Source organism: Solanum lycopersicum, chromosome 7, assembly GCF_036512215.1.
Source record: "Solanum lycopersicum chromosome 7, SLM_r2.1".
Classification (NCBI taxonomy): domain Eukaryota; kingdom Viridiplantae; phylum Streptophyta; class Magnoliopsida; order Solanales; family Solanaceae; genus Solanum; species Solanum lycopersicum.
In genome coordinates this window covers 64,199,401-64,343,579 of record NC_090806.1, presented here as the reverse complement: position 1 = coordinate 64,343,579, position 144,179 = coordinate 64,199,401, and the positions used below count along the sequence as shown (strand labels likewise).

The following is a 144,179-nucleotide window of genomic DNA, read 5'->3' as shown; positions in this document are numbered from 1 at the left end:
TTCTACCGGTAGACCGGAGAATATGACCTCCTTCAACTTGTACTATCTCTCCTCCTCCAGTTGCGCTCTTCATTATAAATCTTTCAACATACTCAGATTAATATTCAGATTCAGACAGAAAAAATAAAATAATTTCTTTTTTCTATCATAAATAACACAACAGACTTTATAATAAAATTAACTCTGCTAGTGCTGCAGCTGATGCAGATCCCGAGAAACACTGACAAGGTACGCTACAAATCCCATAGACCCAATGAAATTTGTTTGTCCCAAATCTCAAATATCAAAAAAAAAAAAAGTTAACAATAAAGGAAAACCTAATTAAAGTTGAAAATTTTGGAATTGTTTTGGCAAATATAGTAAGTAGTTTAGACTTTAGATTTAAGCTAGGGTTAACAAAAAGAATTTATTTTTATTTTTATTTTTGAAGGAAAAGGAATTTTGTTAGAATGAAAATAAAATGAATGAAACAATGGAGTTATAGAGGAGGACTTGTCTTTTTTGGCCTTTCATGGTCATTGGAGTAGTAGTACTGATTTAGACAGTTACAGCACGTCAACTTTATATTTTTTTTAATTTTATAAAAATATTATTTTTGCGTTATGTTTCCATCAGTATCATTCTAGTTCTTTCAAGTTGTGATTGTGCGAAAGAATAAGAAAAAATGAAAGTCTGATTTATCTAGTGCGATTTACATTTCTTTACGTAATTTACAAATTATTATATAGTGATGAATTTATTTAGTGCTCACTCAAATAACAGATGTTGTGTGACAAAAGTTATAACAAGTGCGAATAGTTAAAAAAATATAAATTTATTTATTTATAATATACAATATAGACAAATAATAATATTAGAGATGGGGATTGAGAGTGGTGGCGGTGAGTGTTATGAGGGTGGGGTACGTTGGATAGTGAGGAGTAAATAATTGTAGAATGATATTTATGGAACTTGTTTTCTTTGATATCGAGCGCGCCCTAAAGCGTGTGTATTTTTTTTTTTTTGAATATGGCAATCACCCGTACGTGTTAAAGGGAACAATTTGAATTAAGGTTAGTACTAGCTAGTATTGCGTTTGGTTAAGGGTGGAGCTATCGTATTAGATATAGCTAAAATAATGGGTAAGATTTATTCGCACCAAGTGTTTAGACTAATTAAAATAATGGGTAAGATTTATTCGCACCAAGTGTTTAGACTAATTCAATATATGCATGTCATGTGTTTAAAATTTATAGTTAATTTATTTTATTTAATTTTAATTAATTAACGTGTGTTTTACTTCATTAAATCACATAATAATAAAAATTGAATTAGTTTGATGTAAACACCCGAAGCTGATAACTTTTTTTCCTGAAACAATCTATAGGCTTGATGCATGGGATTGGAGGGAGTTAAAGAGGTGGAAGGGGTTTATTCAAATTATATAGTAAATGTTAAATTTATTTAACTTTTTTGGAGAAAAAGTATAAGTACTCCTACATTATAATTGAAATTTCAGAGACACGTTTTAACTAAATAAAGATCTTATTACCTTCCTGAATTCTTTTTCTTTTGTAATTTTGTGCACCTTTTTGACTTACGTGACATTTAAATATCTCACACGCACGTCAATTGCGTGGAGTCACCGGGTGTAGCACGTAAGGTGTACAAAATTACAAAAAAAAAATTCAGGAGATAATAGAACTTTCGTTTAGTTAAAATGTGTTTTTGAAATTTCGATCATAGTCGGGAGGAATACTTGTACCTTATTATACTTCTTTATATAATTACTTTTTATATTTCTGAAGGGAAAAGGGGCAAATTTACACCTCAATTTTGGATTTAGATCGAATATATTCCTCAGCTTTAGGATTATATTTTTTTTTAAGTCGGTATATATAAATATGTTTATGAAAATGAAAAATATGCGTAATTTATTAGACGACAAAAAAATAAATACACAATTTATTTTTAAACCAAGCATATATTCACTTAAACAGCAAAATTGAAGCATATAGTTGCTCCTTTTTCTTACTTTGAATCCCATTATTTAACTTAGACATTAATTTAATGATAAATTCAAAATCATTAAATTTTGGCTTCTTTTTAGTACTTATGACCTTATCTAAATGAATAGTACTAGTTAATATTAATTTTAAAAAAAATAGATTACTATTCATCATGCATCTATTATATAGTGGTGGTGCTATGCTATGCTATGATAAAATTTTAATGCAGCCTGAAAATAGTATTCATAATTGATATATGATCAAAAATTTTACGATACATATATTGTATTTATGATTAGATTGATCTTTTTCTAAACCTATTCATATTAACTTTTTTCAAAAAAAATATTATATTGAGAGTATTATAAACTTTAAAAGAGTGATGAGTAAATGCAACTCTTCATGGTCCCAATACAGCAATATATATAAATTTAGATCCACCCTCATTGAAACATGATAGTGATTTCTAACTGCTTTTTCCTATATAATTTTTTTAGGGTTTTTATCGTTATTTGATATCCAACAAAGTTTAAACTCGAAAGCTCTGTTAAAAAATAGGGAAAAGGGTTAAATATACCCCTAAATTTTTCGAAAAAGTTTAAATATGCCCCCCGTTTAAAGTTTGGTCCATTTATATCCTCGCCGTCCAATTATTGATACAAATATACCCTTATGGGCGTTAGTTGGCCACCTCAAAATATCCAGCGCATTTTACTTTTCTTTAATTGCCCAAATTGATTTTTCACGACATTTTAATATTACATCGTGGCATTTATAATACAAAAGAGAAAGGGTCAAATATGCCCCTAAAAATTCGACCCATTAAACCCTTTTATTACCCATATTTTATGGTTCAATTATACCCCTCTTTTAAATAACTTATCCTACCCATATCCGACCCAAAACCCATATCCCTTTTCCCCCAAAACAAATTCCTAATTTTGCTAAACTTCCTTTTCCCCCATGTTCAGGTTTGCTGTGTATGAGGACGAAGGAAATTAACGATTTGTGTTTTTGGGGAAAATTAGCGATTTGTGTCCTTTAGAAAATTAGCGATCCCATGTTCATGTTTGCTGCGTATGAGGACGAAGGAAATTAGCGATTTGTGTTCTTGAGGGAAAAGAAAGTTTAGGAAATTAGGGATTTGTTTTGGGGGAAAAGGGATATGGGTTTTGGGTCGGATACGGGTAGGATAAATTATTTAAAAGAGGGGTATAATTGAACCATAAAATATGGGTAATAAAAGGGTTTAATGGGTCGGATTTTTAGGGGTATATTTGACCCTTTCTCTTTTGTAATATAAATGTCACGATGTAATATTAAAATGACGTGAAAAATCTATTTGGACAATTAAAAAAAAGTAAAATGCGCTGGATATTTTGAGGTGGCCAACTAACGCCCATAAGGGCATATTTGTACCAATAATTGGACGGCGAGAGTATAAATGGACCAAACTTTAAACGGGGGCATATTTAAACTTTTTCAAAAAGTTTAGAGGCATATTTAACCCTTTTCAGATTAATTACTACTAAAACAAGTCGAAAATCGACTGATGCCCATGATTATTTTTCCACTAAGACCGTGGATTTGATAACACCACTAGACAACGCATACTCTTTGTTAAAATATTTTTGTTATTTTTATTTATACTCTTCAACTGAAGTTTTGCGTTTCAAATACCAACAAGTGTCCTTCGATTTTCATAAAATTAAAAGAAAATCATTTTTTTGTAGTTTGCTTACATCTTCACTCCGGAGAATGACCGATGGACATCTATAATTTTCTTAAAGTCGTTCAGTTTTCTTTATTAAATATTCGTTAAGTAAACATTAAAATTTCGATTATATTTACCATTGCATCACGATTCTTGTTGGTAACTTTATATATATTATTTCGGATTATATATTATTAACTAATTATGATTAATTAATTTTAAGTAACTAACTTTTAGGCATTTAGCTAATTGCCATCAATTTAATGTGATTGATCTCTTTTAACAGTAAACATATATTGTTTCTATGTTTAATTTTATAGATTACATTATTTTATATTTTATTACTAGGTTTTATATTTATGGTTTCAACCTTTTTGTCTTGGACAAGGCGAAGACAGTTGAACTTTACGAAACCTTAAAAGAAGGAAAAAGAATTAAAAAATTCAGTAATTTATTGCCTTGTTTAATCGTTTCAAATGAAAAATGATATTTGTACAGACTTAGCTTAAATAATTTGTAAGCTGTCGTGTCATAATAATATCTAAAAGTGGCTAGAAAATTTAATCGGATAGAAAATTTAAAAAATCATAATATTTTTTAATTTATAAATAAACTGATATTTTTTCTATTTTTTAGTTAAAAGGTAATAAAGTAAAAAAAAATAAAATCATTTAAAAAGGTCTATAACATAAATAATATTCTGATCAAATTTACTGACTTCAAATAAATAATCACCGCATAATAACGTTGAATGATTTATATTGTCTCGTATACATCTTTTTAATGAAGATAAAAGAAGTATCGCGTCATATGATGTTATAATTAAAAATTTATTATAATAAATAAAAAATAATTTGATAATATAAAAAACATTTAAACTAATTATATTGTTACATAATTTACTTGGCTAGCAATTTAGTTCATTAATAGCAAAAGTGATTTATCTTTTTCAAATTTCTATAAAAGGAAGTGGTATACATACGTTCATCCACTAGTTGTAAAAAAATTAAAGAAGAGAAAAAGAAAAAGAAAATGAGAAAGGTAAAACTAGAAAATGTATGGTCTATATTTATTTATAAAATATAAAAATTAAAATTATTATAAAAAATAGAAAAGGGATACTATAAAATCAAGAAGAGAAAATGTAAACCTTAACTCGTGGAAAAGATCTAGTATTAAAAAGATATTCTTAAATTTTTTTTTCTTTTTTCTTTTTATTTTCTTGATATACTAAAATGATAAGTAAAAAATAAAAAATTTTAATATACTGAACAAGTAAAATTAAGACACAAATCACATATAGCAAACATATTCATCTAAAACTTTAACCTAATTTTGTCAAATTGAACAATAATATACTAATTCAACTTATTAAATTCGACTTAACCTGTTCATTTAACGCTATTATTTATTATTTTTTTTTGGCAAAAATTCAAATGTTGAAGGAATACAAATGGAAAAAGCATTTGTCAATTGGACCTCCCAATAAAGATGATCAACTCTCATGCTCCCTTTATTCCAATTTGATAAAGACTTGCTTTCATTTTCTTTGAATTATTTTGCATTACATTTCACACCTATATTTTACTTTTTTTTTATCATCATAGTCACACATGACCATCATCCTTTAATTCCTCTTTATACAAATCAAATTAATAATTTATATGTAATACAAGTCAATTGCTTTTTTTCACTCTCTATCGATCTTAAATTTTTAACTTTAAATTCTGAAATAACGAAAATTGTGAATGTTTCTAAGCTAAAGAAATGTGAAGTAACATTTAGTTTAAGAAAATAATAATACAAAAATAAGAATTTGTCTTTGATGTTTATATAATATAATATAATAATTCTACTTATGGAAATTGTGGTACTTTAATTTGTCTTTCATTATGGATAGATGAGTGACACTCAAAAAGGATAAGAATATATTTATTGATGATATATATGGATAGGAACAATACATGGGATAGATGGTCATAATTAAAATGTGTTCAAGATGCAACAAGGCTAGGCAAACATTTGTTGATATACATATACACAATAAAATAATCCATATCAATCATTTCATTGGTGTTTTCTTAGATATGAATTTTTAGATTTGAAAGTAAAATTAACTAATATAAAGTGTCACTCATCTATCAGAGCAGATAAATATTGTAAAATTGAATTTTAATATCATTTATTATAAAAGGAAAACTATCACGTGCTTAATTCATAAAAAAAAAGAATTAAATTCGCTCATAAAAAAACGTGTTAAGAATATAATTAATTAAATAATAAAAATATAATTTCTCTAAAAAATTAAACTAATAGATTGAATAATCACAAATTCCTAACCTATTACACACCTATCTCAATCTTCCAATACCCCCCATTCAATAAAATAACAAAAATATAATTTTTCTAACAACTTAAACCGTTAAATTGAATAATCGCAAAACTTCTAACCTATCACACACCTATCTCAACCTTCCAATACCCTCATCATATACCACCAATTTCACAAGTGTGTTTACATTATATATGATTGCTTTTGGAATAAATTTGTATTCGAAAACAATGAATTATCGACCGACAATATTTTATAGCTAAACAACAAAAAATACTCATGCTAATCTCATTTAGTTACAGATTGGCAACAAATTATAAAAAGAAACCGATAAATTTCATAACTAATCTCATATCATTTAGAAACAATTTTTTCCTACTTTAATTACCAATTGCCAATAATGTAATAAGAAAATCACTTATTTTTCACGAAAACATTATCCTTAAGTAAATTACTACTAATATATATACATAGGAATAGGACATAGGAGAAATAATGTGAAAGCAATCCTATAGTGAAAGCAACATAACAATGAAATGGAAGTGTCAGTATGGTGTGTGATCCAAGAATTAGAAAACAAAGTCCATATTATAGGTAGGTACTGCATGCTTCCTTCTGATAATAATAAAATCAAATAAATGTCTTCACTGATCAGCATATAATATATATATATATATATTCTGAAAGACAAATGAAAGAGACAACACAACATACATATAGCCATAGGATCAGCATCACATATGCCTTAATTGCTTACAAATTTATGACTACTCCTACCCAATAAAATGACAATATGTCACTTTCTCTTATTTCAGACAACTTGCAACCATTCATATGCATATACTTCCTCTATACGAAGATAGTTTGATTCGAAAAAAAGTTTATTAAAAAAGATATGGTTCAAAATGAATGATAAAAATTTATGTGACCGTAAGTCATTTCTTTAGGTGATTCTTCTAATATGTTCTAATCTTGGTGGATAGAGACACAGAGTTAGTTACCTGGTATCTATTGTTGGTGAGGACCGACAAAATCACGTTAAAAATTGGTCCACATACTACTGTCATAAAAACAAATGGAGTTTGTTGGTAGTCTAGATCCATCTAATTTGTCGTTAAATTTTAACTAATTGAAATTTCTTATAATCCGTCACTCATCATTAATCCATAGTTAAATAATGGAATTCTATAGATTTTTTGTGGTTCAATTACGAAATATATCGATAGTTATTTTCTTGTTTTCTAATGATGATATAATGCCAATTTTCATATGTTTTCGATCGACATGTATTAATTATGGTGTGGTTTTTGGGATGTGTAATTTGTTGGATGCACATGTCAAAATAAGTCCTCAACTTGGAGGGAGGGTGTCCACTTACGTATCGAGTAGAATATTACACAGAATAATTTTAGAAATGAGTGATCTTATATTATTTACTTCGATTACCTTCATGGAAAGTAAAAATTTATTTTATTTTTTTATATGTCCTTAGGGCAAGGATAATCAAAAGTTCAAGGATATAGATTACTAATCGATAAAATCAGTTCATATAGGCGATTCATGACCTAAAGTCAATATCCAACAGATCTCATTATCAATGTTGGGACTCAAACACATTTGAGACATACGATACATTAAAGCCATATATTTAGTATATATATATATATATATATATATATATATATATATATATATATATATATATATAAATTAATAGTGTATATACGATGAAATTACGTGTTTAAAAAAGTTTCAAATAAGGAAATACCACAAATACTTCTCACATGTCCAAACTAGTTCTATTTGGACCACAAGTTCAAAGCCCAACTTCCTGGCAATTGGAATTGTAGAAAGACAGTTTTAGTAGTTGGGCCTGGAGATATATTTGAAAAAAATAGGAATGTTTTTGGGTGAAAATTTCTTGGGAAACTTTTACACAAATAGCCGGACATATTCGTTGATTACTTATCTGAGCTGATATGCATATATTATATACTGATTATACACTTTTATTTGGATAATGTTGTTACACAATGTCGTATGTCTTGTGCGTAGAGTTCCTTATACTTGTGTCTAGTGAAATATAACTAATAAAAGGACAGTTCAATGTATAAAGTATCTCGTATTAGATTGGTTCGGAGAAGGGTTTACATTCCGAGTGATTTGATATGGACAACCTATTTGGAAGTATTAGTGGTAATTTTAAAAAAATTGCTTATGATAAGAGTAAATTAGACCGAATAGTATAACCGTAAGGATAAATTTAGCCATATAGTATAACAATAGTAAATACACACAATATTTACAAAAAAACATAGGTTAAATGATAAAAAGGAAAATTACTCTTTTTATTCATTTATATTTGTCACCTTGAAATTTACACGTCTTAGAAAGTAATGATCAAATACAAATATAATTTATCACAATATCAATACTAATTGTTATATAATTTTAATTAGATCTTCAGAAAAATGATTTAGGAAAAAAGTAATTAATGTTGAGGTATAGTATAAAAAAATAATTATATTTTTTTTATTAAGTTAAAAGTGACGAGTAAAAGTGAGCGGAAAAAACATTCATGAAATCGAAAATTTATCAAGTTGAAAAATGAAAACTATAAAAAATGAAATATGTTAACAACAGGGATGAGTGTTCAATATTTGGTTTGAGATCATCAAACTTCATGTTTGGTAACTCGATAAATGGTAGTTAAAAGTAGATATCAAATATCAAAATTTGAAACTTTGATTTGGTGATTGATAATCAGTAAATTAAATTTCAGTTTGGTATGATATTCTAATACGGTATTAAAGTTATAGCCAATTGTATTAAAAAGTTAATAAATATTTCTCCAATCATTTATATTTTTTAATGCGGAGGCACAATATAATAAAAGATCAATCAATAATAAGACATCAAGAAAAAAAAACAAATTGATACAACTAAAAAACATGTATTTGGGGTGTTTATGTTTATTCATTAATTTTTTTTTGACCTGTACTAATGAGTAATGAACAGTATGATATATCACCTTCACTAAGTAGATAATTCGATATTCAAAAAATATCAAATACTTCCTCCATTTTTTTTAAAAAAAAGATCTAATTTGACTTGGAATGGAGTTTAAGAAAAGAAAGAAGACTTTTTAATCTTGTGCTTCTAATTAAAGTTATGTCAAATGTATCAAAATATCCTTTAATCTTGTGCTTCTAAATTAAAGTTATGTCAAATATATCAAAATATCCTTTAATCTTGTGGTTTTAAACATGCTACGTGGAAAATTAAAGTTAAACTTTTGTCAAAAAAGAAAAAAAATTATTCTTTTTAAACAAACTAAAAAGAAAATAGAATTATTATTTTTAAACGAAGAAAGTATCAAATATTAGCTAATATCTCATATCAAACCAAAATTCAAACACCGTACTTCTAAAACTTTACTTCCAATACTATACCAAATATCAAATAACAAAAATATTTAATTAATTCAATTTTCGATATTTCACGTCGTCCGGTCATATTTCAAAGCATCAAATTTAAATTCCCTCTCATTTGACAGACAAATATTTCTTTTTTGGCTTAAAACTTTTGTGGGTCCCATCTACATTTCTACAAATTTCAAAATCTCCCTCGTTGTTCATAGATTCTCTACCAAAAATAATCATTAAAAAAAAAAAAAAAAGTAATATTCCAATTCTCCCTCCTATGGCCCAAAAAAATTAAACACCCACCTCAAAATTTACAAACAAAAAGTTAATTTCAAATCCTTCCCTCCAAACATTTTCAGTACTTACACCTATAAATAAATATTCATAACAAATCTCATTACATCCATCCATTAATTTCACATAAATTCGATTTTTCAAATGGAGGTTTCAGATATTTCTTTAAACGAAAATGAATCGAATAAAGAGAATATCGCGCCATGTGAAAAATTGTCCATTGATTGTTCGAAGGTGAGACGTAGCACGAAAAAATATAAGAGAAATTTCAAAAGGGCGCCATTGAGGGATATTACTCACCTATTCGATTCGCCGCTTCAATTTCAGCAATCTGTTTCGAGTAATGTCATTGTTTGTGGAAAAAGGAAAATGGTTGATGAAGATGTTGATTTGGTGCAGAAGAATAAATCGAAGTCACTCAGAAGAGATTTCAGATAGTTTAGTTGTGTTTTCGACTTTTTGTTTAGTATTGAGGTATTACTAATTTGTATTTGTGCAATATAGAACCAATTTCTAAAAATTACGCTCCCAACCGTTTTTCTAGTGCGGATACTAATAAGACTAGAATTGATTTGATAGAAGAAACAATTCTACTCTCTTTGAACTTTTTTTTTATAAGCACGGTTTTTGTTTTAATTTATTTTTATTATTAATTTGTTTTAAAAGAAAATGTTTCTTCCTTTTCTAATAACTTTTTTATTTTAATTTTCTTATGACATGTTTAAAATTAAAAATTAGAGTGCATTTTGGAAATTATAGATTATACATATTGTTCAGTATTATTCTTATTTTTAATTAATACTTATTCATTACTATTATTTTTAATCTCTCGTACCAAATGACACCCCTCAGTTTCTAGTTTATCCTAATAATTGATTATAGTTATTGTCAATTATATTTTTTAAGATATTGTATTTATTATATTTAAATAATGATATTATAAAATTAATATTTTATTTATAGTTTTTTAATGTGTGCAAAATCAAGAAGAGTACTATTTATATACTAACACATCCTATTCATTACTAATTATATTCTAATATACCCATTCATTAAATACAACAGACCAAACATCGACAAATAATATATATATATATATATATATATATATATATATATATATATATATATATATTGCTAATTCTGCATTATTAGCACAAGTATTATCGTTATTTCAATTTGTATGACTTACTTTTTTTAATCGGTTTAAAAATAATAACACATTTTTATATTAAGTAACTATTTAATCTTAAATTTTATTTTGATTTTTGATGAAATAATTTATAGTCACACTAACATCTATCATTTATTTTAGACAACAAATTTCAAGAAATTCTTTCTCATATAAAATGAGTCGAAGATAATATTATTTTTTCTGCGTGGATATCATAAATATTGCATTATTATAAATAGTAATATGTCTACGTGGACATATATATACCTTAAAAATACACTATTAAATAGTACAGAAGAGTAAAAATGTTCTCCATAAAATTTGGTATCGTAACAATAATTTTGAACAAAATTAAAATATTTTTCAAATTCTTTTTCCCATAGATAAATTGTTCAATCTTCTCTCATAACTTATACATTTTAAACTTAGACCCCGTTCTACTTTAATTTATAGTACATTTCACTTTTAGGAATTTCTGTTGATGTAATTTACCAAAATAAACATATAAGATAACTATTTAATTAACTCTTTCCTTGCTCTAAGTTTATAGGGCAAAAACTTCTCATTTTTAACTTAGTTGTGTCTTTCACATTAGACTATTTAATGACTAATCTCAACAAGTGGTAAAAAAAGGGTCTTATCAGGTTCGAATTGATTATCTCTTGATTTGCGGTCAAATACTTTATCACTAAGCTAAGGGTCCTTGTTATATAATAAGTGTAATTTTTAATTTCTTTCGATATAATAATTTACTATCTCTTAATAATTAAAGGCCTAAATAGTCCACTATTTCGATTTTAAGGTCAAAATGATCCTATTACTTTCACGTGAGTAATCCCTAATAATTAATAAAATAATGTATATTTAGATCGAGACCTAATCGATCAATTGTATCATTTTCATTGTTTTAGATTGCAATAACTAATCATCATACTACTATTACAAGCTCACGATAATTTATCACGATAATCCTGATAAAAACGAGATGGTGAAACTATGATTTTAATTTAACAATTTTTTTTTTAATTTAGGCTCACTTTTTTAAAAAAATTTCAAATCCCCCACATTCTTGTGTCTATGTCACATCTTTAGATTCTCTACCCAAAACAAAAAAAAGAAAAAACGAAAGTTCCAAAAAGTAAATTTTAAAAAAACTTTTCCCTCCCTTGTTTAAAAAATTAAGCACCCACCTGAAATTTTACAGATTATAAAAAAAATAAACAAATTTCAAATCCTTCCCTCCAAAATTTTGTTCCTTCTTCAAAATCCCATCATATCTATAAATTACTTCTTCAAATACTCTGTTTTTTTTCATCTGAAAAAAATGGAGGCCTTTGATAATAAGGAGAATATCTCACCTTTCTCTGTACAAAAATTGATCCCAAATTCTTCGAAGTCGAAATTTCGCAAGAGAAAATTCAGGAGGGCTTTGAAAGATATCACAAATTCAGTTGCATTTGAGAGATTTCATAGATCTGATTCTGTTTCTTCTCAAGAGATTGTTTGTCGAAAGCGAAAAGAAATTGATGAGATTGTTGATTCATTGCAGAGGAAGCATTGTTTGAAGATGCTTAGAAGAGATTTTAGATAGTTTGATTTTTTTTTCAAATTAATATATTAATACAATTGTGAAGTAGAAATTGAAAAAAAAACATAGTTTTTCTTTTTTGGAGAATTTAGAAGAAACTATGTTAACTCTTTGCCCTATGTTTTCTGTCAATTGCAGCAACTAAATAAATTCCCTATGGAAAAAGATATACTAGTTTGTTCATTTTTATTTGTCAAGTTTTCCAAAAGTTATTTGACTAATTTTTCATGTTAAATTAAATTATATTAATTTGATATTTTAAATAAAAAATTTAGATATTTAAAAACGATATGAAAAATATTATAAATTACTTATTTTTATACGATGAAAAAATATATTATAAAAAAACTATAACAATTAAAAATTAACGGAGGTAGTATTTGATTTGAGATGTGCGAAGGCAGGGCGAACCCACTTTCCCACGTTGAGTGAAGGGAGCAACTCCTCTTTTTAGAATTGTTGAAGGAACTACTAACTCTAACTATCTAATTGCACCGACTCCTTGCATTACTTCGCCCAAACCGGAGGCTAAGGAGAACAGAATAAGGTAAAGATAGATATCGCTCATCCAGAGCTTGGTTAAGTGTCCAAGACCCTATGCCTTGCTGGTTAGATCTGAATCTGATCTACAGTTATTTAATCTCTTTCTTTTTCCTACTCACTATGTTGGGAAGTACAAAGGTAGTTGCTTCGAAGTTGAAGGAGCTCGTCCATTCACTATATATCCGTAATTTCATACATAAAAAAAACGATTAAAAACTCAGCGACACTCCTTCCTTCAAAATTTTTAGTAAGCATATATTTGCCGACTGATTTTGTTGTTTGAGGTTGGAGGTTCTTAGAAAACTTAAAATTAATCTAAATCAATGAGTCAAGGATATAATCTACTTATATGTATGATAATTAAACTTTTATGTTTCCTTCTATGAATATCGATACTGCTTCCTAAATATTTTGTGTATATTAGTAAGTAAAAAAATCTCAATCATTTCATCAATTTTATTTAGCATGAAAAGGGACCCACTTAGCTTTTGCTTCTTCATCGACTTCATATTGATTGTTACATTTACCTATATATTTCGAAGTTAGTGCTAGTGAGTAGTGCATTTTTGACATCCCATTAACCTAATTAATAAGCCCAAAACAATAAATAAACCAAAACAAGAGCAATATACAATCTCTCTTGGCCAGTAAACGAGATCATGCACCTATATTTTGTAAATTGTGTTTGCAACTTTTCAATATGACTTTATCGAAAGTGTTTAATGAGTTTTTGTATTTGATTAAAAATAAGTAATTAACTAGATACGAGAATCTTGTTTTGACATGTGTATATGACCTAGCTTCGAAAAGTATATTATCTTTAGTGGAGCGTGACTAAAATAATATAAATTATGAGAATGAAACATAAAAAAGAGAATATTTTTTTTGGTTGGATATTCGAACAAGTGTCAAATCACACTATATTAAAAGTATTTTTAAACTGACTTAGCCGAATAATTGCTTTTTAGAGTCAGATTCGACTAGACAATTATGAAAATGGTGAAGTGATAGTATGAGATTTGGTTTACTATATACCTTTAGAGTAGCTTGAAGATGGGTGCGCACACACAGGAAGAAGCTAGCTAGCTCTGAGTTTCGACGGAGCCTAAAATGCTCGGTCATGTAGGTGGAATACAACAATCTCGGATTAAATATGTGGATTGGGTGATGAGTCATGTTAAACTTACTGCGAGAAGGAGATTATTGGGTGATGCAAACAAAGTTTTATATTGATAGTTAAAAAAATAAGAAAACTACATGTGAGTAATTGTTTGGTTACCCCTAATTGTATGAAAGTGAGCCTTTTTTAAGGAAATCATGCAGAGAGTCGGAGTATCACACTATATCAAGAATATCTAAAGACTGAATTTGTTAGTATTATCATATTATATACTCATATATAAGAATAGAATGAGCAAGGCTAGTAGGTTTACCCTTCACTTTATCTCTTTCATTTTGGTATTATAGCATCCAAAACTCTTGAGATTAAATCTCACCTGTTAGACATATGAAAATGAATTTTCACGTATTTGGTCCACATAAAAAAAAACAAAATTGTCACTGACCAAAAAAAAGTAGAATTTGACAAATCAATTGATTTTCACATACCACTTGCAAAACTAAATATATACAACTTTTATGACCTATAAAAATAACTTTATGTTAGGACAAATAGAAGTTGACTCTTCGATGCCTCACAAAGGAATGTTAAGACAACAAATTAAAAGTCATACTTCAATCTTTTCCAAACAACAAACTCTGAACAAGTGGCCAAATATTAATATAAAAGAAAGCCAAATTTTCTCTATATATATGTACGTTGAAAACTAGGTTACATCTATGTTTTAAGCATTTATCATCAATTAGGACACAATGTACCTAGGAAAATTTTATGTATTTCTAATAGTTGTGCATATTATGGTGCAATATTCAAATATTGTTCATTCTACGGAGCAGAAAAAGAGTTTAATCGAATCATTTCTCATATATTTCGAGAGAAAAAAAAATTTCGAGATACATTGTTACGACAGATATAAAAGCAAATTACAAAGTAGATACAAGCCAATGCGACGAAGTCCAGGAGGACCTGACCCCAAACATCATTAATCCATAAATGAATTGTTGTCATTGAAGGGAAAATAAGAACTTTGATATCATATGGTTCTAATACTTGCATTTTCACTTGTTTTCTTCATAAGTAGTACTAATATTAATATATCAAGAATTAAAAGACCATAGTATGATATTCAATAATGAATATGTATTCGTATTTCAAAAATTTTAGATTCGCTTTGTATGTTATATATATATGAAGTGTTTTTAATCTCTATCTTTTATTTAAATCAATGATATTTGTTATTTTCGAATACAAAATTTATAAAGTTGGTAAATATAATAGATTCTTGTGATTCGTTCCTTTCTCGAATCAAAGTGTATGAGGAACACTACTTCACTGTCAAGAATTTCAAAGTTTTCTAAATATTTCTCTAATAATGGAGATAATATCAAGCCCCAAAGGCTCATTCAGTTACTTCAAGAACCAAATTGGATTCAATCTCTGGATGAAACTAAGGCTCTTCATGCACTCACAATCACAATTGGGCAAGACCCAACTCAACCCTTTTTGGCGAATAACACTATCATGTTCAGGTATTCAATATTCGGTGATATCTGCATTGCACGCAAGGTGTTTGATAATATGTCGAAAAGAAATGTTGCGTCATATAATACAATGATTAGTGGTTATAGTCGAAACGGAAGTTTATTAGAGGCTTGGAAGTTGTTTTCTGAGATGAGGGGTTGTGGATTTGTGCCGACTCAGTTTAGTTTTGGTGGGGTTTTGGGTTGTGAGTGTTTGGATGTTATTCAAGGATTTCAGTTGCAAGCGTTGGCTGAAAAATTGGGGCTTTTTCTCGTTGATGCTGTAACAGGGACTGCATTATTGGGTTTATTTGGAAGGAAAGGATGGTTAGATGAAGCTATGCAGGTTTTCGACGAAATGCCTAAAAGGAATTTGGTGACTTTGAATTGTATGATATCGTTGTTTGGGCTGTATGAATGTGTTGAGGAGTCAATGATGGTGTTAAGGAGGTTGTTAAGGAGTGGAATGGCTCCTTCTGAGAGTACTTTCGTGGGCATATTAGTTGGTTTTGTTGGGGAACTTGATTTAATATTAGGGGAACTAGTACATGGGTTGGTAGTGAAAGATGGACTGGATTTTTCTGTTTCAGTGAATAATTCATTGATTAACATGTATGCGAAATGCTCTGACATTCATAAGGCGGAGAAAATGTTTGAGGATGCTCCTGTTAAGGATGTTGTGTCCTGGAATACAATGGTTGGTGCAATGGCGAAGATTGGAAGAGCGGATAGGGCATTGGTTGTTTTTAGGAAGATGTCTGTAAGTGGCGTATTGCCTAATGATACGAGTTATGTGAGTGCACTAAGTTGCTGCACTAGCCAGCAGTTTCGATTGCTTGGGGAGTCCATCCATGCGAAAGTGATGCAGAAAAAGTTTGAATCTGATGTATATGTTGGTAGTGCGTTACTTGACTTTTATGTTAAATGTGATGGATTAGATGATGCTCTTGTTTGCTTTGATGAAATATCGGAGAAAAATGTGGTTTCTTGGAATACGTTGATGTTGGGTTACTCGAGTAAAGGTTCTTCTTATGTTATTACGCTGCTTCAACAAATGATTCACTCGGGTTGTGTTCCAACTGAGTTTTCTTTTTCTATTGCAGTGAAATCTTCAGGACTATCAGAGGTACTTCAGCTACATTCCTTATCCATAAAAATGGGTTACATTGATAATGATTATGTCTCTAGCAGTTTCATTTCTTCATATGCAAAATCTAGTTCAGTTGATAATGCCCTAAGGTTTGTCCCTACCAATGAAATGCCACTTCCTGCTTTTGCTTCCAATATGATCGCACATATTTATAACAGAAATGGTCAATTCGACAAGACTCAAGAGTTGTTTTCTGACCTTGAAAATCCAGATACTGTATCTTGGAATATTTTGATTGCAGCCTGTTCTCGAAATGGTGATTACACAGAAGTTTTTGAACTTCTTGGACACATGCGGATGGCTAGATTATCTCCTGATAGATACACATATGTTAGCCTGTTTAGTGCGTGCACCAAGCTTTGTAACCTTGGTCTAGGTAGCTCACTTCATGGCCTCATTATAAAGACTGATTTTAAGCGTTGTGACACATTTGTCTGCAATATCATGATTGACATGTATGGCAAATGTGGGAGTCTTGCCAGTTCGATCAAGATTTTCAATGAAATGACAGATAAAAATGTGATCACAGGGACAACCATTGTTTCAGCCCTTGGACTACACGGTTATGCACACGAGGCATTAGAGAAATTCAAGGAGATGGATATGACCGGGATTAAACCTGATAAGGTTGCTTTCATAGCTGTGCTTTCAGCATGTAGGCACGTTGGATTAGTGAAAGAGGGGATGGAATTGTTTGAACAGATGAAAGGAAAGTATGGGGTAGAACCAGAGATGGATCACTATCTTATTGCAGTAGACTTGTTGGCTAGGTATGGCTATCTGACAGAAGCCGAGCAGTTAATCACTGGGATGCCTTTCCCTCCAAATGCTCTAATATGGCGCATTTTTTTGGAAGGCTGCAAGAAAAAGAGAAGCATAGACAATACTGTCGCTCTTGCTTCGTAAAATATATGGGTGATCCATACTACGACTGAATTCTAAGTAATGATCATGTTGCTTGATGGAGCTGATTTATTGTTTTCTCCCAGCAACATATGAACAAACAGGATACTGGTGTCTCGGTAGCATGATGTTGCCTCAACAGGTTACAAGGTCGATTGATTATCAAGGTATGAGTTAGTTCCTCGATTATTACTGATGCAGAATTCAACATTAAATCGATGTTCTTAAGTAGAATATTGGAAGATCTTTTCATGTACTTACCTTTATACAAATCTGATTTTAGTTTTTTCCTACTGAAGGTTGAATAGCTTACAGAGATCGACCTCTCCGAGCAGGAATGACTAAGAAATCATCAATTACAAATTGGTCTAAACTAATCACAAACAAAAACAGAGGAAACAGGTGAGATCTAAAGAAGTCTACCATAAGTGAACAATGGAGTCCTGGGCTTTTGACCATTAAGGAATGTGGTGCAATGGATGAGTCTGCTGCCCCTTAACCAGAGATCTCGGGTTCAAGCTTTGGATATAGGAAAATCCTTGGTAGGGAGCACTTCCCTCTCAAATGGGCTCTACGCAGCGCGAATCATATTAGTCAGGCTCCGATGCGAGAGGACAAAGGAGTCATGGTCTTCTGTAATCCATATTAGTCACTTGAACTATTGACTAACATTAGTCACTTGAACTATTGACTTTCCACACTCCCTCGTTTATGAAGATGAATTTCTACTGGTTTTAGAGTTCAAGTGATTCACCAAAACGATTAGACCTTAAAAGCTGCTTTTTCAAGTGATAATAGCGGAACATTCTGTCGGTATGAGGAGTTTTTTTTTTTTTTCTTTGGACAACTTACATTCTAAAAAAAAACATGTTATAGTTTTAATGAATAACCTTCATAGTACTCCAAAGTCTTGCCCATGGCAATAGAAGAATACTTCATATGTACATTTTTTTTATGTACCTTAACTAGAAGTATATCTTTTTTTGTGATGTAAAAGGAAGTCTCCATAGTTTACTTTTATATAACCAATTGTAAATAGCAAAAGTCCTCCTATTATGATATTAATTTTCCTATTAATTCACCCCACTAGTTCTTTTATTTGACTAATTAAATATCTTTAGCAAGATAGTTGACTAGTATTACCATCCTTAGGATCGAAGGTTAGGTTTATGTCTCTTGCTTTATGCTTTTTGTTAGTTAAAGATAGTTGATTAGTAGCCAATGCTAAACCTTCCACTACCATGGAAGATAAAAGCCTGACTCAATAATTTTAACATACAATAGATTTTCTTTTCTACGATGTATTGAAAAAGAAATGAACAAGTAAATAGGAACAGAAGGAACATATTGATCCCTCGTTTGCATCCATACTTTGTCAATGTACACTATAATAAAAATGATTATTAGCGGTATTTAATTCTTAATTGCCGCGAAATATGTATTTTTGCGACAATTATCAATCTTTGTATATGTCCCTAAAGCCTTTAGTGACATTGGTTCTAATGATACTTAACTAATGTCGATAAAGACTTTAGCACTCTTCATTAGTATCAATATTTAGTGCCGCTAAAAGTTATTTTTGTTATGGTGACACCTCAACATGATATATGTTGTGGGTGCTTAGACTGCTTACTAGCTCTTTATATCCATTTTCTTAATATTTATGTATACCCATATATACAATTTACATTCGGATCATCAATGAGCGTTCGAGCATTCACAACCTAATATGTAGGTCTGCTCGTATTCTCCTGAAAGTCTTTAATTAAAAATTACACTGTATATGAGGTAAATTATTTTCTTAGATATAATTGAATCTCTTAAATATATTCGATCGATGAAAATTTTGAATTCGCCGCAAATCAATAACCCTTGGTACCAATGAGAGGCCATTATTTCAATGTTAATAAACAAAGAACTCAATCTAGTCATCATTTGTGTTTTGTTATAACGTCATATGTTGGTCGGTGTTAAACTATAGTATAAAGAGACAAACGTTATCATTTCTGACATGTTATATTATTCCTTTGATTAGTCAAACAGAAAATAACGACACCTGCATTTAATTATTACTATTAAAATACTAATTAATTAACTAACATTAGGGTTAGCAGACAAAACACACTTTAGTATCTTCGATTTATCCATTAATTTCCCACGTAGAAATCGCACTTTATGACATTGGGGATATTCATGTGGGCCTCATTTTTATTTCCTCTTTTTGTTTCATGGAATATTAATATTTAGAAACTTTAACATTTGAGAAAACAAAAAACAATACTTTTCGAAAGACAATATTTAAAGATATAATTCTCACTGAATATCTAAAATTGATATAAGAAAAATTATAACTTATAACATTGTTAGTATAGCTTTTTAGTATTTAAAAATATTGTAGTTTTAAATAAAAACAACACAAGACGATTAATAATATAAGAATGAGGAAATAAAAAACGTTATTAAAAAATTATAAATTGATACACGAAATATTTTATATTCAGCTTAAAAAAAATTGCCTCAAGGATTAAATGATGTAGGTAGGCATTGTCTAACGGAGGGATATGTAATTCTACAATTCAAATACATGACTTATCGATTATACAAATTAAAAAAAATTAAAAGGAAAAGTCAAAAGATGGAACATAATTCAATATTTTATATGACAAGGTTGGATATATATATTTGACGTTTGTTTTTTCCAAAAAAATAAGCATCAATATGTTTGAATCTTTAAATAGTGGAGAACCTAAAAAGAAAAAATGCAGAAAATTGAAGTTGAAAAGAAAAATAATTTTAAAAATTGGAAGAGACTATACTGATATTATAGTATTTGGTTAGTGCCAGTCTGATTCACCTCTCTCCTCTCTCTTAGTCTGATTCACTTCTCTCTTTTCTATAACATGTAACTATGAATTGTAATTATATTAAACTATAGTGATAAAAATAATTAAGTTATTTTTAATTGGATTATGCGAAAGTTCCTCTGAGATAAAAGCATATTTGAGGCAAATATTGGACAACTGAGTTTTGTCATAATAGAAAGCTAATTTGCTCAATTTCATTTAGTACGAGGAGTCTAGGACATGATTGCATCTTTTCCATTTTTAATACTATCTTCCGTTTTTAATTATTTATTCATTTTTCTTTTTATAGTTCTCCTTAATTATTTTTCTATTTTGATAAATCAAGAAAGAATATTTTTTTTACCTATTATACTCAATTAAATGACTAATTTACTTTGAAAAATGTAAAATTTTTCATCTACTTCATAATTAATAAAGGTAAAACGGTAAACTCATTACGTTATTAAATATTTTCTTAATAGGTGTGTCAATCAAAAGTGGACAAGTAAAAAAGGGACAGAGGGAGTAGTATATTTTACACAAATTTCATAGCATTGAATTAATTACATCCTATCTCTATTCTTTTTCAAATAATAAAAATCTCTTAAATTTAATAGAATTCAAATACATCCTAAAATATCTCGATGATTACGTCATTGTTTTGAATATATACCTCAACATTTTGGATATATATATATATATCACTCAATGTCTCGATATATCGCATAACATAAATTATACGATCGATAAATCTCATAAAGTAATGTACCTAATCGATACATTATAAATTAATGTATCCGATTGATACGTCATGTAAAGTAAGAAATCTTTTTTTAGTACGTATCTTACATTCTTTTAATTTGAAGGGGCAAAAAGGACACTACAATCAATATTTTATTTTCAAACATTGACTCTTCAAGCCACTATTCTTCAAACGGAACAAATTAAAGAGGCAACTTTGTGTGATACGACTCGACGCAAGAATAGGATATTTATTTATTTATTTATTTAATCACTCAAACGTTTTAAAATTCTTATCTCATTTTATTTTTCAAAAGTTAATTGAAATATTAAAAAATTTATATGAAAAATATTATAAATTGTATTAATTTTATGATTAAAACATACATATTCAAATATATTATTATTCAATATTTATATAATTTAGACTCTCAAAAATAAATACAAAAAATATATTTTTGAGATGAAGAAAGTAGTATATAATATAAATTATAAGTGAGAATGAAATTTATGAGCTATGACACCGTTGATGATGTTATCAAAGTCATCCCCAGCTCAGCACCAGCAAATTGAAGTTAATTAATTGCTTTAAACCCTAATCTAACTAGGGGCCTTATCACATGATTATCTTTTTTAAGTCTATTTTTTTAAAAATAATTTTTTATATGACATATTTAAGATCATAAAATTAAAGGTTGTTTTGATATATTTAACATAATTTTAATTTAGGATGATAAAATTAAAAAATCTTTTTTATTTTATTAAATTTTATGTCAAGTTAAACTAAGTTATTCTTTTTGAAACAGAAGAAATACTAATCATAATTTTCTAATATTTTCTTTTAGCCGGTATAAAAATAATATCATTTTTCTATGATTAGAAATTATTTCGCTTTGAAATTCTTTTAATGAAATTATATGTATCCATATAACATCTAATGTTATTTTAAATTATATATTTTTTAAAATCTTAATTAAATTTAAATAGTATTACATTAATTGAGAACATACAAGATATTCAAAAGTTGAAGAAGGCTTTTTACTAATAAATCGATATTCAAAATCATTTCATTGAGGATTTTTTAATCCGTCAAAATGTTGCATTTCTAAATTTTTGCAAGGCTCTCCTAGAATTCTTTCTAGAGCATGTTGAATAATCATTATGAATTTTGTCATTTTATCGATTCATACTAAATAACGAGCTAATGAATCCCCTTCTTGTGCCATTGAACCTATCAATCAAATTTGTCGTAACACTCATCCCATTTTATTCCGAAAACTCGTAGCATTGATCCCGATAAAACCCAATTTAATGTCTCGTCTCTCCCAATAATGCCTATGCCTTTACCTCGTTCTAAAAAATAAGATTCCCGTAATAAGTTTTTGATAAGTATGTATGTATGTATTATATGTTGTGAACAGTAGTATACGAATTGTTTTAAATATTAATCAAATAGTAATGAGTACGTTTACGAGTAATAATAATAGGCATTAAATGACTATTTCAAGGAAAATATTTTATTTTTTTAATAAATAATCTTATTCATAATACATGACCTGATCTTTATGGTATGAGATATTTATTTAAAAAATTTGATAAATTTAAATTTATATTAATTAGAAGGTTCATTTTATGCATAAACACGCTCTCTATCAAAAATAATTTTATATTTAAAATTTAAATTTAAAAATTCTTGTTTAAAATTTAAAAAAAAAACTTAATCACTTCATCACAATCTTTCGGAACGAATGAAATGACTTAATCACTTTACCAAAATAATAAGAATGAAATAAATATTGAATATAAAGAAATTGGTACAACTAACCTTAGAACAAAATTTTCACATGAAATTGACATGTGAAAGTCGGCGCTCTCATGTTCTACTATTTTTTTCTTGCTAATATATTATCCCATGGGCTTCATCAACCAGATATATGTGAATACTTTTTGATAAAAAATTATATTATTTATATATAATTAAAATAATTTTTTATGTGTATATAGTAATTTTAATTTCTTTCAATTACTTTATGTATTTATTTCTATAAATTTTAAATTTTCTTAATGAAGATTTTGGCTTTACCTCTATCATCAACATTGACATATATATCTTTACATTACCTTTTAAATTTCAATTTCAAATCTATCTGATTATATTATATTTATTATCGTTAAAAATAATAATGAATCGAGTCCATTGATAACCGAAAGATGCCAACATGTCATGTGAAACTCACTATCAATAAATCTAAAAGAAGTATCGAGGACGTGGCGCCACGCCTATTTCATTAAAAATAAATTAATTTTTTTTGTTGCACAAATAAAGTTCTAAAATAATAAATAAAAATACTAAAAATAAATATATTTTGGCTAATTGAATGATGGTTGAACTTAAAAATAATAAATAATGGCGCCGCCAAGGCATGATAAAATGTCTGTCTTATCATATATTTAGTGTATATAATATAAATTAATTAGCATTTTTCAAGACCATGTGTACAAACTACAAGCAATGTTGGTGCCCATTATGTTTATATTTTTTTTAAAAAAAAAGTTCCTTTTTTATTTTAAAATTCTATTTTAGGATAATGCAAGAATGAAGGACAAATAATTAATGTATAAAAAATTAATATAAGCTTTAGGAGCAATAGACGGTTAAATTGTCCATTTGCAACTGTTTGTCAAATGAATGTTGGCTAAGCCAACTGCCAATATATACTAAGGGGCCGTCCAACCAATAAAAAATTCTTTTATAGGTTATTCTGATCGGTTACCTGATTAGATACGTTATCAGATAAATAAATTCAATTGAGTTTATGTTTAGATTGATCAAAACGAGTTAAAATTAACAAACGCAAAAATGTTGCTTAGATTAAAATGAGCTAATTACTTTAGAATGGTTGGTAGTTCAACTTGTCCAATAATTAAGATTGTATATGTCATATCAAACAAACAAAAAAAAAAGGTTAATTTTTTAGAAATATTTTGACCCGATGTCTTATGGATTAATTTGAGCTAGATACTTAGATTGGCTCAAAATAGCCCTTTTATTAGGGTTTGAAATCGATTGTTAAAATAACTCTCGATAAAAATGTGAGTGAATTTAATATATTGTATTTTATGAGCTAATTTCATCATATAATTAAAATAGATAATCAAAAAAATGTTTTAAAGAGATAATTACAAATTCTATAACATTATGATTACTATGAGATGAGGTTAAATAAAAGTAACATGATCATGTGGGAATTTATTTAGTCAAAAGATATAATTGTATTTTCTCAAGAAAAATTTCATATTTTGTTGAGAGGCATAGGAGCTAACTAGAATAGTAGGGTATTTTTGTAGGGCAACAAGTTGATATAACTTTAATAAAAAGTCATTATACATAACAATAAATTTGTTCCTTTAACTATATTATAAAAATTATATATTACTTTAAACCAAGGCAAAAGAGGCTGACTTTGAATTAAAAATTCACAATATCAAACCTTTACGGCTAACATTTGGTTTGTTTTAATTTTAGCCTCTATTTATTCCTCTTTAATTAGCAGCAAAAGAAGAAATGACTCATTTTGTGGTGTCCTAATATTCTTAGAGGGGGAGAATCTTATCTTGATACTTCAAATGACTCATGCTAAAAAGCAAACAAATCTCTTGGTCTGTTTTAATTTATATGATAATTTTTTAATTTATTTTGAAAAAAATAAAAAAGTTTAAATTGCAATCGATTGTATACTTCTCATTTAACTGTTGAGTAGTGATTTGTCTAACCATAACAATATTATGGTACGTTTGAAGCAACAAATTTCGAAATGTTTATCATTATACCAGTACAAATATATTTTAAATCACAAATTTTAAAAGTTTTCATTTCTCTTCAAACTTCACGCGAATTCATAATATATCAAATATTAAATTAGAATGGAGGAAAATATTTAGTGTTGGTATAAGTTTCCCAAATCTTATAAATATTTGTTACATGGTGTACCATATAGCATTGGCTTAGCTACATCGATTTGAACACTCGTCGTCCAAAAATTGTTTCTCGCGTAAAGAAAATAATATTATAGGTCAAAAACAACTTATATATACAGTATATACTATAGTTTTGTATATCTTGAACAAAATTTTTAACTTCGCCATTACAATACTTTTTATTGAAGTAACTCTTTGTTTAGTCAAGACATCGTTTTCATTTCTTGTGGTACATTTTCAACTCCTTAATTTGACTCGATAAATTATATTGCATCTAAAAGAAGAATCATAGTAGTTATAATAATCACACAATTACATTGGTTCTACTAAATTAACAAAGCTTCCATCTATGATCTATCCTAGGTTATGGTTTTTTTCCCCTTTCATTTGGTGGATAAGAAGTGGAAAACCATTTGAATATATTAGAAAAAATAAAATCATTATAAAGATTTCAATTAAAAAATCTAGTAAAGATTAAAATCTTTTAGATGATATTGGAGAATCCATGCTGGAGGTGTTTGTCTGTTTTAGTCCACTTAACTACAAAATTAATTTTGATCATGCATGTTATCTCCATTATCAATATCATCATATAAAATATCCCTTTTTCTTCCTTATAAATAGAATTATCCATGATAATCTCCATGCAACAAACAACACTTATACACCTTCTTACAACTCAATTAGCCAAAAACCCTTCATTGATTTTTCTTTGCTTAATTAATTAATCTTCACCTATGGCTAATTCATCATCAAAAATGTTCATAATCCTCTTCATGATTATTTTCCTTTTTTGTCACTTTATTTCTTTGGAGGGTCGTATTCTTGATGATCTTCAAGTTGTTCAAAACAAATATGATAGTCATTTTGTTCTTAGCAAGGCTGGATTTAGCCCTAGGGAGATTGAGGAGTATACGAGGCGATCTTTAAAAGGCGGTTCAGATAGAGTTGTACCTGGTGGACCTGACTCTCAACATCACTCTTCGCCTCCGACTAACTAGTGTGCCCAATATATGATGCTCGGATCCTCTAAAAATGTCTCTATCATATCTATGTCGAATCTTTCAAAAATGTACTCATAACTTTTATTAGGCCCTGCATAATATTTTTGAAGGATCCGAGCATAGCATACATAGCACATGAGAGAAGAAGGTGGGAGTCATTAATTGCTTTTACAAATTTCGTTTTCTCTAATTCCTTTTAAAGCGTCCCTTTTTCTTTTTCTTTTTTGTCTAAAAATGTCTCTGTCAAATCTCATCGACGCATTTTTGCAAGATCTCATGAAATAATATGAGAAAAAAGCATCATGCATGTATCCATCGTGTAACTTATAAGATGAGAGATGATTTTTAATGAGAATTGTCCTTAATTTGTGAAATGAGCCTTTGTTTCTGATCGTAGTGTTAAGAATATAATTAACTAATAGAAATGTGTTCTCTCTAATAGTTTAAACTTTTAAATGCGATGATCATACACTTTAACATGATATCAGAGTAGTCTAAGGTCCTAGATCACCCATATCAAAAAACAAAATCCTACTTGCTTGATATGAAAAAGAATCAAGACTCGTAGATGTTCTTTCTAACATGTTAAACTTTTAGATGAGATGATCACACACTTCAGCTTTTATACACTCTTGATATATATTAGTTAAATTCTTATAAAATAAATCTTTTTGGTGGATTCTAAACTATTGCTTTTAGGGTTCTCACTATTTAGATAACAATTTTACTACATCTTCCTTGGTAATTACCTACGTTACAATTCTTAACTAAATAGTACTAACATTATCCAAACCATGCATATAGTACTTAGCTAGCTTCACTTCTTTATTTTTTTTATTTAAAAAATATATCTATTAATTAGCAATCATATGCTTGTTATTTAATAGCAATCATATGCTTGTTATGGATGCATTGTTAATTATATTTTAATTTTTATTAGTTTTCCAGATAGATATATATTAAAAAAAAATAAACTACCATATACATATATAGCACATTGTACGATAAACTTAATTTGTGCATAAAATAAAGAATGGATACAAAGATCCTATGATAGTGACACCAAATGAAATTAACATATCATTAGATTTCATTTAATACGTTGCCCTTGTCAATGATAGATGTTTTTTGACAATAATTAAATATTAGGCACCAAAAACCCTAAAAAATATTCCATAATCCTACCTAAAACCCGTGCTAAAAGTATACATTGTCACAGGATTAAAGCAATATTATTTATTTTTCAACTACTTTAATTGTTTTGTCCTTTAGTAACTGCCAGACAAAATAACTAATAATGATTACGTGTTAATATCGTGCTTAGTACATGATTTGTCTCTCTATAAATAATAATTAAAAAAACCCCTAAATTATTACTTCTTCCCGATTTAAAAAAGTAATATTTAATTGTAAAAGTTTCATATATTTTAAATATTTTGAATTGTCAAATGTTATATGTACTTTTTATCCAGTTTATAAATATAATAATTTCATTTAAAAAATTTAAAAATTCCATTTATAAATTTTCGATCATACTTAAATTGTTTGACTCTTCCAAAACGAAATGAGAAGGCATAAAAAGAATTTAGCAAACTCAAGCAGTCAGAGATAAGTAATACTCCAAAGTTTTAATTTATTTTTCTTTTTAGTATATACTTTTTAACATTATTTTTTATCTAGCTTTGACAATTCTATAATTTCAACATCTCTAATTAAGACCAAAATAACTAAATGGTATATACGCTTTTAATTTAAGATCACAAAAAATTAATGAGTGTTTGTATATGAACTTAATTATTACTTATGATTTATAAGAATAACTTATTTAATATTATTTTTGGTTAAAGTTACTTTTATTTTATAAAATTACTTCAAAAATTATTTAATCCTAAAATACTAATACACTATGTTCAACACACAAATTACTATTTACATTTTTTCCTGTGCGTTCCCTCTGTATCGATATGGTTATAAAGTATTTCTAATTTAATACTCTAATTAGTAAAAATCTTTACAAATCTATTTACAATTGGAGTTATTAATAGTTATAATTAGTTATCGAAATGTTCACTTCATCTATTTTACTTCTGTGTTCTTTTTTTTTATATATAAACCACTCAATAAAAAAAGTATATATTTTTGAAAAAGAATTAGAAATAGCAAATATCTTATAAGTTTATTTGCTCCACTAACTAATATACCAATAAATATACAAATTATATATTTTTATATCTAAAAATTTAAATTATATATTTTTATATTGTAGAATATTTATGTATTTCACTTGTCTCGTCAAATATACAAGATAAAAGGTATACAAATAGTTAGAATAAACATATATAAAATTCTAAATTTATATCATCAGAATTTTTTTTACACAAATTCTAAATTAATACAAATAAAACAAAGAACAAAAATTTGAAAAATTGTGAAGATAAATTATAATTTTCTTAACTTAAAAAGATTAAATGATTATTATTTTGCATAATTTTCCCTAGATTTAGTCTTCACATTTAAGTTCAAGACCACATAACATATGAAAGAACAATGAATACCGTATCAGTATTACCTAAAACCAAATTAAATCAGAATTCTACGGTCATTAGTGACTAACAAAGGACTTCATAAAAATGAATGAAGCATACGAATAGTTTAATTTAATACTTCTCTATTTTCGGTATATATCATTTTAACAAATCAAAAAAAATAATTCCTTTTTTAATAATTGTTCATAAAAATGAATGAAGCATACGAATAGTTTAATTTAATACTTCTATATTTACTCGTATATATCCATTTTAACGAATCAAGAATAATAATTTTTTATAAATATATTTTTATTTAATTTTAAAAAATTTATAGTACTATTAAATTGTAATGCATGCTTTTTAAAATAAAAAAATTACATTTATTATATTTAAAAAATTTGATCTTTTAAATTAAAGAATAAAATCATAACAAATCGATGATAATAAAAAAATTACATTTATTATATTTAAAAAATTTGATCTTTTAAATTAAAGAATAAAATCATAACAAATCGATGATAATAATTAATGTCTTTGATATGTATTTACTTTTAAAGTGAACAACTAAATAGAAATTAGAAAATATAATCATAGAGAAGAAACGATACATCGTCAAGGCTTTAATGCGACGCACCAAAAGTACAAGTCACTATTATTAACACAAAAACAAACCTAGAGAACACAGTTTCTACACGATTTGCGACTAATTATTATTTAATAGTCTATAGAACTAGAAAATCGAAAACCAAAATCAAAACCAAAACGAAACGATGTAGGTCCATTTCAAGTTTTCTTCATTGTGGTAGTAGTAGACTCTTCCTCAATTCCCTCAACTGGTTCATCTCGAGGGCGACCTGCAACAAGTTCAGTAGTTGTTTTCCCAATCTCAACTATAGTTTCGCCAATGGCTTGCAACACCACCGCTGCACCTTCCACCGGCTTGCTGCTTTCTTTATCCCCTCCTCCGTGTTCCTCCAAGTAAGATTCTTCGGTTTCCTCTTTGGATTTGAATCCACGCTTTTTTTCATCAATCTTCGGTCCTCCTCTGTTTTCTCCCTGTAAAACAAGATTGATGAATCAATGTACCATTAGTCAACACTAATTACTTAAAAAAGGGGGAAAAAATCCAATTACCGTTTGTTTACCTTGGTGTCTTCTTGTAACTTCTTAGCTTCTAATTCTCTCTCTGCTTCTGCTTTTTTCCTAGCTGCATACTCTGCTGCACTTTCTTCAGCTGAAACTACAAAATCCTTGGCAGCAGCCAACGTATCCTCTGCAAATCCCACTGTTTTCTTTCCAGCATCAACCACCAAATCCTTTGCGGCCACTGTCGTTCCTCCGGCGTACCCTGCGACGGTAGAAGTAACACCAGCTATAGCTTTAGTTGCATCTGCAGCTTTTTCAGCAGTGAAATGTGCAACTCCCCATCCAGCTACAACCGTTTTGTCCTTCACTGTTTCAGCTACTTTCCCTGCGTATCCTACCGCGCCTTTTCCTGTTTCTAATGTAACATCTTTAACTTGTGCTGCCTTTTCGCCTACATAACTCGCTGCACCTTTGCTCTGTTCTTTAATTTCCCCTGTTTTTTCAGCAACATAATCTTTCGCCTCCCCTGTTTTTTGCATTGTGTAATCTTTAGTATCCCCTGTTTTTTGCATAGTGTAATCTTTAGCCTGTTGTGCTGATTCAGCTGCAGTTTGTCCGGCACCCGAAAGGGTGTCTTTAGCTTCCCCTGTTTTTTGCATTGTGTAATCTTTAGCTTGTTGAGCTGATTCAGCTGCAGTTTGTCCGGCACCCGAAAGGGTATCCTTAGTTGCAGCATAAGCTTGTTGGCCTTTTTCGACAGCGACGTCTTTAGCAGCTCCAGTTTTTTCAGCAATATACTGAGTTCCCTTTTGAAGGCCCTGAGTAATGGTGTCTTTAGCTTGTGCACCCTTTTCTGCTGCCGCAGCAGCAATTCCATGAGTTGTAGATTCTTTAACATTCTGCAATGTCGAACCACCCATTCCCTTCGCCTTTTCATATCGCTCTTCAGCACCCCTTATCGCGTTCATCGATTTCTGCTGTGCCGTTGCTCTGTACTGAGAAATTTCCTCCAAAGACGGACCACTTTTCGTCTCTTCAGCACCGCCTTCGCTCTGTTTTCCTCTGTTCATAACGGAATCTTCGTGTTCTTGGCCCTGAACTCCAAATTTAACACCTTCTGGTTTCTCTTGGAAGACCTGTTGCTTACTCCCTTGAGTTTTATCGATTATATCAGATGATCGTTGTTTCTCCGATGGATGAGGAACAGTACCAGTAACAGTAGTCTTGACATGAACAACATCAGGAGGAGAAGTTGATGTATCCTCCTCATGAACTTTATCAGCTAGGGACTCGAAATGACTAGCAATTTTATGAACTTTATCTTTCTCAAGCTGGATTTTCCTTTCATCAGTAACATTCTCTCTTCTCGCTTGCTCTGAAGCCATTGTCGTCGTTGATAACAAAACAAAAATTACAATATAAATTTCTATATGATGGATGAATTTGATAACAAGAAACAGAATGAGTCTTTTATACCAGAGAAAATTTAGAGTAGCATTGTGATAAGTATCTGTTGAGAATTGACAAGTGGTTGAATGTTAGCAATTTTGTGATAGCAACGTGGTGAAAAAAGATAGCTGATTTGAGAAACTTCATGACTCAGCAGCTACATGCTAACGTGTTGCCTTTGCCGTCGTGTGTATCACTTCTATTTTTATGATGAAGCGTAAATAGCTTTGTCCAAAGGTTATCCTAAGTGGAGTATACCTATTCTATTTGACATAATACACGTAGAATGCTAAGTAAGATTTAAAATTATCATGTGTGGTTCAATGTATAACGAATATCTTCATTTCCTCAATCTTATACAAGTTTAAGTGTATACTAGTCCACATCTAAAATAAAAAATTATAATTATCAATTAATGCTAAATTAAAGATCATAATTATATATTATGCTTATAATTTAAAAATATCCTTAGTTATATATGGAGAAAATATTTCACGTGGTAACTTAATTTTGAATAAATTATTTAGAAAATCAAACTCGTTAATTATTTCTTTCTTTTTATATGTAATAATTTGACTCATTATGAAACTTAAGAAAAAAAAGAAATTTTTTAAAATTTGTAATAATAAAAAATTGTATAATCATAAATTATTTTATTAAAATTAAGAATAAAATAAATATTTATAATGAATTATTACACAATATAGAATATGTCTTTTCTTTGACCGACCAGAAAGGAAATGGGAGGGATGCTATTTTACTTAAAAAGTCTCGATTATTGATATTTTAATAAATAGTTATCCAACTAATTTAAATAATGTTTTAATTAAATTTTTATTGAGATAGAGTTACTGTTTTAAACTTGCTAATTTTAATTATTTTATTAAATTTCGTTGAAATGCATTTTTTGTTATGAACTATTTTATTTTTTGAATCAAAATAAAAAGTTAAGATTGCTACTCTGCATTGGCCAATTGACCTATTGCTCGATTTCAACCTTTTTTTTATAAACTAAATAATAATCATATTTCAGCATATATATAGTTTCAACAATTGCTAAAAAGGGAATTCTTTTTGTCATTTGCTACTATGAGTTCTTTTAAAAAAATATGTAATTAACAGTGAGAGAGGTATAGACAAGATAATTAAAATATATATTATATTATGTTTTAAAAATACAATTTAAAGATAAGATTTAAATAAAATTTAATGAAAAAAATTATTCAAATTAATTGGGTGATTTTCTAAGGAAATATTAATAATTAAATGACTTTTGAGTTATTAAATAAAGTTAATAACTTTCCAAGTGAAAAAGTAAGTGAAATGACTTTTCAAGTGAGTTATTTAAAGTTGATTGACCATTTTAGTTAATTATATTAATATTTATGTACATTTATTAAGGATAAAAAGTGATCTTATAAGTTAAAAGTTATTTATAATTACAATAGTAACATTTTTTTCAAGTCAGACTAAAAAAAGGATATCAAATAAAATATGAAATAATTATTACATTAATGATTTAAATTTTATTTTTATATTTTAAATATAAAAAAATACTATAAGTAAAAGATAATGATGTGATTTAAACTCACAATTCTACCAATTTTTTTTGATTATTTTTAAATAGATTTACTACTATAATATAATGTCAACTATTCTTTTAATAGTTATATTTATGAAAAGGTTTTTCAAAATAAATTGACTAGCAGTAATTCGTGACTTCACATCTAAGAAAATTAAAAAAAAAAATTAAGTTTTAAAAAAAAACAAATTAACTTTAGGCCTCTCTAATCTTATTAAGTTGCTCTACTTTTGCTCAAACTTATAATCAGCAAAAGAAACTCATTAACTTGAAAATATGTCCTATTAAATAGAAAAGTTGTCCCATTCATTGTTCGACATAGTATCGGTAGTTGCATAAACTTTTTGATCATTTCTTTAAGAAATGTTCAAGAAGTTTATGCAATTATTGACAGTGTCAAACAATAAAAAGAAAAGTTCTAAAAATTATTTAAGTAAATTTTAAAAATTATTTGAGCGATTATTAAGATATTTTTTTAATTTATATAAATAACTTATAGTTATTCAATGTAAAAAGATAATTGTATTTTATTATATATAATAGGAAAGATTCCTTCAACTTAATAAACTCAGTCATTTGTTCCAATACATTACATTGGTTCCTCTTCTTGAAAATCTTATTGATAAATAATAATCTTTTAGTAGTTTAATTTAGAGTTTTAAAATATCAAACTAAATTACTACGTAGAATTAAAAACTTAAATTTTGCAAATGTTATGACTTTATAATTATGTAAAGAACTTTTCTAAATATTAATTGTACTTCATATATAATGATATTTTTCTGGTGGTTATAAAAAAACTTTTGCTAAAAACAAACTACAATTATTTTCTAGTAATTATAAGAAGATTTTTGATGAAAAAATTAAAATTAATCGTAAATTAATATTGAAATTTAAAACATAATGATCAGGAAAATTCAATGCATTTTTATATATTTCAATATACAAGAAAGTTACACAAAAATTATATTAAAAAGAGTAGGAACGAAATTTGATGCTATAAAATTAACCTTTACTATAATTTTATTTATCATTACCAAAAGATTATTTTTTTAGATTTTAATCTGATTTGTTCGATTAAGTGAGTAAATTAAATTATCACCTTTAAGCTTTCTTCACTTGTTTGAATGTTCCTTTATTTCCATGCATTGAAACACACTTATCACCTTTCATTTCTCTATTCTTTAGAACATAATCAATAAAAAAAAAATCATTACTTCATAGCTCTGTATGAATAGTACTATTCATGAATCGATATTTCATCGTTAAAATGTAAGAGAATTACAATTAGTTGTCTATTACAGTCTATCGTTAGCGTTAGTTGATTGGGTTGAGTTTAACTCGTAAAAAATTTAATTTGTCCTGCCCCACCCTGTCCTTTCCACGCCAAGATCGCGCCACGTCGCCTCCCAAGGACGAATAACTCATCTCGACCCTCCATCTCTCTTCCCGCTCGAGTCGTCCTTCCGCTTTTGAAGAGATTTTCGAATTTGAAATTCGAAAGGGGCCATCGTCGATCCCGCCCAAACTCGAAAACCCTATTTGTTTTCTTCTATTTAAACCCCCAGACCCTTCAATAAGGGGGTTGGACGTTTCTTTGACAAAAATTGGCAGAAATTTTAACATAGAGAAGGTTGAAAAATTGAGAGTTCGGAGAAGTTCCAGCCAGTGATTATAGGGATTTTCAGAAGAGATTTTCTTCCGTGTTTTCTGTTACGAAGAAGAATATTGTTGAGGACTATAAGATTTTTTCTTGTGTATATTCTTCAGAAAGAGAACGTTTCAAATTTCTTGGAAACTAGTGTGAATTCGTATTTTTTGAGCGAGCGAGAAGAAGAAGGAGTGTTCCATCGTCAGGTTTCGTGGGCTGAATCGCTTCCGCTGCTCGTTTCCGTCCCAATTTCGCTGCTTAGAAGAAGGTAATGTTTTTTTTCTCTCTCTCTCTTTTTCTCTTTACTCGCCTTTTGTTCAATGTTGGATGAAATATGATGTTTGTTATGGGTTCCCCTGCTTTGACACTGTTTCTGTTGCTTACTCGTCTGGGTTATACTCCTCCTCGATTGATCGTTGTTTCGGCTTTGTCTGAACTGCTTGTGGTCAGCATGAACCGCGGCTTCGCTTTTGATTCAAATGTTTGTTTTACTCTCTTACCATCCGCGCTTGTTGGTCCATCTGTAGCTTTTTCTTAGTTCGACTTCTTTAAGAAATTCCATGGCATCGGTTTCTGCTTACTGGTATTGGCATGTTGATTATATTTTTGCCTCATTTGTTTGATTTAGTACTTGTTTCATGGCTTTCTTTGCCTAATTAATGTTTTGGGATTGATCGGAAAAGCTAAAACCTTACCTCACTGTCCATTGACTTCATGGGTTTTGATAAATTTTTGGCTTGTTTTCCTTCCTGGCTGTTTGTTCCGTGTTATAATATTTCGGTTCTAGCATGACATCGGTATCTTATTGATGGTATATTTGAGTTAGGTTATGGTTTTACTTCAAGTATTTTGTTTGCTTCCAAGTTATTAAGTGTATCGCTTTCGAGATGGGTCGTATTTTAGGATTGCATTAGTCTTTTTTCATGAAATTTGATAAAGTAGCCGTAACTCATTGTTGGGACTACAATGCTACCTTAATCTACTTGGCATTTGATATCAATACTTGTCTTGAAGCTAGTGATAGTCCAAGTTGTCGGGGTTTCGATAAGATGATTTCGTGCTAGCTTTTAGTTCATTAGTCTTGCTCAAGTTTGTCGACTGTTTTCTTCAGCAAATGCCTTCATTCGATTTTCTCATTTTTATTCTTGAAAGGAAGTGCCTGCCGTCCTTGATCTGTGTGGATATATGACTTGTTTGGAGTTAGTTTGCCATGGTTGATGCCATTGTTTTGCTCCCTGTGCATGAGGCATACTAGAGGGCTCACTGTGGATATTTTATCTTTGTTCAGATTTGGCTAATGACCATTAATTGCTTAAAGTCAAATTTCCTTGTATCGGGTTTAACTTTGCATAATAGCCTCTAAGGTATTAAAAATAGTGGCATAATTTAAGAACATGACATTTTATCTGTATTAAGTCAATGGGTGATCACTTATACATTATGCTTTTCTTTTATGCATGAGTACAATTTGTAATTTCATTTTAGGATCATATGGGATTGTTTGTGTAACGATCCGTTTAGTCGTTTTGAGCAGCAGACTTTATTTCTGGAAAAACTGGCAAAAGCGACGGACCCCACGACGGACCGTCATGGGCACGACGGACCGTCGCAGAGTCGCGTTTCAAAACACTTAGAAAATCTGAAATTGGGTACTAAAAATCGACTCTCTGAACTTTGTGACGGAATGGCAGGACGGACCGTCACAGACCCTTGGTGGAAATTTGGGTCTCTGAACTCTGCGACGGCCTGCAAGACGGACTGTCGCAGGCACGACGGCTCGTCACAGGTTGCGCAAATCCCAGGCAGAATCGGATTTCCTTACACGTTTTAAGGGACGTTTGGGACTATTCTTTTCTTAATTATAGATTTCGTGGGTTTATATTAATAACTCAAATTCTTGGGGGTTAAAAGAGGTAACCCTAAGTTAATTAGTGGGATATTATTGCCATCCTTTATTCTTAATTATATGTTAATTTGGGGTAAAAGAAAGAGGGTTTTGAATAAGAAAAGAGAAAGGAAAAGTGAGAGATAGATTGATCGATTGAGAGAGAAAGAGTCGAACGAGGAAGAAGAATATCAAAGCTTGGGAGATTGCTTGTTGATTCCAATTCTTCGGTGGAGGTAGGTTATGGTTTTCATGCTTTCGTAGTGAACTCTTAATAGAGAATGATATGTATTGGTAGTATTGTAAACCCTATTATATGCTTAATTGTATGTTTGCATGAATATGATTATGTGATTGTGATAAGATAAGCATGATGAAAATATTGAATCCCAAATCTTGAAAAGAAACTTTAATATACATTATTAATGATGATGCCTTGGTATAGAAGAAGGCTTGATGAATTAAAGTAATGGGATTGAGGATGCCTTGGTATAGAGAAGGCTTGATGATTTACAGAATGATATTAGTGGATCGGAGTGTCACGTACCGACACATGTAGGGGATCGGGTGTCACGAACCGACACGTAGAATTAGAGGATCGGGTGTCACGAACCGACACGTAGATTTAAGGGATCGGAGTGTCACGTACCGACACAAGAGGAATAATGAATATGAGGGAGCGGAGTGTCACGTACCGACACAAGAGAAATAAAGATAATGAATCTTGAAAGATGTTAATATACTCAATCTAACGAACATGATTCCCAAATGAGTATGGTATTGGGGCTTGAGTCCTCATGTGTGAACTTGACGGTAATTGTTAATGATATAGTATTTGTTGTTGCTACATGTTGAGTATCATAGTTGATTTTATGATATTACTCGGTATATATTGATTTCTATTTTGAGTTGGCCGATGATATCTACTCAGTATCCGTGTTTTGTACTGACCCCTACTTTTATGTTTTCTTCTTGTTTATTTGTGGAGTACAGCAAACGTGCCATCGTCTTCAACTCAACAGTAATTCAAGCCAGTCTTACTATATCGGAAATTCAGGGTGAGCTAATGCTTCTAGCTTGGACTGGATCTTCTTCTTCAAGTCTTGATGCCTTGAACTTCCGGCATGGACTAGCTTCTTATGTATTTTTAGCTTTTAGAATACTCTTAGTTTAGTCATTTGATTGTAGATGTTCTTGTGATGATGACTTCCAGATTTTGGGGATGATAATAATAGTTTTGAATTGTTTTTATTAATGAGTTTAAGTCTTCCGCATTACTTTCTGTTGATATACGTTGAAATGTTAAGGTTTAGATTGGTTGGTTCGCTCACATAGGAGGGTAAGTGTGGGTGCCAGTCGCAACCCGGTTTGGGTCGTGACAGTTTGTTATTCTACATCGTTCTTGGATTAAAAGATATGTATTTTCCATTAAGTTAGTTTGTTTTCTTGCATATGTGTCAGTTGGATTATATATTAATTCCTTTCATTTGCTTTGTGGCATGTAAAATCTGCTTGAGTTCTCTATGAACTCTCCCTCTTTGCATTTCGAGAGAGTCGTAATCGTCGAGTAAAGCCACGACACGGCAAGAAGAATTCGAAATCCCATGAAGATTGAAGAAAGTCAGAGAATGGATCAGAAGACTTTTTTTTTTATGTTTATTTTTGTATTTTATTTGTAATGGGCATAAGCCCTTATTGTTTTTACTTTGTATGTTTAGATTAGGACAGGTAAAAATGGGTTAAAAACCCAAAAGCAGGTGGGTCCAAGTTTCGGTCAAGGCGAACAGAACCCGAAAACTTGGACCCAAATCTCTCTCTCTCTCTCCCTCTTTCTTTATTATTTGCTTACGCCTTTTTACTCGCATGTCGTTAGTCTAGGGTTAGAAAACTCCAACCCCATCGAACGTCTTTTGTTTTATCAAACTCAAATTAAAAATTTGAAACTTTGAAAGATAGATGTTTAAGTTTGGAAATCGCTTAGAGTTAAAGTTTTTAACTTCAATAAAATATTTTTAAAAAAATTGGAGAATTCGCTTAAGTAAGTTTCTAATAAAGTTCTCTAAACAAAAGATTCGCGATAAGTTAAAAAAATAAACAAAAATAGTCAAATAAGTTAATCGCCGGAAAACCGTAAGTTAGCGGAGCGTCTTAGGTGCTTTTTTCGAAACCTTCCTAAGACGCTAATAGAAATCCCGAAACCCTTCAAAAACATTTCAAAACAATTTTTTCTGTTTAAGTTGTTTAGAGACAAGTTTTCTTAATTTTCCTTAAAAATTAAGTGGCGACTCCGAAACAGTCGAAAATACTTTAAAAATAAAACAAACTCTTTTCGAAAATCAATTTTTCGATAAAACAGTAGATTTCAATCTTGATATTTCGACTGTCGACGTGTCTGATAAAGTTATTTTCACATATTTAGTTATGAGTGAAAATAATAAAAGTTCCTCGTGATCCTATTCTTTCTTGAACCTCACAATTATAGTAAGCTTATTGCGCACCTTTCTCTTATCCAACATATCAGGATTATTTTCTTCACATATATTCAGAAGATTTTTTTTTTTTTTTTACAGATTTCATAATTCCATAATGCTTTCAATGACTATATTAACAAATATATATTTGATAATTACATATTTGCAGTATTCTAAAACATAAAAATTGTATCCAATAATAAATTGCTTCCTTCTGCGCTCAAACATCAATACCTCTAAAATGATGAAATATAGAACACACACTTAATACATGATGATATCTATTTAGTATTATGATTTATGACTAGGTAGCTATTTTTCTCTAAATTAAATTCAACATTTAATTGTATTCAAAATTTACTACAAGGCAACAAATAGTGGAATACAATTCTTACTTTCTCTATGAATTTTAATCACTTGTCGAACGGTTCAGTACATTTTAGAAATCTTATGGCTATATCACTATATTATCACTATTTGCACAAACTTGCTAGAATACAAAATAAGGTCTGCATTTAAAAAAACAATAACTTTCAAACTAAATAAAACATCACTTTCACAGGATTAAAATTAAAAGAGAACAACTATGAAACTAAAAAGAATCAAACACTTTTCAAACATTCTGCATCATTGATCGGTTATAAAACATTCAAATAATATCAAACGATACAAAAATTTCACCAATTCAAAATAATCAACATAATTAACATAAACAAAAATACTAGATGCTGAAATTTCTTGAAATTAATGAATTTTAATCGTCAATTTGAAAATATCTGTTTGAATAATATGTCAAACTCAATTAGAAGAAACTATGAATATTATTAATTGAATGATTCGGAAGACAAAACTTTTTTTGGCAATTTTTTTTTCTGGAATTCTCAATAACAGAGTAAAGAAAACACTCCAAAGAAAAAATGACATGATCTGTATGTAACTGATTTATATTCAAAATCGCTTTGTCCTTTTATTAACATTTTTTTGTTTCATAATTTTTTCTATTTCGTTTTTAATTATTTGTATTCTTTCGAATTAATACAAATGAAATAAATACATAGCTCATCTTTTAATAAATTAAAATATTATCATTATTAATAAATAGTAAAACTATTGCCAAAAAGTCCCACTAAAAGCAACAATATTGTTATTTTGAGAATTTTCCTGCTTTAAGAAGGTAATGGTCGACTCTTGGGCCCAAAAACTTTGTTTATACATATAACTACTATTATTTGTGTATATAGTTTATAGTTTTTAAAAAAAATTATTATATAATGAGAGAGATTCTTTCAAGTTAATAAAATAATAGTCATTTGTTGTAATATAACACATTGGTTTTTCTTCTAAAAACATTATTGATGGATAATAAGACGTAGATAGTTTAATTGAAAGTTCTAAAATATCAAATAAAATTTTAATATCACATAATTAAATGCTTAAAAAATTGAATGAAAAATTCATTTCATCGTAATGCTATGACTTTATAAGTGAGTAATGAAATTTCTAAATATTAATTGTACTAATTATTACCAATATTTAGAAATGAGAGTTGGGCGTACTAATAGGGGTACTTTTTGAAATTATCGTATTTTTCGTAGGCATTTCAGTATTTCTATATGTATTTCGTATAAGGTTGTTATTGATAAACAAGTCAATGTTGAAATTGCAAGGATTATTCAAAATTTAGATTATAAAATAAGTTACTACTCATAATTTTAAAAAATACAATATATTGTAATTAACTTAATTTTAGTGTTGCTTAAATCTTGTACAATTTGATTAAATATGTATTATTAAATGCTCTATTTTACATAGAGTATTCTCCCTTCGTTTTTGTATAAATCATTACCTACTTGGTAATTTAATGTAAAAGACCTCTTATATTTAGCCAAATTATATAATATAGAGTTCATAATTTTGTTAAAGAACCAAAATTATTGAGAAAGAAAATGATGATAATGCCAAATAAGTAGAGAAGTTGATACATTAATAAACTACTAAGCAATATATAAAAACAAATTTATAAATTTCACTTTAAATTATCACAATGAAATATAATCTTATAACATTAATTGAATCAACATAAATTAAGTACAAATTCGAAGGCAATATGCCTCATCAATTTCAACTAATTAAGGCATCCTCTCATGCCTAAAAATCAATTTTTTGTTTCTATATTTCACTTGAAACACTCACTAACCAATCTTATTTTGTTGACTATTATCAAATGACAATTTCAAGTCAAACAAATTCCTAAACACAAAATCACCTTACAATTAAAAATCATTCGCCACGATCAAACCTCTCTATAACAACATCATCTGTTCAAATATGTTTTGACTGTTACAACGAGATGTTGTTATAGAAGACAGAGAATATGATCGTATTTTCGTCTTCAACTAATGAGTGATGTATAGAGAAGAAGGTTCCAAGTATCAGGCAATCCAGGGAGACACCAATGACTACAATCTAAAGTGTTGTGATCACTATAAGAAGTTGGATGTGCATCTTTTCTATATTGAGAAAGTGTTGTAATGTCCAATAAATGAACTGATTTTTTAATTCTACTTAGTACTTTGTTAACCACAATGGCTGCTTGAGTTGTTCCTCCTGGATACCTTATCCCAAAAAATGGTTGTTTCTCATTCTTGCATGATTTTGTTGGATCATTCCAATCTTTTCCCCTAATAATTTCACAATAATAAGTGCATGTTAAAAAAAAAAAAACAAACTTATGTAAGCATATAACTCGTTCAACTGACAGACATTTAACCTACTCAATTCAAGAAATCTAAAATCTCGATTAATCTAGAATATATATATAGTTTTTGTTCGATATCTTACCATAATAAAGTAAAAATAAAATGAAATAATAGGTAAAAGAAAATAAATAGGTAAGAGTTTGATGAAGTGGTCAATATTCCATTGTTTAGCTAATCTTTACCTAAATCTATCTCCACCTAATTAATATTTGTGTAGTTAATGGCATAGTCTAATATTTTTTCTAAACTTATTTTAATTTGTTCAAATTTTCATCTCAATATGCAAATTTGACATCCACCAAAATGTAATCATTGCTATTCAGAGAAGTTGGAAAATGTTTAGAATAAATCACAAACTGAAATGATTTGAAAAAGAAGTAATTACTTACTCGTAATGAGTTGGTGAAATTCCTTGAAAGAAGACTTTGGTTTTAGATGAGTCAATATTTCGATCGATCCATTTTGCCCAAGTGTACATCCCTTTGTAATAAGCTATCAAACGGTTCATATCTTTGAATACTTTATTACCTTCTTGCATATAATCCCACCTGCAATAATAAAAGAAATTATTTTATTTTATTTTATATCTTCAAACATCCCGAGTCAAACTTTTTTATCGATATTAAAAAATTAGATAAGCTAAATTGATTAACATGTCGTCAACTGGTTTCGGCCTCTTGTGCCGGATCTAATTGATGGATTAGGCTTGTGGAACTAGCTCAGATCATTTGAGTCGAGTCATAAGCTATGAACACATTCAAATATATATTTATTTAATTAAAAATACGCGAATAAAATAAGAGAAGATCATACGGTTGAGAACTTTTGGTGTGGGTCCACCAATGCCAGCTGTTGAAAATCAAGACGTCCATTCCTCTCCAAGCATTTCCACTAATTATAGAGTCCAACTTTAGAATAGTTCCAACATTTTCTCTCACCATGTCTACTAAGTAAGGAGTCCGGTACAATAATAATCTTACTTCATAGTCCTATATTACATATCAGAGTTCGATAAATATTTAACGATGAGTAAAGATACAACGAAAATAACATATTTATATAGTTTCATCAAGTGAATCGGGGAAAAATAAACAAATTTGATTTATAAATCATTTTTTTTTGATCGATAGACTATTGACTCAGGATAAAAGCAGTCAGTAATGGAAATCAAAGAAACAATAGGTAATAGCATATCAATACTACAAAAAAACAATATTGTAATCAGACTACACAAAATAACATACAAAAGCAAAAATTGAAGAACAAGAAACAAGAGTAATACTACGAATTAGAATGGACAACACTATTTACTATCGTTCTATGTTAATTTATGTTCTTTACACCTTTTTTATTTAAAATTACATCTTTGATAAGCTATAATTATGCCATGTCCTCGTTGAGCGGATGTACTAATGACAAATTTAAAGGATCAAAACTACAAAAGGGACATTGCACATGTGAATATCTTTTTCATAATGGAGAAAGTGTGATGTTTTTTCAAAGAAAAGCAAAGTTATTTCTTATAATTAAAAAAAAAACAATGCAATTTAATTAAATACTTACCATAAGTAGTAAAGAAGTGGTCCAAGTATATGTTGTTGGCCATATAAAAACTTTAAGACATTAGAGAAGATAAAAAGTATGAAGTAAGTAATGAATGGGCTACCAAACTTACATATTGTATTGGTCTCCTAATTACTTCTTTTTCTAAAACAACAACTCCATTGAAGTGTCTACCCACAAATATAACAAATAGGTATGGCCTCATTAGCATAACTTTGATTCATATATATATATATATATATACACACACACTCCATATTATTAATCAATTTTAACTTGTTATAGTATGAAATAATTTGATTGCATAAGTATTTTTTTTGGAATAGGTGTTTGACAAGACATGCAATTTAGAATCTAGATATTACGAAAGTGAATTCGTGTTTGACTTTCTATTTTAGTTCTTTTGGAAATGTGTTCTCGATATAATTTTATAACTTTCACTTATAAAACATTAAAAGACAGTTTGATACATTCTAATACTTTATATATCTTTAACTTAAAACCGCATAATTGACAAGTGTTTTTTACTTGGGATAATGCACAAGTACCCCCTCAACCTATACTCGAAATCTCAGAGACACACTTATAGTATACTAATGTCCTATTACTCCCCTGAACTTATTTTTTAAATAATTTTCTTTCCCTTTTCAGCCTACGTGACACTATCTTGTGGGTCCAATGATGGTTGACATTTTTTTCAAACTAGTGCCACATAGGCTGAAAGGGGTATAAAACTACTAATAAAATAAGTTCAGAGGTTAATAGGACCTTAGCATAGTATAAGCGTGTCTCTGGGATTTCGGGCATAGGTTGAGGGGGTACTTGGGCATTATCCCTTTTTACTTTCTTAAACTCTGTATCAAATGATCCCGACTCATAAAACAAATTTCTGAAAATGTCTTCGCTCATAAAAATAGAAAAAAACAAGTTTAACAATTAACATTTCACACTAATTGTCTCATATACTAGAATAAATCAATAATAATATTTTTCTTGTACCAAATCACCCTTAATTACGACGTGATCTCCGGCAAAATTGATGACAAATCTATATGCTTATAATATAATTTTCAAAAAGAAAATTGTGTTCAAATTTAGCCATGATTGTCGTGTGTTCTTTTTCCAATATTTTTCAATTCCAACTTTAGAAATATTTGACGATTAAAAACATTCAAAGAAGTGTGGAAAACGCAAAAAAAAAAATTACAATTTATATTCCAATAAATAAAAAATCAATTCTCATTATTGTTCCGTTTTTTTTAAAAACATTTTTTGCATTTTTTTTACTTATTTACTACTAAATACTAAAAATATAAGTAAAATTTATTATTTTCCTCTCCTCTGTGTGGAAGAAAAAAAAAGGCAATAAATATATGGAGCGGCCTCCACATTGTTGTCTTTATTATGCCAAACAGCAAATAAAAGTGAAACTTGAAATTTGAAACACGCTGCACGCTTTATTTATTTTTTCACAATTATTATGATTATTGTAACCTCTTTAAAGTTAGAAATTTTTTTTTTTTAAAAAAAAACATATTTCTAGTAATTCAATTTCAATGTTTAACACAGCAATTTATCAAAACCAAAAATTCCTAATTTTAATAAAATAAAATTTAGCCGAAAAAAAACATATTTCCTAGTAATTAAAGCATGCATTATTATAACACCTATAGAAGACAGAAGTAATGACTATGGAGTGTATTTGGTATTAAAAACGTTATTTTTAAACGTTTAATAAGTAATAAAAATATTATTTAAAAATATTTATATGTAATTTATGAAAATATTATTAAGTGAATGAGGTCAGGATAAAATAATCAAGAAGCGATGGTGATTTTAAAATGCCACATATTAATAAAAATAACTTATTTCCCTTATTTCGAAGAAATTTTTTTTCTGATTCTTAAGTTAATGCTTATTTTTTCAAAAAACTAATGACTTGATCAAATCAAATATAATATTTCAGATATACTTTTTATATTTTTCTCCACACCTTCTTTTATATATATATAAATATCCCTTCCATAAAAGCCTACATAAAGACTAGACAAGACAAGCATGTCTTAAATAAAGCTACTCCAACATTTTCGCCAATCTTTTATTTTTTTCAAAAAAGAGCGGATTTAAAAATTTAAATACGAAAAAAAAAAACAAATCATATATTAAAAAATCATCCATCTATACGGTATAACTTTTTAACGAGGTTAATTTCTACGCATAATTCTAACTCCGGCCCTTACAATGAGACTGAGAAAAGATACTAGGTAATAATAACATGTAATTTCATAATCAAAATATAAAACAAAGTAAATATAGTTAATTATTATATTCATAATTATTTTCGATAAATTCTGTATTAAGAAAAAAGGTTATTAAAAATTAAGACTTACCAGAAATACAATTTCAGCAATTCCTTGTTTCCTTATAACAGCAGTTTTAGCATTTGGTACCCATGAATGAATCATACAAGCTAATGATTCCCACATATTCAAACTCAATGAATCACCCACAAACATTATATTCTTCCCCCTATATTTCTCCAAAAAAAACAACCCATTAAACCTGCAAATAAAAAATAAAATAAAAAATTTAGTATTTCAAACACTTAACGACAACCTAACTTTGTTCAGACTCTTCAAAAATGCTAGCGCACATATTGTCAGATCCTCCAAATAATGCACCAATAACATTTCTGAAGAGTCGAAGCGAGTAAAAACTGAAAAAAAAAGATTCTCTTGTAACAAACCTTGGCAGGTTACAAGAAAAAGGCTGCCATCTGTATTTAAGGTACAAATTATCAGGTCTTTTGTACTTTTGACAGTTGAATTCGTTGTCAATAAAAGGACAATTTGAAAAATCATAGAGTGGATATGAAGAATCATAAACCCATTTGCCTCTGTAAATATTACAACTACTTTTAATTTCATTTATCGAGTTACTGGTGCTGGTGCTGGTGATGGTGGTGTTCGAAAAATAATACTCTGTGTTTGCTTTTGTTTTTACTGAGAAAAGCAAAAATAGTGAGAGAAATAGGAACACCATGTTTTCAATTTGGTGTTGAAACTTGAAATTCAAATGAAAGTGGAAATACAGTGTGTACATATATATATATAAAGAGAGGGAGTGGGGTGGGTGGGGTTGGGTAGAACAGGGGAAAGAAGAAAGCAAGCACATGGTGAAAGCTAATTAGTATTATTTCGACGTTTTAATTCGTTCGTATTACTTTTTTTTTTTTAAGTTTGTTAAAAAGAATATTTATTTATGATAATCTGTTAATGTTTTTTATTAACTTGATATAATACTTGAGAAAGTTTTTACGAAATCTAATTTTATTAACGATGTTTTGAAATTTTGAATCTAACGCTGTTTTGTATAGTTATTTAATACTTTTTTCGTCTGAATTATTTGTCATGGTTTTTATTTTTAGTCAACTTATAAAAAATTTTAATTAATATTTTAAGATGTAATTTTTTCATCATATTAATATGCAAAAAATTTAATTTATAGTACTTTTCATGTAGTTTTAGGATATCTAATTTTTTTGTTTAAAATATTAAATTAAAATAATTTAATTTACCTCAGAAAATTAATCAAATTAATTTTTGATAAGCGCAATATGATAAAAAGTTCCGGTTGGAGAGAGTAGCGAGATAATATGAAGAAAAACAGAGTAAGAAACTAAAATTATCTTGATTTTTAAAATAGACAAGTAAATGACATATTTATTTTTTAGTATAAAGGTTAAGTAAAATAAAATGGAAGGAATAAAACTTTTAGCATGTCATGTTTAAATCATATGATTAAAAAGTATTTTAGTATATTTATATTTTTGAAATTCTTGTATTGTGTCAAAATTAGACAATTGCTCTCTCTATTTCTCTATTAATGGTTAATTGTTCACTTTTCATTTTTACTAAACTAATCTTATTTATGATGAATCTAATGTTATTTTATATAGTTATTTAAATCAAAGTAATATTTGGAAAAAACTTAAAAGCAAAAATTATCTTGATTTCTAAAATAGACGAGCAAATAAAATATTAATATTCAGTATAAAGGCCAAGTAAATTAAAATGAAAGGAAATCACAAAATTAAAAAATATCTTCTACGTATATGAAAAATAATAATTATCTTTTGAAACTTTTTTACTGAGTCAAAATTAAATAAATACTTTCTATTTCATACTTAATTATTCACTTTTCAGTTTTTAAGAAGTCATAAATAATATTAGTAACTTTACTATTTTACCTTTTGTCTATCTATACCAAGTAGAGAAATATTAAAATACTTTATACAAATATTTATCTTCAAAAATTAGATAATAAGTTTTACATTTTTTATTCCATTTTATTCTTAAATAGTCACTCCGTTTTTTTTACTTATTATTTTATATTTTTCAGAAGTTAATTTAATTAATTTTTAAAATTAATTTAAATTAAGTTAATTAAAATTTATTAAATTAAAATAATTTAGATTTTTTACAATAAATACTTTAAATTACAACATTAAAATGTTAACAAAGTTCTTTTCATTTAATTAAAAATAAAAAACATGACAATAACCAACGGATAAAATATATTCTTGCTTATGAAATTTCCTTAATAAGACTTCCCTTATAGTGTAAAAGATTCAAATGTGTTGGAGCAAAAATTTAGGCAATTAATGAAGTCATTGAAAAAGGACTTTTTTGGAACTCTATGAACTTGTCTACTTTTTTTTAAAAAAAAAAAAACAAATACATAATAAGATTTGAATTTTTAAATTAATTTTATATCAATTTAGTAAATGAACAAGTAATTTGTAATAATTTGTTTTATTAAAATAAATAACTAATGAAATGAAGGGAATAAAAAAAACATTTCACCTTATTTTATCTAGTCGAATATAACAAATTATTATTATTATTAGAAAGGAACATTCTCATTAATAGCATAGTTTAGTTAGAAAAAAGAATAAGAAATTTTATGTCACTATATTATATAATAAATGGATTATTAATATATAAACCAACTAAAAATCTTATAGTATTATTAGTAGCGGTCAAATAAATTGATTTTGCATCTCTACACAAATAATTCACCAAACATCAACCACATACACTACGAATATTTAAGAAATACATGTTATTGTAATTTTAATCATCTTATTGATATAATAATCTATGAAAAGTGATAAATAATCAGAAAATTAAAAAAAATTATTGTTTTTTTAATTTTAAATAAACTATTTTTTTTTTCATTAAAAGATATTAAAGATAAAAAGATGAAAATATTTAAAAGAAAATATAATAACATTGATAAAGAGAAGTGCTAAATAGATAGAAAATTTGACTAGAAAATTTTAAAAACCATAATATTTTTTTTGTTTTAAAATAAATGATCTTTTTTTTATTTTTAGTAAAAAGATATTAAAGCTAAAAGGGTAAATATATTTTAAAAAGGTAAAATTACATAGAGAAAAATTCAATTCTGGCCAAATTTTCTGACCAAAAAGATTTTTTGCTAAACGATCGGAAAATTTGAACAGAGGTAGTTTTTTTAATTTCAAAATAAACTCTTTTTTTATTTTTCTAATTAAAATGTATTAAAAATGAAAAAATAGAAATATTTTAAAAAGTATAATAAATAACATTGATAAAATACTGGCTGGCCAAATTTTCTATTAATGCACTAAACGTAATCTTTAAAAATGGTGGGAAAGAGATTAGCATTAATTAAAAAAAGGAAAGCACTTAATTATTCGCATGGATGCTCTTCAATTAAGTTTGGTAGATGATTATTAAACATTTCACATGTATAATTTACTTTTTAATGATTGAGTGGGCCATGGAATATAACATGTATATGACATTACTTTTCTATTTAAAAAATATCAAAAAAAATAAAAAATTAAAACATTATACTTGGAATTTAAACCCTTTCCAATCACACTAGCAAATTCTTTTATGTAAAAAAGGAGATTTTGACAGAATATATAATTAAAAAGGATGATTTTTTATAACATTTTATTATATATTGTTCCTCATATATACAAGAGTAGCTTACCATAGAATAATAGACATAAGGTATATAGATAATGTATAAAAGGGATTTTTTTTATAGAGAAAATGAAATAACTTAATATATATATTTTTTTTATGTAACAAAGCCCTCATATATAGAAAACAAAAAAAATGAGACATTGTAGGTCCAGAGGCGGCTTTAATTTCGAAAAGAACAATAAAAAATATTTTAAAACAAAATATTTTTTGTCAGATATTTTTTTTATATCGAGTATTTAAAAATCTCTCGTTAAAAATAGAGAAATTCAGTAATTTCCATCTAAACCTTTTGTGTCATGATGTTTGTGAATTACTCGAAGCTCTTACTTCATACAATTTATGATATTACTACTTGTATTAATGTAGTTATGATCTTATCGAGTATCGAACAATTTTATTCAATTAAATTTTGATATTAGATGACTCGTTTTTTAGATAATATCTATTTGTATCGTTTTTTTTTTGTTGCCCGTCAATTTCGAGGGCAACAAACGGAAATATATAATGTTAGTACAAATATTTGGCATCGTCCATGTGCGTTATTTAGTACAATTATTTTCTAAGAAATGCTGGTCCATGAATTTTGAAATAGTTTACTAGTGGATGGATTATGATTTGCACTCATGATTTCAACATGATATATATATATATATATATATATATATATATATATATATATATATATATATATATATATATATATATATATATATATATATATATATATGCTTTAATTACACTCTTTTATAACAAAATGGATTTTGATATCTTATTAATTATGAATTTATATGTCTATCTTTCAATCAATCTAGCATCATCATAATCTTAACAACCTCTCTCATATATTAGTTAAAACATCACCATAACAATAATATTATTTATTTGATATAATAGATAATGCATGTCTTTTAACTTGATCTCAATTATCACATATATATGCCTTCTAATTTTTTGGATGTGCATAGCTAGACACGCGTTTTACGTAGCTTAATACACGTAAGACGTCACGTAGGATGTCAATTGGTAATGCAGGACGTCACATAGAATGCATGTGTAATTGTTCAACTTTATATATGTTTAAGTGTTTAATTGTGCAAATATAAAATTGAAAGACATAAATACAAGTTAAAATCAAGTTAAAAGACACGTTTATCTATTATGACTACTTATTTTGTTGCTTTAGTGAAATGTTTGTATACAAATAAGAAAACATTTAATATGACGTAACATCAAAGGACAAAGATTGATTTCACAAAAACATGATTATTATCGAAATAGAAAAGTTTTGGCTCCAAGAATCTGTTAGGACTATTTTGCATTTGTCTTTGTGTCTCTCAATTTTTTTTGCCGATTATAATGGAATTATTGTGAAGCGACAGTTTATCAAAAATCATTGTTTTGCTTTCTCAAGAGTCGAGATAGAAATAAAGATGCGTATACCATCATTTTCAAATTCACTTAAGAGATTATGTTAAGTGTGTTATTATATATCGTACAAAATTTTTTTTCTCTACATCTCTATCGTTTAATTTAAAGAACTTATAAAATGTTTTATTTATTTTCCATATAATTAGACTCCATAGTCCATATATGAATCTTTCTACCAAACAAATTATTTTAAGAAGGAAAAAAAACATAAAAAACCAAGAAAAAGTAGCAGCCACCAAAAAGAAGGTTCACATGAATACTCCTAACACAAACCACCAAACAAAACATCATATTTTTTATTTTATTTTATGTATAAATAATTAAGTAGACCAATGACTTTTCAAAAAGTAAAAACAAAGTTGGTTTGATTAGGACATGAATGAATGATGATGATGTATATAGCGTGACTTTTCTTCTACATTTCCAAAAAAACAACCATAGTATTTTTTTAAAAATTTTGATAAAACTCTCAAAATTTCAATTGTGTTACATAAATTGAAACGATAGAAGGATCTTTTTTTAAATTTGGAACCTTAGATGAAAAGTCACGCAACTGAATCTGTTAAAGGGTTGGCCTACTTGGAAGCAAATTGGAGGGACAAAATTACTATTTTTGCAGTATATATGTTGGAATTATGCTTTTGTATTTTTAAATATATGTCAATTTTAAGATACAATGAGGACACTGGACCATTAAGTAAATTGGTTGTATTTACCTAACATTGTACTTAAAAAAATATTTTTTGGGCAGCTCAATGGATTAGGTGGAAGTATTAAGTTTAAGCATAGAATCTTATATTGGATTTATATTAATATGTGAATAGAAACACTTGTATTTATATGATTATATCTCATTGCCTTAGATTCTGGAATTATAAGGATTTTTGAATACAAAACAAAAAATAGTAGTATAAAAGTTAGCATTTATCTCTTTCAAAAAAAATGATGTTGGATATGGATGGATGGTTGACTTTTTGACCTCGTTTATCCCTGGAAAAAAGATATTAGTTTAATAACTTTTGACCTTGAAGGTTTGCTCGTGAGACAAGTGACGAACAAAAAGGTTAAGAGAAATTTGAGATTCCATAAGTAATTCATTGAGTGTTTCCTGCATCTCCAACATATATCTTGAGTGTTCGAGTTTATTTATGGCATGTAGTATGGGTCTAGCTTATTGATACGTTGGAGAAAATTCAATTTGAATTCATTTAATTTTTTTACCGACAAATTAAAATATTTTGAGCAAGGATTTTTCGATCCAAATGTATCTAGTCTTTACTATGAATCATTTTCCTTGGTTAACAATAATTGACATTTTTCTGATATTTGCGCGTTCTTAATGTTCTTCCCCTAAAATGAAATAGGGTAATTAGATGGTATAGGATATGTATATGTATTTTAGAACTCCTTCTAACAACTTATGCAGTTTGTTATCATTTCCAATCGAATGATTAATCCAACTAGCAGAGGATTATAAATTGATCATTTTTTTTTTAATTTTCATTGAATATTAGAAATAAATGGACTTTCTATAGGACCTATTTTATTAATAGGATTTATCAGTACTTTAGCGACTTTAATGACTTCGCCAAGTACTCTCGATTCTAGACTATTCCATTTTCTCATGTTAACAATGTACAATGATCAAATTGAATCATTTTCGTTTTCAAAACCAATCACTTCCAAGGTCATTGGATGTAATTCAGGCTCCGTTATCCCTTACTGTTCTTGCTCAGTCTTTCAACAACTTGATTTGGGGTTTTACTTTGATTTTTGCTAAATTTACCCACACATCCTTTATGATAGTCTTGAAATTCTTCATAGGTAGACATGATATAGAAAAAACATTTGAATAATCTACTCGATCGACTCTAATTGTTTAGTACCCTAAAAAAGCTATCAGATCGACTTCTATTTTGTAGTGAATCTTACTTACATAGATCCTATTTTATCTTATGTTGTGTGAATAAGGTATAATTTTTTTGCAAAAAAAATTCATCTGATATCCGATATCCACATAGAAGCTCGACTAAATCTGAAAGCTCTAGAAGTTAAATAGACTTTATACTCAAGATAACTCGAACCCGAAACATGTGAATTAGGTATAAGTTATTATTTGATACACATCCTTGCACAAGTTGACATTGGGGAAGAAGTGTAACATTGTTGAACCTTGGGCCAAAGTAACAAATCAAGGATATTTGCACCAGTAGCCACTTTTCTGGTGCTATTTAAAACATAGTTACAATTTAGAAACTAGTTTAAAATATAATCACTTCTTACTCTTTAAGTCATTCATAGTCTAGCAAATATTGATCATTACTTCCAAAGACTTTGGGTTCACACCGCTATTTAATATATAATTCCTTTTTTAAAGAAATTGTACATTAATTTGTGCATGAAGTTGTTAAAAAAGTTGCTCTACAGACGTGTTGTACATGTCTACAACACCTCTGAAGATATACATATGGCTAAAATTCAAATATTCGTGCATGAAATTCGAAGAAACATATGGCTAAAATTCAAGTATTTATGGGAAAAAAACAACTAAACTTCAAAGAGAAGTACCTAAATTCCAAGCAATTACCTTTTACTAACCAAATCATGATATCTCCAATATTCTCACTATTTCTTGGTAAATAACCAAGAATAGTGTAGTTATAAGCACTTTCATGAATACTATACTCAAAAGACACGGAAAAGATAGCGTCTGCAGGATTCTACTAGCAGAAAGGAAATATGAATTAGTAATTATAAGATAGAACAAGGAAGACATCACACAAGAAACCAGCTCGAAAACACATTCTAACACGATTAACAAACAAACATTTCGGATTCTAATTTCCAGGCATGCCTATAGAGAAGAGACTCTCATAATAAATACCACACCACTCAAACTTTACCTTATTTAAACTCTGCAATTCTTTGAACTTTTGGGTATCAGTTTCATGACAAAAGAGATTACCTTTTAACGACTGAATCAAGATATCACCAGTACTCTCATCATTTCTTGGTAAATAAGCAAGAATCGTGATGTAGTTATAAGCACTCTGAGGAACCTCAACGCTATACTCTAGACACCATGCTTCACTCACACGGTCCTTCAACATCCAAGCATTTAACATATCAGCATCTGTTTTATTGTGAACGAAACATAACCGTCCATTTATCTCAGCCAAATGTGAAAACCCAAAGTTATAGCCATTTGGACAACGGAGAGTATGTACTTCCTCATTTTCCAAGTTCATTTCAAGAATTGTCATACGATCACTGCTAAAGGTATCATCTTTCGCAAAGGCTAGCCAATAAACGAACCCGTTGATGACATGTTCCAGAATATTGTGTGCAACTCAACAACAAGTATCTCCATGATCCTACTACACTTGTCTCTTCTAGCTTAAGGGTTAAGATATTGAAAGACAAAAGTTCTTCATAATCAGCCTCGAGGTTCCAATCATCAGAATTGTCCACTCTCCCCTCGAATGATACTACAATTTTGTACTCATTAGTTGAAGAGACATAGCCTAAACAAGCTTTACCAGCAAAATCGGAAAGAACGGGCAAAGCTAGAGTCTTTTTGGTAACGGGATTGCAAATCCATATTTTCCCTTCATAGCCAGTTTGGCAAAAACATAACAAGTCTAGCCCAGAAAGGCACACAAAATTGCCCTCTCTAATTTCTGCAACAGCTTCATATTCATGAACATGATTGTAGGAGTCTATTGAAGAAAGATGAATGAATTGGGACCTGAACGAACGATTTCTTGAAGAGCTGATAAGAGACAGAGTTGGCCTTTTCTTCGATTGATCATACTGTTGTTTCTTGAAATAGGGACTGGGTTTGAAGTCATTCTTTTGAGAGGCACTTGAGCTGACAAAGTTGTTTGACACCCAATCTTGAGAATATGTGGATCAAGATATCTCTCGAAAAATGATCAGCCATGACTTTATTGACTTATGTTCTTCTTCATAACTCATGTGAGAAGAGTTCGATCATTCTTTTGGACTTGGAGATTGAAGGGAATTCTCTCAGCTCCCTAATCAACCTTTTTTCCGTAACAGAATTGTAAGAATATAAGTCAGTAATAGAAACAATAATTGTACTTGTTAACAACAGCGGGAGTTTATAGAGCAATCACCATGAAGAGAAAATTGCCCAAGTCAAGTGATTCACTATAAAACAAAGTTAGTATCCACAAACAATAAATGTCTTTTTGAATGTCAATATGAAAAAACCTGAGACTTTTTTTTTCATAAATGATCAATTTATGAAGTTGACTTTAAACGGAGAATATGACAGATAACCAGTTGAGTGGCAAAAAAGTCCGCAAGTAGCTTACATCATATGATTAAATCTATATAGTTTCTTACATGTGTTTGTTTGATTGGTAAAAGATCAATTTGTTTCCAAGAAGAACATACAAGTCCATTTGAAATTGAACATAGGAAGCAACATCAATAATATTAAATGACAATTTACGCCTTTCATTTCAAATTTTAGTTCATGTTTGAAAAATGGTAACATACCTAAAATCTCTATTCATTGTGAATGAAAGTACTACAAACACAGTTACACTATCAAGATAGAATTGGAATCGTCACCTAACACGTTAACTAGGTTCCTTAGGACACCTGAAACTAATTTGTATGCTAAACCACATAACGTCTAGAAAACCTAAAGAGATGTTATTCTCATAAAAATGAGAATTCACCTGAAACTAATTTGTATGCTAAACCACATAACGTCTAGAAAACTAAAGAGACGTTATTCCCATAAAAATGAGTATTAGTTTCACATATGAACGTGATTCACAAAACAGTAAAGTCAAGAAACCAACCTTTTTTTAAATCAGATTAAAGTAACTAAACTTTATCATCCATTATTACAGAAAGTTTAAATTGACAACATTAAACACAAATCACAACAGAAAATGAAACCCTTTCCAGTAAATTCAACATATAATTGGCAATATTTCTAAAAATGTTTTTTCTCTCTGTCAGTCAATTTTCCTATTTCTTTGAAATTTCATCTGCACCTGCATTGATTTACTATCCATCTATAGCACTTTATCTATTTATAGAGATTTTTAATGGGAATAGGTCCATACTATCATGAATGCAAAAGCATTACCTCACATAATGCCATAGAGAAAATGAGGAAAGAATGATATAATAGTAATTTGGTATTTTGATTTCCTTTTCGTACGTAAATAAATAGCCTGTAACATTGTAGTTAGTGCACTTGAATACTACTAGCAAAGAGGGAAAATGGTACGAAAATTGTTTAGGTCATTTTCAGGACAAGTAGTTGTAGAAGAAAGCAGAAGGGTAGTTGACTAGTTTTTCACCCATTTTCCTAGTCACAAAGTACAGTTATATTGTAAGTAACTTCACAAATTATCACCTTGAACAACTCCAATTTACCTGCAAACCACTTGTTCTATGTTTTATCATTAATATTAGTTACTGCTCCTCACACAAGAAACCAAGAATCAACATGGAAACCAGCTCAAAAATCACACAGAAATGGATGTTATGTGCATTCGGGAGCTTCATTAGCTGCTTCATTTTCTTGCTATACTTGAAGCACAACAATGAGGCAGTAAATTTCAGGGCTCTGCGACATGCCATGTTGAATGTGGCCTCGTCTTTAGATGATAGCTTTTCGACTCATGGAAATTTTGAGATCTCGAAACCAGCAAGAAGAGGAAAAGATGAAGGGGATATAATACATAAAAACAGAAGGAACAAGTGCAACATATTTGAGGGAAGATGGATTTATGAATCAACGGAAAGCCCATATTATGAAGCATCACAATGTCCGTTCTTGAGTGAACAAGTGAGCTGCCAGAAGAATGGAAGGCCTGATTTTGACTATGAAAATTGGTCTTGGGAAGCTCATGATTGTGTGATCCCAAGGTAGGAAAATGGTTTGTTCATTTTCTTGTTTCACTCTTTTCTTTATTTTGGATTTAATTGACAAGTGTGAAGGATTTTACATGATCACTGTATAAAAAGTTAAATTCTTTCTCTTTTGTTATGAACAAATATCAGCTTCAATGGCAGAGATATGTTGAGGAGGCTTAGAGGCAAGAGGGTCATCATAGTTGGAGATTCACTAAACAGGAACCAGTGGGAATCTCTCGCGTGTCTTCTTTATTCTACAATTCCTCCTTCAAGAACCCATCTTGATTTTAGCAGTGGCTACTATAAAGTCTTCAAAGCTAAGGTAAATCAACTCAGGGACTTATTTTTCTAATGCAAGTACCTCACAGGCACCGGCGCCCCTGATGCAATAATGCATGGCAAAACGACACTGGTGCAATAATGCACAGTCACATGCACACGTCCGCTGCATCTGGAACACCATGAATTTTATTTTTGTGCACTTCTCAGACATATCTGATGTTATAATACATGTGATTTGAAATCACTCTTTGTTTTGAACGTTCATACTCATATAAAGTCAATTTTCTACTTCTCTAGGACTACAATGTTACTGTAGAGTTCTATTGGAACCCGTTTCTTGTCCAGTTCGACTCAATGAATGCTCCTAAAATTTTAAGGCTGGAGAAACTGGATTTGTCGTCTCAGCATTGGCAAGGAGCTGACATTATGGTATTCAACACAGGACATTGGTGGGTGCATCGTGGGAAGTTCAAGGCGTAAGTTCACTAATGAACTTTCTTAAAAGCTAATGAATATAACATCTCAATGCTGACAAAGAATTTTCAAACTATCAGATGAATATAGGCACTGTCTGTAAAAAGTGAGATTAGTAAACTAACCGAAAAAATGAGACATGTTACTTGGTGCAACATGTTAAAATAAATAGACTTTGCATGCAGGTGGGACTTATTCGAGTACAAGGGACGATTAGTTAATGAACTGAAGCTAGAATCAGCATTTGAGGTGGCAATGAGAACCTGGGCAAATTGGATAGATCAGAATGTTAACTTGACAAAAACAACAGTTTTCTTCAGAAGCATTTCCCCAGAACACAAAAGTCAAAACGGATGCTACAATAAAACACAACCAATCACAGATCTGTCATATGTAACAGATTTTTCCGAGACCCTGACGAAGATTGTTGATCGAACATTGTCAAAAATGAGAGTCCCTGTAAGATACTTAAACATCACTAAGCTCTCACAGCACCGCGTAGATGCACATCCATCAGTCTATGCCAAAAAGAAAGGACAAGAACTGATAAAGAGGAAACTAAAGCCACCACAGAGTATTTCTGATTGCAGCCATTGGTGCCTGCCTGGAATGCCCGATACATGGAATCGGTTACTATATGCATCACTGCTTTTGGATCACCCCATTGATTCCCCTAGTCTATCACATTGGTCTCTTGAAAATCAGAGACGTATCATCAGTAGGCTATATTAGTTGTTGTATTAGCGTGGGTAGTGATGGCAATTTCAACCCATATTTGCTTAACCCACCCATCATTAACCCATTTTCAACCCGCAATATAATGGGTCAAATGTGATTTTATATTTCTATTGGATTCTTCCTGCTAGCCTAAGCGAGATATCTTCTGAGGGAACTTTTGAACATTCATATGAAAGTCTAACTGTGTGTGATGATTGTTTCCTTTCTTTTCACATTGACCTCACAAAGCATTTATGTAGGACAAATATTTTTACTTGTATATGTTGTTCCAATTAAGTCCATAAATTTTACATAGCTCACATTAACATCTTTTGATGATATTAAGAATACTCTATCCGTTTTAATTTGTTGGTCTTACTATCTTTTTTAGTCCGTTTCAAAAAGAATGTCAGTTCCCTTTTTTAGCAACTCTCTAATTTCAACTTATATTTGGTATATTCTACACATCTTTAGTATAAGACCACAAGATTCAACAGTCTTCTTTTATTTTATTAAACTCCGTGTCAAGTCAAAATCAAATTGAACAGAACTACAGAAGGAGTGGTATTATGAAAATGTTTCTTCTTTGTATCCGTTAGTTATACTGTGCAGTGCAATTACTTGGTGAAATCTGCTTGATTTACGATAAGGATTTCAGGATTAACCAAATTTATGGAAATCAATTCTTGCAACTACTGCTTTAGTTAGGTCATCTTTGGAAAGCTCATGTGAATACCACATGAGCTATTGTAAAAGTTGCACTTTACAGGGTGCAACAATACCCTCCAGCAATTAAGCAGTTATTACTACTGATGTAAGCACACAAACATTAAATATAAAATGCAAAACAAATCGAGACAGATAGTAGAAGAACTACAGTACCTTGACATACCAAAAACCAATCAATGACGTAGAATAAGTTCATTCAAGACAGGCTTTGACACTGTAAAAAGTTCCCATATATACGTTAATTTATGAGATTGCCAAGATTGGCTACAAGATGGACATATGGATCGGTTTCTTCAAGGTACCACTACGTATAATTTACTGGCTAGCTCAACTAGAGGAACGGATTGCTGATATGCAATGCACGTTTATCAGCAAATAATGCATAATAATATATCACTCTCTAGGACGCCATGGATTGATTGGACAAACAACAATGCTAATTACAGTATAATCAGAACTATAAAATCTCCCACTCAGATTCAGGATGATCATTAGCAGACAACATTTTTGTGTTTGAATTCATGGCAAGAACAGGCATCACCTTGTCCTCGGACTCTACTTTGATTTGTTGATCTCCATATAGTGCTCCAAGTTGTTCATACTCTTTCCTTGTCAACCTCTTTTTCGTGGAGAAAGCATCCCGAAGCTTCTTCTGAGAAAATATTGACAGAAACAGTCAACAAAGATCTAAAAGATGCATTTAAGCAAAGAACCCGCTCTGCTCCTCCTAAAAAGCAAACTGAAGGAACAAATACAGGAAAGAAATATATAAGAGAGAGGAAGATAGAGGATCAACCTTATAGGACTTCTGTTTGACAGGACCCTGTGGAACATGAATCCTGTCCTCTTCAACCAGCACACATGTTTCATTCAACTGGAATTCATCAAATTTCTCAACAATTTCCAAATCTGACTCAATGCTGTCATACTTGGACAACAAATTATCTGATTTTTCTGTAAGAAAGAACAATGGTGTCATAGAGATAGAATTGACAAAATAATAATCCAAAAGACAATGAAGTGAACTGAAAGGCAGGCATGTGGTTAGTTTCACAAGCATCCCTTCGATTCAATTTATCTTAAGTGAATAGGATAGGAGAAGGAATACAACTTAGAGATCTTCTAATTTTTCCTTGACAGAGCGAGTAACCTGGACGTGGAGTACATTTATTTGCTGGGATGGAGGAAGAGTGATGAAGATACTGTAGTTTTCTCTAAATTCCCAGGGGAAAAAAGGTGAAAGTGCAACTGTATAACCTTATATTGACTAATAAACATAAATGATACATAGACATACTGACTCCCAGATCTCTGGCGCACACAAAAGCATCTGACTTCCTGCAGGTTCTCATGAATATGCACTACAGTGGTATAATCAATGTGAGCCTTACTGAGATGAACCAACTTTTGATGGCTGATTTAACTCTTACAGTTGTGCCAATTTAGTACAATTAGACATTTCATCCACTGTATATTTTCTGCTATAATAACATAATTTTGGGTAATTAATTATAACATCTGACGATTTACCACATGGTATATAGCTTTCCGAGAAGTTACACACATCAGTCAGTCTTGAATCAGTATTACACAGCAAAATGGGAACAGAAAGAGAAGAGAGATCTTTCTCCAGTTTTAGCTATTCGAGTAGCTAGAATCAGTCAGTACCTTCATGGGACTCATCGATCTCCTCGTTAGCTAAATTGTTCCGAACATCACTGCTAGTTTTGAATCTTGTATTACAAGCTAACTCTTTTGTACAAGTATCTGTTGCCAATATAGAAGTTTTCACAGAGAACAAATAAGAGAAGAGAACTGCAGACAGTATACCACAAGAATCCAGTGAAAAAGCCACCAACTGAGATAGAGCTGGAACCTGTTTGCTTCTTCCCAACAGATTCAACTGACATCATGACAGAAGCCTCAGAAGTAATTGAAGTATCAGCTGTAGACACATTAGTTTGTATGACGTGATTGGAAACTTTACTTGCTACTTCTCCAGAATCAGATCCTTTAACTGAGGCCAGGGCTGAAGTCAGCGTCACATGATCAGATGCCAATTCAAAACCACCCCTAACCTCAGCACTTGAAGATAATTTTAGCGCATCCCCTGACGCAAGACATATAGCATTAGGCTTCTTAGTTAGGTGGCTATCTCTAACAATTTCTTTGATTCCGACATTTTGACGTTTATAGACTCCTCCACTTTTGCTTTTACCTGAGATCTCAGGAAAAAAAATAATATTAACAGATCTGTCTGACCAAAGAGATTAAATAGTAGTTGGTGATTAATCAGCAGTTTGTACCCTTGATCACTTGAGTGTCATCATTTAATTTGTTACTAAAACCTCTGGCACTTCCTTTAAGATTTGCTTTCAACTTCTTGTCAATTTCATAGTGAGCATAAGGGTTAAGAGACAAGTCAGCAGCTGCGACTTTCACAGGATCAATATTACATTGAGGATGAACATCTTGCATCACCTCAGAACAGAATCTCTTGACATTTGTACCAACAGTGTTCATCTGATTCTCAACATATTTAACAGTGTCCTGTAAATGGTCAAAATCTCAGTTATGGTGATTATAACCCATTCGATTGAAATTAGTAGGGTGGATAATAGGCAGTACAATTTCAGAACCTTTCAACAGACCCAGAGATGTTATTGATCAAAATTAACAGACAACTGTTAATGATGCATGCTGATATGCAGTCATTTGTTTCAATACCATGATGAGGATGTTTGTCATTTGTCATACTACTACAACTATCATACAGCAAAAGAGAGAAGCCATTTAATGAAAGATACGATTGTAATAGCAGTACTGCTACCCCAGAACAGCACTTCTTTGCCAGTTGAGGTAGAGCTAGAGGTACAAAAGTAAGAGTGTTTTTTGATGGTATGGTCCATCAGATGTCTGCATTTGTTCCCATCACCCTTGAGTAAGTTCCAACGTGTAACATTTCCAAACTGTTACAGAGAGTGTAACTACATAGAGGAAGGTAACGTCAATGAAGGTATCAATCAGTCTTTTTACACTCTTCCTCCAATCAAACTCCACATCTATCAGTGAAAAGGTGCAACAAACCAAGTCACAGATTACCCATTGTGTATCCCGGAGAAAAAGAAGACCCAAGGAACAGCCTAAATAGAAACATGCAGGATGCAATCTCTTTGGGACATACCTAGAGATCTGGGGCTGAACTCCACTGGATGCCGAATAGGATTAGTTGAGTAGTAGGAAGGATTTCAGCTATAAGCAAATTAACTTAAGGAAATACCAGTAACAAATAGCAATAACTAAATAGGGAGTAGGGAAGTATATTCGAAAGAATGAAGTTCACCTGGTACATAGCCTCTTCCATCTCCAAACACATCGTTTCAAATTTTTGGTATATGTTTCCAACCCATGATATAGATTTCAAGTCCATTGCAGAATAGGTACTCAACTTCACAGGGATTCTATCAAGTTAGTATTGCGAGATGTTACAGCTTCCCAACTGTATAAAATTTCAGACAAGTCTTTGCACTGTTAAGATGGATTTTTTATGAACAGCACAGAATTATAAGATTCTCTTGGACTAATTCAGAAACCAAATCCAATCTGTTTCAAAAACAATGAATTTTTTAATAATTCATGACTATTAACGTTAACTCGGAGGCCCTCTTTCTTAACGAGACACCAAATGTCATGTCAGCCAAATTCCATCTGGAAATACTGAGACAGTGGAGTGTTGTAGTTTTAAATGTTTCCACATTAATTAGATATTTTCATTCAAGTTATCAAAAATAAAAATCCCGATAAATTGATTGTATGAACAAATTTCCTCCAAACAAACATAATGGGTAAAGAGGATTGAGCTAAATTTAGATAGCCAAATATTAGATTAAATGGTAAAATAAGATATAATTTGATCTACCTCAAATATCCCAATCAGACACTAGGGACTAATGGGAGGGTTTGTCTTTTATATTTTTCATGCTGAACAAGAGACTAAGCGAACTGTTCATAGTGGAGTAGCAATTTCAGAAACCCTGCTAGGGCTTCATGAAGTTGTGTAACCAAAGCATTTGCAAACTTATGCTCGAATTTCCTCACAACCCTCTAATCTCGTAGTTCTCAGCTTAGTTCAAGGATGCGAGATGGAGAAAAATTTTTAAGAGGAGAGGCCATGGTGCAATGCAGTACTCCTACTTAATATACAAGTCTTCTTGATATCAGAAGCAAACAGAATTTAAGGCACACAAAGAAGCATTTCAACAGAGATATCTAAATTTCAGTGTCAACCTTACTTTCTAATGATTTCATATTAAATGTGTGACAAGGCCTCACCATTTTTCCCTTAAAGACAGATTTTATCAGCTCTTTCTTCCAAGGAAAATCACAACCTTTCTCTCAACTAGTATTTCTCAGCATGCAACACTGGAATTAGGTAAGAATTAGAAACAAGACCAGCCTAAAATTGATTGTGTAGCCACTTAAAATTGGAATACCAATGAGCCAGCCCACCTGAATCGCCAGGCAGAAAAAATCAAACACCCGCGCTCATAGAATCAACTTTGCAATACTCGCAAATTTACATATATCATGCCTTTGAATCACCACACAAGTAGAAACTTTTTTTTAATAAAAATTTCAACTATCAGATAGTTCAAACAGCATAAGCCCCTTCATTCATTATATTCATTTTGTTCATCTGATAACAGAGACATGTTTAGACCATCATATACGGTAGGATGATCAACAAATTAACAGATTGATTGATATTTTTGACATCTAAGGTCGAACATATGCAAATAGGTCTGAAAGGTCTAACCATCTAGTAGCCATTTGATAGCTCACCAGTTAAGAACTCCCTACATTCCGACATTCAAACACTTACGTCCACTTTTTCACAAAACCAACAGCACATCAGACTCCTAAGACAAACAGAGAAGGGAACAGAAGGAACTTCTTATATAATTTACTGCTGCAGCCAATTGCATCCCAGGGGAATTAATCGAGGTGTGTAAACTGGTACCATTACCACACAAAAACAAAATGCATCCAAGAGGTTCCTTATAAGAGTCGCTTTTCAATGCCTTAAGCATATAAAACTCAGAGCTGCTCCAAAGACATCTTTTTACCAAGAAAAGTGCTCTAAAAGACTAAAATAGGCCAAGCTAACAATTTCATGTAATTAGATGAACCTTATTGGCAATCTCATCTCTTGTTTTCTAGATTCCAAAGCCATTTTGGTCATCCAAAGTCAAGAGGGTCTAAGAGCTTCCTTATTAGCTAAACTAGGCTCATACAAAGTTTCCAAGAAAAGCTAAGAACACAATCACACACAAAAGGAAAGAATGCAAGCTACTTCACCCAAACCCAACAATTTCACATAAGCAAAAAATCACAGCAAAGGCCAAAAAGAAACTATTTCTTTCACAGTAACACAAGAAAAAACCATTATTACCTTGATCAAGAAGCACAGCCCTACAAAGAATCAATCTTTACTATCTATACTACATATGTATACAAATAACAACAGAGATACAAAAAAGGTGGAATCTTTATCAACAAAAAGTAAACAAATATAAGAATACTCCTAGAAAGACAAAAAGTGGTTGTGTTAAACAAAGAAAAAATGATTTTTTAAAGCTGAAGTGGAAGAGCTTACCAAAGATTTTCAGCAAAACACAAAAGAATCAAGCTTTATAACATGGATTCTAAAGAAAAAGTAGAAAATATAATTGGGATACAGAGAAATGGAGTGGGTAAGATAGTTTTCTTGAATTGGAAAAATTCTGAAACGTATAAAAGTGTACAGACGTTGTTCACCTAGTTTTCCTCAATGGATTCTTGACACATCTCCATTAAGTTTGTATTAAAGAATTTTATTACTATTAAGTTGTAATACATGTTTTTAAAATTAAAAAATATATTTATTATAGTTAAAAAGTAGAATAATTTTTTAAGTTAAGAATAAAATTAACATATTATAAATAACTTATAATAATTATTGATGTCTTGATATGTGTATCACTTCTAAAATAGACAATTAAATAGGACAGAGAAAGTATTATTTTATGCTGAATAGAAAGAAAGCCGCTCTCTATAAAATATATTTTTATATTCAAAACTCAAATCTATGACTTATTATTACATTATATTAAACCAATGTAATGTTCTTAAAAAAATTATTTAAGTAAATTTGACATATCAAAAACCACATCAAAATCAAAATTCCAATACTTTAAAAGATTAGAAAAAAATGCATTAAATTGTTAATATTGTCAAACCTTTTGAGACACAAGTGGAAGGGAAAAAAATTCCTTTTATATATCTTTATTTTAATATTTTTAAAATATTAATCTTAACAATTAATTATAATTCACTTTTGTGTTTTTTTTCATACTTAATTTAAAAAGAAAAAAAATACGTAAATTTAAAAATTATTTCGAAAGATATTTAATTTGATATAAACAAAGTTTATGCTTTTTCTATTTGTGGCTATATCACCCTTATCATCATTATTAGCTAAAGAAATGGTGATAAGTATTTTAAGGATAAGAATACAAGCATCGAAGCAATCATGAAGTTGTGAAGAAAAATAATAATTTTATTTTCCTTGAAAATGATGTCAAACATATTTTCTTATTAAAGTAATTATTCCTTTCCTCAAAAAAAATAATTATTTGAAATTGGTGGGTAAGAATTAGGGTCCGTTTGGATGGGCTTAATAAAAGCAGTTTTAAAAAAGTACTTTTGAAAGTGTTAAAATTTATTTTTAAAATAAGCAGTTATACGTTTGGATAAAAGTGCTGAAGTTGTTATGCCAAACGTGAAAACGGAAAAATGGAAGAAAGAGATGTTAGGGTTATATGGATAATTTGGAGATTGTATAAAAATATTAAGGACAAAAAGATAAAAATGTGGTCAACTTAAAACAGCTTATAAGCTAAAAAAAAAAAGCACTCCTACCCCAGTTTTTAACTTTTGGCTTAAAATAAGTTTTTTTAACTTAAAATAAGTTACTTTGAGTATTGTCAAATAATTAAATAAGTGAAAAACCAGCTTTTAAGCCAGTTTGACAAGATTTTAAGCTGAGCCAAACGTCTTAAAAATGGCACTTGAAAATCAACCGAGTAATAAAGAAAATCCACTTGCTCAAAAGTCAACTGGACCCAAAAGAAAATATTATTATAAACAGTTATTTTATACTGTAACATTAAATAAGGAAAACAAATGTCTTGATACTATGAATTTAAATAAATATTACTCATTAATAGGATTGTTGGTGAAACCAAAAATGGGATAATTCTAATAAAATAAAGTTAAATCCGTTCACAAAATAAAAGAAAAACGAGTTCTTTGATCATTGATGAGTGTGGTGGAATGATAAAAAAAGTTTAGTATCTTGTGAAGTGTTGTTATATCGTTTAGGAAAAAAAAAAAAATTATATTAGTCGTATATGTTATCTATTGTGTTTTGACTATCTTTTTGTTTTGTTGTGGTTATTCTGTTTATGTTATTATTTGTTACTTATTGTGCTTCGGCTATCATTTATATTTTGTCGTGGTTATTGTTCCTTTTATCGATATGTTTTAGAATGTTTGCCCTATTATTTGTGATGTGTTCATTCTTTTATTTTATCCTTTCAAATTTGTTTTAATGTGTTACTTGCATTGAAGTTCTTTTGAAAACAATTTTTTTTTCTACCTAAATGTGTTATGTGTTACTTAGGTTAAAGGATCTTTCGGATACAAATTTTCTACATAGAATGATATGTATTACTTGCGTTGAGAATTTTCGGAAACAGATTTTCTACCTCCACTAGGTAGGAGTTAGAACTATGTACACTGTTCATTGACTAACAATCAATTGAATTTAGCAGAGAACTTTATCTCCCACCAGATAAAATTTAGCTTTAAAGAAAATGAAAGATTCTTTAGGCAAGTAGGTGAATAGGCAAGACAATAAAGATATGGAGTGAAAACTATAATACACATCATATGTACCAAAGACATTCAACAACAGTATCTAGTGTGAACTATGAACTTCAGTTTTCCAATTGTACTGAGTTTCCAACAAAACATCATCCAGCTGCTTGAAAATCTCCAAAGTCATCATCTGCAACATCTTGTGGACCTTGCTCTTTAGCTGATTCTGATGTATCTGGCTCCTCTTTCGCTGTTGCTGAGTCCTTCGTTTCAGCAGATTGCTCGAGACTCAGTTTAGACGGTGATACTGGGGGAGACCTTGCATCAGCAGCAACAGGTGAAAGTGGTGCGGGAGGAGGTGGTGGTGGCTTGAGTAATATTGTTGAATCCTTTCGGTTGGCCTTTTCTTCCAACGATAGATTATTTAGACCCTGCTCGAAGAACTTGGACCTTATGGTGCCACCAGGTTTCTGTTGCCCGGGAAAGAAAAAAAACGCGGTTATTGGATGATAGAGCAAACATTACTACAGGTCAATATGTTAAGACAGGATTCATGGAGACTAACATTCTTTATCTGAAGTTTCAGGGTTTCCCCCTCTTTCAAACTGTAGTCGACTGATGAGGATTTCTGGTATTGCTGCTCCATCTCCTCTGCGGTTTTCTTCTTGTTCAGGTATCTGTTTAGAGCATATTTTGAATCAGATCAATAAAGGCAAGCAATTGAACATAAAACATAAAGGAGCATCTCAAATGAGTTCAACACCTTCCTATCAATCCTAACATTTGGACCTACGTGAAACCAAACCCTCCCCATCCAATTGACACTCCTTTGCTGGAAAATTACACTGTGTAACTGGGTAACAAAAATGTTCTTTCTACGTATAATAACTATATGTTGAATCCCTTTGGCTTCTTCGTGTCTTTTACTTTTATATTTTGACTACCTTTACAGTGAAAATTCTGCTACGTCACTGTACGGGCCAAAAAGATAATACAAGCATACAGCTATTAAAAAAAGGACACGCAAAATTGAACATGTAAGGTGAGGCAAGAAAGCAAGATACTTCTGATGGTCGTGAAGAGCAGCTTGGAAGTCATAGGCTTCAGGTCTTTCTCGAAATCCAATCCCAATAAAAGCATGTCTGAGGCGTCCACCTGTACAAGTAACACATTGAAGACTTGAAGTAAATAGCAAGAATCAAAAAGTTCAAGAAGAATGTCGGTTTTCAGTATATCCTAACATGAAAAGTTTAGTGATTGACTAAATAGTGTTAGTGCTGTAACCAAGAACATCGAAGCACTTCCAAGTTTAGACAGGATATAATCTTAATTTATTAGAAGGTACAAAAGCAGAGGAAGAGGACCAATTCCAGCCAAAACTACATGAGTCTAACAAAGAAAAACCACAACAAATTTGAGGTTCTATAATGCCCTACGAGACAGGTTATATTACGTAACAGATGCTATGTTTGGAAAACCAGGAGAAGAAACTTCTTATTATTAACCTCAACTGCTCCTAGGTTTGCACTTAAGATATGTCTAACCCCGAGTGAAATTGGTATAACCTGATATGCATATATAAGGTGACACAAAAGAGAAAAATTGTTTGGGACCCATAAAGATACTTGTATCTTTAGTGTGTTAAGCTAATAATGGATACTAACTAGAAGCCTACGTTAAAATAATCTGGAACTTTGTTAGATCTTTTTACATACCCCCTCAGCAAATCTGTCTCACATGCATGTGTGTGCAGACATGAATTATTTCTATACCTACCAAAGGTAGAATTATATGATGGATTTCCTGTTCTACTAGAACAAATTAGATTTCCGATAAACATTAAACAGAAGTAAATGGTGGCGAAGTAGATACCAATGTTCTCTTCAATCCGAAGAACAAAGTATCTGCAAGAGAAGAATATAAACAGTTAGTACTAGAACAGTTAATATTAATTTGAATTTGTAAACCAACACACTACAATAAACAGCTAAAATCTGGTAGAGAAGTCTATGATGCCGTTAGAGTACTTATAACGCAGGAAAACAGCGCCAAAAGGAGGTGAATCATTTTAATTACAAACTAATAAACCTGCTACTATCAATTACAGCCTCCACTGGATGTGGTTCCCCATCTCTGAGAAATGCACGCGCATACAATTCACCTACAACGAATAGAAGGAATAAAGGACATCACAAGTCAACATATGAAAATCTTAATCATCTCATCTTCAGCAATAGCACTTAGTAGGAGAATATTTGCTTTTTTGCCTTCTCTTTTTTCTCTTTGGTAATAAAATGCTTCCTTCTAAAAAAAAAATTAGTAGGAGAATCAACTGAAATCTTATGGGGCTATAAAGATTATTAAATCGTTAGCACCTCACAAAAGAATTCTTTCTAGAGTAGCTTTTAATAAGAAAAAGAGAAACTCTATTATAGCCATTTTTTCATTCAATGTACTCAACGGGGTAGAGGAATTCATAGCATTGAACATAGAATAATAAGAGATCCGAAATTTTCGTTCGGAAAGTTAAGCTAATCCCCAAGTTAACTAACCTGTTTCCTTGTCTTCCAATTTGATGATGCACTCTTCTCCCTTGCTTAAAACCTTTAATATACCCTCCCATGCCCATTTATTAACATTCCACTCATCAGCCCTGCCGTGAAGTGAAGAATTAAAAGTGAATGAAAATAATTGGCCTCAAATATCAAATAGCTAAGGTTCCAGCATTAAGCACTCAATCAAGATTTATATGTTGTACACATGCAGCTAAACATGAAGGAGCAAATCACTATTGTGCCAACAAAACCAAAGTAGGAATTTGATCAGGAGCTCTTGAAGAATGTAATAACATCAGACTCAAAGTATATAGCTTCTTTTTGGTTCATTCAGATGAATAAAATCATATTCCTACCTAAGTCCAAACAGAATACCAGGAAATTTCGCGGGAAATTACCAAAGGTTAACAAACAAAAAATATCATAATCTCCTTTAAAAAAAATACTGTTGACATTATGAAGTATGTGACTACCTAATGGTTATCATATCTTGTGCCTGGAAGACTTTAAAACAACAGGGCAAACATCACTTACACAGGCTTAACCCTGTCCAATGTTTGTTAAATTTGCTTAACGATCAGACAAGCAAGTTTCACATGTACATTGAGATATCTTTTCTCCAATCAAATATAGGCTGAATACTTAAGATGTCATGCAAACTGGAATGTTAAAAAGAAACATAAAAGAGCTACATCACAAGTTACTACATAGAACAACAGAAAAGCTAAACCAAAAAATTTACTATATGCCATTTATCGTGATACAACTGACACATCTTTATATAAAATATAGTAAATCCTGATTGTGCTTATCCTGGTCTCATTGACTGTTCCTTCTATTATTCAGTTATTTGTCTATTTATTTTGTTTTTGATAAGTTCATTTACTACACCTTTTATTTGTCTTTGAATGGTTTATTGGCTTTTGCCTTAATTATTCACTAGAATCTCCAAAATTTTGGAGGAACAAATCACAGAAAATGTGAACACAAATAATTAGATGGAACTAGCATAAAAGTGGCCAAACATTATAAAGAGATATTGAACTAACAAAAATTTCTCATTGATGAATTAAAAGTTAAGTGCAAGAGACAAATTTTTAGATGAAATGAATTGGCTGAACCTGTATGAAGCTGCACTTTTCCTTGGAGGGATCTGTATATCAGCAAACATACAGATGTTAGTTTGAGCGGTACTTCGGCTTTTTATGAAGTAAGTAATATCATTGATGGCACCAAGACATGCAAATACTACAAGTTTAAGAGGTACTTCATTTCTATCCTATCAAAGTCACGACTGCAGCTAATGTGAACATTTCCACCAACCAACAGAAAATTAATGGAGGAAGGAACGGATCCTCTAGGGACCATGATTTTCCAATAGATGCATCAAGCTCAAGATTTGGCATAAAATGTAATAGGTCAAAAGGGACTAAAATGCAAACAGACTCCATTCTCGTAGGTACAATGGAAGATGAAAACCATAAAATCAATAGAAAAGAATAGAATGATAGGCAAGGATTATCAGCCAGATAAAGCGAATATTGTGCATATGCAAATACAGAACTTCACTTATATTAGGTGCAGATTTTGAGACTCAGATCCACCAACTCCAGCATTAAGACCCATAAGACACACTTTAAAAGACAGTAACAAGCAAAACAGATAGACACACAACGACCCCTAAGTTAAAAGTCATATAAACTATAATCCCAGAGAAAGATCAAAGTGTTCCGGCTTCACTGGTCATAACACACTCCAACGTATCACACTCCAAAAGTGAAGTTTGATGTTCTTTTGGGAAACTTTCCTGTTTAAACCAATCCAGGTTGTCAACGAGGCTCACTAACTTATAATGTTTCATTTTCTCTAGCTTCCTTTTCTCCAATTTTTATAATTAAAACCTAGCATGTAATCAAAATTCACCAACGCATAATGATGCTACTTATGGATATGGGCTCATAGGTCGGAACGAGAAGACGGCATTCTAATCATTTACTGCCTGGAGGTATGCTACAAGAAAAGACCAGTATCTCATTTTCCTTTTTTAACTTCAAAGTGTTCAAATCAACTTATTTGGACACAAGAAAAGGTACGAATACCAACTCTTCAACCTAAACAGAAGTCACATTACAACGCTACAGCAGTGTACAGTTATCCTAATCGAAGAATGATTTTACCACGGGCAAAAAACCATTAAAAAGATCACAGCTTAATGAAGTTGCAAAAGCTAATAATATCACAAGAAACCATTTTTTTCCACACAACAAAAAAGTATGAAATCAACATTGAACATAAACAAGACAGGATGAAATGCCACTAAGGCACAAGCAATGCCACCCTAAAATTCCACTGCCGTAGCCTCGTAGGCATCAATATTACCTATCTAAATACAGGACTATCACCTTTGCACAACAAATTTCAATCTTTTTCCAGTAATCCAATAAGCTGTCCAAAATATCATACATCCAACAATAAACAAAAAATCACCCAACTTTTCAATCAAAAGAGAAGCCACATTACTATACCACCAAGCCAGAAGTAACAATACAAATGGCACTATATTTCAATCTAATACTATATATCACAAGAACCATGTCAAATAACGAAAGATTCGATCAATCAACTACACCTCAAAACAAGACTAACTAAGCGAGCTATATAAATTGCCCATGATTGAACTCAAACGGGTATCACTAAATTGGGATCAAAACTACACAAGAACCAAAATTTCCAAAACCCCATGACGACATTTGCAATAAAGAGTAGAAAAATTACAAGAAAAAGGATGATAGAAGTGAAAATTACCAAGTAAACATAACATTCAGGGACTTGAAATAAAGGAACTTCAATGGGTTCTTCGATTTCTGAGGTGCCTTCTGTTAATTTCTTTTCTTTCTCCATTGATCTAAATCTCTGTTTACACAGCTGATGCTCCACCAAAGCTTAATTCAATTGAAAGTTGAAGATCAAACTAAAGGAGAAACTCACCAGACTCGGTATCAAAATTTTGATGAAATTTAAGGGCCTGTTTGGGAATTTTGAATAATTAGTCCTCCTCTTACTAGTTACTACTAAGACAAATGCCCTATTTTGTTACATCATGTTTGGATAGTTTTTTATCTGTTGTATTGTTAGTTTAAATATAAAGGGAAAATTATATGAATGGGTCATAAAATTTAAAATAATTATATGTACATATTTCAATACAAAGTAATTCAAGAAATATTCATTCTTTAAAAAAAAAATACAACTCATACCCTCATCAATGATACTGTAAGCAGATGCTTAGTCAGAATTTTCAATAAAGGGGTTCATAATCTATAGAAATAAATGGCCAAAGGCGGTTCGACATCTGCTATATATCCAAATAAACTTGTTTTAACCATATATAAATAACATAATTTTCCGCCGAAAGAGATTTGGATTAACTCCTTAATGCAATATAGCTCCGCCCCTAACTGTAAGAGTGTGCGTGTATATATATATATATATATATATATATATATATATATATATATATATATATATATATATATAGTCTTATAGTATTATTGACTAATGAGAAATATATACTGATTTATTATTAGTTAAGTGAAATATCGATCATAAAGATATCAATACAATATATAATATTGATTTAGTATCAGTTAAGCGAAATCGATTAGAAATATATAACGTAACTATTTAGTGAGGTGTAAATATAAAAAGATATATACTTATAATTATTTTATTTTTAGGAGTGTTTACTTAGTTTCCTTGAATATAGATGCAAATGTATACATTGTTTTAATAACAACAAAGTGGAGAAAAAACCACATTCTTTTTTCATATGACTATCAAAACGTAAACAATAAATAATAAGCTGATTAAACTAATATTCCTACAACTTAAAGTGAATTTTTGGCCCTTTATTAGGACAATAAAGTAGAATTGTTAATGGGGAGTGAAAGTTTTAGGTTTAATTTACATATATATTTAGACCGTGGATATATTTTTTATACTATAAACAAAATTTAATTTTTTATAATAAAATTTTTATGTTTCAAGTAACTGAAAAGATTTAATTATATCATCGAAGTAAACAAAATGACTTATCTATATCACTAGTTAATAGTTGAACACAAGAATGTTCAGTACCAACTCTATTAGTATTTATTTAGGGAGTCATGTTTTATATATATGTATATATGATAGATGATATCTATATATACGATAGATGTTATATATTCTTCTCGATTTTTCATTTTTATGTTTACTTCTTTTTATTTTGAACATTTTTTGTAAAAATTTTTGATCTATCACTTAATATCTAAAGTGCTAATTGATCTATTTTCATTATTGTTTGCCGTAGAGATAAAGAAATGGGAAAGAGAATATTATTTCACCTACTAAGCCAGTAGTTATATCTTTCTCATGGACTTAATCAACTTAGATTTTAAAAACTTTAGGTTATACGATTACTTAGATAAGGGCCAATGACAGGAAAAAAAATATAATAATTCATATAACCGACTTCAATTAGTTTACTACTGAAATTCAGATAATATAATTAAAGAAAAAGGTCCAAAATGTCCTTATCATATTTGATTTGTTTATAAATATCTTTCGTTTAACATATTAGTTCATAAAAAGCCCTAGCATAATTTTTTATCCTAAATTAAAATATACTATATGTATTTATAGTGATGAATTAAAGACACATTTAAAATATTTTGACTCTTTTGAATTTTATATATGAATTATGATTAAATATTTATCGAAATATATCTCTATTATTAATTGTTCACTTTTCCAATATACATAGGATAAGAAAATAACTTATATATTCTAAGGTATATTTTGATAAATTATTATTAATTATTCAAATAGAAAAAATAAATACGTGATAGTTTAAAAATGGAAAAAATAAAATACTTTAGGTGTTTTTAGCCCTTCATTGTACGTGTGAATTTCATGTGATTTACAATATTTGAGATGATCCAGTACAATACCCTTGTTAAAATTCATGATTTCGTCATTATAAAAAGTTATATCACCCTAACAACAAAATTAACAAATAATCTAAGATATTTCCCCCTTTCTCTTCATATTTTGATCAAACGGGCGTTGGCGGCTGAAATGATACATATAAAAGAAAAAATCAATTTCCAAAATATTACTAAAATCAATATCTCAAAGCATATAGAGTAATTTATAACAAATTATGTGTTTTTTCCGTCTGTTTTTAATTGTCATGATTTCTTTTATTAGAGTCAAATTATAAAAATTTTAACTAACATTATATAATGTATTTTTCATCATATATAAAAATTTGCAATTTATAATAGTATTGTCCATATAGTTTTTAAATATTTAAATTTTTTTATTAAAAATATTTAATTAATGAAATATAATTTAAATTTTAAAAATTAATTAAATTTATTTTTAAAAAACATAACATAACAATAAAAATAAACAAATAGATTTCAGCTTTTTTTTTTCCAGGGGTCCAAAAGGCTAAAAGGTGGGGGAGAAGGAAGCCGAACCTCTAATCGACCTGGACACATAAAGAATTCTTGGCATCGAGAGAGATTTGAGATTCCGTAAATAACTCAGTAAATACTTTCTAAGAAGGACTTGGAAGAAGAAAATGAAATAGGAACAACCGCGCTGATCGTAATAGATCGACTTGTGAATAAGAATATAACCAACAAGACCTACTCCCCAAATGCATTAGTGAATTGACAGTTGTGTGTTGTATCATCTTAATTTGGACAATAAAAATTAGTACTTCAATTATTATTAATCTTCAAAACAAAACAAAAATACTTTTATTCTTATCTAGTATATTTGTATAAACGCTCAACTACTCAACTTTTAAAATGATATCTATCACTTTCAAAAGGTTGAAAAAAAAAGTAAATATCTCCTTTGTATTGTGATCTTTTTGTTACTAGCGGTGGGGGTTGACAACGTCTGAGGGACGAAGCTAGAATTTTAGTTTTAAAAATTTCGTAAAAATTTGATAATTTCAATTAATATTTTTCTATTTGTGCTAAAAAATTGTTTAATATGTATAAATAATTTAATCAATGTCCAGTAAATTAATTTTACATAAAAAAAAAAATAATTTATAAATTTAAAATTCTGAATTTATCGTTAATCGACAAGGAGGGTTGGTGGTTATGTTGTAACATGCATCTTATGTCAACAGAGTTTGAAAACGCTAATTTTATATAGTGATTGTGTGATTAAGCTAATTAAAATAAGTTTAACAGTCAAATTAAGCAGCCAAAGGCAAGCAAGTTGAAATCATAATCGTAATGCAATTTGGTTACTCTAGAAGTCAAAAGGTTTGGGTGAGGAGGTGGGGGTGGGGCGAGGCGAGGCGGAGTGAGAGAGTATTATAAATTTAGACTCTAAATTAAGATTTTAATTCTATAAGTTCTTAAATTTATAATAATGATTTTAGCTTTTTTAAATTTTCAAATTGGGAGTGAGGCCTGGGAGGCGAAAGGGGAGAGGCCAAGAGGGGGATTACCGAGGGGAATCGAATCATCACCAATAAGGTGACTCTTTAAGTAGTCAACCAATTTAGATTGAGATTTTTCAATTTTAAGTGATAATAATTAGGTTCCAAATTTAATATTTCTATAAATTTAATGAATTTATCAACAAAAATATATTATTCCCTCTGTCCTTATTTAGTTGTCCACTTTAGAAGTGACACACATATTGAGACACCAATTATTATCATTGGTTAGTTACAATTTTACCCTTAACTTAAAAGATTATAAAACTCACCAAGTATAATAAATATATTTTCTAGTTTCAAAAAGCATGCATTACAACTTAGTAGTACTATAAATTTTTTAGAATTAAATAAGGACATATTAGGAAAACAATTGTTGTCCTTTCTTAATTTGTTAAAATGAACAAGTAAATAGGGACATATATAAAAGAAAATATGAATAAGTAAATAAAAACAAAGGGAGTATTTGAACTGAATCTACTGAGTTCAGCCAAATCCGCACGCAGGCATTTAACTCCCGATTCCAATACTCTATGCATGGTTAAGGGAAAAAAGAGTAATCGTATAAATCATGTATATATATTAAGAAGCATATATATAATAGTAACAACGAAATGTCTTAGCAATAGAAAAAATCTTATCAAAAGCACCACCTCCGAAAATAGGTCATGCAATATGAGAATCTGAATTAATCGAGTACACTATGATTAGTGTAATTATACCATAAGCCATAGTATGTTAAAGTATATAGTAATAACAATATATACATTCATCAAAACGTCGTCTTTAAAAATGGATCCTGCAATGCGTGAATTCGGAATAGGTTTCATGCCCCTTCTATTAATTACCTAACTGTTGATGTTTGCACAACTTAAGCAATTTACAATCACATGCAAAGCCCATCACAACACAAGTACACAACTCAACCAAACAGTTACAAATGTACAATTAAAACACCAAATCTAAAAAGAGAACAAGTCACACTAAATATGTATTGTAAAATCTTGGTACATGATACATGTTTAGCTCAGTAAAATAATTTTGTAACTGCAAGTAGAAATTTTCTCATGTGCTGACTTTATCAATTGTAAAATATATGACCCCATACCAAAATAAATGAAGGGATATTAATGGTATTCTTACCTTATCCTATGTCATTGGTAACACCAACTCTTCTATTTTAAGGGATATTCATTTATGTAACATTATTTATTTTGTCAGTCCTCAAATTAAATTGCCAAAATAATAATAGTGATCCAGACAAAATTACCAAACTCCTTAAAAAAAAAAGAAGAAAATAAGGTAAAAATTTAAATAGTCAATATTGAGTTATTAAGTAGACATTAGACTATGAAAATCAAATATTATTCATGTTTTTTGGAATTCTTAAGTTGGAATTAGAGTAGAAGTTGTAAAGAATATTTAAATTTGATGTATAATTAATTTTTTTTCGAATATATTTTATATCTTTCAAATTCTGAAGATGAGCAAAATCACCTAACTTGACTAATTTACCAGAAACATACAATTAAATACTCCCCTGTTCCTATTTGGTTGGCGGTCATTTTAAGTTTCACACCCCTTAATAAATTTGGTCAGTATACCAATGTATCCTTATTTAGTGTACTCATGAAATCAAGTTTACAATAAATCAACATAAATTAATTTATTTTGATTAATTAATTTGACTAACGAACATAAATTAATTATTTAGTTTTCCTATATATGTTGATCAAATACATATTTTTAAGGTAAATAACACTCAAGGGAAAAATAGGGGGAAAATGGTCATTTATTCATTGTTTTTGTCAAATGACAAGTACTCCCTCTATCCCTGATTATCACTTGTCCACTTTTGAGTTTGTACACCTATTAAAAAAATAATGATTGATATAGTGAGTTTACGATTTTGTCCCTATTAATTATGAAGTGAGTGAATTCAGAACTTAAAATTATCAAAAAATTCTACCTTTTTCAAAGTAATTACAATAGGTAAAAAAAAATTCTTGATTTGTCAAAATGAACAAGTAGTAAGGGACAACTAAAACAAGAAAAGTGAAACAAGTAAGACAACGGGAGTATTAAGAAACATCTATTTTTAATAAGTATGACATAAAAATAGAAACGAAAAGATATATTTTTATGTATACTATTACAAATATTTTCAATTTATTTGGAATTTTTTATGATGGTGATTTGATCAGTTGCAAATATATTTTGAAACTGTCAAAATGAGCCTACTTAGCCAACTTCATGACTAGCATTGACATACCCTACACAATTCATGTGTATAATACTATAGTCACTTTATGTCATACTTAGTATATGCATGCAAATAGTTTCACATTAGCTTAATGTTATACAAGTAGTATAAAATAGAGCCCATTTTCTTCAGTTAGCTCATCTACTTTCTTGTTCACTTTCAACTTTCAAACTCAATTTTTCAATCTTTTTTTCTCAATGGAAATTTTACCTGTGAAGACATCAGATGATAGATACAAAATTGAAGCTAGAAATCTTTCCTATAAATTACCTGCTAAATATAATGAGTTTAAATGGATAGGCAAAAAGTTGGCTAACAACAACAAGGCTAGTAGTACTTATATACTAAGGAATGTGAGTTGTGAAGCCAAACCTGGAGAAATTGCAGCAGTTGTTGGTCCAAGTGGCGCGGGAAAAACGACGTTGTTGGATATTCTAGCAGGTAATGTTGGTCCATCATGTGTTTCTGGTCATGTTCTTGTTAATGATCAGCCTATGAAGCCTGCAAATTTCAGGAGAATATCAGGCTATGTGACACAAGATGAGGCTTTATTCCCTCTTCTAACTGTTGAAGAGACTTTGATGTATAGTGCGCGGTTCAGGCTACGCGCAGGGGATGATAAGGCCAAAGATAGAGTGAAAACGCTGTTGAATGAGCTTGGTTTGGACCATGTTGCTGGTTTAAAAGTCGGGAGTGAATCAAGTAGGACTATTTCAGGTGGTGAGAAGCGTAGAGTGGCGATTGGAGTTGAATTAGTTCATGATCCAGCTGTTGTTCTGCTTGACGAACCAACTTCAGGTCTTGATTCTGCTTCAGCTTTTCATGTAATGCATATGTTAAAATCAATGGCTAAGAATCATGGTAAGACAATTGTACTTACCATCCATCAGCCTGGTTTTCGAATTCTTGAACTTTTCGATAAAGCTGTGTTGCTGTCAAGTGGCCTTGTCCTTCACAATGGTTCTTTGCATCTTCTTGAAGAGAAACTTAAGTCCACAGGACATTTCATTCCTCATCATGTCAATGTTCTTGAATTCGCTATCGATATAACAGATAGCCTTGCAGAATGCCTGCATTCTGGAGATCAAAGTGACATTGAAAAATGTGATACAGAACAAGAAAGCGATAATATGCTTAACAAAAACACCAATAAGGAAGTTCTATACTCCAATTCTCCACTGAAAGAAGTACTAATTCTCAGCCAGAGATTCTGCAGGAACATTTTCAGGACAAAACAACTTTTCTTGGCTAAGGTAATCCAAGCATTACTTGTGGGGCTAATTCTGGGATCAATATTTTTCAATGCTTATAACAACAACAACAAGAATTTGGAGCTGCAATCTCAAGTTGGATTCTTTGCTTTCAGTCTCACATTCTTGCTGTCATCCAACACGGAAGCTCTACCGATTTTCTTAGAAGAAAGGCGAATTCTCATGAGGGAAACATCTAGAGGAGCCTACAGAATTTCCACCTACAATATAGCTAACACTATAGTATTCCTTCCTTTCCTCTTCATAGTGGCTCTTCTCTATGCTATTCCAGTATACTGGCTAGTTGGATTAAAGTACGAATTCAGTGCATTTGCGTACTATACTCTGGTGTCCTGGATGATATTCGCGATGGGGAATTCATTCGTGGCAGCCTGTTCTGCACTAGTGCCAAATTTCCTCCTTGGAATGTCATTTATCGGTTGCCTAATAGGTGCATTTTTCCTTTTCTCAGGGTACTTTATATCGAAAGAGTCAATTCCTATGTTCTGGCTATTTGTGCACTATCTAAGTCTGTTCAAGTATCCGTTCGAATGTTTCTTGATTAATGAGTATGGAGGAGAGAGCGGGAAACTGAAATGCATACAGAAAGTTGATGGAGTGTGTCTAATGTATGGTGAACAGTTATTGACGCGATACGGTCTAGAGGAGTCACAGAAGTGGTCTAACATAGCTATTATGTTGAGTTTCATCTTTTGTTACAGGTTTTTATGTTTTCTAATTCTCTGGTATAGATCTATCAGAAACAAATGTTGAAAAGAATGACTAACAAAATTCCTTTAATTTCTCCATCTATGAAAATCTAAGCATATTAGTCTGTTTTCTTCATATTCTTGCAACATTTCAGATCTTTTTCCATGCAAATTTGTTGTTCCAAATGAAACCTTCCCTATCCCTTTCCATTTTCAAATTCAAGAAGAGTTGTTTTCAACTCCAACTTGCTTACCAGCCGCGAAAAAGAGAGCACAAAAATCATCATTTGAGTTAAAATATGGCAAAAATGAAGTCATATATACAGCAGTTGCAAGGTAAAGGCTCAACTTGTCTAGTAGGAGTAGCCAAAAGGAATATTAAAGCATAACACAATGCAGCATTTGCCATTTTATATTGACTATTGAGAGGAACACTTGATTTTTCGCCTTTTTTATAGCAGCAAAAGACTTGACAAAGTCTTCAAAAGCAGAGTTGATCAGCCCACTTTTCACCGAATATAAAAAACCTTAGAGCTGTCTGACCTGTTGACGTCTCACATATAATTGGATGACAACATTCTAAGAAGCAATGTACATGGTCCAATAATTCATGGAACAATTTTACTAAACTAAAGACTCAATAGGCCCACAGAGGATGATCTTCTCATACTTGAAAGAATTTTTTATACTCAACTTGTTACTAGTCAACCCTCTTTTTTGTCTGTCATTTGTCAACCCTCAATTTGACACTATTTACTCTGGTTATCAGCCTACATGATCCTTTTGTTCTCGGTTCGTGGGAAATGTTTTCATCACTAACCAGTTCAGCTCCACTAGTAAGCTTTTGTGTTTAAATGTCGAATTTAATTTGCCTTGACAAGCTTCCTGGGGCCAACTTTAGGACAAAATACAACCTCTACCTCATACCTTAACATGAAAAATAATAAAATGACTTAGTAATATTAGGAAGGTTTTTTAACTTTTTGTCCTAACCATTGTGAAAAATGTAAACACTGTGAGGTTATTTAAAAGCCAAATTATGAGTAATTTGGTAAAATAAAGTCAGTTGGTGAGAGGTGTAATGATTACATGGTAACTGTATAAGTTAAGAATTAAAAATTCTCTAGTTTGTTATTAGCTTGATAGGAGGAAAAAAAACAATTCAAATATGATATTTACGTCAAATCAATAAATGCAAGCTAGACATAAGTTTTTTATATAAAAAATTTTCTCTTATTTGTTGTAATACTCCTGCTTTAATTATAAAGTGATAGTGTAATATTTGTTACATTACATAATTTGACGACTTGGGCCTGAGATGAGTTTAAATAAAAAGACATGATCAGCGAGGGATTCATATAACGGACTTTCAAGTGTTTAGGATGGAATGAGGCATAGTAATTGATTGGTGTTATTGTTAGAAAAAATAAAAGGAAAAATATTACGACATGAATGGCTTTGTAAAACCTCCCTTTATGAGTTAATTTTTGGAGTTAAGTCCAAAGGTCATATGTACACTATTCAACACTCTAACCTGCTGAGGCCGCGACAGCTCCCATTTCTTTAGTTTACACCCTTAAGTAGGCCAATCTGTCGCGAATCCAGATTAGACAGGCTCATGGACTTCAAATACTGGATGATTATATACAGGAAAACAAAATAAGAAAAAGAAAGAGCTCCATGAACCCACAAGGCATGCCACAGGCCAACATTAAATACATTATAGCACTTGTATTGGAGTATCAATCAAACACCACCCTTAAATAGGCAATAGAAAACTAAGATTCAATATTTTCCAGTTTCCAGCAAGAAAAATGATGTTACTATCTTCCATATAGTATGATGCTAATACACCATTAAATGAACTCCAAATTGGAGGCAGTCGCGCTCTTTTTCTTTTAACTGTGACAAAGTAATATGAACAGTAATAAGGTTGACTAGTTAGAATGAACTCTTTAAAGGAATCTGCAATATATGTATGTAAATTTTCTGGACAGCAACATCAGGAAAGCGAAGGAAAGGTTACATCAAAGTAATTTTTCTTATATTTATACTGGTTGCATCTTAGTGCAACACATTCTCCATTTACAAAGGCAGACATATGTAGCAGCATGCCTATCCATTTTATCAGAGGATATGCATGCTAAGACATGTGCCATTGACCTGAGATCACTACGTAATACATTATATGGTTGATGAATAAAAGCAAGTAAATAAGACACATTATTCACCAGAAATCCCCTAAAGAAGATGAGCTCGAAGAATTGAGGAGGGAAACTCTTCGCCTCTTGCTTGATAGTGTACTTCTCGAAGAGAATTCCTCGGATGCATAAAATTTATCAAGCACTGACCTCAAAGCCTGACGAACAGAAGTTATAAGAAGCTGGCACCTTTCAGTACCCTCAGTATTCCCTTCATTGCCCTCAGTAATCACGAAAACGCTAACCATTCTGCTCCCTAGTGTAGCAATCTCTGCCCTCAGAGTTTTTAGGGGGAGAGTATCCAGAGCTTGACGTAAATCAGAGATAAGCTCGTGCTTATAGTCACAGCACAAAGATGCCTTGACAGAATAAGTGGCTCCATCAGATCCCTCTGCTTGTTGTTCAACTTTTACTTCATCAATGTCTGTTGGAACTAGAACACCTTTGGTAGCTTCTGCTGCATTAACTCTCAATTCTTTTATGTGGCCGATGACTTTGGCAAGTAAAGCAGCCTTGTCCATCTGTCATAGAAATGCACAATTTAGCTAGAATTAAACTCAAAATACTTCAAAGGACATGAAATAAAAAATTTAGTCAGAATTAAACTCAAAATACTTCAAAGGACATGAAATAGCGAGGGCACCGAAATCAACCTCACCAAACTCAAATCTCAAAATATTTGTATTATTAACTGGGTAAATTGTTGAAGCCAAAGTTGTTAGCAATATACACAATTCAATCCAAAAAGATATATATTCAATCATACTAAGAAATTGCTTGACAGCTAAAGCATGGTATACAAACAACACAATAGACTCCTCCTCCTCTACTTATCCAAATTATCTCTGGATTGATTTACTTGAACGAAACCAGATTTTGTGGAATCATATTAAAAATTTGACGATACAATTGTGACTTGCTAAAAAAACCAATCCTTGTTTACCAACCACACATTATGGAGGAATAACCATACCATCCAAGAGAGCTGGAGTGGGTAAAACAGTACTCATTATGAAATTAACTTTAATTTCATCAAAAGACAACGTCGAGACTGCTTGTAATTCTACTCAAACTACTTATGAGCTAGCTAACGGCTTCACAAGATTCACTATGCATCTTGAAGTTATAAAACAGTTTACAACAACAAACAGTTGTAGAGAGTAGGCATACTTTACCCCTCCCCGTGGTGGTAGAGAGTTTGTTTCCAAAAGACCCTCACAAATCAAAGTAGCTAGGGAAGTAGAAAAAACAAGTCAATTAATACAGAAAACAGTACAGGTCATTCAGAAAAAGAACAGTACCAACAGCACAAAACACATTAACAGGTATCAAAAACAATAAACAGTGGACAAAGTTTGACTCTTGAAACAAAACCAATCAAAATAAACTGAAGATTTACCTTATTAGTGCCAGGTATAAGGTTCCTAAGAGTACCCAAATGACCATTAATCCTCTCCCTCCTCCTCCTTTCAGCTTCACTATGATTCTTCAAAGCAATCAAAGCTTTTTCTGGATTAACCCCTTTTCCCCCTGGTTTCACCATTGCCTTCACAAGCTCACCACTCTCATTATCCAAAACTAATGAAGAAGATGATGACAACCCATTTCCTATTATACCCTGAAACCCCCCATAAACCTCATTCAACCCATTAAAAGAACTTAAAAATTCCATCTTTTTTGCAGCAAGAAAAACACCCACTTACAAATTACAGCACAAAACCAGGTGGACGGTTTGTGGGTGATGACCAAACAGAGATTCTTGGACTGGGTTTGCTTATTTTTTCAATTCTACTAATAGGTACTTCCATTACTAAAACAGAGATAAAACTTTTTGTTATTGGCAAAGTTTCTGAACAAGAAAAGATACAATTTTCTTCTTGAATTGAAGCATTATTGAAGGATTTGTGATAAGCCCCAAAGGTCCAATTTGGAAGATAAACAAGAAGATTTTGAAGGGTCCCTCAAAGAGAAAAGAGTAACCAAGAACAGTGATAGTATAGTTGATAAGACAGTCACTATGAAGTTGTTTTTTGTTTTGGAAATTAGTGAACAACTCTATTTAAACCCTAACATTAGTTTCATTTGCTTCGTTTGATCGAGAATAAGTTATTTTAAATTAAATTATTTTATTATGTATCATAGATAATTAAAGTATGAAATAAATAATTTTAAAAATATTTAATATTTTAAATTAAATATAAAATAAAATAATTATACACATTTATTTCTAAAATTATTATTCTTTTATATTATGTACCTAATATAAAAAAAAGTGTAAGAGGGACAGCAATGACTACCAAATCATATAAAAATTTTGCAAATGTAATAAATTTTAAAATGTCAGAAACAGTAGCTGTCTGTGACATTTAATATAATTTCCTGCTGCAAATATTGACATGTATTTATTATGTATATAAAAATCTCATAAAATAAAGCCTCAAAATATAGAATTTATTAATTTTTAATATTCAGTACAATTTCAAAATATAGAGTGTGCATTAGTTTTTAAATCTCTTGGAGATAAAAATATTATTTTTAATAGAATTTTGATTTAAATGAAAAATAGTTCAAATCAATTCAAAAGATGATGTAATAGAAATACAAAAAATAACATATCGTAACAAAAATAACAACACATAACAGATTAGCTAATATAATAAAATAGTACAATAATTAAAATTAAAAAAACAACGGATAATACTGACATAGATCGAAGCACAAGAAACTATAAAAACAATGTTATAATCACTAGTAATTTAGTATGAACAAATAACAAAACAATGCAATATGATCTATTAATTTTTTAATTCAATTTATATTTTTTACAATCTCATATCTAAGGTTATTCATACAATATATGTAATTTTTTTTCTATTGAAGTCTAACTAAATCTGAATAGTTATTAAAAAAAAAGTTACTGCTACTTATTATAGCATATTATTAAAGGGTGTAATATATTTTATTTTTTATTAAAATTTTAAATTACATATTAAGTTCTTCTTAAAATTTATAATGTAAATTATTTTTCCATATGAAAAGAAAAAAAAAGCAGGAAAAGTGCTAATGTGAAGGGAATGTGGTAGTGAACCTTCAGAGTTGTTTCAGTCCAAAATCTTTTTTTGTCCTTTTATTGCTGTAAATTAAAGGGGTCCTCTTTTTTCTCATATAATTTGTCGTTTACCCAATAAAATAATTACATTTTATTTATATCAATTCTTATTTAAACTGTTAAAAAATATTTTTTATATTCTGATTTTTCTAATAAAAAATGGATACTTAAACACAAAAATTAATACTATCTATCATATTAGATTTGATTTTGATTTTAATCGAACATTAATTCAAATCAAATCGTTAATACTCATAATTGTGATAATTTAATCGTTTTTATCATACAATTGTTTGCTCGTTTGGTAACGAAAAAAAATATTTTATCAAACTTTATAAAATATTTTCTTATATATACTTTCACGTTTAATTTCTGAAATCAATTTTCATTGCTCCTTAAAAACAATAATTTTCTCCTTAAAAATTGGTCAACCAATCTTACCTTTTTTAAAATAAAATAAAAAAAACAGAAAAAAAACTTTTGGTCTAGTAAAAACTTAACCAACTAGACTATTAGTCAAAAATAATGTAGAAAAAGCAAGTTTTTAGAATATTATTTTGCTCCAAAGTGACTTCCATTATAAACTCACTATTCTTTAGTATTTCCCCTTTTTTTGAATACTGTCTTAACTTCTTGTGTCTTAATTACTATATATATGAGTATATTCTTTTTTCTCCCTCGATATATCACATTTCTATTAAAATCCAGTTAAATTTGAATTCGTACTGAAAAATTTATATTAAAATAAAACACTTTTTAACGATGATAACTTCGAATTCAGATCCTATCACTTTATCATAATACTTATTTGTGTCTTAATTACTACTCCATATAATAAGATCATATTTTTGACAAAATATTTGTAGGAAATTAAATTTGTTTACCAAATTGATGAAAATGCAATATTAGACTCTTGTGTGTGTATGGTCAAGTTAGGCCATCAGACAAAGGCAGTTGGGTGAGGGGCCACTTTGTGGGTGACTAGTAATTAGCTCACCTCATCACTTTGCCAAAGAGCCAATCACTCACTTACCTACTACATTTTTCCAACTCTAATATTGAGACCCTTCAACTCAAATGTCACATATTATTATCTTCATTTTTTTAAAATAATTTAGTGTGCGAATTGACTAACTTGAATGTATCTCGATTAGTTTGATAAATATATATATATATTAATATTTATCAATAAAAGCACCAAAATTCGATAGACGTGAAAAATCACATCCTTCATTGGAATTAAACATCTATGTGCATGACTGCGCTTTCATAATTCTCAATTCGATAACAGTTGATTTGATTATTTTATCATTATTATTTTATTTTTGATTCTGTTTTGATTTCACACTACTATATAGAGGTGGATGAAATTTGTACATTTATTTTTAAAATTTACTTATGAAATTATATTAAATGCATTATTATTATTATTATACTTAGCGAGATTTGCTTTTAGATCTCATAGATACATTAATTTGTACAATTAAGTTATTTATATAGGATATAACTCTCTATAGATAAACTTTTTCATAAAGTACTTAATTAATAATCTAATAGAAGTGATAAAGTAACTTGATATCAAAGATTCAAAATTCATTAATAATGTAAAGAGAGATTTTATACAGTCATCAATACATATAACTGTTTTTAATTTTCTATTTGGTGTCAAAAGCATGTATTAAAGCTCTAATTGAATTTAAATAGTGTATTATAAGGTTCATTCGAATATAACACTATTAATTATTATTTTTCTTATTTTAGATTTAAATTCAAAACATTTAATTTTGTATAACTTGAATACATTATACATATCATATTCTTTTGGAGGCTTTTACTTTTGTCATTATCTATCTTTGGCTTGATCCTTTTCTTCTTTTTTTTTTCATTTTTCTACCAAAAGCAATATTGTTAAAGTTAAAACACAAAATTCAAGATTTAGATTTTGGCATTTCATATTAGTTTTTTCTTCTTTAATGACTATAGGTTTAGACTTAGCTAAACTTGATAGCTGCTTTAATTGAGATCAATTTTATGTGGCTGTACTTTGCTGATCTCAGTATCTAGAAGAGATCTTAGTGTCTCTAGTTTTGGCATATCTATGTCCTATTATCCCTCCGATAGTTATTGAGTCAGAATTTTGATTAAGATATTTAAAATATAATGAGATAAGTATATAATTAAAAAGTTGAAGGTTAGAAAATTTAATATCTACATATGAAATAGTAATTTTAATTTTATATATATATATATAAAATGTATTTCTTCAATAAAAAGATTTTAATTCCTTGATTCTATTAGACTCTGCTATGCTTTTAGATTTATGTCGATCATAAAAATTAAAGAATCAGTATTTACAAAAGATATTCCTAGTGTCTCTGGTTTGGGTGTATCTATAATCTATGATCCCTTTAGATAGTTATAGAGTGAGAATTTTAATAAAGATATTTAAAATATATAAAAATAAATATATAAAGAAGTCAAATAGATTAAGGAAAGGGGTCATGCGCGCCCCTGCCATTCCTTTCGCAGTTGCATCTCCGTACCTCCAGAACCCCGTAAGTTTCGGAAATCCGTTTGGACTTCCCGAAAGTAGGGGCTATGGCGTCTCTCCGTTTGGAGACTCTGGAGGATTTCCCCCATCCTTTCCCCCCCGTGTCTCTCCTCCAGCATTTCTGTGAGGCGCTCGGCTTGAAACCCCCCCCCCCCCCCGGAACGCGTGTGTGGAGTTCCCGGTGAATCTCTTGAATCACCGCGGCAACCTCCTTGTGATTTTGAAGAAGCCGCTCCTAATTTTCCAGAGACAGTGTCTTTTTTAGGTCAAGGGACAGTTTTCTTTTTTTCTTCTATCTAGCTTCTTAGGAAAGTACTCTTGATTCCGATTCGGATTCTTTAATTCTGATTGATTGCCTTTTTTGATCCCATGTCACGAATTCACATTCGACGAATCCTATATTTATTGGGGAAGGTTTTGATTCTTTGCTCAGCTTGGATCGCGATTGAAAACTCTCCGAAAGGGGAAAGTCACAAACGAATCCTCTGACGGCTGATGAAGAGTTTTCTGAGCCAGGATCACATCCTTTGAGGATGCAAATAGAATTACAGAAAGAAGGGTTCTATTCGATGAAGAGTTCCCTTCTTGCTCTTCCAATTCAGAAAGACTTGTCGGAAATCGCCGGTTGGATTGGTCCGACCAAGAAAGGCATGGGACTTTTGGACATTGCTTGGGTCGAGCTAGGTATATATATATATATATATATATATAATAACCTTTTACTAAAAATATTCTAATCTCTTGATCCCATTTAATTCGTCTTTATGCCGATCATAAAAATTAAAGAAAAAGTAAATTTTATTAAGATTAAAAAACAAAAAAATCTTCAATTCATATATATTTTGAAGATCTATTGATCTAGACTAATCATGTAATTAAAGAACCTTATTTTCACCAATCAAACCACATAGTTGTTAACAACAAAACTATAAAAGCAAAAATGATGAAAGGATATAATTATACTAATTTTTTTAGATTAACTAAAAGTAAATTCAAAATTAAAATGAGTTCACCTTCACAATAAAATATAATTATTCTTTTAAATCTTAACTATACTAATTAATCCTATAAATTCTTTCTTATATTGCTGGCTAGGCAGTAATCGAATACATATGAATGGATCTAAGAGAAAGTGAGATGTTTATCCGAGCTTTTTCAATGAAAAATTATATTTTATATAAGGTAGTACTTTTAAATTTTTAAAAAGTACTTATAGAAAGAGAGTTGAATCTTTGAACACAGAGGTTAACTATAAGCTGAGTGATTACGTTCAAAATTCACCTTGAGGTTTCGATTTCGATTCTTAGACACTACACTTTTGTTTTTCGACCATTCTTCATGAAAATCTTGTATTCGTCAATAATGACGTAGCCGTAATTCAAAACAATTTTTTTTTATGTTCAGTGGATTCGAAGAATCTATATATATTCTTAAGAAATATATCTTTACATTTAAATACAAAAATCTTGATAACTATGTTGATTGACAACATGAACTTTATTTTATTGATGAAAATTCAACTCTCCACGTAATATCACTGAATAATTTGTAGAAGCCTAGAAGGATATATATATATATATGTTTAGTTTAATTTAAGTACGTATGTGGATGAAAAAAAATTTTAAATTGCTTGATGTTGGGAGAATTAATACTAATATTAAAGGGGCAAGGTCATGTATATATGGTCATGCAAATTAAATTAAATTAAAGAACGTAACACGTCGAGATTAAATGACAAAAGCATCATCTACTCAATTCATATTTTAATTAATTAATTAATTAACATAATTAGTCAACGGATTAATGTGAATCTTATCATTATTAAGTCAAAGCTCGTGCATTTTACACTGTTTCCTTGTAAGAGGCCAAGTTGATAATCGATTTAATTAAACTTCAATGGAAGAGAATTTGAAAGAAAAAATGTCATTATTGGTTCACTAATTATTTATATGTCCTTTAACAAAAAAAAATTTGCAATTTTTTTAAAAGGGCATATATTTGATAGACTTTAAATTTAATCATAAAAAAGTATGTATCATCTAAATCACATTTAATTTTATTTTTCTTAAAGCGTCTTACTTTTTAATTCACTAAATGAAATAGTAAAGAGATTATTTTTTTTTAAAAAAAAGGGTAAATAAGGTCATATTCTTTTCCTATATAACTTTAATCGAATTTCATATCGGAAGAAAAAAGGATGGATGGTGATCACCCGTTTCTTTTTTTTTATGTGATGTTGAACTGTTGAGGAATAATTTTTCCCTCATAAATTAGCTTCTTTTAATTTCTTTACGATAAAACATAGAAGTTTGTTATAATGGCACACACATAAGATACGGAAGCGGAGCCAACCAAGGTCTAGGAGGCACGGGAAATTAAGTGTGTATCCATTCGTCCAGTTTGTATGTACACCACTTTCTTGATAAAAATATTGACTCTGTCACTGATAGAGCAATATATAGTAATATATAATAATTAATCATAAATACTGAGCACATTAATATTAAACATGATTAACCTTTCGATATATACGTAACATTATTTTCCAATAGGCCTTTTAAGTTTTTTTTTATTTCTAAATTGGTGACCTAAATTTCTTTTAAATATATCTAAGTGCATCGGCCTTTTAATTAATCTGTCATTGGATTCCACTGTTTAGTTGAGGTTTAGTTGGGAACATATAACTACAAAAAAAAAATATAGGTGAGGATATAAAAGGAAAAATAAATAAATAAATAAAATGGTTGGATATGAGTTTAATTAGTTATAAAAAAAAGAAATAATTTTATTTAACTACTCCAATATAAATTATAAATTACTTTGAGTCAAGTCTCATAATAATGAAATTCAGTAATAACGTATGTAGTTTTAATTAGCCTAGTTTTGTAGCAGGCCAGAATGATTAATTATGCTTGTAATTTTTCTTATTTAATGTTGTTAATTAAACAGGATAAACATATGAATATGCCTTCATTAATGTGTCAAATTATGTACTAGTAATAATTATTTGATTGTTCATATGGGTTGTAATCAATTGTACTTTCATTTTTTGATAAAAGGAGGAAATTTGAAGTGTTTCAATAAGGAAATATTTTTACTAGTTGTTAAAAGAATTGAAAAGATCGACTCCTCGTGTCACTGTTGTTCGCTCGATTTTGACTTTGAAAATTGGGAAAAAATTATTTTTGGAAATTTTTTTCTTTAATTATTAATGTTAATGATCAACCCGAAACAACATAATCCAAATCGGATTCGTGTGACCCTTAATTTAAAACATCTTTTCCATTTTATTCAAATTTCTCACATTTTTTAAATAACTGTTATGAAAGATTGTAACTTTTAGGAAAGGTTGCAACTTTCATCAACAAACACATATTTGTAACTGTTGTAAAAGCTTGCAAACTTTCATAAACAATGCTTGTTGGCTATAAATTACCTATGATTCCTCAGACTTTTCACTACGAATTTTTTGAACTTCTTCTTATTCTCCTACACAATTAAATATTTATATAGTTTGTTCTCGTTGAATGGCTCGATGACACGACTATTTTTATATCAATACACTAGTGAGTAGAATCGTTTCTGTCTTAGGCATATTCATTTCTTCAAACCTCAGGTACTAAAAGAGAATAATTTTTTAAAAAGGACATTGTACATTCAAAGGACTCTATTTTTTTAATTTATTTCAGAGATCTTAATACGTTTTTACAGACATTAATTTCTGCTTATGTTATTAATTTATGTTGTTTACTATATATTTTAAACTTTATTGTGTATGTTCTTGTAAAGTTATTGTTATTACTATTTGTTAGTATAAATTAAATTAGGGTTCCTACATAAATAGTTGAAAGATATAATAGTTTATCGAAAATTTCTATATAAGCATACATTAGACGATTTTTGAGTGGTTCGTTTACACCCAAGTAGAGATGGAAGTCTATTTTAAAGTCTAACACCTTTCATAGTGGGCCTCAAAGTAGATAGGCCCAATTAAGCCTATTACATAATGGGCTTGTGGATCTATAGCCCAGGATTACCTATGGATGCCAAGTTTGCTTACTTGTAACTAGTGTATATGGATCAGCCCAGCTACTGAAATGATCCAACCTAAATATAGACTATGACCCAATATTTAGGGTGTGTTCGGAATCATATTTTCTCATATTCGATTGATCAGTTAAATTTTGAAATAAGTAAGTTATTTGAAAATAAAAAAAGTGCCTTTTATTTATTTATTTAATAAAAATAATTAGATAAACAAATGATATTGTCTCCTACACCTAATCAGAGGCGGACCCACGTGGTTCTAGGAGTTTACCTAAAATCACTCAATAAAAATATTACACTGTACATATAAAATAATTTTTGTACATTTATGTAGTTATATTAGTTTTGAACTCCCTTGTAAATAAGAAGCAAGCTATGGCGTAGTGGTACATTTTTCTTTTATTAGCTTCTCTTCATTTACTTCTAGGATCAATCTTTCACATTTTTTCCTAAAAGAATAGATTTAAACCAAAAAAAACTCAAACGTGAAAGAAAATTTAAACTCTAAAAAATTTAAATAATGGTCTCTTGTGACGAAACTAACTTTTTATACCTATAAAGTATAAAGTATATACTACTACTTACTTGGAATTATATATTATTGACTTATTCACACGTTTATACTTTTATTTTCGAACCTTGAATGAAAATCATGAATCAACAGATCAAGCTCCACCACCCATCACTCTATCCTCGTCCATCATTGTAGTTTGTATTAAATATATAGAAATACTTTGTGGGCCAAACTCATAAACAAATTCTTAAACTTGTTGGATTTTTCTCTTCACGTACTTCAACTACGCCATTTTCCTATTGAATCATTGAACCACCCATAATTTATTCCTTTTAAACACAGTTGGCTGATTTTGATTGCTTTTTCTATTATAAATGTCTTTAATTGTGTTCATATTGTAATGATTTTGATCGAAAGAACAAAGACAAACCTTGTGTTATTCTCGTTTGTTTTCTAATGTCTTCAAATGTCTTGAAGCAAAACACAATTATTCTCGAACAATTTTACTATCAATTAGACTAATTATCAGTTCTGAAACAGAACATATGTATCATCTGTAAATACTCCTTACAAACCTGGTTCCATATCAGCCAAAAATAGTGTTTGAAAGGAACAAAGTATGGATGATTCAATGATTTAATAGGAAAATAACATAATTGAAGTACCTGAATAGAAATGGGAAACTTACATAAATATACTATAATAAAAAAATATTTACCATTTATAGCAATAACATTTTTTTTCACTTGACCACTTTTAATTTCATTTATTATACAAGTTTAATACATATTACAAAGATGAATTTATTATTCAAATATAATACAAATTTTAATGATGGATAATACATTTATCACACTTTTTAATACACTTATAATACAATGTAATAATTTTTTACCAAACAAAGATAACATATTTCAAAAAAAATTATAATTCAAATATATTGCATACATAATTCACTCTTAATATATATTACATATTTATCAAAATATTGCTATAAATGATAATAAACAAAAAGTATCGTTAAAATTAGAAATTAATTTTAAAAATGTATTTATTCATATAATTTTCTAATAAAAAACTTCAATAATTTTAGAAATCTGTTTATTTATTTGGTAATACTTTTAGGGTGATGTTTTTATTTACATATTACAAGAAATAATTAAAAAAAGGATTTGTTTGTTAGAAAATATTCTCCTCAATATTGAGCACACCTCTAGTACAAAAATTATTAATTATGCTAGGCCACTAAGTCGGTGTTAATAATTAAATGTCGTGCGTAAATGTAATTTAAAAGACGGAGCTTTTAAAAATATTTTATTTCAATTAAACTAAATGAAATTATTGCGCAACCACAAACTTTAATTCTCTTTTTAAAGAAATTAATTACTTTTTTTTGCTAACAATAAATTCAAATTTAATAAAATCTATAACAAATACAAATTATAGTCTCTTATCTAGCCGCGATACGATTAATTTACAAAATTATAATCCGGATAATTTATTTCATATTTAAATTGATTATTAAGTTAATTCACATTTAATTCAATTCATTTAGATCAGTTTGAATTAATTGTCCAAAATGAAAATGTGACAAATATTATAATCGAAAGAAGTGGGTGTTTGTAGTATTTTTTTAATGCATCGACAGAAGTAGACAATTATATTACGTTAATGCAATAAAAAACTTATTTAGTGGACCAAGCGTTCTTTAAAATCTCATTAAATAGCATAATTTTGTCGAACGATTATACTTTTAAAATAAAAAATTAACGCCCAACTCATTTTTTTTGTTTATTATATTTTTATATTTATATATCATTTTCAGAAGCGATCTATCTTAACAAGTTTGTATATTTATAAATATATCTTAAAAAATTGACAGATATTAGAATATAATTGATACTACATTCATAAGGGGAGCGTATAAGTGTTCTTGTGTCATTGGTACAAGGTGTAAAAACAAACCAGCGAGATCAGAATATGAATCCTGCTAAAGCGTTATTTCTTTAGATTTATTTTAAGTTTTACTTAGAGAATTTATTTGATGTCCCAAAAAAATTGAATCTTTCATTCACTCGGATCCATTTTAATATTTAAAAAGTACTTTTTACTTTCTTGTGGTATGTTAATATATTTATTACTTATTTTAAAATTTTATTTTTTACAACCTAAGATACTAAGACTATATATTAAATATAAAATAAATACTATAATAAAATATATGTATAAATTACTCTATTATTTTTATAAAACGTGTAAATTTCAGAAAAATAAATATTTATCAATGTTGTCTCTATTTTTGTCCTTTTTATAGGCATGACACATTTCACGTTGATGCCCCCACGTGCGCACGTATAGTTTTAGATCTCGATAATTCATTTGATGCTAAAGTAATTAATGATAGAGGTAAAATTAAAAAATTATATTTTTTTTAGATAAAAAATGCAAGTAAAAGTGAAATAAATAAAGTATTTATATATATATATATATTTTTTTTATTTCCATATTTATCCTCAATAGAAGTGAAAAAATATATGATAAAAAAGAATTGTAAAAATAAATAAAATTAATTTTGATCAAATTGTATTTTATTAAAATATAAAAAAACACGACAAATAAAATGAATGGATGAATTAAAAGAGTAACACACCATAGTTTTAGCTAGCCTTTAGCCACGACATCATTTGTTTACATAGTGAAATAGACAAAACATGTGATTTTGTTCATCGTTTTCATTAGTAACTATATCATTACTGTCATATTTATTGAATATTTCATCACTATTTTGTGTTTACTTAAAATTTATGTAATATAACGCAAACAACTATTATGAAAAGTGTTTTTATAAAAGATAAAAGTTTGATGTGATTTTTCAGTTTTTAAAATATATCAAATAATGAGATTTTACCCAAATACTAAAAAAACTAGTATTTGAAAATTTTAAATATTTATTAAAAATATAAAATTTTATAGATAAACGCTATTTACTAAATTTTTCTCTAAATATTATTTGAAAAATCTATAGCGGGTCCTTAATTCTATTTTTTAACGGTCTTAATTTATTGTCTCCTAAAACTTGACGACACTAAATTTAAACGGCTCTTGCCTTTCTCAAAGGTTCCTCCAAATTTATTTTAAAATTTTAAAACTAAAGGAAAATTCAAAACTTATTTTTGGTCATAAATTTAATTAAAAAACATCGTGTTTGTTCATATATTTAGTAGCACTTGAAAAAACATAATCACTTTTAAATTGTGTATTTCGAGTTTAAATTTTTTTTATGTATCTAATATGTATATGATGATTTTCAATTAATTTAAATTTAGATAGCGTAAAATTTATTTAAGAGAAAAATATTTTTAAAATAAATTTTTCTTTACCAAAATTTGAACAGAAAACTCTGATCCACTCATTTTATCAGGGTAACCCAACTTTTATTATTAATTCAATTTCTTTTTATTATCTCCTTTAAATAAATTTCGATTTGAATTGTTTTTCTGAATATAGTTTATTTTAGGTCTTTTCATCTGGTTTGATATTAGCTTATAATATGATTTATGACCAAAATTTAAGTGAATATTTTTAGACGCTGAATTAAAATGTTTGCCGTTATTCAAATACCAAAGGAGTGGTATTGTTACTTTTTTAGGTAAATCAAACTACCTCTCGATTAATAATTGATTTATTCTAATACCTAATTTTAATATTTTCTAACTATGCAATCATATAAATAATACTCTTGTAATAGTTTCAATTAAGTGAGTATTAAATTGAAAATTCCGAAAAATTGTTCATTAAACTCGCTACATGCTTAACGAAATTTATTTACAGATTAGATAAATTACAATCAAATTGATAATATAATAATATTTGATTTATACTCACAAGATTATAAAGTAATTTTGTGTTGAAATAAAAATAAAAATTGTTATTCACCTGATTTTCAATAATTGGTTAGGTTTGTAATTTATTTGTCGTTGTTGGTGTTTCAATCATTATACTATTTTGTAATGTAATACCTACTTTATTACTTTCTATATCTGCTTTATTTTTTAATATTTAGTTTCTTATTTTTGAGATGTAATATATAAGTTGAAATTTTTTTAAAAATAGCTTCTTTATTTTTACGAGACAAGAATAAAATTTGCATATACTTTATCTTTTCAAAGTATATTTATAAAATTTTATTGATTTTTTTTTATTGTTTAAGACGATTTACATATTGATTTATCTATAATTATAAAGTAAATTCATAATCATAAAATCTCAAATTAAATTTCAATAAGATGCTAATAAATATATATCGGTACAGGTACAAGTCGTCTCCAACATTATATATATATATATATGTTATTTTTAATTTTGAGTTTAGACGTTTATGAGTTTATGTAATGAGTCGATTTTGTTAGAGAACACGGATTCGTAAAGTAACAAACCTTTACCCTAGCAAAGTACACCACTACCACACTGCAAATCTGCAACATCTATAAAAAGGAACTCTCCATATCACATTTTCTCCCTCTTATCCCTCTCTCTCTGTAACACTTCGATTTGTCTGCTTTCCACTTCACAATCATGGCGGCGGCGGCGGCAACTTCCTTCTCCATCACCACCTCTACTCCTCCGTCCTCCTCCGCATCATCAACCAAATCCCTAAAACCTTCGCTTGTTGGTAACTTAGGGTTTCTATCCTCGTCAACTCCATCGCTTAAGCCTCTCAGAGCTCAAGCCGCCGTTTCATCTAGCAGCTCAAACTCCGGCGGAGGCGCGCTTGCGGCTCGCATGGTCGCTGCACCTGCTACCGTCAAAGCTCCTGCTTCGTTTGATTTTGAAACGTCCGTTTTTAAGAAGGAGAAAGTAACCCTAGCTGGAAATGATGAGGTGCATTCCTCATCTTCTCTAATTGTTTAACCAGATTCAAATTAATCGTGTGAATTTATATTTTTGATTCATATTATGAATCCATCTAGTCTAATTTGAAAGTTAGTTAAATTGATGCTTATGAGCTAAAAGTAGCTAAAGAACTGTGTTTATGCTGAAAGTTTATCTGTAGTTTTTGACCATATGAAATATTGTGGTGCAGTACATTGTGAGGGGAGGTAGAGATTTGTTCAAGTATTTGCCGGATGCTTTCAAAGGAATCAAGCAGATCGGAGTTATCGGCTGGGGTTCTCAGGTATATCTCATGGATTCAGTTTTTGTTGATTCCATTTTTTGATCAGAAATTACCTTTGATTGAATGATATTCTTTAGTCTGAAATGACAAGGGATGACATGTTCTGATTCTAAGGAATTAATTCGTGTTTGCAATTATAAATTTTTAGGAAAAAGTTCCTCATAGTTCTTTATTGTTGCCGGTCTAAAGTAAAAGAGAAAGATGATATTTTTGAGTGCCATCTGATTGATGAATATCTTGGTTATTAGAATGTTGAATATTCCCTTTTTTATAACATTGGAATCTGGTAAATGTTCCTTTGCTTTTTCTAATTTACTGGTGAGCTATTATCTTTTGATGTAATCAGTCATCCGGCTTTGAACTGCTTTCTTATGTTGCTCTTCCTGAATAGCTCGTCACGCTTCATCCTAGGATGATTTTTTTTCTATCAGCTATTGGGTTGTTCTAGTTTAAATATATGATGACGTGGTTTCCATGAGCTATCTTCGTTTAATTTTCCTGAAAAAGGAAACCTTTTTTTCCTTACATGTAAGACATAAATATTTTACATGCTTCTTTTCATGTTTAATGCTCTCTTTTTCGGTGTTTTGAAAAGCAAAAAACAAGAAATGAAGCACACTCTTCTTTTGACTGCAGGGTAATATTTATGAGAAGTTAAAAAATGTCGTATCTACATTAATATACAGTACTATACTAATTTCAGCTTTCAATTCAATAATGTCAATATTAATCCAATTCAAACATTTCTGTTGTATCACTTTGTGCATCATTGTTTGAACCACACTTCTCTGAACTGCATGGTTTCACCTTGGTTGCATCGCTTCATCACTGGATGTAACGGCTTTTAACAGCACTGCTCTTTTTTCTTCTTTTTTTCATACCTAGATTTGCTTAATAAATACCATTTCTTTTGTAGGGACCTGCTCAAGCCCAGAACTTGAGGGATTCTCTTGCAGAAATAAAATCTGACATAGTTGTTAAGGTAATAATTATCTTCTTCTGCTTTCTCCTTCCCATCCCACAGAGACAGATAACAGTGAAAGACCGTGTTTGATATGGCGGTGAATGTGTGAATTGGTTGTTATACTTTTGGCAAATTGTTAAAGCTTACAAGTGTAATTTCTGTTTCATGCAGATTGGTTTAAGAAAGGGTTCAAGCTCATTTGCGGAGGCCCGCACAGCTGGGTTTACTGAAGAGAATGGAACCCTTGGTGACATATATGAGACTATCTCTGGCAGTGATCTAGTGCTGCTTTTGATTTCTGATGCTGCTCAGGTTGGACATTGTTTTAGCCTCTGTTTTTATTGTGGCAACACTTGGTAATTATGTTTTTTGATTGTTACATTTTATTGAAGGCTTCCTTCACACAGTAAGTTCAACATCTCGGTTAACTTGGTAGATTTTTTGTCGAGTCTACAATTGTTTTGGACTAAGATATGATATAGTTAATGGGATATTGTTACTTATCGTCTCTTCATCATCTTTTGAAATCAAATTCACGTTTGGAGTGATTAATGTGTGGATTATAATGTTGGGGCCAACTTTTGTCTTGATTTAACTATTGCTAAAGCATAATCTTTTAGTATTCGGAATCAATGTAAAACAGAAGCATTCTTGGGAGGCGGGAGGGGTTCAAATATTGCTGTCTAATTTTTGTGATGTATGTGCAGGCTGATAATTATGAGAAAGTGTTCTCTCACATGAAGCCAAACAGCATACTTGGGCTTTCACATGGATTCCTCCTTGGCCATTTGCAGTCAATGGGCCTTGACTTCCCAAAGAACATTAGTGTGATTGCTGTATGTCCCAAGGGAATGGGGCCTTCAGTCAGGAGATTATATGTTCAAGGAAAAGAAGTCAATGGTGCTGGAATTAATTCAAGTTTTGCAGTTCACCAGGTCTGTTTCAATGCCCTTTCTCTACTCTGTTTCCTTCAAGCCATTAATTATGTTCAATCAGACTCACACCTTTTACTATCTCCAGGATATTGATGGAAGAGCCACAGATGTTGCTCTTGGGTGGTCTGTTGCCCTTGGTTCTCCCTTTACTTTTGCTACTACTCTAGAGCAGGAATATAAAAGTGACATTTTTGGGGAACGAGGTTAGTGTGTTTTCAAGTCATTTCTAGCTTACTAAAGCCGTTACGGTTGAGTAATTGTGTTCCCCTCCCTCGTTAGGCATTTTACTTGGTGCTGTCCATGGAGTTGTGGAGTCGCTTTTCAGAAGGTACACTGAGAATGGAATGAATGAGGAGCTTGCATACAAGAACACTGTAGAATGCATAACAGGAGTCATTTCAAAAACCATATCAACAAAGGTCGGTCTTCGATTTTTATCTTCAGTTAGAGTATTATGTCGAGGAAGATGTTTACATAGCACTTTTGTTAAAGTTTCCCTAAAATTGTTATATGTACATGTATCCGTTTTCCAGGGCATGTTGGCTGTGTATGACTCATTGACTGAGGAGGGCAAGAAGGAGTTTGAAGCTGCATACAGTGCTTCATTCTACCCCTGCATGGAGATTTTGTATGAGTGCTATGAAGATGTAGCTACAGGTAGTGAGATCAGGAGCGTTGTCTTGGCTGGCCGCCGCTTTTATGTAAGTCATTTTTGACTCTGTAGTTTTACAATAGTAATTTGGCCGGGTTTGGACTTTCGTTTTAGTTTAATTCTTTAATGATTAGGTTTTGAGATGTTTTTGAAGAATAATTCTGGGGAAATTATGCACAAGTGGGTTAATCTCAGAAAATGTTTTTCCTGGTATATTTGGACTAGTTTTTGCCAGATCTTTGGTTTCTCGGTTACTGGAAAATAAGTATGATTCCTGAAAAAAGTCTTGTTTTAGAAACAAACACAATTGTTTCAGGTTTGAAGCACTATATAAAAACTTTGCTATGTGGGCCTTTTTCTTTACCCTCTCAGCTATAAGAATAGCAGAAGGGCATTGCTTTTTTCTCTATATAAGTTTTGAGAGTATAATCCTCTTACTAAGACAATGTGCCTTTTTCGGTTAATCCTAATTTTGTTCACATGTTAGACCTGGTACTATAAGGTCTTCAAGGGGATAGTTGAAGAAAAACGTTAAATACTAAAATAAAATGATTTTAACTTTGGTTTCTGTACATGCAGGAAAAGGAGGGCTTACCTGCCTTCCCAATGGGGAAAATTGATCAAACAAGGATGTGGAAGGTTGGTGAGCGCGTCCGAGCAACCCGACCAGCTGGTGATCTTGGTCCTCTGTATCCATTCACCGCTGGTGTCTTTGTGGCATTGATGATGGCCCAGGTTAGCATATCTATTTTATTCTTGAGCCATGGAAGTATTGCATGATATTTCAGGATATGCTTGAAGTGCTCTTTTGCTCTCTCTTCCTTTTTAGATAATAATACCTACTCTTTTGCTTTTGTGTCTTGGATTTGATACTTTTAGAACATTCAATGCAAATGGTGTTAGCATTGCCACTTTGAACATCTGAATCTTGAATTGAGAAAGTTTGTTTTTTGAAGGAACTTTTGCCTTGGAACTCCAGATAAATCTTACTATTTTTTTTTGAGTTCTATAAAATCACAATGGGAAGGTTCCCATATGATGAAAGATTAGGTGAACATAAATGTCCTTTTCTCTTGACATTCCTTGTCATCTAACATATTGTCTTTGGAAAATAAACAGATTGAGGTTCTGAGGAAGAAAGGACATTCTTACTCCGAGATTATCAATGAAAGCGTCATCGAGTCTGTAGATTCTTTGAATCCGTTTATGCACGCTCGTGGAGTATCATTCATGGTTGACAATTGCTCAACAACAGCACGTCTAGGTTCCAGGAAGTGGGCCCCTCGATTTGATTACAATCTCACCCAACAAGCACTTGTAGCCGTGGATAACAACACGCCTATCAACCGTGATCTCATCAGCAACTTCCTTGCAGATCCCGTGCATGGAGCTATTAAAGTGTGTGCTGAACTAAGACCCACAGTTGATATTTCTGTAACAGCAGATGCTGATTTTGTCCGCCCTGAGCTCAGGCAATCTGTCAATTAAGGGCTTTACGGGTCACTTTGTGAGCGAGCAAGTGAGAATTAGTGATGTTGAGATTTCATATTGTTGATGTGTGTTGGTGAAGGCAAGAATACTTAAATCTGTTAGCTTATAAGAATCTTAGCCGCTTTTCGTTGTTTAGTTACGTTGGTACTAGCACTTTTTTATGTAACGAATAACAGATTCAAAATTTGGGAACCCTTGTAGCAACTATAAAATGTGGGTTATGGCAGTAGCATGTTTCAGTCTCTACGTGAGTCTAATTTTAACAGTTTCAGTGCAGTTTCTTTCTGCCTGTTTTCATCCAACGTATGAACGAGAGCAACAACTTGTAAGTTTTATACCCTAAATAAATGGAAGAAGTTTGTGCAAAATACTAACTTTACAAGTATGAGAATTTAATTCTATTAATGATGAAATGTGATGCAAAATATCAATGTTAAAGTTTATAGTTATCAAAAGGAGTGATGCAACTTCATATATAGATATAAAAAAACAAGTAAAAAAGATTAAATGCGCAATAATCGGAATAAAAAGAGTATGAACTTCATATCCTATGTAATATAATGAAAATGCAACGTAATACTAGTAGTTATGACCAAAAATTGGAAAAAAAAAAAGAAGAAGAGAAATTCATAAGTGTTTGTTTACATTGACTTATTTTAGGTATAGTTTTTATGCAGTTTTAAAGTGTTTGAATAAAGTTAAAAAGTGCTTATAAGCACTTATTTTAAAAGTCAAAATAACAAAAATAAGTCAAAAGCCACAAGTTAAAAATCCTAACTTATGATAAGCCAAAAAGCCAATTCAAACAGGCCTAAGAGTACTTGCAAATCTTAAGGCTAAACTCGTATAAAGACCCTAGAGGAATAAATACCTGGTCTATAATTTTGATAAAATGAGACCACTATTGGAAAATATCTTCTTGGTCGTGAATACTAAAATAAGCACTACTTTAACCTGGTATATGGACTAAGCTAAACACAATTTCATTATTTTCAATCCATTGGCAAAGCACTAATAGTAACTATGAAATTCATCCATGGGACTGTTAATTTTACAGAAAAATTGGTAGGCAGGCCACTAGTCCATAACCATGTGAGCAAGAAACCAGACGACGATTGAAGCTCTGGGTTTCAAAAGTTGTTTCATGTTTTTTTTTTTGTCACCCTGATCCCAAGAAGACATTTCTTCTTTCAGGGTAACAGATGTAACTACTCGCTATGCTAATGCCAATCATATCGTTGTTCATTTCACATTAAGGTCACAATCATCTTGTATAGCAACTTCAGAGAAGAGGGACTTGAATGCACCTAGGGAGAATTCAGACAGATTCAATGCAGCATTGGCAATTGACTTGTCCTCCTCAAGTATTTCTATTTTGCCCGATTTTCCCTGTATGAATGATAGCATGGAAAATGCTAACTTAGTACAGATGAGAAAATTAAGCAAGGTAAAGTACAGAGTGCAAAATACATGTTAATAGTGGACATAGTGATATTATAATTAAACATCGGCAAGCATAGACAGGAACTTAAATGTTTATCAATTATATCATTTTTGTAAGTATCTATCTAAGCATACCACACGATCCTACACAAATTTGGAGAAGACTTCAGTTGCTGCAACATGAAAAGTATGTTTTGGCTACAGCATTACAGATGCAGAGAGTGTTTCTGCTGTAATCATATGGAATGTCCGTGCCAGACTCAGTAACAGGTACATTAATTTTGTGGGTTTGACTAATCAACTAAAGCAAGTATAAGATGCAAGCATACATATCATCGGAGCTGTAGGATCCAGCCCCATAGACAGAAATAAATCCGACATGGCAATAAAGGTATCCGATGAATTTCAAGTAGTGGTATAGTAGTTTGACGAGGATGAAAACTTGAAGAAAAGGGAAGTTTCTTAGAAGGTAGGAAATACTAAGGAGGTCTGGTTTCTGGTCCAACTTCCCTTGTAACACTACTTTTGTTGGAGGAAAAGTTTTTCCTACTATTAGTATGGGCTAATTCAATTATTTGTATGACAGTCGAGAGATAGAGAATGATGTACTCCTCCACAAGGAGAGAAAATGAACTATTAGTGGTATTCTAGTGAGGGTGTCAAAGAAAATGTATTCCAAGCAGTATAACCTTGTGGATTTTCTCTTTTCGGTGGGTGAGTCTCTCGAGAACTTTGAATTACCATCGCAAATTTTCAATAGTGATATTGTTTTGCTCCTTTTGGGCAGTGGCTTTTCCCTTAACTTAAAAGAAGAGTTCTCTAAATAAAAATATCATTGTCCTTCCTTACTTTCATCTTGTTTTTATTTACTAATAGTTATCATCCCATTATTAATCCTTGAGTTTTGGCTAGTATAGGAGCATGAGAAGGGGTAACATAGGCACTGGCACACGAGTATGTGCATGCCTAGACATTTGAAGTGTTGTAATGGATGGAAGATGACGAGACCACAGTATACCTAACCATCGATGGGGTTGCAATGTATCGGAAGGTGTGAGACCCCTGTTTGGGTTGAGATGTTTTCTCAACAGGAGGGTTGGGCCAAGGTTTTTTTCACAATGTGGTTCTCTGTTGGAAAAAGAAAAAGAATTCAGGAGTGAGTGGTACTTCCGATAACCGAGCAATACCCGAGGGCCCCGGCAACACGGTTTGAAACTCGGAGGATAATGGGTCCGCCCTTCTCGACTTAAGTATCAAGTTTTTGTATGAGACAGGATTCGAACCCATTATGGCGCCTGTTTCGTATCTGTGCTCCTACCACTTGGCCTGCCTTGAGGCCAAGGGTGAGTGGTATTACAGTACGGGTATTAAAAGAAATGGATGTATTCTATGTATTATACAGTGCGTTTTGGTTTTCAGTATTGAGTGGGGAGTCGTGAGGATTTTGTGATACTGAAAACTAGCAACTCTAAACTACCCTTTTATAGTGAAATTATTTAGCTCTTCCCGAGCTGTGGTTTTCCCCATAAAAAACTTGTTTTTCTTTACTTTTTACTATGCTAACTATTTTCCGGTGGGTAATCCTCAGTTACTAAGACAAATCACTAAAAAATTAATTTAACAACAATCTATATCACCTCATCGTGTGATCCTCTGATGTAACCTACAATCACAACTTCCATTTTGCCATGCTGGATCTGTTTGTCACTTGAATCAACTATACAAGCTTGCTGAAATGGAGTAGAAAAACAAATATGGTCATCTTTAAACAAGGAAAACATATAAGAACGAGAAATTTAAAATAGTAGCAGACAAGGATAAAAGAGATGAAAAGGTAATATCTGTCAAGTAGGAATTAGAGACTATGCATATAGACAAATTCTGACTACAAGCAACATCATGCATGAAGACATTAAAATGCCTCAAGAAGACTATTGACGAATTTTTCTTCGGCTAAAGAAAACCAGTAAAAAAATTTTCATTGTTTAAAACACTTGCACTTCCAATAATTGTGCTACACTATAGATAGCAGTTGTCCATTACATAGACACATTGAGTAATGCTGCAGGAAACACTTTATAAAAGTCATAATAAGTGTACGGATAAACAAAGTGTTCTGCAATATCCCTAACTGAAAACAAATAAGCAACCATAATAGGGCGAGTTCCATGAGCATCCCACAGTGTCAAGTGAAGAAGCATTGGGTTACTCACCATCTTCCTCTTAGAACTGCAGCAGCCATGTCCCCAACCAACGCCAAGAGCAATCTTTATGAACTTGTAAGCCTCAGGTTTTGCCCAGCCAAAATAAACTCCAAACACTTGATCGGGTAGAGTAGACGGCCCATCATCTGGATATGATCTTTAGTCAGAATTCTGAGAGTCTAATAACGCAAATAAGAAGGAATCAGGGAGAGGATATGGGGCTTGGCTTGTCATAGACCTGCAATATCATGGAGGAGGCCATTTTTGTACAGACCCCTGAAATGAACAGGTTCAACCAGCAATGCATTATCAACCCCTGCAGTCATTAAATAATAAAAGTTGCATCATACTAGCAGGACATGCAGGACCAGAACATAAAGTAGGCATACTGGAAGGAAACATACAGTCTTCAAATGGTGGGAGACCCCATACTTCCGGTTTTAAATCTAGGAGTGAACGAAGTACAGAATCAGCTATTGTATATTGATCAAATTCAGAATGGAAAGATGGCACAGCTACCACCTTCATCCCAGCAGCCTTGCCTGCCTTGACTCCGATACTGTCAAAATTATTGGGTGAGGAACTACTGTCATTTCAATTGTGGTTAATAAAAAATGTTCAACAATCGTGCATTAACTGCACAAACGTGTTCTCAATATGTAGAACCATGAATGATCTGTTCACTGAAGAGAAAACGAAAAAAACAAGGAGCAAGTCAATTTAAAGAAAAACAGGATTACTTCGATTTCTAAGGAAGTATCTGAAACCCTTCACATGAACTAGTGTGTGCCACAGCACAGCACGAAAATTGTCAGCTTTGACTAGAGTTAAGATGGCACACACTCACATCTCATGTAAATCATGTTTAAGCTGTTCTTATTAGCAAATATGACATGCTAGAATAGATCACCAGCCTTTGATACCAAAGCAGTATTAAAATTAGTAGCATTACTCACTGCAGAAATTAAGACTTCCATGTGTAGGTGCATGTATCAATAAGTTATTTCAGTCTTGTCCAGAAAAAAATCAAAACCAAGAGCCATTTTATGGTTTAAGCGTAATGTCCTAAGATAGGCATAAGAATCATACTCACCCCAGTTTGCGATAAATGTTTCTATTGGAGGTAAAGTAACTTAACATGCTCCATGCACCGGGTATGTGAACTTCAAGAACCAAATTTTTGCACAGTTATCTCAAATTCACTTCTCAGTCCCACAAATATAGTTAGACGAAATTACATACTCATGATATCATCATATCAACATATGTTAAGAATCAACATCAGCTTCAAGAGTGTGTTCAGCTAGTCAAGTTAGCTATTAGTAGGGGCAAAAAAAAAAGAGGAATGGCAAACTTTTTGAGGTACATGTTAGTCTGTTGAGAGTTTACATTAAGAGTTCAAGCAGTAAACTAATGCTAGGCAGCTAGTTATGCTGATCAGTTGTGACGACGTAAGTTTGATCCTTGAGAATAGAAATACAGTCACTTACACGAAAGGTGGATGTTTCACCACTCACTAGCACACTGCATAGGCATGCAAAGAACTGTCCAACTTAAACAAGCTAACTAGAAATGAGAAAGAAAAGGCTACTTACACAGAATCCTCTATCACTAGGCAGTGAGCTGCATCTGCACCCATTTGTTTTGCAGCTTCAAGAAATCTAAAATCAATTCAAGAATTCACAGGAAATCAGAAGAAAATATATAATCTCACAGGTGATACCAATTATCAACCAATGGAAAAGAAGTTCAGTCTGTGAGTGATATACACAAATTCTGCAAGTGATTTTAGACTAAGAGTAGCTCCTGAAGAATGAACATGTATAGCACAAAATTTTTTTTGGGTACTTATTTTAGACATAATAAGAGAAGGGGAGATTAATCAAGATGCTTTAAAGGAATTAGCTATAGTGTTCATGAATTGAAATACTTTTGCTTACATGTTTATTCTTTTTTAGTCAAACATGAATATCTAAATAGCAGAGATCAAATGATAGATTTCAGGTAACTTTATGAGCTTCTGAAAGAGTAGTATCATGAGCAGTTTGAATATACTATTGCAATTAAGCACCTTCTTGGTTCTCCAGCTATGAATGACAAATTTTCTTCAAGAAAAATGTGATAACACAATCTTTGAGAGGAATAAAGGATAAAAGAGTATGTCATATCTTATGCATAGCAGTAACCAGAACTATTCAGAGAATAACCTGCAGTAGAAAGCCTAACTTACATGTCTGGAGAAGGCTTCCCTGATTTAACCTCGTCACTTCCAAGAACTACGGAAAAGCATTCTTTCCAACCTAGTTCAATGAACAAAAAGGATTATGTTAGCTTATAATAGACACCTTCACAAGGAAACAACTGACAGAAAATGGATGTGCTGACCTTGATTGGAAGTTCATAAAGGTGACCTCATTTAGGAAGAGAAGGAAACATTTTTTTAACAATAAGATGATTCAAAAAAAATACTTTGCAGGCTTTAACAAAAAGAATTTTCTCAGTCCTAAGGAACTGTCTTATGGACTATTTACTTCGAAAATAACACACTAATTCATGAAACAAGAAAATAAAAGGAAAATGTGAAAAGGAGCATAATGATTATAAACTACGTTTTACATTAATTTCTTAATGAGTTATAGCACAACCTTCTTGGAGAGAGACTTTCTTATCTATGTTTTTCCTTTTGGAATTTGAAGCAAGGGCAAAGGGAACTCCATGCTTATGGAAATGTCTTATAAGGCGATTAGCACCAGGAAGTGCTTTTGCTTGCAACCACCTGCAACAAAACAGGAAAAAAAACTATACATGAATACTCTGTTGCCAATTGCTTAATCATTGAATGTCATAAATCAGTGCAGGGAAGCTGATCCTAGCTCATTAATCACACCGTTAATACAATGTGAGATGATGTGCAAAATTATAGACAAGTGGAGGCAACTAGCGCATAGTGTTTTACTAGATTCTGTTAGTTATGCAGAGCAGAGAATGAATATTGTGTGGCTAATCAAATTATTAAAGATGTCATGGCAACAAGTATTTCATTCTCATCATGTCATCAACTTGAATCGGAGACATTATCACAGAACATTTCACTCGAAGACATTAAGAATACAACTTTGTAACAGTGTACGAAAACGCGAAGATGCATGTGCTCTTGAAGGCTTGAAGCAACATGAAGAAGACTTATATCCAACATGTAAGAGCAATAGGAGAATGTAAGGATCAATAACCATGTTACTATCCAATATGAAGTACAATGAAATCCACAAATATGATGATTTTGTAAGAAGATGACATCAAACAACATAGGTGGATCTAGGATTTGGACTTAATGGCTTTGAGCTCTGAATTCTACCTCAACCTATTAATTTATTGTGTTCGGATACTATGTTTTATACTATTTCATGGACTTTTTACACATATATTGAGTTTGAACCAAAGGTATTAGTTTGGACTCCAAGACAGATCCAAGATTTGAAGTTTATGGATTCCTACAGTGACCTCAAGTTAATATACAATAATAATTGGGTTCACAGTCCAATATTTAGTGGATTGATACATATACCGGGTTTGAGCAAAAATCACTGAGTTTTCGTGAACCCATAAGTTATGTTGTAGGTCCGTCTCTATTTGGACAAATCCATAACTAATGCACTAGATCTGCCGCTGTCAAGTGTCAACCAATTATGCTTTATAGTAGTTTACAAGTGAATATCCAAAATAAAAAGAAACAACTAATATATTGAGAGACATGGTTCAAAAAACACTTACAAGTCATGATAAAAGGGCATGACAGCTTGGACATACTGATCGGGCGTGATAGGGAGGTCGTAATCACTGACAATGCCAATAGCGTACTCTTTCTGGGCCATCCCCAATCTTTTCTTTTCCTTCTCCTTATCTGGCACCTTCCCATATCCAGCCAGAAATTCCTTCAGAATTTCCTTTGTCAAGTGCTCTAAAACAAACATATCCAAGATTTAGTATCACCGGGCTCAGAGTGAGATGCATACAACAACATACCCAAGTTTAATCCCACAAGTGGAGTCCGGGTAACGTGGTGCATACGCATCCTTAACATATCATATGCACTTCACTTTTAAAATTGTTTCTATGGGCCTAATTAGATTATGAGTTTTATAACTCAATCCTTCTTTCTTAAACTTCATCCCACTTAAATTGCATCCCACAAAATGGTACTTATAGAGGCACCCAAAGGTGTGATCTAGTGGTCGTCAATAAAGTAGACTGAAAATCATATGGTCTCATATTCAAATCCAAGCAAAGACAAAAACACTAGCTAATTTCTTCTCATATGTCATAAACTTGGTGGACAGAGTTACCTCATACCTAATACAGGTTGCTGGTGGGAGGTGACAATGACATCAGAGATATAAGTACTACGCGCAAGCTGACTCAAACACCTTAAAAACAGGGACTATATTCATACATTGCAAGAGTCAAAAACACGATTCAGTTGAACTTATAGTAACAAAAAAAAAAACTAGATCCCAAAACACAAATGCTACAAATCCAGAAAAATATAAAACTAAAAAGGGAGTGGAAAAAGAGGACCTGTACTCAAAAGGGTACCATCCAAATCAAAAATGACAGCTGAAATTTGAGTTTTTCCATGTTCTTCTGCAGAATGAAGATCCCCCATTGTTGTGTGTCAGAGAAGTTTAAGTCTTTGCTGTGAAATCTGATGAATGAGCAGAAAAATAACATAGAATGTTTAGGATTTTAAAGAGATATTTTAACGAAAGGATCAAATTCCAATTTGCAATTGGGCAAAGGTGCTTACACAGGGATTCTTTTTCCCGCCTTCCGAAAGTAATTATTCGGTATTCCAAGTATAACGCCAAATATTATTGTATATTATTGTTCTTCTTCCTTTTTGAGTGATGTTTCAATCAACTGTCATTTGCATCATTAAAAGTTGTACTTTTTTGTAGTACTATCTCAAATTTGAATTCTTGAACCACCTGATATAATACTGAGCTAACATACTATATTGACTCAAAAATCTTTCTATATACACCTAAAAATATAAGAAAAATAATTTTTATATATATGTTCTATACATTCAGTAAGATGATTTTGTTTTAGATAAATAGCAAAAGATCATTAGTGTCGTTTCTATGAATTTAGAACATTAACTTTTTAATTTTGTTATTCTAACTGCCCGACACCTTGAAATATCACATCCGTCTCGATGCTCTATGTGACACTATTATTGGTGGTGGAGTTTAATGAAATTAATTTGATTACTGGATGCGTATGCATTTCATCAAGTTATAATAGATCAATAGTGACAAGTCTGTATATAGTTATTTGAAAAGTACAAGACGGCAGACAAAGGGGAGGGGCACAATTGAAAGAGGATTTTAAACATGAGCTAGTACAGGCAAACTTCCCTTTTTCTTCCAAGCATGGGCAGCTGTAACCATGCTATTTGGTCAAATGTAAACAACACCAGATGGCAGTTCCAAGAAACAAATTATAGAAAAGATAATTTGTTCTTCTTGAATCAATTACTTTTGGCCACGTACAAGGAGATAAGAAAGTCAAATATAATCAAATCAACCTCCATTAAGATGGTAGAGAAATAGGAAAGGTCCAACGATCTTCCCCAGGGAAAAACCAAACACCACAACTCTTGGAAAAGTCATCAGTTATCAACAATCTATCCCACCAAATTTGTCAAGGCATTCTTTTGTCATCAAGAATAACTGAGCAAGCCCTTTTTCTAGATATTCTAATTCTTCCAATACTTTATTTTGGGGTAGAAGACAACTCAGGCAGAGAGAATAAATAATATTGGGGGTAAAAGATACCAATGACATGCACCAACATAGAGTAGCATATATGCTCAGCTCCAAACTAAATGAAAAAAGAGAAAATAATGGAAATTTAGTGATATTGAGATAATAAGGGTGAGAGGACAAGCAAATAGCTGATATCCTCCATTTGGCTGCGGCAGTCATCTGAAAAATAAAACCACCTATAGACCAGCAATTATCTAAAGACTGAAACAACTCACTATACGGAGAACGGAAATAGCACAGGGATACAAATTACACACTGAGTTGCAGACAACCAATTAACAAGTGAAGAATCTGACACGACAGACCCATAATAGAAGTATCTACTAAGACTTAACAAACTAACATCCCCCTTGGCGTATCCTTGTCGTCACACCTCCAAATACACATAGTAGTTCTAACTATTAGGCCCATTCACTGCAAGAACACAAAAAGAATATTATTATTTGGATGACTACAAAATTGAATTACTACCATTCTAGAAAAATCTAAAATCGACTCAAAGGAAGGAGACTGGATGTAAAGAACCTACCTCTGCATCTTCACCTCCACCAGCTTTGTTTGTGGCATCTCCCTTTTGGGCATCTTCTGTGAAAGGGCAACAAAATTAGTAAAAGTTAGTTTTTCCCTCAGATTCAGTAAATTAGACAATCCATTCATCTAGCTCAACCCCCTAATACTGCTATTGTTATCACGTTTTTATGCCTTGTCAATCTATCTTGCACTGCATTTATCATATATTTCCAAAGGAAATAATTGATCACTGGGGAATAGCATTTTCATTGAAGGGCACATGTAAACTAACTGAAAAAATTGTACAAGTACACAGTCAAACTACAAGCAGATACCCAAGATTTAGCTGAAGGTAACACCAATAGAACTTCATGGTTAATCCTATTTCAAGAAAAGAAACCCATGACATAAGGAAAAACCCTTCAAGAACTAGTACTTCCTTGCCTGACTCCTTTTTTCTCCTTGCAGGAAGAAGCAATGCCACATTTCTTTATCACCCTGAACTTATTTTTTGAAAATAGTGAGTTAGCACTTAGTATTACAATATCATCTTCTTTGTTTCCTTTCTGAAAATCAAGATACCTCGGGAAGGCAATGGCACACAATTCAAAATTCATTTAAAAATGGGCCATCCTTCTACTACATACAAGATTTCTATGTGTCAGGGTTTGAGCCTATGACGACTGCCCAACTCGCATATCACATGCTATCCTCTTTCTTTACATTTAGACCAAAGCCCTTGGGGCAGTTCTCTTAATGCTTATCTAAAAGGTTGTAGAACCAAATTAGTTTTTTCTGTAGACATCTCACATGTGATTAAGCTATCAAAACCACTGAAGAATTATAGCAACTACTAGCGGAAAAGACCAGCAAAAGATCTCAACCAAGCCTGAGAATAGTAATTTCAAGCTAAAGAGATAATTATACGAAACAAATAAGTAAATAAATAAAGTACCGTCGACCAGGAAATTATGAACATCAGGAAAACTCTAGATTATACAAACGCCAAGGTGTCAAAAGATATTAGGATATGAGTGTCAAAGCATACCAGCATCCTCTGGAAGATCAGAAGTCCACAAGGTGAGGTTGTCCCTTAGAAGTTGCATAATCAAGGTGCTGTCTTTGTAGGAATCCTCATTCAGGCTATCCAGCTCAGATATTGCTTCATCGAAGGCCTGTTTTGCAAGATGGCATGCCCTGGAGAAAGAAACAGATTATAATCAGCTCAGCCTAGAAACAAGTACAGACACAACGATTAAAAAAAGGTATGGACAGCTACAAGAAGATGAAAATACAAAAGACAAACCTTTCAGGTGAATTCATGATCTCATAGTAGAAAACAGAGAAATTTAAAGCCAGTCCCAGACGAATGGGATGAGTGGGTGCTAATTCCGCCTCCGCAGCAGTTGTAGCTGCCTATACAAGTTTTAGCAACAAACAATAAGTGGAAGCAGACAGACAGACATATATATCACCAAACTAATAGGGGATTCAACATCTAAATGCAGCAAACATAATTGGAGAAAAGAAAAAAAGGGAAAGAAGCTCTCAATGAAAAACTGCATGTTAATAAAATACAAAACTAACTCCTGTAAGATCAACGTAATTGGCATTGACATACAAAGGGTCTTCACTTTCACCCCAAGTAACCCAAATTGTGGCACATTTTCCATTGTTCTGCAATGGTATTTGTTGCTAATACAAATTACCCCAAATAGCGGCACAAACTTCATTGGTTTATAAAAGAATTTAAAAATATTTAATGGGAAAAAATCAGTAAGATAGTTAATACCACATTTGCATCTTTTAAACCCCAGTAACTCAACAATGGCACATACAAGAATTGGGTTGCAGCCTACTGGTAGCTACTCTGACCCACATATCTTAGATGCAGATTCTAGTCCATAAAAAAGACACTCCCTCTTCAACCTTCCTTCCACTATTCACAGGCCTACCCCCACCCAAAAAAAGTTCTTAAATAATGGGAAACAGACTATCCTGGTCAAAGAGGACTGTGATAATACCCAAGCCAATGTAAACCAAAAGAAAAGTAGGCTCTAAGTTTTGGTGGGGCTTTAAGCGCAAAATGCAAATAAAGTGTGTGATTTAAGAAAAAGTACTTGTTTCATTCTAAGACATGTTTTTGAACAAGCAAACTCCTCTCACTTCGCAAGTCAACCACTCAGAGACAATCGAACTACTTTTGCTGCTCAACTTTTTACTTGTACTTAAGAACTGCTTTGAAGTATATATGTATATGTATATATATATAACAAGTAAAGAAGCACTATTCTCAGAAACAGCAAATATTTGTTTATGACAGATTAGAGACGAGAAAAAGTTCAAATTAAAATTACATTTAAGAGACACTGATTCTAACCCCAAGAAAGAAGAGATTCAAGGGATTAATGATAACATCTGGGCGTTTTCCACTATCAAGAATAAGGGGGAGAATGGGAACTGAAATGTGCGACACTCTATTTTCGAGAAGCCAGGTCGCAAGCAAACCATATACCTGATATGCTTTCAATGAAAGCTCAGCAACCTCCTTCTTGTCATTGCCAGCTTTAAATTCTGCAAGATAACGATAATAGTCTCCCTTCCTGCGAGCAGAGACAGATCATCTTAACAACTCCAGTTTGCTAAACTTCCCAAAACAACATATACTTATAACTCAGACCGACAACAAACAGAAATCAGAACCCTTACATCTTGTGGTAAAACACAGTTGATTCGCCTGCAGAGCATGACGGAATTAGATGCTGATCAATGACCACCATAATATCATTGCAAATGTTGGTGAGCTCCGACTCCACCTTTTGCAGGTACTCCTTGATTCGCTTGACATTTTGCTCGTTTCCTCTAGATTCTTCCTTCTGCTCAATAGAGGACAAGATCCTCCAAGATGCTCTCCTAGAACCTACCACATTCTTATAACCAACAGAAAGAAGATTCCTTTCCTCCACAGTCAATTCAACATCCATGTTTGCGACATTTTTCATCGCTTCAACCATTTCTGTACCACAACTCACAATTCCTTAAAATCTCAACCAATTACATAAAATATGAAACCTAGTTACATTTCTCATAGATTAAACCAAACAAATCAATAAAAGGTAATCTGTGTAGAACTTCCAAGCAGATAAAAAACATTTGCTAACATATTAATTCAGAATTCATTTTTTAAAAATCCTTAATACATCAAAAGTGCCAATCTGTATCATATCAACGAAATCTCAAATTCCAAGTAACTAAATATCCATTTATGAGTAATTCAACATTCTTCAGGCGCATCAACCCTATCCGTACAAATCCTTAAAGGTACTAAATTCCTACAACCAACATAAAACAATCAGAGACTAAAAGAACTTTTATTGCATTTAACCGAAGTGGATCAACAAAAGTTTATGTGCGCTCAACTTCTGACCTAAGTCCGTTTGCTGATATATGAAACTTCAAAAGCACCAATTGTTGCATCTCAATAAAATCGACTTATGAGTAACTCAACCTCCAATCGGATCAACCATCTCTGTACTAAAGACCTACAACCTACATAAAATAACTAGAGCCTAACTGCATTTAACCAAAACGGATCAACAAAACTTAATCCAGGCTGACCTAAGTCCATTTACGAATATATAAAACTTCAAAACATCGAAAGCAACAAGCTCAGCATTTCAGTAAAATTTTACATTCTGAGCAACAAAAACATAACTAACAGTTCCATTTCCGAACCTTTTCTGAGTAATCACATAACAAATACATCAAATTAAAGCATATACTCAAAAGGAACATAAACACTAACAGATCTACACACAGTAAAAAGTAGAAACCCTAACCATCGTAGCGTTCGGCTTGCTCAGCGAGCTTAGCGACGTAGACGAAGTTCTCACGTTCTTTGGAAGAAGCCATTTCCGATCTCTCTCAAATTGAAATCAAAGATTTTTTGTAGTGAAAACAGAGAGAGATTTTGCTCTATTCTCTCCCTTTTTGCTTCTCTGGTTCTGTGTGAATGTGCTTTCTCGATGACGATTTTACGGCAGTAGCTACAGTGAGTGGAGATTTATCTAACAAGGGCTTCCTTAAAAGGGAAATACCACTTCTCATCCTTTAACTTTTGTGTATTGCTTCAACAGCCCCTAGAGAAGTTCAAATTAAATTTAACCCCTCCAAAACTATTATGTTTTACACGATTGTCCTGTTAATTGGTGACAAATAAAATAGATTGAAACCCTTTTAACTTTTCAGGTTTACTTTAGGGGTCCTTATGAGAAGAATCTATGTTTTATAAAATAATATTTTCCCCGTCTCATTATATGTTGCACTATTTGGATCAGCATGAAATTTAAGAAATAAATGAAGATTTTGAATTGTTTATCGAATTGTCCTTTAAAAAAGGACTCATTTTTCTCTCTCATTATGAATGTATTAAAGTACTATTTAAAATTAAATAGGACCAATAAGGATAAAAGAGAAATTATAACTATGCAGATTTTTAAAATATTAATCAGACGAACTCCTTTTCTTTTTAGTTTGTTTAAAAAAAATGACCTTTAACTTTTTTTTAGTACCATTATAATAACAACTTTCCACATAACATGTTTAAGACCACAAGATTAAAGAACAATTTTATACATTTGATCTAACTTTAATTTAAGACCACAAGATTGAAATTTTTTTCTTTATATTCTTGAACTCCGTGCCAAGTCAAATTAGATTATTCTTTTTGAAACGAAGGGAGTATAAGTATAACTTGTTTCTCATCAATCTATCAATTGTGCACACAATAACTTGTTTCTCATCCATCTATCAATCGTGCCCTTGTGTGCACAACTTCAATCAAGATTTTACTAGGCTAAAGGAAAGCAAGAATAATATGCACAAATAAACCTTTTTTATAAATTTGTGGCTGTTTCATATATAGAATATGCAGAACTCAAGTAATCAAGTCCACTATCAACTGTTCATACATTTTGCCAAAAGCCAAAACATAGCCATTACCTAAAGTCAGTAAATCAAGTGCAATATAGCTAACTAGTTAACAAAGAGCTTTTGTTCTTTCTTTCTTTCTTCACAAGCATCTCCAACACAATTATCTGTTCATTTATCAGGTAAAACTAAGCTCTCTTTGTAATAATCGACATAATGCGGAATGTGACACCAACCATTTGTAGAGTGACCATGGCCAACATCTTCAAACTTTTCAACTACATGATCAACTGAAACCAATAACCTACAGCTCAATTTCCATATTATTTCACCGTTATTCCTTATAGTCATTGGCTTCACCAATTTATGAGTAACCACACATCTTTAAACTTTTCAACTACATGATCAACTGAAACCAATAATCTACAGCTCACTTTCCATATGATTTCACCATTATTCCTTATAGTCATTGGCTTCACCAATTTATGAGTAACCACAAGCTCATCTAGATCACACCTTACATCATAATAGTTAACTAACCCAGAACTGCTTCACCATGTATCTGCTGCACCATACTCTCTCATCATCCAAATCTCAATAGGTTTACTTTGATTATAGTTACTATCAACCAGACAAAGTGATTCCTGTTAACACAAAAAGGAACATTTCATCAAAATGTACTCGTACATCAATCGTTAAACTACTTGGCAACATCATTTCTAAGAATGTATCATCATGCATGTCAAACAAAACAATCGTGTTTCTCTGAGTTGGTTCTTCTAATTCTTCCCCACTTGGAAGTAATCCAATGGGAAGAGCCATTCAGATATAACTGTGGTGTAGAGCAAGAGAATTGATAAGACAGAGCAACATGATGACTTATGTCTTTCTATACACCAGTGCTTAGCTTATAAAGCTCTATATACGGCGTAAGACAAAAAGTTGTGTCTACTATTCTTACCACCTTGTAGTCATTAGTAACACAATCAAATCCAAACCCCTGTACATGAGCACAGATACTACATGTCTCAAATGTATACATTGGTGTTGGGAGATTAACAAATTTTCTAATGGATGGGTTCCAAAGATAGAAATGATTCGGGTAACTCCGGTTATCGTCCACCAGACACAAAATTCCATTACAACTACCTGCAATATTAAGGTAAGTGCTAGTCCACTCAAATGGCAAATCAAAGTAGACATTGATCCAAATTCTCATTGTCATGGAACAAAGCATATATTTTTTCTTCTGGATTTTTAGAGTCATATTGCATTATGATGTGATTCATGTTTTGGTTTTGGTTAAGGTGTGTGGAGATATAATTGGGGCTAGTAAGAAGAGAGAATCATGACTTGCAAACACTTCTAGATAGAAGGATTGACTTGATTGGTAGTTTTATGAAGATGTCAATCATCAATTCTTGTGGCAAATAATCTGACATTTTTTTTCTTCAAGTGGTTAAGAAGTACTATTTCTTTTCTTCTACGTTTTATTTGTGAGATGTTCAGTGGTCACTTTGAACACACAAAAGACTTTTGGGAGGCCAATGTGGTACACTTGGGAAGAGACAAAAACAGTTCTAGTTCTCTATTTGAGACTCTTCAGTTCCACACACTTTTTATATGATCAACATCAGTACCAACAATATGATTTTAAAGTGCGTGAGGTTTCTGAAACTGTAGCTACAAAATAAATTTACTTATATGTTAGAGGTTGAGCTGGTCTTGGATCCAAATAGATAAATAAATATTTACGATAATGGATGAAATAAAATTATTATGGCTGAAATTTAATTTGGCAGCAACTCACGTCATGAACAGCATCTGGGATCGGTTTAATTTGGTTTTCACCTGTAAAACTGAAAAGCAAAATCACTTCAATTGAAATGGTTGCGTATATCATATTCGTAACAAAAAATGGCATGAATAGTTTATTACTTTTGTATCAATAACCCAGACAACATCTATGGTACTGTTAGGTAGCCAATATACCTAAAAATATAAGTTTTAACTTGCTTTTCCTATTAAGAACCAATATTTGTTTTGCATTTCTTTTGTTAAGAGCACTACTTCAGCTGAGCAATCTGAGAAGAAAAAACCAAATTTGACAAAAAAAATGGAAATTGAAAGAAAAAACGAATAGGAAAGAGTAAGAAAGCTCTTCTCTGTGTTAGAGCAACAATGTTCTGGGTGCAGCAGGCATGAAAGGCATATCAGTGGAATAAAAACTCTGTGATAGCTGATGGGATGAACTGAAATAAGCAAAGAAAAATATGTCAAAAGGAAATATCAATATTGCCCTTGGTTGTAACATCAAGTTTCATTTATTATACGTCGGCTACAAGTAGAAAGACCAAAATCATCTTTTAAGACTCCCTCTCCTCCGACAGGAAAAATCTGCAAATATCAGAATAAGCAAAACAGGCTCACATACCTTAAGAGTGTTGAGCCAGTGTCATCCAAAGTTCACTTGGCAGCAGAATCATTGCTGAACAAGCCGTTGTGCCAACATCTAAGAGCTCGTTGATGAAATATCGCTTGTTCAACAATGGTTGTGCTGTCAAAGGACCTATAGATTAGCTTATGGTTAGATCCAATGGTCACACATCCAGAACTCTGAAGAGAATAAGATAAATCAGTTGGTTAATAATTAGATACGTAGATTATGTCCAATGGAGGAAAATACTGCCAGTAAGATAAGTAGCGATATGAAGCGACAAAACACTGATGTATGAAATGACCAATGACAGTCTCAAAGCCATTCAGTTTATGTGGAGTCAAGGCTGTGATTTGAGGACGTACAACGAGAATAAGTTACTGAACTCTAATTTGATTAATAGTGCTATATTTGGCATGCGGTGTCAAATTATCTTAACCATATGAATGGCACAACAAAATCCAAAAGGCTCGTATTCAAATCATTTTGCACAACAAAATTTAGATACTCTAAAAGGTGCAAGGAGTGAAAGAATGAGAACGCATGATGGTTATAATTAAACATGAGACAATTGTATCGTTTGTTGTTGTTTAATGATATTTTTCACATTTGGTTTGACTTTGTGTTGTATTATAACTGGTAAGTTTACTAAAATAGCCTAAACTATTGTATGCATTAAATTTATCACCAATTTAAAAAAATAAAAATTAAGACATCGTGTTTCTGCTAATTTTTTTGCCGACTTCCCTTGCCTACACTGTATCGACATAAACTACTAAATATCACATGCTACATAGAAGCTCCACTTCACAAAAAAAAAACGAAATACGCTACTCGAACACAATTATCATCAAAAAGAATTTGAAAAATGAAAAGATTCTTTTCTTTTGGATCAAGTATATCATATATGGTCCAGAACTTGAAACAAAGTATTTTTCAACCAGTCATGTTATTAAATTATTAATTGGCCCAGGCTCTCTTAGCATCTATATTATTGTTTGCGTGTTAAAGTTCTTAATAAATATAGTGATGCAAATAAGGAAATGCAAAAAAGGTTCTCTATAAACTGAGATATAGTTAAAGCAGAATAGTAACTTCAGAATATGGTTATGGACAAAAAAAGTACCTGTATGAGCAAATAAAATAGTTGACTATAAAGAAAGAAAAAAAGTAAAAACGTAGGGTATGGGTATTTCGGTGGAGTTAAATAATATAGGGTAAAGCGTAGAATAGAATTATGAAATATTAAGTAAGGACATAATTTGAAAGAGAAATAAGGTAACGACACGATTACAACATTAAATAAAAGGGCGCTTTTCACTGTTACGTAATGACAGAATATAATATATTTTAGTTAACAATCAAAATAAACATTGAATATACGATACAACAATACAAACACAATGTAAAACAAACCTTTAGTAATGGACGGCTTAGCTGTATTGCAGTTTTTATTACAAGCACCTGATCTTGAACCTAATATAAAAATATTTGTCAATAAATATTAATGAATTTTTGTAGATTCGGCTGAAGTTATGACAACTTTCAGTAACTTACCTTCCGTATAGATAGAATGAAGACTTCCTATGTAAAAAGCGGGAAATGAGGGAAGCTCAGTAACTGTGTGGATCAGGTAATGATCAGAATAGATGTTCAGAATAGTAAGTCAAAAGACATATTCATGCAGAGGAAGAAGTAAGCATTTGCGCAAAACGGTGAAATAGAGTTTGTGTTTTTTTGAAAAAGGGTAGTTGTAAAACGGTGTGTCCTATCCAGAGTTTAATTAATTTTAGATCTGATATGTACCAGTTTTGGAAGTCTAGCAAGAGTTTTTCATATTAAGAATACGCTTTTCATTAGCTATCGTTAATTGGTAGAGTTCACGGCACCTTAAATTTCTATCAGCATATTTCTTATCAGAGTTGGGGTATTAGCTTGTTTGTCCAGAATCCATGGATATTAAATTTGTTGCTCCCAAACTTTTTATTGCTGCAAGTGTTCTATCCCAGTGTTATCAAAGGCAAAAAGCGCAAAAAAAGTTCTAAGGTCCGTTGGGGCTTTAAGCGCAGAGCACAAATAAAGTGTGGGCTTCAATGACAAAAGGCACAAAGAGAGAAAAGAATACAAATATATATGTTTTAGTCCAAGACTAATAACTATAAAACATGAATGACTGAGATATGACCAAAGAAATTGAAAAAAAATTTATGATAAAGTGAAATATTAATTGTATAGTGTCGGTTCTTCAGAAGAGGCTTATTGACAAGGAAAAGTTTGCCTTAAAACCTTAATGACGACACTGAAGCGCACAAAAAGCGAGGCGAAGCGCTCAACACGTTTGAGCCTCACTTCAGGGCTTAAGTGCGTCTTTGATGACACTGTTCTACCCTCTTTACTACTGTTGGACTTGTTTCCCCCAACAATTTATCAAATTAGTATTATTATACAGAAAATTTTGGACAAAGAAAATCTAAAGCAATAAAGTTAACTTTAAACGGACAAGATTTTTTATTAAAAAAAATTCAAAAGGCATGCCACATATTTAGAAAGAAGATCAAGGAGAGAAATGCGTAGTAATCCATGCAATCAAGCCTAATCTTGATCAAGACTTTAGCTAAACACTTGATCTGCAAGTTCAACTCTTTCCTCTACTTCACCTTTTAACCCCAAAGTTGGTAGAAACAAACTAAACTATTGGTAAAATGAAAATCAACCAAACTATCAGCAGAGAAACCAAGTACCAAGTTAAAATACAAATTTAAACCTTTAATGCAAATAGATAACAAATAATAATGGTTTCTATGGAACCTGATAACATGTTATGGAAACATCATCAGGGTGGACTATTCTTGATAAATGGGGTGTACAATAGGAGGCTGACTAAAGTAACAGAGAGGTCAACAGGACCCTGGAAGTGTGTATGAAAAAATGAGGCACCAATTAAGTTGAAATGCTTCACCATGCTAGTAGTCAGAAGAGCTATAACTTGTCGGATTCACGATGTACTAAAAAAGGAAACCTACATTGCTTCATGATGCTCATCATGTAAGAGTTACAGCACAAGGGTGGGCATCATTCGTCAATTTAGCTAAGGTGAACTGGTCTATGCCATAGCCTACTGCTTATCTTTTAAGTTGTTGGATTAGGATGGGAGGTAGTAAGTGCTAGAAGATTTGGTGGTGGAAAACAATACCTGACTTTATTTGGTGGAACATTTGGAAGTAGAGAAATGAGAGGATTTTTGAAGGTAAAGAGAGCTCCATATAGAAGATCAAGTGGACAGTCATAACTTCTTTATGTTCTTGGTGTAAAGAACAATATATAGAAGAGGAAGTTCAGTTAGTTGACTTCACGAGATTACTGCAATTAGTTTCTATAAAGCATAAAATTTTGGATGTGGTAAGCATTAGGCTTACTAGGGAATAAATATGTTTAGATATGACACCAGGGTCTAACTCAGCCTTAAAAGCTAGCTTATGAGGGCAGGTTTGTCCAAGTCCATATAGAACAAATTCCCATTCCTCTACCAATGTGGGACTTCTTAACACTTCCCCGCACACCCAGACCTCAACTAGAGCGTGAACACTTATAAATAGGGGCCCAACATCGGTGAACAACAAATTGGGATGGACCTGACTCCGATACCATGTTAAAATATGACACCTGCACGGCTGCGCCTAACTCAACCTCAAAAGCTAGCTCATGAGGAGAGGTTTGTCCAAATCCACATAAGGAGACCACATTCCCATCGATGTGGGACTTCTTAACAAAAAAATTACCGGTTCAAAAGACTGCAAACAAAACCAGTTCACAGGCATGGTGATGAAGAAGCCAACTGCAAAAAAAGAGTGAGGAGGCTGGAGATGTTCTAGAGTACAAGGAAGCTTCAAAAACTTTGGCAGTGGAAGATAGAATAGGAAACAAAAAAAGATGCAGTGTAAAACCTGGAAGAGAAATCGGAGGAACCTAGCAAGATCTAGATGTTGCATTATAAAGCAAATGGCATTATAGAGCAGGCATGTAGACAAAACAGAGGCCTGAAGCAGGAAACAGTTGCTTCTCATATGAGAGAAATGTACAATTACCTACTAATGTTTTGTCTAATGGCCGAATGCCCCATGATGTTTTCTGGGCTCCTCCTTCAAGGCCTTCTACATCTTATTTATAGACTTACTTTAATTATACTTATTAGTTACCCTTTTTCAGAAATTTCTAGTTCTCTTTGAGTGTACAAGGAGGGCCAGTTATTCACCAAAACTTACTAGATTAGGAATTCCACCAAGATCATGAACACATGTTGATATGAAAGTAATCCACTGTATTTGGCTTTTGAAAGAATGGAAGATCTCTATATCTTTACCTTCTGGTTTTTCATCTTATCTTCAAATCTAAAGATCAAAGATATACCTTTCATTTTTTTTTAAATCCCTCTGTTCTTAGTTGCTCATCTTTCTAGGAATCTAATAGACGTAGACTACCTACTTGTGGCAATGTTGAAGAATTATTTACCCCTAGCAGTAGCAAAGACCCTTGATCCAAGGGTCTTTTGAAAACAGTCTCTCTAACTTCACGAGGTAGTGGTAAGGTCTGCGTACACGCTACGTACCCTCCCCAGACCCCACTTTGTGAGATTTCACTGGGTATGTTGCTATTCTTATTAGCAAGGACCTGCAACTTTCAAAGGGGTAACCAACCACACGAATCACTATAACAAACCCTCACTTTACTTAATGGATAGCATTTGTTCTCTTTCAATAAACAAAATGAGAAATTGGGGAGAAAGAAGAAAGCTAAATTTGGTGATGACCTAAAAGCCATTGGACCCTACACCTCACTGACCAAAGACAGAGGTGCATTGTATTGGACTGAACTATGACCACTGTCCTGTGTGACTGTGTCATTGACAAATATAAGCCAGTCAAGTACACATCATTTTGTAGCAAATTCGTGCAGAACGAGCAAAATAAAAATAATGCTTAAGGAGGAAATACAAGACACAGAAACCCAAACAGTTTCCTTTCAAGAAGCAAATATACTTCTACAAAGACTGGTTGCATACTTTCTAGCTAAAATTCCAGCTAAGACGAAGACTAAACTCCTATCAGCAAGATGTAGAAGAGAAGAGGAAGATGAAGGAACCATAGAGGATGTGCAACTGCATGTTAATGGCAACTGAAATTGAAATTTCAGCTAAGACGAAGACTAAACTCCTATCAGCAAGATGTAGAAGAGAAGAGGAAGATGAAGGAACCAGAGAGGATAAGCCAATCACAACTTGTTGTAAGATCAACAAATTAGAAAGAAAGGCATGTGATCATGACAACGAAATTCAGTTCATAAGTGATCTTTAGAATTACTACCGAGAAAATTGGCTAGAAACAGTAATCAGTTACGTCTGCAAACCACAATCCAAGACTACTCTACCATTCTTAATCCAAAAGTTTAGCACCCAAGAGCAAATGTGCACTTTAATTTGTGTAGTGACAGGCAATTGTTGGACCTATGATTACGATTTATTAGACTGTATGAGTTATGCCTATATCCCTAAAATAACTGTTATGTTGCTGTGAAGGAAGAAGGATCACAAGGCATTTGAAGATAACCTGAAAGACAGTTCCAGCATGTACTGTTTGGTTTTTTTGGAGGAATAACAGCTATGCTGCGGTCGCTACCCAAGAGGGAAACACAACAGATATCTCTAACAAATCCAATTTCAGCAAATAGACGATGTAAAAGTTTTCTAGTATACTAAAAAACCCAAGGTGCCAAGATAAACACACAAACCTTGAAGTATCAGGCACCAAACATTAGATAGATAAACACACAAACCTTAGAAGTATCATGCACCAAACATCTATGAAGAAAGTAATCAAGACAAGCATTTGCAGTCTGTCTTTAAAACAAAGAGTTTAAATACCCTAGAGTATTAAATGTGCCACACGCTTCTGCTCAGGGAAGCTTTGACCTTTCAATACATCACAAGAGGTCTTCATTGTCAGACTGAATCCTGCAAAATAATGTAATGTTTCCATGAAATTGAGAAGACTTTTAAGAGAAAATAAATTGGCACAAGGGATCAACACCTAAACTTCAGTGAACTACCTTCAATCAAAAACTTACTGAGCTAAAGGACTTCTAGCGCAACATAGCTAATTAATTGGACCATGAAGGATCTTTGACTTGCTTGATCTTCCTTCCGTTCTTCCGCAACCATTTCCCTTTCATTTTTGACAGGTAAAGCAATCCACTCATGTGCAGAAGAGATGCAATCCGCATTCTATATTTAGATTTTGCCCTTGAGATCCTTCTTTTTCCATCTTTGGGCTTTCTCTTCCATAAATTGGATGACTCCTCACAAGCATCTCCAACACAATTATTTGTCCATCTATCAGGTAAAACAAGGCTCTCTTTGTAATAACTAACATAACGCGGATTGTAACACCAATCATTTGATAAGTTACCAACGTCGGCATCTTTAAACCTTTCACCTGTATGATCAACTGAAACCAATAATCTTCGGTTACCTTCCCATAAGATTTCACCATTTTTTCTTATAGCCATTGGCTTCAGAAACTCATTAGCAATCTCAAAATCAGTTGGAGCAGCGTTTCCGGAATAAGGTGTCCAAAAAATGTCATCACGAAGAGGAATATGTTGTGCAAACTGATTATTTTGGATGCTGAACTGTTTCACCCATGAGTCTGGTGCACCATACTCTTTCATCATCCAAATATCAATAGGTTTGCGTTTGTCATAGTTATTATCAACCAAACAAAGAGATTCCTCTGACACAAAAAGGAACATTTCATCATAGAATGATCGTGACTCATTGATTAAACTACTCGGCAAGATCATCTCTGAGAATGTCTCATCATGCATGTTGAATAAAACAATCACACTCACCAATGATGATACATCCCATTTGGAAGCAATCCAATGAGAAGCTCCATTCACATATGCCTGTGATGTAGTGGCAAGGAATAGGTAAGACAGAGAGACATGGCTAATGTCTTCCCAAACACCAGTGCTTAACTTATAAAGATCAACATGAGGTGGCGACGGATGAGACCAAGTGTGTACTACTCTTACCACCTTGTAGTCATTGGTAACATGATCATAACCAAACCCCAACGCATAAGCAAATGTATCACATTTCTCACATGTATAACCTAGGTCAGGGAGTTCTACAGGCTTTCTGATAGCTGGGTTCCAAAAGTAGAAATGATTCAAGTAATTCAATTGGTCGGCAGCAGCAATGCACACAATCCCATTACAACTGCCCACAATAGTAACGACACCGTTACTGCACTTAAATGAATAATCTAAGTGGTTATTTTGATCCAATTTCTCATTATAACGGGATAAAGCATATATATATATTTCTGAGTTTCCAACGTAATTCTGAATCAGGATGTGATCATCTTGTTTCCGATTGAGATGCGTAAAGATAAAATTAGGGCTAGTTAGAAGAGAGTACCATGACTTGCAAACACTTGTGCATCGAAGGATTGATTTGATTGGTAACCTTGTGAAGATCTTAATCATCAAGTCTTCTGGCACATAATCCGACATTTCTCTGCCGCGCAAATCTGTTCAACTGAATTGAATCTCTCTGTTCTTCGAGAGCTAAAAAAACTAACTCCACTCTTCTACACCTTCGTGGTTGAACCCTAAAATCTACTGCTAATTTACTATTTCTAGTTTAGCACAAAACTTTTTTGAAGTACAATGTGGTACTTTCGGGAACAAAAAAGGTTAAATTGATAGAGAAATGTCATTTATTGATCTATTGGCCCCAAAATATTCTTGACGTCAATATTTGTATCCTTTTATTACCTTTATTAGATTCACCGCACGTGCGTAGCACGTGTATGTCTATTCTTAAGATTCGTGCAACTGTGAAATAACGTGACGTCAATACTTTATATAATTTGTAAGTTGCTAAGCTTGAATCAACATTTGTGTTTCGGATATACGTAAAGAAATACAAGTACCTTTCAATAGTACCAAGTCACTTGGATCCTAATTTTTAATAGTATCCTAATTTTTAATAGTTTAAGTCTACATGAAAGTAGTGTGTTCGTCCGTATTTACTTGGTGATTGATCATCTCTACGCTTATTCAACTGAACCTACGAATACAGCCAATGAACTTCCCATTAGCTTATCATGTAGTGCATACTTATTTTGTGGGCGATTACACACCTTGAATTTTTGGAAATAAACTAACAAGAAGTGATAATTAGGTTTAAACGTATTAAATTAAGTATTCTATTCCCACTTTATCATTGTAACGGAACGAAGCATAAATATCAATTTCTGTGTGTCCAGAGTAATTTTGAATCAGGATGTGATCATATTTTTCGATTAAGATAGGAAGAGATAAAATTAGGGCTAGTAAGAAGAGAATACCATGACTTGCAAACACTTGTGCATCGAAGGATTGAATTGATTGGTAATCTTGTGAAGATCTTATTCATCAATTCTTTTTGCATATAATACGACATTTCTCTCCGGCGGCGATTCTGTTCACCTGAGCTGAATTTCTCTGTTCTTCGAGAGCTAAACAAACTCCACTCTTCTACACCCTTCCTGGTTGAACCCTAAATCTGCTGCTAATTTTTGTGCAGCTTCATATCTCCATTATATTTCCAGCTTAACACTACTAACTTTTTTGAAGTACATTGTGATATATTTTGGGGAACAAAAAAGTTCAACACTTGTGTAGAAACATTCTCTATTGGGCCCAAAATATTTTTAATGTCATTTGAACGGAAAATTGTATATAATAACAAACTAATAACCTAAATTAAATGGAATAGCTAGGGTTTGATTTAATTGTGCTCCATAGCAAACATTAGCTAAAAAATTTGCCAGCGTCTCTCTCCCAAAAATCTCGCTCGCCACTCTCCATTCTCGCTCGCCTCTCTCGCTTTATACACAGAAGTGTATAATTCTGTTTCTGTTTTGTATAAAGCGAGAGAAAGTTATATATATACATGCAAAAAATGTATATCTTCGTGTTATACACTTAATTATACAATTTACAAACATTTTACTTCAAATATTGCAGAGAAAAAGGCCAACGAATTATACAATTGCGAATTATACAATTGCAGTGAAATACAATTTTATCTAGCTTTATACAACAGAAGTGTATATATTGTGTTCTGTTTTTGTATAAAGCGAGAAAAACATATATCTTCTTGCTATACACTTATAATTATACAATATACATACATTTTAATTCGATTCAACTGTATGCAAAACAAATTATACAATTGCAGCGAAATAGACCAGTGAATTATACAATTTAGGCCAGCGAATTATACAATTGTATATGTATAGCGAATTATACAGTTTTATGTTTGCTATGGAGCGCAATTATGCAAACTTTGTTATAGCATACAAATATGAATTTTTTGTTTGCTATATGTAAAAGTTGCCCATTTTTCAAGCGTTTTATTATCTTTGTTAGATTCGTACATTATGCGTGTATGTCTATGTTTGAGATTTATATAACTGTGAAATAGTATCCAAAAATTTTTAATAAAAAAAAATTTTTAGTGTCATCGAGAATTTATATAATTTGTAAATTATTAAGCTCAACTTAACATTTGGGTCTCATGTATACGCAAATAAATATAAATTACCTTTCAACAATACCAACTCACTTGTATCTTAATTTTTAATAATTATTATAAAGTCTACATGAAAATACATAGTTTGTTCTTCGATATTTGCACAGTGATAATCATCATCTTGTTTCTTATTCAATCGAACATATAAATACGACCAATTATGAATTTTCCATTAGTTAATCATCGCACATCTTATTTATGTGGGGATTGATTACACTCTTTAAATTTTTCAATTTTTGGGAAGAGATTCAAGCGCCTTTTGTTGATTTTTTAAATTAGAGTGCTATATCTTATACGTTTGTTTTCACTTTTCTATACAAAGGAAAAAATTATATCGAAGAAAGTATGTATGACACATAAACATGATCCTTAATTTGACGTCATTTGGCAATTATAATCATTAACTTTAAGTGTGCACAAGTAAACACTTAAACTTGTATAATATTGAACAAATTAACACATTCGTTCTACATGGCATCCTACATGAAAATTTTTGTGTTGTACATGGCGTTCTACGTGTACCATGTCATGTTGAACACATGTATCTATTTGTTCAATTTTCTACAAGTTTAAGTGTCTATTTGTACACATCCAAAGTTAAGGGTCATAATTGTCAACTGACATCAAGTTAAAGTCATATTTATATATTATACATTTTTTTATAAGTCAATTCAAACGGACTCTTACACTCTGAGAACATCAAACAACAATTACATAATATTACAACCACGAGGATTCTCATCACTAAAAGCATCACCAACTAGACTACCAAATGTGTTTGAGTTGCCCCTATAAAGACTATAGGCACGACCATAGTTATCGTAGCCGTGTTTGCAATAGTTATAGGTGGATGCCGGTGGTTCTCCGGCGTAATAAGTGATCGGACCACTGCAGCCTTGTTGTTGATAATAATGATCGGTTACATAAGTAGGGTTATTTCTCATCTCAGGATTATGAGAAAATTACCATATTTCAGCTCTTTTACCAGTTCTTCTAACTGTTTTTAGTATTTTTCCTTTGATCAGCTCATCCTGTTACTGTCACCTTTTGCATAGCCATATCTATTTCTACATTATCAACACCTGAATTTGACGACAAAAATTATATTCACAATATATCTCTAACAGCTTAAACTTTTAGATGAGATGGTTAGACAACAAGATATCAGAGCAGATAGAAGTTCTTTTGAGATCAAATCTTAGAGCAGATAGAAGTTTTTTTGAGATCGAATCTATTGTGTATTAGTGTATAGTGACGGACACAGAATTTTCATTAAGGGATCTCAATAATAATAGTAAAAAAATTATTAAGAGATGTCAAAAGTTATAGTAAAAAAATTATAAATAAATAGGCTAGTAGGGCAAACACACGACCTCATACAGTGTCTCTAAGCTCCTAATCAATAGATCAACCCTTTAATTCAAAACATGTCAATTTATATATTTATATTTATATTTATAAAACTAAAATTTTAACCACTATAAGTAATTTTTCAACGAAAGAATCGTAGATCCGCCAGTGATATAACTTATATATCACACGAAAATCATCAAAATGGGGGTATGCGCGCTTCGGAGCTCGTTTGACCTTGAAAATGGGTCGAAATGGCCGTGAGGGACAACCAGCTACATAGACAAGGTCTTGACGGATGTCCACAAATTTTTTTTGTATTTTTGACATCGGAATTTGGATCACCCAAAAAATGGTTTGCTATAGCACACGAAAATCATAGAAATGAGGGTTATGCACGCTCAGGGGCTCGTTTGAACTTGAAAATGGGTTGAAATGGCCGTGAGAAACAACCATCTATATATACAAGTTCTTGACGGACGTCCAATTTTTATTTTTTTTGTATTTTTCACGTCGGAATCCGGATCACCCAAAAAATAGTTTTCTATAGCACACAAATATCGTCAAAATGGGGGGGTATGCGCACTTTGGGGCTCGTTTGACCTTTAAAATGGGTCAGAATAGGCGTGAGGGCAAACTGGAAGCATAGCCAAGGTCTTGATAGACGTCCACAAAAAGTTTTGGCATTTTTGACGTCGAAATCCAGATCACCCAAAAAATGATTTGCTATGACATGCGAAAATCGTTGAAACGGGGGTTATGTGCGCTTTGGGAATCGTTTGACGTTGAATATGGGTCGGAATGGTCATTAGAGACAAAAGGATTCATATCCAAGGTCTTGACGGACGTCCATAAAAACATTTGACGTTTTTAACGTTGGAATCTTGATCACCCATAAAATGGTTTGCTATAGCACACGAAAATCGTCGAAAAGGGGGTTATGCGAGCTTTGGGGCTCCTTTGACCTTTAAAATGGATCGGAATGGCCGTGAGAAAAAATCGGACGCATAGCCAAAGTCTTGATGGACGTCCACAAAAATTTTGGCATTTTTGACGTATGAATCCGTATCACCCAAAAAATGGTTTGCTATAGCACACAAAAATCGTTAAAATGGGGGGTATGTGCGCTTCGGGGCTCGTTTGACCTTGAAAATGGGTCGGATTAGCCGTGAGAGCCAATCGGATGCACAGACAAGGTCTTGACGGACGTCCACGAAAAATCTTGGCATTTTTGACATTGGAATCCGAATCACCCAAAAAATGGTTTGCTATAGCACACGAAAATCATCGAAATGGGGGGTATGCGTGCTTTTGGGGTTCATTTGACTTGGAAAATGGGTCTGACTGGTTGTGAGGGACAAAAAGCTTCATAGACAAGGTCTTGACGGATGTCCACAAAATTTTTTGTCATTTTTGACCTTGAAATCCTGATCACCCAAAAAATGGTTTGTTATAGCACACGAAAATCGTCGAAATGGGGGTATGTGCGCTTGAGGGCTCGTTTGACCTTGAAAATGGGTCGGACTGGCCGTGAGGGCCAACTAAATGCATAGCCAAGGTCTTGAAGGACGTCCACAAAACAATTTGACATTTTGACATCGAAATCCGAATCACCCAACAAATGGGTTGCTATCAATAAAATAGCCAACTTTGAATTTTTATTTTACAAAATCACTCCACCAAATTTAACATTAACAAATCTAACATGGAAAAATATCTTTATATTAGACAAACATGAACCCACGAATAAATAAAATTAAAGAAAATCTATTTCTTAAACTCTAAAAACCATGTGTATGTTATTAGTAAGAGAAAAATAATTACTAAAGTAATAATAAAGAAGTTGGAGTAGCAAAAGAACATTACAGTAACGTTAAAATATTCTAAAATCTAATATCAAAAAAATAATTTATCGATTAAAAAATATTAAAGTCAACTAAAAAGAAATAAATCTTGCACGCATCCGAAATTAATTTAACATTGTTTGATACCCATACTTGTTTCAAAAATACATTTATATTATTTAACCACAGTTAATGTCATAAAAGACACTAAAAATGACACATGTCTTGCAAAAATACTCACTGAAAATATATACTTACCAATGTAGCTAAATCCGCTATTTTAATTTGCGGATGGGTGGTGGTGTAAAAGAAATAAAAAAAAAAAATTTTTTTTTGTTTATTTGTGGAGTTCATATACTTATTCACCAATCTTTTTTTTAATGATTTTGAAATTGAAAAGGTTCAAAATTGAATGATTTTATTAAAATAAAATACACTTTACAACATAAATTTTCAGAATTGAATAACATTTTGAGATATTAATTTATAAATTTTACATATAAAGAGTAAAATAATAAATTTAATGAGTTAATTTCGTGAAGCCTATTAAGCTTATTATACAATATAAATGAATTATTTATAGACCACAAAGACCTTCCTAGATATCTCATTTATTTTGCTATATAAAACAATTATCAAAATTGAAACAACTACTACGTCACATTGCTATCTTAGTTGAGATTTTTAACTTTTTTTTTTTTTTTGGCTATAGTTTAACCACATAAATAACCCATGTACAACAATAGTTTGACTTTTCACGAAACATACAATAGAACTTTTACAAAATATAAAAAAAATAAAGAAAACAAAATAAAATTAAAAAAAACGTATAAATAATTATTATACAAGATTTTCATCCCTTAATTAGCTGTTATTCTATTATTTGCTTCCACCATCATCTCAACCATTAATTAATATAATAATCATGTCTCTCATAATCACAATACCACTATACCAGTATATTAACCACAATTAAATTCACTATTTTCTCTATTAATTCTTTCAATGAACAAAAATTACAACCTTTCAAATATCTCAAGAATATTTAAACCAAATAGAGTCTTATCGCTCAGTGTATACAAATATAACTTCACATTATATGTTTATCAAATTATGTGTATCACATAACTTATACAAACACACACGTATGTATAACATATAATGTATATCTATCATTTCTCAATGTATCACACCGGTATTGCCATTTGGCAATATGATGGAATGAACAATAAAATGTATCACACAACCATTGGCAATATAATTTAATTGGACAATTCAATGTATCTCACGTCCATTGGAAAGATAATCTAAATGGACAATTCAATGTATCTCACAACGATTGGTAAGATAATTAAATGGACAATTTAATGTATAACTCTTTTCAGTGTATCTGTATCATATTAGCTTTGATTAAATATATGTACTTCTATGGTTAATTAGCTTGATACACATTAATAGATCACAGAGAATATGATTCTCAAACAAAGAAAATGTAAGTCGCATGCCATATCTTAAAAAGAGTAAATTTCATAAATAGCAAAGAGATTAAATTTAATAAGTTTTCTTAGCTAGAGCCTCCCTAATTACGCTTTATAGCTATAGTTTCGTTTGCTATGAATGTTTCTGTTTGTATAATTTGCGTGCCAATATACAAACACAATAAATATGTATAAATTTTGTATTTATACATTTAGGATTTTTTTCCAAAACTTATACAAATCAAATGTTCAACAAGAAAACTATATACAAGCTAGAGTAAGCATATATACTAACTCTGGATTTATACAATTAGAAACCAAATTATATAAATTCTAGATTTATACAGTTGTGAGCCAAATTATACGAATTGCCCACATAAGTATGGTTATATGTTAGTGCAAAAGTTAATAATTTCTTCAAACTATAACTATGTTAAATTATTAACAAGTATTTGTTTGCTTAGTTGTGTAACTAGCTATCTTGATTCTAATAGAACGCTTTACGATTTCTATACTGAATTTAAACAAAAAGCTAAATAAAGAATTTAACCCAAAGTTTTTAGTTTTACTTAAAAGTTGATATTAAGGTTGCTCTAATGATATGTACAAGATTTTATTCGTATGAATGGTCTTCTCTCTTTTAGTTTCCAAATTATGTATTATGAAAAAAAAAAATACATAATTTTACTTGTAAATATGTTAGAAGTTTTTATCAGAAATCTTTTAAACTTGAAAAGTTAGTTAATTAATTCAGGCATTCATATGTATATCAATGTGTCTTAAAAACATGTTTTTATATGCAACTATGCCCTCTAAAATTTTAAAAGTAGATACACCAATGAGATTATTTAAAGTTGCCACATATATTAATTTAATTTGATCATTTAAAATGTGATTTATTATAAACATAACTATAAATTAGCACATATGAAAGTGAGAAATACAACAATATGTTGAGTAAATCTAACACACACAAGTTCATAGAAGATCTTCTTGATCTTTTTTCTTCACTACATCACAACTGTTATAAGCCTAACTTTAAGTTCTAAAAGTACTTTTTCTAATATGGAAAAATCTTTTTAGCTAGAAAATTCGACTAGAATTTAGTCAGAATGATATTTTATCTTTTTAAATATTTTTATCTTTTTAACTTTAATGCCTTTAAATGAAAAAAAGAGTAGTAAAAAAATGAATTTATTTTAAAATAAAAAAAGATATTTTACACTTTTTGAATTTTTGACCAAATTCTGGCCAAATTTTCTGGTCATTTAGTATTATCCTTTCTCATATATTATTCTACTTTTTCAAATTATTATTTGTTTCTTTTTGGGGGAATAACAGGTACTGAAACCATTAAAAGAACTCCCAATAATTTATTGGGCACTGTACGAAGTATTTGAAATACAGGAAAGAAATACCATTCAGAATGATTTTTACTAGTTAATTAATGACTCCTAAAACTGTTATAACTACCCTACTTGAGGATTCAAATAACTCTTTCTTTAAAATTCTTTGAAGATCCTTAGACTGAAAGAGGTTGAAGAATTAACTTTCTTGGTTGTTCCCTTTGATTTGGAAGATTAGCAACAAAAAATAATAAAAGATAATATATTCCAAATGCTTCCTTAAAGATATACTATATATAATTAAATAATGTCCACTTTCATTTAAAAGTAGAAGATCATATAAAGAAAGAGGACAAGAGGGAAAATATTAGTGTTATAAAATTGCAAAAGCTATGTGTACTGAAAAGACACTTTTAAGAAAAAATAATGAAAATATCTTGCTTTAGAATCAAGTCAATTTCACATATGATTCTATTTCCACCACCACAAGATATGATTTTCTTTTATCATTTCAGCATTTAAATATTCAAGAGTTAGCCATTGTGTTGTTATAAATCACTCTATTTCAATACTCTTACTAAGTTTATAAAAAAAATTATAATTTGTTTAAGTATCTAAAGTTATTCTTATAATGTCTATATTTACTATATCAAATTAACAAAAAAATAGTATCTTCATAAAATTTCTCATAGATTAATTTGGATTATATATTAGCCTAGTTTTTAAATAAATTAAAGTAGAAGAATCAAAATAGGATTAATTGACTTAGATATGAAATTAATATCTTATAATCTAAATTAAGTATAGTCACATAATGTTTGTAATTACCTTTGTTAACATGTAATTTTTCTCAAATATCAAACACTAAATCGGAAATAAAAAGTTAACATTTTGGATTAGGGTGATACAACATAATAAAATTCAATGGGAAACACAATGAAAGTGGAAAGAATACGTCTTTTTCTATCGTTTCACATTTTGCCTTTGTGTTGTGTGACATCTTACTAGAAGATCCAATGGCCGGTGGTATGACAAAATATACTTACGTCAAATAAAATCAATTAATCACTGATTATATTATTTACGGTGTTTGGATGGTTGTTACGTATTATTTTATAATATATTATAAAACATTTTATAATTTATTGTATTATATTTTAGGGATAATGCACAAGTACCACCTCAACTTATGCCAGAGACACTCTTATACTATACTAAGGTCCTATTATCCCATTGAACTTATTTTATTAATAATTTTCTACCCCTTTTCGGCTTATGTGTCACTATCTTGTGGGCTCAACACTGGTTGACGTTTTTTCTCAAGCTAGTGCCACGTAAGCCAAAAAGGGGTAGAAAATTACTTATAAAATAAGTTCAGGTGGATAGTACAACCTTAGTATAGTATAATTGTGTCTCTGAGATTTCGGGCATAGGTTAAGGAGTACTTGTGCATTTTCCTTATATTTTATCATATTGTGTTAAGTTTTAAAGAGTGTGATAGATTGCATCGTTTTACATTGTTACATAATGTCCCACATCAATAACTTAAATGATATACCTAAAAGAAAAATAAGGTACATGATACTTAGTATATACAACTATATATATAAAAACTAAAGGATTTAGGATAAAGAATAAAGATGAGAATCAAATCAATTGTTAAATTAAATGGGATTTTCATTGTTACTTAACTATGAATTTATATGATATAACATAATAAAATTCAAATAGCAATCAAAATAAATATAATAGTTAAACTAATAATAGAATATAACGGATGACAAGTAACAACCATCCAAACAAAGTGTAACATCGTAACCTTGTTTGGATGGTTATGCATAGAGTTCTCTTTTTCCATATATTAACATTTCGCATATTCTTACATTATAAACTGATATACATAAGTATATGATAATAGGTAATTTTCATAACAGGTCTTATACGTAACCTGTTATTTAAAAATTACAATCATCTATATTTATCAATATAAATACTACTTATATAAGTACTAAGATAGATTCACGTAAAATGATCATGAAATCGTGAGATCTCCTGTTATTCTTTCGTTTTTATTTATATGTCATTTTTATTCAAAATAGATGACTCTAAATATCTGAAATAATGACATAAATATAAACTGTGAGAGTATATTATATTTTAATGCTAGAGATGTGGAAATGATAGAAGTGTGTACTAGAGAACAAATATTCTCTTCTTCATTTATTTTGCCTAGCTCGTTTTCAAATAGTCTACTAAAAGAAGCCAACAAAATACTGAAGAATACACTTTTAGTAGATGAAATATCCTCAAGTATAATATCGTAGACAAACTATTTCCAAAATTAAAGACAATAATTAGACTATCTAACATTGAATTATTTCTATCTCCATTTATGAATATAACCAACATAATTAGCAAATATATTCCATTAATATATATAAACTATTCCATATACTACACGTCTACACCTATAAACATATATTTTTACTATCAGATACATTAAAATAGGAGAGATGTGAGCGAGATGGGGAGATAAGCAAGCAAAATAGTCATGTATCTCAGATACATGTGAATCGCACTAGATACATGTATATGTATGTATATGATGTGATTCACATGCATTTTGGGATATCCATTACTTAGGAGATTTAAATGTATGGGAGCGAGGCGAGAGACGCGAACGAGATTTGTTATGTATTCCGGATACATGTGAATCTAGTTGGATACACTGTATCAAGAACTTAGTATACCTAATTTTGGACGTATGTATATATCACGAGATACACGCATCTAAACATATCAAAATCTAATAAAATTCATAATATTACAAACAAAAATATATCTAAACAATTGATTTCTAAACTAGTGAAATTCACGCAAATTTTCCTGTTTGTCTAACACCACTTATCCTTAAAAACAAATAATACGTATTTTTAATTTAAGACAATAAAACAAAAATTATTTTATTTTTAATTTAATTTGTAAAAGGTATATTTCCGCCAAGCCACCAATATCCACAAATAACTGATTGGACTAGGAAGATACTATGTATTAGGTAACAGCCAAGTTGTGTGGAGTGGATAATAAGTCAATCCCAAACACAACAAAATATTAGAAAATGTTTTTTCACTGTTCAATGTTTAATATGAGAATACCAATTTTAATGTTCACATTTTGTCTTCATAGAAGCTTCAATGGCCGGTGCTATCATAAATGAAAATCAGCTTATGTCACACCAGTGTGACGTTTGACACTCTGTATATGATTACATTATAAAGTGAAATTGACATATTAATAATACGAATCTTATCGATATGAGTTCGTGGTGTAGTGACGTAATTATTTCATCTTTAATTAAAGATTTTGAGTTTATATCTTGGGTATGAAAAAAATTATGCTGAAAGCGTTATGCCCAAATATATAGGTCTTACGATGCGCGATATGAATTTAATCAAGATTCTAATATGAACTCCAAATACTAAGGACTCATTTGTTTCCATTAAAATTAAGACGTTTCAATGTGAATACATATCTACATACTAAGATAAGCATTAAGATTTAGATGTTAAATCTAAACACTGAATTATTGAGACTGTTTGTATTCAATGTACATATAAAACTTAACGCTATAGCAATAAAATATTATAAAAACCTCCATTTAGTAAAATAATTTTTTTGTTATGAAAAATAATATTTTGAATATTTTTATGTAGCAAGGTAATATGATTTACTTTTTAAGAATTTAACATTAAGTTACATCATTAATATGACTATTCTTTGCACTCAAAAACTTTAAGAATCTAATATAATATAATGTAAAATAGTTTATATAGAGTAGTAATATAATATTTATGAAAATATTTTATTTTATAATGGACATTTGTTATTGTTATCGATCAAATAATTAATATTCTTTTTATTTTCTAAAATCGTGCTAAATATTATATCATGGGAGGGCTTATCAATTTAAATATATTGATTAATTTATGAAAGTAAAAGACGTATATTTAGTAAATAAGAATAAATGAAATTATAACCGTAAGCCTGTAATAAATATTAATTGAATAACAAAATAATTTTTATGAGTTATTGTGACATAGTTGAATTAAAATAGGAGTCTTTTTTTTGTATGAATAATTTTAAGAGTGTGTTACAAATATGATCCATTCAAATATATTCAGATACATTAGAGGTTTATAAAGAAATAAAATAAACAAACTAATGAACTGAATCTGAATAATTAAGATTCAGTCCTCAAAAACGAACATACTGAATAAGGTGAATCTGAATAATTAAAATTCAGATCTTCATTGACTGCAAATAAATGAAGCAGAATTTGTTTACCTATTTATACATCTTAAATAAACTTCACACATAAATTTAAAGTATGAGCAAAAATTACTCAATTTTTCCAAAATTCGTAACTCGAATATTAATGGCTTCGCCCTTGTCCCTACATTGTTGTTAGGTAGTAAATTGTATTAACGAGTTATTTGGTATCTAAATAAGTATATAGACGATTTTGAGATAAAAATTTAATGTTTCTTTTTTTTTAGTTTGGTTACTAATTGTGAGAATAGTTGTATCAAAATTATATAATTAGTAATTAATAGCACCATGATTAGTTATTTTAAAATAACATAATAAAAATACATATGAGTTTTATTGAGCTCTTTTTTTTTGTAATAAATAAGGTATAAGATACTTTTTAAATAAATAACTTATCTTATAAATTATGCAACATATATTATTTTTAATATAACAAGTAAAATAATCAGTAAAAAATCATAATAAACTAATTAATCTTGCTTACTTATTATTAATTATCAGTATACTGTATACACATACTCTACTAAAACTATTTTTTTTTTTTATTATATGAAAAATAGCTTATATGACTATTTAAGATTAATTTCTTTTTCTTCTTTGCTTGCTGTTTTAGCTTTGTCAAAAATATGGTGAAACATGTTGCAAGACAAATAGACAGCCAAAAAGAAAGTATTTTTGTTCATACTGGGAAAATAAGAAAACCTCCTACTTTTTATTGTTTTTATGGTTATAACAAAAATAACTTTTAGCGATAATAAATATGTGTACTATTAAATAGTATTAAAGTCTTCATCGACATTAGATTCAATATCGTTATTGATTTTAGAGACACTTACAAAAAGTGTTAATGACCACTAAAAAATCATATTTAATAATAATTACATTATTATCGTTAAGATCAGTTTTGATAAAGTGTACCTGAAATACAAATGAATAATTTACCCAGAATGTAATATATTAAACATCTTAAATCACATTACATTCTATGTCATCAATCATCTCCAAGTAAGAGATTGAATATGATGATATAAGATAAATCAAACTTCATTGGGAGTTCTTTTTCCCTTCTAATTTTTTCTTTTTACCAATTATAATCATAATGATCTAGATCAAAGGAGGAAAGAAATTCATGAGATATAAAAGGTGAAGGTGGACATATGAGTCCACAATAATCAATTGAAGGAGCTACAAAATCAATTTTAGTATCCACTTCAAATGGTTGTGTCCAAAAACTTCCACTTGTAATATCCTCCAAATTAGCTAATTCTTCTTGAAAAATGTCTTGTTGATAATCAATAGAGGATAAGTCTTCACTTGATGACCATTCTGAATTTTCCAATATTACATTTTCATGCATAGTATTATTATTATTATTATTATCACCAATTGCATTTTGATTTTCCACATTACTCTTTCTTTTAGTAATATCACTTTCACTCTTCTTATTATTGCATTTCTTGCTTCCTTCACTTGAGTTATAATCAGCGCGCTTCTTCACTGTTGTGTGCCAATGATTCTTTATCTCGTTATCTGATCTTCCTGGCAAGTGACTTGCAATCGTTGACCACCTGATATCATACATGTTAACAATTATTAAATCTCACTACACAATGAATTATTCAATCTTGAATGCATTAAATTTATATCATGAATTTGTCTCTGCTCAACTAGAAAACGTACTTATTTCCAAGTTGAGCATGGAGGTTCAAGATGATTTCATCTTCTTCTTTTGTGTAGTTTCCTCTTTTAACATTTGGCCTTAAATAATTCATCCATCGAAGTCTACAACTCTTTCCACACCTTGCTAAGCCTAATTCACCAAGAAAATAATAGTATCATAATCAATTACATATTCAGAGGCGGGATCAAAATATTAAACTTAATGATTTCGAGCTTGATATAAATTCTTACCAGCATACTTGGGAAGTTGTCTCCAATTCCATGATCCATATTTAGTAATATAAGCTGCTAATTTTCTATCTTCTTCAGGTGTCCAAGTACCCTTTTTACGACCATGTTCGTCGTGGCAAGGTGTTCTCACCATCTCTAAATTAATTCACTCCAAAAAAAAAAAGAGTTATTTTTTTTAAAATTTACAAAGTGAAGAAGCTATAGCTAAAGTTCATTAATTTCCAACAAAATTAAATAACAAAAATCTTATGATTGAGTCCTATTTATAGAAAGGGAGAAGAACATGAAACACGTTGAAAAATGGGGCCTTCGTAAAAAAAAAGGTGTTTTTTTTTACTTAAAAGAAAATTCCATTATCCTTCGTTTAACATTTCTTTTCATTTTTTTATGCTACCTTCAATGCACATCATCTTTTTTACGTCTCTCTATTTCAAAAAAATTGATGTTCTTTTTGATGAAGTTTTATAACGTGTTTTGGCTATAGATTTTGAGAGTTAGATAAATATATTTCATAAAAAGTTATAACAACGAACATATAATTAATATTAAACTGAAAAAAGGGGGAGAAAATAAAAGAAAAATATCATTACTTTTTATACGAAAAAATTTATTATTATTATGTTTTACTGAAAGTGATTTCAGAGCAAAGCTCAAATAAAAATTGTATAAGTATATATATAATTTTGTACAAACAAACTAGGACCGAATTTAGTCCAAAAACTATAACGGATGGATTTTTTTTAAGTAGAAAAAATTGGGGTATTTGAAAAGTTCACAAATACTAATTTTTCTAGTATTTGAGAACTAGAGATATTTGTCAAATATATTTTTGGAAGTTATATAATCAAATACTATTTTTTACATAAATCCTCAAATATATTTGAGAATATTTAAGGTCAAACGGCACTAAAACTAATAAAAGAAAATATTTTTTTAATTAAAAATCCTAATTAAAGAAAAACTAATTAATGATTTTTGAATACGTAAACAAGGATTAGTGATCATCAATATTAAATTGTGGTGCAAAGTGAAACCACACGGAAAACTATACCACACGAAAGAAAGAACAAAGGTTTTTTTAAAAAAAATACACACACAATAATTTGTGATCATCAATATTAAATAAAAGAGATATTGCTAATCACTTATTCCGTCTCAATTTATATGATAATTTAATTATAAAATATCCATTTTATATTCTTAATAAAATGATTTGTAGACACACAATTTTCTATCATAATTTTGGATCACAAATTTTAAAAAGTTTCATTTTTTTCTTAAAATTTTTGTATCGAGTCAAACTAACTCATATAAAATGAAATTTAGAAAGTAATTTTTTTTAATGTACTAAAATTGATAAGTAAAATTGAATCGACAGAGTAATTATTACTCCCTCCATCCGTTATTATTTGTCGTGGTTTCTATTTTTAGAGTCAAATTATAAGAATTTTGACTAAAATTTTAAGATGTATTTTTTCATTATATTAATATACAAAAAATTGCAATTTATAATACTTTTCATATAACTTAGTATATCTAATTTTTTCATTTAAAATATCAAATTTAATTTTAAAAATTAATTATATTGACTTTTAAGAAACATAACATGACAAATAATATCAAACGGAGCGAACGTCTCTTTCGTTTTCTTTGGCTAGAATGAGGTGCAGCTTTCTACGTACTTGACAATTTCGTATCAAATGGACGAATCATAAAAACTTGTGGTGCAACTGAAATTACACGGAAATCTATACCAAAACAAAGCAACCAAAAAACAAGAAAAATGACAAAAAAGAATCAATTACTATTGTACTGTCACTACAACACTCCAAACGTACATTTTATTATTTTTTTTGTAAATCACCAATTTAAAATATCTATTTTTATTAAAAATAAAATAATTCTTTTAATTTAACTCGATATAAAGTTAAAAAAAATAATTATAATCTTCAAATTAAATTACATTAAATGTATGAAAAAAATTAATGAACTTAACATGTAAAAGTGAAAACGGAAAGAATATGAGTCATTCTCTTTTAAGAACACTTTGAATAGAAAAGTAAATAATCATTCTTTATTATAGATAGTTTTGCGTTCAACACCCTTTTAGCTTTCGATCAATCCCTTTCGCGGCCCTTAGTATATTAAATAATCCATCTGTTTCTATGTATGTTTTAATTTATAAGAGAGAAAATTAAATAAAAATATACTTACTAAATAAATAGTTAAAAAATTTGACGTCTAGAAGATGCATGTAGACATGAAATGTTGACGTGGATGTAAGAGTGACAAGATTACGAATGATGATACTTGGAATATGTAAGAGTGGCCTATGTGGCGTACAAGGTGAGGAAAGCGAGACTAAGATGATATGGACATGGAAAAAGGAGATGTGTAGGTTCACCAGTGTAGAGGTGCATGAGGTTGATTATAGAGGGTACGAGGAGAGGCAGAGGTAGATGGAAAAAGTATTAGGGACATGTGATAAGACAAGATATGATGCAACTTTAGGTTACAAAGGATATTATCTTAGATAGAAGGGTGTGGAGGACACACATTAGTAGGATCTTAGGACTAGTAGAAGATTAGTAAGTACGTAGTCATGTAGTCTTGTCTTAATTAGCATGCCTATTATTTGACACGGTATTAATTGAATTATTATAATTCTCATCTTAATTAGAGTGACTTTTGAAAACGATCTCTTTACCTTCACAAAATAGTAAAAAAAATTGTATATATTAATATCTTCTTCAAACCTCGCTTGTGCTTTTATATAGGATATGTTGTAGTAGTATTTATATGGATACGATCTTTCTGAAATTTATGATGTTAAGTATTTTTTATATTATTATTTTTAATTGTCATATTTCCTTTTTATAAGCCAAATTACATAAACTTTTAACTAATATTTTAATATATTTCATTCATTAAATTAATATATAAATTATAATATTTTTCATCTAATTCTTATTATTTAAATTTAATATAAAGCCTGTTTTTCTAATTCTTCCAAAATGTGTCTCAAACAGGGCCAACAAAGAGGATATTACAGTAATTGGACCATGGATGTAGTCAAATGTAGTCAAATCATAGACCGTGACAATTGCTAAAGGTCCTATCAAATGTGAAATCTACACTTACATATAAAATAAAGAAAAATAATTTCTCTAATTTTTTTTTTAAAAGACTTTTACTAGATTTGTTCTGTAATA

At 30.7% G+C, this 144,179-nt stretch overlaps 14 protein-coding genes and 1 long non-coding RNA gene across 34 annotated transcripts in view; 5 read left to right on the top strand and 10 right to left on the bottom strand.

Moving 5' to 3' along the window:
- Nucleotides 1–451, bottom strand: part of TCP10 (TCP transcription factor 10) — a 2,465-nt gene extending 2,014 nt beyond the window's left edge. Inside the window, 1 exon segment of the mRNA NM_001247647.1 lies at nucleotides 1–451. This exon segment is cut by the window's left edge and continues 872 nt beyond it. Within this exon segment, the coding sequence (NP_001234576.1) occupies nucleotides 1–73 (73 nt within the window). The 5' untranslated portion in view covers nucleotides 74–451.
- An 11,192-nt stretch (nucleotides 452–11,643) lies between these two features.
- On the top strand, nucleotides 11,644–18,832 carry LOC101267541 (pentatricopeptide repeat-containing protein At3g58590). The gene is made up of 2 exons (XM_004243771.5): nucleotides 11,644–17,918; nucleotides 18,051–18,832. Exon 1 carries the CDS (start codon nucleotides 15,493–15,495, stop codon nucleotides 17,752–17,754), a length of 2,262 nt encoding a protein of 753 aa, XP_004243819.1. The 5' UTR covers nucleotides 11,644–15,492; the 3' UTR covers nucleotides 17,755–17,918; nucleotides 18,051–18,832.
- A 10,578-nt stretch (nucleotides 18,833–29,410) lies between these two features.
- On the bottom strand, nucleotides 29,411–31,545 carry LOC101259649 (seed biotin-containing protein SBP65-like). Its single transcript, XM_004243357.5, has 2 exons — nucleotides 29,991–31,545; nucleotides 29,411–29,901 (listed from the first exon to the last, which is right to left on the bottom strand). Exons 1-2 carry the CDS (start codon nucleotides 31,314–31,316, stop codon nucleotides 29,629–29,631), a joined length of 1,599 nt encoding a protein of 532 aa, XP_004243405.2. The 5' UTR covers nucleotides 31,317–31,545; the 3' UTR covers nucleotides 29,411–29,628.
- A 2,838-nt stretch (nucleotides 31,546–34,383) lies between these two features.
- On the top strand, nucleotides 34,384–37,747 carry LOC138337144 (uncharacterized). The gene is made up of 2 exons (XR_011210570.1): nucleotides 34,384–34,881; nucleotides 37,492–37,747. It is a non-coding gene; the product is annotated as an uncharacterized lncRNA (long non-coding RNA).
- A 3,258-nt stretch (nucleotides 37,748–41,005) lies between these two features.
- On the bottom strand, nucleotides 41,006–46,490 carry LOC101259954 (protein trichome birefringence-like 39). Its single transcript, XM_004243358.5, has 5 exons — nucleotides 46,038–46,490; nucleotides 45,682–45,853; nucleotides 42,542–42,717; nucleotides 42,118–42,276; nucleotides 41,006–41,650 (listed from the first exon to the last, which is right to left on the bottom strand). The coding sequence occupies exons 1-5, from the start codon at nucleotides 46,463–46,465 to the stop codon at nucleotides 41,362–41,364; spliced, it is 1,224 nt and encodes a 407-aa protein (XP_004243406.2). The 5' UTR covers nucleotides 46,466–46,490; the 3' UTR covers nucleotides 41,006–41,361.
- Nucleotides 46,491–56,098: 9,608 nt separating this feature from the next.
- Nucleotides 56,099–58,294, top strand: LOC101267826 (protein trichome birefringence-like 42). Of its 2 annotated transcripts, none has more exons than XM_004243772.5 (4): nucleotides 56,099–56,679; nucleotides 56,815–56,989; nucleotides 57,247–57,425; nucleotides 57,609–58,294. In XM_004243772.5, the coding sequence occupies exons 1-4, from the start codon at nucleotides 56,258–56,260 to the stop codon at nucleotides 58,153–58,155; spliced, it is 1,323 nt and encodes a 440-aa protein (XP_004243820.1). In that variant the 5' UTR covers nucleotides 56,099–56,257; the 3' UTR covers nucleotides 58,156–58,294. The 2 variants fall into 2 exon arrangements, with proteins under 2 accessions (XP_004243820.1, XP_069143172.1); XM_069287071.1 differs by having other exon boundaries at nucleotides 56,112–56,679; nucleotides 56,827–56,989.
- Nucleotides 58,295–59,076: 782 nt separating this feature from the next.
- LOC101260247 (uncharacterized) lies at nucleotides 59,077–64,734 on the bottom strand. Of its 9 annotated transcripts, none has more exons than XM_069287073.1 (8): nucleotides 64,526–64,705; nucleotides 63,202–63,378; nucleotides 62,213–62,368; nucleotides 61,176–61,419; nucleotides 60,746–61,087; nucleotides 60,538–60,636; nucleotides 59,666–59,823; nucleotides 59,077–59,521 (listed from the first exon to the last, which is right to left on the bottom strand). In XM_069287073.1, the coding sequence occupies exons 3-8, from the start codon at nucleotides 62,297–62,299 to the stop codon at nucleotides 59,327–59,329; spliced, it is 1,125 nt and encodes a 374-aa protein (XP_069143174.1). In that variant the 5' UTR covers nucleotides 62,300–62,368; nucleotides 63,202–63,378; nucleotides 64,526–64,705; the 3' UTR covers nucleotides 59,077–59,326. The 9 variants fall into 9 exon arrangements, with proteins under 9 accessions (XP_069143174.1, XP_069143176.1, XP_069143175.1 ...); XM_069287075.1 differs by having other exon boundaries at nucleotides 63,202–63,291; nucleotides 64,526–64,698; XM_069287074.1 differs by having other exon boundaries at nucleotides 63,202–63,291; nucleotides 63,379–64,536.
- A 2,020-nt stretch (nucleotides 64,735–66,754) lies between these two features.
- On the bottom strand, nucleotides 66,755–72,399 carry LOC101260551 (adaptin ear-binding coat-associated protein 1-like). The gene is made up of 8 exons (NM_001366482.1): nucleotides 72,150–72,399; nucleotides 70,466–70,497; nucleotides 69,342–69,442; nucleotides 68,878–68,950; nucleotides 68,662–68,693; nucleotides 67,854–67,944; nucleotides 67,355–67,466; nucleotides 66,755–67,259 (listed from the first exon to the last, which is right to left on the bottom strand). Exons 1-8 carry the CDS (start codon nucleotides 72,243–72,245, stop codon nucleotides 66,945–66,947), a joined length of 852 nt encoding a protein of 283 aa, NP_001353411.1. The 5' UTR covers nucleotides 72,246–72,399; the 3' UTR covers nucleotides 66,755–66,944.
- Nucleotides 72,400–78,208: 5,809 nt separating this feature from the next.
- ABCG18 (ABC transporter G family member 18) lies at nucleotides 78,209–80,214 on the top strand. Its single transcript, XM_004243773.5, has one exon. It carries the CDS (start codon nucleotides 78,316–78,318, stop codon nucleotides 80,140–80,142), a length of 1,827 nt encoding a protein of 608 aa, XP_004243821.1. The 5' UTR covers nucleotides 78,209–78,315; the 3' UTR covers nucleotides 80,143–80,214.
- A 1,886-nt stretch (nucleotides 80,215–82,100) lies between these two features.
- On the bottom strand, nucleotides 82,101–84,555 carry LOC101260837 (transcription factor bHLH30). The gene is made up of 2 exons (XM_004243361.5): nucleotides 83,679–84,555; nucleotides 82,101–82,800 (listed from the first exon to the last, which is right to left on the bottom strand). The coding sequence occupies exons 1-2, from the start codon at nucleotides 83,949–83,951 to the stop codon at nucleotides 82,306–82,308; spliced, it is 768 nt and encodes a 255-aa protein (XP_004243409.1). The 5' UTR covers nucleotides 83,952–84,555; the 3' UTR covers nucleotides 82,101–82,305.
- Nucleotides 84,556–96,864: 12,309 nt separating this feature from the next.
- LOC101261134 (ketol-acid reductoisomerase, chloroplastic) lies at nucleotides 96,865–101,960 on the top strand. The gene is made up of 10 exons (XM_004243362.3): nucleotides 96,865–97,381; nucleotides 97,584–97,676; nucleotides 98,593–98,658; nucleotides 98,812–98,952; nucleotides 99,348–99,575; nucleotides 99,661–99,778; nucleotides 99,855–99,994; nucleotides 100,109–100,276; nucleotides 100,807–100,962; nucleotides 101,347–101,960. The coding sequence occupies exons 1-10, from the start codon at nucleotides 97,076–97,078 to the stop codon at nucleotides 101,713–101,715; spliced, it is 1,785 nt and encodes a 594-aa protein (XP_004243410.1). The 5' UTR covers nucleotides 96,865–97,075; the 3' UTR covers nucleotides 101,716–101,960.
- Nucleotides 101,961–102,685: 725 nt separating this feature from the next.
- LOC101261429 (bifunctional riboflavin kinase/FMN phosphatase-like) lies at nucleotides 102,686–110,857 on the bottom strand. The gene is made up of 11 exons (XM_004243363.5): nucleotides 110,170–110,857; nucleotides 109,941–110,067; nucleotides 109,137–109,323; nucleotides 108,011–108,141; nucleotides 107,596–107,665; nucleotides 106,961–107,026; nucleotides 105,770–105,924; nucleotides 105,604–105,681; nucleotides 105,375–105,511; nucleotides 104,799–104,891; nucleotides 102,686–103,107 (listed from the first exon to the last, which is right to left on the bottom strand). The coding sequence occupies exons 2-11, from the start codon at nucleotides 110,026–110,028 to the stop codon at nucleotides 102,961–102,963; spliced, it is 1,152 nt and encodes a 383-aa protein (XP_004243411.1). The 5' UTR covers nucleotides 110,029–110,067; nucleotides 110,170–110,857; the 3' UTR covers nucleotides 102,686–102,960.
- A 353-nt stretch (nucleotides 110,858–111,210) lies between these two features.
- Nucleotides 111,211–115,691, bottom strand: TFT9 (14-3-3 protein 9). Its single transcript, NM_001247343.1, has 7 exons — nucleotides 115,543–115,691; nucleotides 114,413–114,719; nucleotides 114,219–114,306; nucleotides 113,010–113,119; nucleotides 112,752–112,900; nucleotides 111,723–111,778; nucleotides 111,211–111,607 (listed from the first exon to the last, which is right to left on the bottom strand). Exons 1-7 carry the CDS (start codon nucleotides 115,613–115,615, stop codon nucleotides 111,605–111,607), a joined length of 786 nt encoding a protein of 261 aa, NP_001234272.1. The 5' UTR covers nucleotides 115,616–115,691; the 3' UTR covers nucleotides 111,211–111,604.
- An 889-nt stretch (nucleotides 115,692–116,580) lies between these two features.
- On the bottom strand, nucleotides 116,581–127,727 carry LOC101261724 (F-box protein CPR1). Of its 11 annotated transcripts, none has more exons than XM_069287069.1 (9): nucleotides 127,481–127,727; nucleotides 125,190–126,345; nucleotides 124,987–125,076; nucleotides 120,627–120,689; nucleotides 120,486–120,545; nucleotides 119,067–119,248; nucleotides 118,571–118,884; nucleotides 118,443–118,491; nucleotides 116,581–117,276 (listed from the first exon to the last, which is right to left on the bottom strand). In XM_069287069.1, the coding sequence occupies exons 1-2, from the start codon at nucleotides 127,573–127,575 to the stop codon at nucleotides 125,223–125,225; spliced, it is 1,218 nt and encodes a 405-aa protein (XP_069143170.1). In that variant the 5' UTR covers nucleotides 127,576–127,727; the 3' UTR covers nucleotides 116,581–117,276; nucleotides 118,443–118,491; nucleotides 118,571–118,884; nucleotides 119,067–119,248; nucleotides 120,486–120,545; nucleotides 120,627–120,689; nucleotides 124,987–125,076; nucleotides 125,190–125,222. The 11 variants fall into 11 exon arrangements, 9 of the variants coding, with proteins under 9 accessions (XP_069143170.1, XP_069143169.1, XP_069143168.1 ...); XM_069287068.1 differs by having other exon boundaries at nucleotides 118,625–118,884; XM_069287067.1 differs by lacking the exon at nucleotides 127,481–127,727 and adding an exon at nucleotides 126,547–126,790 and having other exon boundaries at nucleotides 118,625–118,884.
- A 12,266-nt stretch (nucleotides 127,728–139,993) lies between these two features.
- On the bottom strand, nucleotides 139,994–141,327 carry LOC101268411 (transcription factor MYB15-like). The gene is made up of 3 exons (XM_004243774.5): nucleotides 140,968–141,327; nucleotides 140,737–140,866; nucleotides 139,994–140,624 (listed from the first exon to the last, which is right to left on the bottom strand). Exons 1-3 carry the CDS (start codon nucleotides 141,098–141,100, stop codon nucleotides 140,138–140,140), a joined length of 750 nt encoding a protein of 249 aa, XP_004243822.3. The 5' UTR covers nucleotides 141,101–141,327; the 3' UTR covers nucleotides 139,994–140,137.
- Nucleotides 141,328–144,179: the final 2,852 nt, after the last annotated feature.

Bases quoted from the DNA above. Each gene is read 5' to 3' on its own strand.
- LOC101267541 (XM_004243771.5), top strand. From the start codon at position 15,493: ATGAGGAACACTACTTCACTGTCAAGAATTTCAAAGTTTTCTAAATAT.
- LOC101259649 (XM_004243357.5), bottom strand. From the start codon at position 31,316: ATGGCTTCAGAGCAAGCGAGAAGAGAGAATGTTACTGATGAAAGGAAA. The intron at 29,902-29,990 runs GTAAACAAACGG...CTTGTTTTACAG, and splicing joins AGTTACAAGAAGACACCAAG to GGAGAAAACAGAGGAGGACC.
- LOC101259954 (XM_004243358.5), bottom strand. From the start codon at position 46,465: ATGTGCTTGCTTTCTTCTTTCCCCTGTTCTACCCAACCCCACCCACCC. The intron at 45,854-46,037 runs GTTTGTTACAAG...TTTTATTTGCAG, and splicing joins TTTTCTTGTAACCTGCCAAG to GTTTAATGGGTTGTTTTTTT. The intron at 41,651-42,117 runs GTAAGTAATTAC...TGAAATTATTAG, and splicing joins ATTTCACCAACTCATTACGA to GGGAAAAGATTGGAATGATC.
- LOC101267826 (XM_004243772.5), top strand. From the start codon at position 56,258: ATGGAAACCAGCTCAAAAATCACACAGAAATGGATGTTATGTGCATTC. The intron at 56,680-56,814 runs GTAGGAAAATGG...AACAAATATCAG, and splicing joins CATGATTGTGTGATCCCAAG to CTTCAATGGCAGAGATATGT. The intron at 57,426-57,608 runs GTAAGTTCACTA...CTTTGCATGCAG, and splicing joins CATCGTGGGAAGTTCAAGGC to GTGGGACTTATTCGAGTACA.
- LOC101260247 (XM_004243359.5), bottom strand. From the start codon at position 62,299: ATGGACTTGAAATCTATATCATGGGTTGGAAACATATACCAAAAATTT. The intron at 61,088-61,175 runs GTACAAACTGCT...CTGAGATCTCAG, and splicing joins TGACACTCAAGTGATCAAGG to GTAAAAGCAAAAGTGGAGGA. The intron at 60,637-60,745 runs GTTCCAGCTCTA...TATTGGCAACAG, and splicing joins TGTTGGGAAGAAGCAAACAG to ATACTTGTACAAAAGAGTTA.
- LOC101260551 (NM_001366482.1), bottom strand. From the start codon at position 72,245: ATGGAGAAAGAAAAGAAATTAACAGAAGGCACCTCAGAAATCGAAGAA. The intron at 67,945-68,661 runs GTATCTACTTCG...TTACTTGTACAG, and splicing joins TCGGATTGAAGAGAACATTG to GTGGACGCCTCAGACATGCT. The intron at 67,467-67,853 runs GTATCTTGCTTT...TGCTCTAAACAG, and splicing joins GCTCTTCACGACCATCAGAA to ATACCTGAACAAGAAGAAAA.
- ABCG18 (XM_004243773.5), top strand. From the start codon at position 78,316: ATGGAAATTTTACCTGTGAAGACATCAGATGATAGATACAAAATTGAA.
- LOC101260837 (XM_004243361.5), bottom strand. From the start codon at position 83,951: ATGGAATTTTTAAGTTCTTTTAATGGGTTGAATGAGGTTTATGGGGGG. The intron at 82,801-83,678 runs GTAAATCTTCAG...TTTCTATGACAG, and splicing joins TTATACCTGGCACTAATAAG to ATGGACAAGGCTGCTTTACT.
- LOC101261134 (XM_004243362.3), top strand. From the start codon at position 97,076: ATGGCGGCGGCGGCGGCAACTTCCTTCTCCATCACCACCTCTACTCCT. The intron at 97,382-97,583 runs GTGCATTCCTCA...ATTGTGGTGCAG, and splicing joins CCCTAGCTGGAAATGATGAG to TACATTGTGAGGGGAGGTAG. The intron at 99,995-100,108 runs GTCGGTCTTCGA...TCCGTTTTCCAG, and splicing joins CAAAAACCATATCAACAAAG to GGCATGTTGGCTGTGTATGA.
- LOC101261429 (XM_004243363.5), bottom strand. From the start codon at position 110,028: ATGGGGGATCTTCATTCTGCAGAAGAACATGGAAAAACTCAAATTTCA. The intron at 108,142-109,136 runs GTAAGTGTTTTT...GTTTTGTTGCAG, and splicing joins ATGCCCTTTTATCATGACTT to GTGGTTGCAAGCAAAAGCAC. The intron at 107,027-107,595 runs GTAAGTTAGGCT...AATTGATTTTAG, and splicing joins GGGAAGCCTTCTCCAGACAT to ATTTCTTGAAGCTGCAAAAC.
- TFT9 (NM_001247343.1), bottom strand. From the start codon at position 115,615: ATGGCTTCTTCCAAAGAACGTGAGAACTTCGTCTACGTCGCTAAGCTC. The intron at 114,720-115,542 runs GTTAGGGTTTCT...GTTGTGGTACAG, and splicing joins GCAAGCCGAACGCTACGATG to AAATGGTTGAAGCGATGAAA. The intron at 113,120-114,218 runs GTATATGGTTTG...AAACTTGTATAG, and splicing joins TTTCATTGAAAGCATATCAG to GCAGCTACAACTGCTGCGGA.
- LOC101261724 (XM_069287064.1), bottom strand. From the start codon at position 126,641: ATGTCGGATTATGTGCCAGAAGACTTGATGATTAAGATCTTCACAAGG.
- LOC101268411 (XM_004243774.5), bottom strand. From the start codon at position 141,100: ATGGTGAGAACACCTTGCCACGACGAACATGGTCGTAAAAAGGGTACT. The intron at 140,867-140,967 runs GTAAGAATTTAT...TTGGTGAATTAG, and splicing joins ACAACTTCCCAAGTATGCTG to GCTTAGCAAGGTGTGGAAAG. The intron at 140,625-140,736 runs GTACGTTTTCTA...GTATGATATCAG, and splicing joins CATGCTCAACTTGGAAATAA to GTGGTCAACGATTGCAAGTC.